The sequence below is a fragment of the Megalops cyprinoides genome, chromosome 21 (genome assembly GCF_013368585.1).
Source record: "Megalops cyprinoides isolate fMegCyp1 chromosome 21, fMegCyp1.pri, whole genome shotgun sequence".
In the NCBI taxonomy this organism is placed as follows: Eukaryota; Metazoa; Chordata; class Actinopteri; order Elopiformes; family Megalopidae; genus Megalops; species Megalops cyprinoides.
In genome coordinates this window covers 18,715,748-18,856,070 of record NC_050603.1, presented here as the reverse complement: position 1 = coordinate 18,856,070, position 140,323 = coordinate 18,715,748, and the positions used below count along the sequence as shown (strand labels likewise).

At 44.9% G+C, this 140,323-nt stretch overlaps 9 protein-coding genes across 9 annotated transcripts; 4 read left to right on the top strand and 5 right to left on the bottom strand.

Annotated features, from left to right (window-relative positions):
• Window positions 1-1,849: 1,849 nt before the first annotated feature.
• laptm4b (lysosomal protein transmembrane 4 beta) lies at window positions 1,850-13,301 on the top strand. The gene is made up of 7 exons (XM_036515854.1): window positions 1,850-2,124; window positions 4,511-4,628; window positions 6,379-6,452; window positions 6,632-6,754; window positions 6,885-6,983; window positions 9,846-9,941; window positions 12,015-13,301. Exons 1-7 carry the CDS (start codon window positions 2,032-2,034, stop codon window positions 12,087-12,089), a joined length of 678 nt encoding a protein of 225 aa, XP_036371747.1. The 5' UTR covers window positions 1,850-2,031; the 3' UTR covers window positions 12,090-13,301.
• A 7,968-nt stretch (window positions 13,302-21,269) lies between these two features.
• rpl30 (ribosomal protein L30) lies at window positions 21,270-23,554 on the bottom strand. The gene is made up of 5 exons (XM_036515807.1): window positions 23,502-23,554; window positions 23,339-23,387; window positions 22,675-22,820; window positions 22,019-22,149; window positions 21,270-21,367 (listed from the first exon to the last, which is right to left on the bottom strand). The coding sequence occupies exons 2-5, from the start codon at window positions 23,357-23,359 to the stop codon at window positions 21,315-21,317; spliced, it is 351 nt and encodes a 116-aa protein (XP_036371700.1). The 5' UTR covers window positions 23,360-23,387; window positions 23,502-23,554; the 3' UTR covers window positions 21,270-21,314.
• A 2,682-nt stretch (window positions 23,555-26,236) lies between these two features.
• si:dkey-284p5.3 (uncharacterized protein LOC557830 homolog) lies at window positions 26,237-37,539 on the top strand. Its single transcript, XM_036516221.1, has 3 exons — window positions 26,237-26,470; window positions 32,703-33,008; window positions 37,439-37,539. Exons 1-3 carry the CDS (start codon window positions 26,380-26,382, stop codon window positions 37,537-37,539), a joined length of 498 nt encoding a protein of 165 aa, XP_036372114.1. The 5' UTR covers window positions 26,237-26,379.
• A 2,970-nt stretch (window positions 37,540-40,509) lies between these two features.
• On the bottom strand, window positions 40,510-45,809 carry LOC118769000 (2-iminobutanoate/2-iminopropanoate deaminase-like). The gene is made up of 6 exons (XM_036515994.1): window positions 45,745-45,809; window positions 44,176-44,281; window positions 43,705-43,798; window positions 43,398-43,466; window positions 41,160-41,215; window positions 40,510-41,039 (listed from the first exon to the last, which is right to left on the bottom strand). Exons 1-6 carry the CDS (start codon window positions 45,807-45,809, stop codon window positions 40,980-40,982), a joined length of 450 nt encoding a protein of 149 aa, XP_036371887.1. The 3' UTR covers window positions 40,510-40,979.
• A 16,628-nt stretch (window positions 45,810-62,437) lies between these two features.
• LOC118769096 (potassium voltage-gated channel subfamily S member 2-like) lies at window positions 62,438-63,874 on the top strand. Its single transcript, XM_036516110.1, has one exon. The coding sequence runs from the start codon at window positions 62,438-62,440 to the stop codon at window positions 63,872-63,874; it is 1,437 nt and encodes a 478-aa protein (XP_036372003.1).
• A 2,940-nt stretch (window positions 63,875-66,814) lies between these two features.
• Window positions 66,815-86,520, bottom strand: stk3 (serine/threonine kinase 3 (STE20 homolog, yeast)). Its single transcript, XM_036515976.1, has 11 exons — window positions 86,361-86,520; window positions 85,293-85,373; window positions 84,252-84,380; window positions 83,940-84,054; window positions 82,704-82,868; window positions 81,421-81,588; window positions 80,615-80,752; window positions 80,058-80,186; window positions 79,155-79,350; window positions 78,059-78,234; window positions 66,815-68,459 (listed from the first exon to the last, which is right to left on the bottom strand). The coding sequence occupies exons 1-11, from the start codon at window positions 86,381-86,383 to the stop codon at window positions 68,301-68,303; spliced, it is 1,479 nt and encodes a 492-aa protein (XP_036371869.1). The 5' UTR covers window positions 86,384-86,520; the 3' UTR covers window positions 66,815-68,300.
• A 1,937-nt stretch (window positions 86,521-88,457) lies between these two features.
• On the bottom strand, window positions 88,458-91,073 carry LOC118769192 (F-box only protein 43-like). Its single transcript, XM_036516219.1, has 5 exons — window positions 90,935-91,073; window positions 89,866-90,895; window positions 89,603-89,705; window positions 88,890-89,075; window positions 88,458-88,706 (listed from the first exon to the last, which is right to left on the bottom strand). Exons 1-5 carry the CDS (start codon window positions 91,071-91,073, stop codon window positions 88,458-88,460), a joined length of 1,707 nt encoding a protein of 568 aa, XP_036372112.1.
• A 2,244-nt stretch (window positions 91,074-93,317) lies between these two features.
• On the top strand, window positions 93,318-95,065 carry polr2k (RNA polymerase II, I and III subunit K). Its single transcript, XM_036516259.1, has 4 exons — window positions 93,318-93,383; window positions 93,693-93,760; window positions 94,112-94,204; window positions 94,900-95,065. The coding sequence occupies exons 2-4, from the start codon at window positions 93,700-93,702 to the stop codon at window positions 94,920-94,922; spliced, it is 177 nt and encodes a 58-aa protein (XP_036372152.1). The 5' UTR covers window positions 93,318-93,383; window positions 93,693-93,699; the 3' UTR covers window positions 94,923-95,065.
• An 8,236-nt stretch (window positions 95,066-103,301) lies between these two features.
• On the bottom strand, window positions 103,302-116,280 carry LOC118768840 (E3 ubiquitin-protein ligase RNF19A-like). Its single transcript, XM_036515790.1, has 9 exons — window positions 115,628-116,280; window positions 110,971-111,179; window positions 110,439-110,583; window positions 109,629-109,791; window positions 108,862-108,976; window positions 108,469-108,630; window positions 107,639-107,852; window positions 106,201-106,344; window positions 103,302-105,864 (listed from the first exon to the last, which is right to left on the bottom strand). Exons 1-9 carry the CDS (start codon window positions 116,263-116,265, stop codon window positions 105,156-105,158), a joined length of 2,499 nt encoding a protein of 832 aa, XP_036371683.1. The 5' UTR covers window positions 116,266-116,280; the 3' UTR covers window positions 103,302-105,155.
• Between the last annotated feature and the right edge of the window lie 24,043 nt (window positions 116,281-140,323).

Sequence of the window (140,323 nt, the reverse complement as noted above, 5' to 3'; positions counted from 1 at the left end):
AATCCGTGTCATCAGACGGAGTTAGGGCAGGATGCATTCTTGGCACAAATACCCTTAAACAGAGCGGCTCCAGTCAATGTGGCAGATGTGTCTCGTGGCATGAGACTGCTGTCCTCCTTTGGCTTTTTTTTTTCATTTGGTTTAGGATTTGAGTAATCCCCTGCCATTCAAGCCAATATCTGCACGTTTCTGCACGTACAGAAAGATGGTCACGTTTTTCCCTCCTATCCCTCTTCAGTGCTGTTATGAATGAAGGTCCACTCAAAGGCAAGCCTCCAGGGGATTAACACGTTTTCATTTAGATTACTGTTTAAATCAATGGGGTTACTCATTTACACTTAACTTTGCTATATTCAGTGAGAGACTGAAAAATCAGCAAGAAAATAGCCCAGTGTGACACATAGGAAAGTAATATTTAGACTTTCCCAGAATTAGAAGCTTGACCTTTTATAGGTAAACTGGCATTTTGGTCAGCTTGATACTCACTTAGTTCAGCTTTTTTTGAGTTATTTTCCAAACCATTTTTATTTTGACTCAAGTATTTATTATTACTGGGCGTGTAACTGGTTCAACATACAGATTCAGTGGTTAACTTTTCTCATGCGAAAAGAGGCACATTGTTTGACTGGCATGTTTAAAGCAGTGGAAATCCAAAGTGAATGTGAATTCAGGTGAATGCATGAAACACTGCTATGCTAGGAGAAACACAAAATGTAATTTCTGTAATGCATGGATAACATACTGTAACTATATATTTTAAACTTCCATTTGAAACAGTAAAATTCCGGTTCTACAAAACTGTTGGAATCTTCATTTAGCTGTGTAATAATGGGTGCGTTGTGGGACACTACACCTATGTGTTACCTCACAGTGCAATTGCTAGCAATTTTCAGAGCTTGGAATATTTGTACTGGTTCTAAGAAGGGTTGTTCATCACAAGTGCAGGTGAAGGAGGACACTATGTGCTTTGTTTGGCTTTTGCATTGGTCAAGAAAAGTTCTGACACATTTCTGACATGGTATTTATAGTGGGATTCTTTAATTCGCTGCCTTCCACACAGCTTTCTTCAGGAAAGAAAGTATTAATTGAGTATTTTGAGAATGTCCAGTCGCGAAACTTTCTCCATGGTAGGTTACTTGCCAAAGCCAGTCGTCAGGGTACGGCTATAATTATTCGAACAGAGACCATCAAATTTGATGCTCGGTAATTATTAGTGCATAACTCTGGGACATAAAATCACCGATTCTTTCTGTATGTCTGTACGGTACGATTTAAACAAACTAGTAGCGAACTCTTTACGGTGTCAGTGCAATAAATTCTACGGTGTAGCCTATAATTGAGTAGAATGCCTTATTGGACGGTGTAGAGCATGGAATAGTTGTATTGATGTGAATAAATTCCAGTAGTTCCAGATATTCTTAGCTTTTAAGAAAGATGAAGAAAATGCGTAGGCCTACATGTGAGCGTTTTTACAATAAAAAGTTAAAATGCACCTATACTGACTACAAAGAATGAAAACATATAATAACATAGCGCAGGCTACCCAATTTTAGGGGCGCTACTTAAATGGAATTTTCATAAAAGTCCCGTGTTTCAATGAATGGTCTCAGAAATTCTGAATATAATGATTATTATTAAGTTATCTTTAGATGTCGTCATTGCTGAGTCCAAACCAGAACGCGCAATCAGAAATACGCGAACATGTCAAAACACCTGTAAATAAAACTAATCTCTCAGTTCCGATTTCCCGGCCATCATCTTAGGCTTCTTCTGGAACAAGGAATTGCATCACAGGTTTTCTGATCCCAGTTTAAATCCTGCTCTGGTCACGTGTCGCAGAGATGAGCTAGATTAATGTTGCGCTGCTGAGAGGCGCACCGGACTACAGAAACATCGGAGGATTTCGGACAGCTCTGACCGAATGCAGCGACGCTGAGGAGGAGGATTTCATCAGTCGACTCATTGAAGAAAATATTAAATCATTAATGTTCATTGCATACATGAAATAGACAGACTACCCCGAGCTGAAAGATGATTTCCCCGTGGGACCGGTGGTACTCGACCAGCTGCTGTCTCTGCTGTCATGTCCGGACTGGCACCATTATTTTGGGGATATGGTACATGGTGAGCGGAAATGTCTTCTCCATATGCATCTAGATTCTTCATTGCTACTGGTCGCGGTTGGTCGTTAACATTGTATGTTATGTTTTAAGCAGCATACAAATAAAGGATGATAGCCTATTCGATATGTTCACGTTAGAGTATAGCAACACATTACGCCTCATTGTTTGGTATAAATTGCATGTGGCCTTCTTCAGCTTTTAATTGTTTTTTTTTTTTGTTTTTTTTCAAAATGCCTTGCTTGAAGCTCGATTAATTTCCTAAATAATGTTAACGAGGTTTTGACAATGTATTGTCGCACTGACGAATGCATTTCAAGTTCATGATCGTTTTAATTGGCATAGGGGCTCTTAGGTAGTATAAATAGAAGTATTAGCGCGATAATTCCTTGACCTCTAGCTGAACGCACCCGTCCTTTTGGTATGTAACTATATATTTATCTAACTGCTGAGGCTACAGTGAATAAGCTCTAAGGAGAAAGCTCTAAGAAACCCCAGAATCTGTTGAAAACACGAGAAATCGATATCAAAGTTGACAAGTGAGGAGTTCAAGGTGCTAAGGTACCATAGGCTAATTATAGTACCGGTGAGAGGCTTTGGAGAAATGCGGCTATGTACAGCACGTCATTCCTCTGACTATGGAAAATTGACGTAAATCAACATTCAAACAAGGGAAACCGAAATGGACTGCTTATGCCACTAAAATTCCATTGATACACTGTCATTGTCACTGTTATTTAGATCTTTTCGATATTCCTCCTAAATAATCTCAGTTAAACCATTGATAAACAATTGTGTAACTAGTTGTTTAATTAACACTGAGCGGAAAGGAAGTAGACATGCTTTTAAAGCTGATGTTTGCAGAAAAAAATTATGTTTTTATCCAGTAAAAGTACGGTCTCCGTTTCCGCTCGCCCATCCCAACGGAGCTGTCCAACAGTTCAGCGACCGTCAAGGACTGTTGCTGATTTTGTTGAACGTCCTGATTCCGCATGTATAGTGAGGTTGACTTGGGTTTTCAAAACAGTTTTGACACATTAAAAGTTACGTTTTACTTTGGGTTTTGAAGCATACACACGCTACGCTATGGCAACAGTGCTTCATCCAGCATCTTAAAAATCCCCTCATAAATTCCAGAAAGCATATAATTGGTATTTGGCTGGTAATTGAGTTATTATGGTGTCCTTATATGCTGGATACTTTGGGCATCCCAGAAGTTCTGGACGTGAAAGTTTGATGGATACAACTGGATTGCCTATGCCACTGCTAGCGACCTAGCATGCATATAAAATAAAATATAAACATTGGGAAATATTAAATCAGTTCAATTTAATATAAATCATTGTGTCATGATAACGTAAATAGAAGCCATAAACAATTATGGAAGAAAACCAAACAAAAACCAAGAGTGATAAGGCAAGGCAACAAAACAAAAACAAACAAACAAAAAAAAAAACAATGGCAGAGGTGAGGAAAATGACAGATCTGCTGAACTTACTTTCAGGCTGTACTCTTTCACCTTACAAAACCGTTACCTATTACTGGGATTGTTTGTTTGATTTGAGTTGACGAGAGTTTGAGATCACGATCATGAATGATAATTTGAGATTCTGACTGACTGACAGCCTGCACGGACCCCTGGGATTGCCTTGGCACAAATTGCAGAGAGAGAGAGAGACAATGTACCGTCTAACCACTCGACCGCATTCATAATGATGCCGGAACCGACTTAACTCCTGGCGCCCGTCCAGGATGTTTTCTCCAGTGAGACCCTGCTTAGAGGTGGCTTTGAGAAATAACTTTCACCGCTCTCTGCTGACCTAAGCCGTTAACTCTTTGTCTGGGAGATTCACCCTTGGGGATTCACTGAAGCAATCGCAAGGGTTCATTGTGACGTGCTATCCACATGATTCACTCATTCAGTAGGACTTTGTAACTCTGCCAATGTGTGAAGTGGTAAACACGAGAAGGGGCTGGTCATTAGAATTTTACTGAAGGAGAACTGCTTATGTGGGCATTGTAGCCTCTGTTGTTGCTGAAGAGTCTGCACAATTGTGAAACCAGACAAAGAGGGTGGTTGTGTGGATGCTTTCCTACAGCTTTCTCTTTTCTTACGCATTTCTCTTTTAATTGTGGCATAAATAATTATGTTTTTAATGATAAGCAGTTGTCACATTAACAAAATATGAAAGGCAGAAGACAAAGACATGGAGCCAGACATTCTAATAATACTAACATGTATCAGAGTTTAATGTTTGATTTCAAATGACAAACCATAGAGAATAAAGGGCTTTAGAAGTCATGTACAGGTACCGAGGAAAAGAAGAAGAAACAAGTAACATTTCCCAGAATTTCCCTGTTCCTGGCTCACTTGTCCTTCCTTTTTGCAGCTCATCAATGCTGTGGTGCTTCTCATTCTCCTCACGGCCCTCAGTGATCCTGACCAATACCACTACCACATGACCAGGGTTGAGCTGGCCAACAACTTCGATGTCATGGATGATGCGAGTAAGTGTTAAAACACATGACTATGATTACCTGAATACTTGGCTACAGTAGTTAATGCAAGCAGTGGGTATTAAATTAACAGGGGTGAGTCTTGAGATAGCAGATAATGTCCACATTATGAATCTTATCATTGTACATATTTTGACACAGTTTAGGTTGTAATGTTCTGTTCACTTTTACTCTTTTAAACTGAAACCTTGCCCAGCATGTTTACTATGTGTCAATATATTATACTATATGTGCTAAAATTGTAGGAACATTATTCAACATTCTGGGCATAGTGTGTCACTAGTGTCTTATGTCCTATTGATTTTATTAGGATTAACAAGGCACAAGTGGTAGATCTTATTCTCAAATAATGAGTGTGTCAGTACCTGGCTGGACCGTGAATCACCTTAGCGTTTTGCTTTTTGGAGCAGAGGAAAGTGCAACTGAGGTTTTTCTCATCTTGCACACCGCAAGTATCAGAACATGGGAACCCAAAGGCCCGCTAGTGAAACCCTTACAGTGTGCTCTATTAACAGACCTCTGAACTCCCCGGACACACACACACACACACACACACATACACTGCACGCAGCAAAGCTTTTTGTTATTGCCCGATGGCCAATGGGGAACTAGCAGACCGCATTCCTAGCATGGGCACCAGTGACTTTGATTAAAACTGACTGTCCCAATTCTGCAGGATTAAGCAGTCCTCTGATTCCCTGCCTCCAGCTTGGCTCTCCTCATATCGGGGCTACCAACTAGAGAAGTCTGAGTAGACTGGAATAATCAGAGTAGTCTGAGTACGGAATGGGCATCTCGCAGATGCGGGGGATTAAGAGGGAGAATTTTCTGGTGTTTTCTTGTAGCATTGAAACTACAAACGTTGCGTGTGGACGGGTGTGTCTAGTTCCTTTGATGTGACAGGAGGGAACACCAAGTTCATTTACACATGTTTTGTTAACGGAAGGAATTCCTCTGTTCTGTGCCATGATGCTGAGGCCATTTACGTGCTTCTTATAGCCATAGGAATGTGGACATGGTTGATGGGTAACATCTTCTCACGTCTGATTGGCTGACTTTGGCTCAGCGTGTGTCTGCTGGCCGTGTGTCAGTGGAACAGCAGCTCTGAGTTTCCTGTAGCTCTCCTACCCCCAGCAGTATATCCCTGGCATCAAACATGCAAAGGGCAAACCCGGCACGTTATTGAATTCCAGCGCTGGGATGCGTGAGGTCAGGACAACAGCAGGATCGATTCTGTGCTCTCGTCCTCGTGCGTGACTCCAGCTTGTGTCAGTTGTTTTCATATTTAGCGCACGCGTTTGCGTGTGTGCCACACACCAGAGCCTTTTCAGGGTAATCCAGTATAAATTTCAATAAATATGGTGGAGAGACAAAGAGAGTTTCCTCTCTCTGTCACTTACATCACACCCCTACCTCTTTTCCCCAGCGCAAATTCTAGATGTGTGCGGAAGAGTTAAGGGTCAGAGGAGCAGCGGGACACCAAGATTGGCAGCCGTTTCCATGGTCACTCGACTCACACAGAGGAGCCATTGGAGACATCATTACAATTCAGCACAAAGCTCCTCTGTTACATAAAGCACAAGTTTGAGAGAACTCAAACGAACGACCGCTCGAGGGATGCAACTCAGACTAAATGAGCGAAGTCCTCAGAATGAGTTACTGTGTTCCTGCTTGTCCTGTGAAGCCCTTTGCGATAACATTATAATTAGCATGCCTATGAAGTGTTTTTTTTTTCTTACAGATATTTGCATTGCCACGGCTATCTCCCTACTTATGATCCTAATATGTGGAATGGCAACATACGGTGCATATAAGGTAATGTCATTACAGTGTGAACCATGAAATAACTGCACGTAACGTATTATATGGGTGTGTCAGTAATGCCATTATTCCACATGTGTACTTCAAAAGGCTTTTTATTTTTTATCAAAATGATGATGAAATTACCATTTTCCTGCAATAACCCTTAATCTAAAAATTTCTTGCCTTTACAGCAACATGCAGCTTGGATTATTCCATTCTTCTGCTATCAAGTCTTTGACTTTGCCCTTAACACCTTGGTTGCAATTAGTGTTTTGGTCTACCCTGACACAGTTCAGGATTATCTCCAGCAGCTGGTGAGTACACAGACCTGCCAGGTTCCTCTGTTCCTACGTCATCTTTGAGCTCAATGTTATATATTTGGAGTTGACCTGTGACCTCTCTTCACCTGTGTCTTCATCTTTGCCCCACTCCCCACCTTCGCAGCCAGGGAATTTTCCATACAAAGACGAGATCATGTCTACGAACAATGCGTGCCTAGTCTTCATGGTACTCCTTTTCATCGGCTGTATCCTGGCCTTCAAGGTAAGCACTACTTTGCGCACCACACTCAGGTCAGTTTTAAGTGGTGTGATTTCAATATTGTTTCAACCCATTACTCACTTAGGTATTATCACTTATATATTATATATATTATTATATTCATCGCTTGTGATGAAAGCACCAGCACACACCAGCATTTAACGTGGCTCTGAGTAGGCAATGTGTGGCCTATTAACTAACTGCTTGTGAACAGACAGACAGTTCACAGTTCTGCAGATAAAGACAAATCTGTTTTGCATAAAGTTGATAACTACAAATCAGTTATTTGGTAAGATGGGAGAGAAGGATCCTCAGTTACACACAGTTACCCAATTTAACAACAGTCAAACTGTTTCACTATTAGTAGAAATAATAACTAACAATAATCAAAACAAAACAAGCAAAAAAGACATGAACAGTTTTTGGGGAACAGGTGATGGCTCTGTTTCACAGATGAGCCACAGAGGAGCAGCTGGTTGTTTTACATTACATTTACTTTACGTTCATTTAGCAGATGCTCTTATCCAGAGCGACTTCCAGCTCAAAAGAACAGAAGTGTATCAAGTGTATGTTTTGGTCATTGTGGCCTCATAGCTGAACGTAGCTTTAACACAGTTTCCATTTCTGAGCCAAAGGCTGGAATATTTACTAATATTTACCCATTTTGACCCATGCTGTCTACAAGTTTTTGCAATGATAAGGTTATTGAACTTATTGGGCTAGTAATTGGTGCAAATATGTAGTTAATGCAGTAAAGATTCCATGATGAATTGCCCTTTTTCAGCATGGCATTTCTCCATTGAAGTGTGAACTACGTCTCAGTAACTCATGTATTTTGTCTGTTCAGTTATTGAGCAGTATGTGCAGTGTGCTATTTTGTGAATAACATTGAATTCTGTGGTTTCAAACGGAGCTGGGCTGGGCATTAAATGTAACTGTAGCAGCTGTGATGTCTGTCCCTTTCCTGTTTGGGAAGAGGAAAATGTAAATGCAATGAGAATTAAATTATAATCTCGACCTCCCGTTGCCTCAGGTACGCCGACCAACATTTGGTCCCAAATTCCAGCGTTATCTAGGCGACTTCCTCTGGGAAATACTCCACTCGCTGACTGGCTGCAAGCATTAGAGAGAGTGTTAGATTACTCCGCTGAGATAAAGCCTCAGCTCTAAAATTAGCGCAACACTCGCTCCCATTAAAACCCAAATTAGCAAATGGGTTTTTTTTTAAGGAAGGATGTTTCATAAATACTAAATGCAAGGCAGACATAAATTCTCCTGGGAGTGCTTCTGTTGATGACAAACAGCTAAATCTCCTATCCGATGTAATCTCATATATACATGCAGCTGTCTGGTAAGAGTGCAAAAATGTTGTACAGTGGAAAAATATTAATGATTTCAGTGGTGAAAACAGTATTTAATAGAATTAAGAAAAATGCAGAGATGACATACATTTGATTTGAAGTGCACAACAGAACATCTATTTTGGTATGACCTTTCCCACACGCTCTTACATCGGTTTTCTCTACATTACATTTCTACAAATACATGACAAATACAAGATATAAATACATTAAAACTGGTCATCCGTGAACAATGCTTCCACAATATTATATTACATTACATTACATTCATTTAGCAGACACTCTTATCTAGAGCAGCTTCCAGCACAAAGGAACAGGAGTGTATCCATTGAAGTTGAATGAGCAACAGTGTCAGACCAGGCTAACAACACTCCCAAACCAGTGTGTGCGAGCAAAACATTATGCAAGCCTTACCACAAGATAATTTGTACAGCTTGACTAGACAAGGGAAGCCAAGTATACCACCATACATCACAGTCACTAGATCACGGAATCCAAAACATATCACGATACTACATGTAAAATAAACAGCAAGTTTACCACAGAAGCACTGTTTGTTATCAGAAGCGTGTTATTTTGAATCAAGTTTTCAACAGATGAAAATATGGCACCCACTACTCTTTCACTGGTCAGTAATACTGTGTTGACTTAACAAAATTGTGTTGACTTAGCAGTGATATGATTGGCTGATTCCCCAATCATATTCCTTTCAGCTTAATCTGTGGGTTGTGTTAGTGGTGCTTGTTAGTGCGATGTTAAGCTCAGCTTTGGGGAAGGCAGTCAACACGGCACATGTTTGGCTGAAGGCCACTGTCACTGCAGGGAGAGGGTCAAGCTTGCTTTGTGTCACCCTTGGGCCACCTGTCCTGTTCTGGCATTTGGCCGTTCCCTCAGGGAGGGGTACAGAGAGTCTGTGTGACCAACTGCTGTCTTCTCCTCAAAATTTTCACACAAGCCTGCCCACCATGTACCAAATCATATCACAAGGCATGGGTGTGACCTCCGAAGACAAAGTGGGTGTGTTAGAATGCACCATGCCAAACTGCTAACTGTATATGGACTCTTTAAAATCACTCACTACTCTTACCCACAAAGAGCCAAATGGGACATTACAGATACAACCTCCCTCGCTTGGAATCTGAGATTTCTCAGATTGTTTTCAAGCAGAGGGCTGGTAATTGACACTTTGACAAAACCCTTTGGATTGAATTGTCCATTGTGTCTGGAATTTCCTTATTATGCCTTCCAGGCTATGAGGTAGATAGTGGTGTTGGCAGACACTCCTAACAGGGACAGTAAGTAGCTTCCTCATCCATTATGTTTGCCTTCACCATGAAAAAACTATTCAATTTAAAACTACAGAAACAAAGTTATTTTCATATTTGGTAGTCATTGTTATATTTATTTGACACAGAGCAATGTGGCCAGACATTCCAAAAACCTAGTGTAACACATACATCAACATTCTGAATCTTGTTAATATTGAGCATTGTTTCCTCTCCAGGCGTACCTGATTGGCTGTGTGTGGAACTGCTACAGATACGTGAGCGGAAGAGGCTCCACGGAGGTCCTGGTGTACGTCACCACAAACGACACCGCTGTAAGTCACTTTCACAAGAACGTCTGTATCAAAACCAAAGGAAGCAATTCCTGTCCAAGACCTATATCCAGAATCAAGAAGTTCAGGTCTCCTTCCCTGTCACAATTAGCGGAATTAGATTTTTATTTTTTTTAAAATGAAAAAAGTCATTGATACGTTTTCCTCATGCTGTGACCATAATCGGTCGTTGAAAAAATATTTCTCAGTGGTGTTCCATGTCACCTCTGATCTCACTTCGAACATATTGTGGACTTGCACAGTGGCATTGCTTGCAAATGGACATTCCATGGACATTCACAATGGTTTACCCTCAGAAGAGATATGGAATATTTTTGTATATGTTTTATTTTTGCATATGTGTCTTTTTTGGGCAATCACATAACCCCCACACAATTTTAATGAATTTCATCTAAATTGCTAATAGGCTATTCTGGCAAAAGTAGTGTCACAATCATTAGCTAGCTAATTAACATCTTACTGCAGTAAAGGAATGGTAATTCAGTTTAATATGGCTATCTAGTAAAAATAGCTTGGCTAACTCATCTTAGACATAGATGGAACTTTCTCTTGAGCAACACACCACACTGGTTGAAACATTCTACAATGTGAGTCTGTCCCTCAGGTTAAACTGCCCCTGCAGTTTGGAGTGTTGATCACAGAGAATTATAGCACAGTCACAAGCAATCTCTTTCCCTATAAGATTAAAGGAATTATCTTCCTTTGTACTGTACTATTGTCCTGTAATTCTGTATTACTGTACTATATTATTACTGCTACAGTTGCTGCAGCATTTGATTGGAGTTCAGGAGGTCAGTGATCCTTTATGTTTAGCTGGTGCTGGACAGTAGATTCCTTCGACCTGCGTCACGGCTGGATTCCTATTGTTAACCTGCTGTGCTCCATAATGCCGAGTCAGTGTTTAACAAGGGCATTTAGGAGGGCGCTGTCTCAGGGGCCGGTGTCTACCCTCGGTAATCCCCTCCTGATCCGCGGTGGCCCCAGGACAGCCCCGCTCCAGCCCTTAGCCTTACGCTGGACAGGCCTCAGTCCGGGGTGGTTTCTGATGTTGACGATTAGCTAAAAAATGATTTCATGATTTCGTATTGAATTTATGTTGTATTCCTTATCTTTCTTGTCTTTAATTGTGTTATTGGTGTAGTATTGCATGCCAGAAATCAAAGCCCCAGCTCAGTGCTTTAGAGGGTCAGGTTTAGGGTGTGGAAATGGCTTTGGCTTGTTTCATTGTGATGGATGCAGTGTTGTTTCAATGCTTCTGGGGTGCTTAATGTACTTAAGGGGGCACTTTACCCCTTAGGGTTTTCAGCATTTCACATCTTTTGCAATAACTTCCAGCATCGCATGTATTACCCTCTCCCAGCGCAGCCTGTCTTTCAATAAATGCCTGCTGTTGCACAATGCAGAGGCACAGACAGATTACGAGCTGTTGAATAAGCAGTATGCTGGGATACATTAGCCGCATCTCTGGAACAAGATTCACAAATGATCACAACAGTGCGGTAACATTCATGATGTCACCGGTGCACACGGTGTTCCTCTTATTTCTTCGGAATCTGTGACGCTTAGCAGACGGTTCGTGAAATAACTGCCACTGGGGATTACCGGTGTCAGGTGGGTCGGGTCGCAGAACTAGTCCCCCGAACGTACAGTACCCAGCTACTCTTGAAAATGCCATTTTCAAAGTGCAAATCTCTCTCCTCCGCTGTAATGCCTTATGTAAGTGCCCTTTGCGTGTCCTGACAGCCTGAAATCCTCTCATTAATGTGTTAGGCCTTCCTACGGAGAGTTTAGAGTATTTTTCCCCCCAGGGCTTAAGTCTGACCCTTGTCCCAAATTAGCATCATCGCTTTTGTAATACAATAAGTAAGACCTCTGTCTGGAGTGGGCATTTGCGTCTGTGAACAGGGGAATCGATTGGGTGACCAGCTGTTGTGGAGGCTGAGAAAAGAGCAGGACTGGTAGGAGTAGCGTAGAGATGTGTGGAGATGTCTGTCTTTCACCTGCAATGCAATGTCCTCCTCACCTGTCTTTGTGTTGCATTTTTTTTTTCTGTAGGTGCTGCTACCACCTTACGATGAAATTGTGGCTGTTCCACCCAAGGAGCCCCCTCCCCAGTACGTTTCGGCATGAGAGACCGCCTCCCTCAAGACCACCACGACCACACACTCTTTACCACGGCTCCTCATTCTATCTAGTTATGACACTACAAACGCTGTTACATTCTCTCTGGCCTGGAGGTGAGGCATTAGTAGATTTTTTTTAGCTGTCTTGCATTCACAGAACTCCCCAGTTATCCCAGCAACACGCTGCTGTTTCAAGCCCTATTTGCACTTTAAGCAACGTAGTTTGCTCCTCTTCAGGTCTCCCATGATACCCTTTAATACTGTGAACTCCTCTGATCCAGAGTTTGTCCGAGGGCATTCCTCAAATGCAGCAAGCGAGGAAAGAGATGAGCTCTTTTTAAAAGGCAATATCCCTGATAACCACTGAATGTAAGGACTGTTTTTTATTACTTTTGTATAAGTACTGTAAAAAGACTGATTTTGAGAAGCAAAACAAAAAACCTTCACTGTCTGTGGTCTCAGTTACTTGTAATACCAATCAATCCATAAAAGGTCATCGTTCTGAATGAACAAGTAAATTATGAACAGATAGCTTCAACAGGTGGAAAGGTTCCAAGGAACAGCATCTGTCTGTAATATGAAATGAACTAATAATGTTCTGAAAGACACAGCATTCTGTATGTAACATTTCAGCTGATAATTTCTCTTTTTCCCCACATGCACAGTGCACACAATTTTTGCTGCAGAGGTTTTTTAAAATTTAGTCACACTGCTGGACACAATTCATGCTTATTACTCCAAAACCTTGGCATTTCTTAGGAAATCACTCTACAAACTCTGACGTGCTGCTATAATCGCAAGTGAATACATGTACTACTAATAGGGCTTAGTGCCAAGACAAATGGTACGATGTAGTACTTTAGTCTATGTCCCCTGTTAATCTGTCTAATATGTATTCTGTTATAGTCTGAGCTTTCAGAGGTGGATTAAATAGTTTAAGGAAAGGAACAATGCTCCTGTATTTCCTTAGATCCTTATCTTCAGTTAGTCTTCAGCTGTCTTCCATAATGGAGGACTGTGGAGATGTGAAGGATCCGCCCTGATACGATCGTAGATTCATAGCTCAAAATTAGGTTTTTCACTTTGACATACCCAGCTATGCAAGAGTGCAAAGGAAAGGAAACAAGTGAAAACCGCGCTGTGTTTTCATTGCACTGACCACCACAGCAGACGCAGCACATGGCCGACGAGACAGGGAGGTTGAGACCAGAAAGCAAGACCACCAAACATACTCATGTTTTACTGAGTGCTGTTCATTTCGTGACACATTTTTGTCATTGGAGTTGCACTGGCTTGTGTTCAATTCATGTAATAAAAACCTTAAAAGTCATCTCTGTGGTATGTTTTTCATTTCTTCCCTATGCAGAGCAATTGAGGTAACATTTACAGCATGTGGCACAAGGACAGTGTTTCTATATCAGGAACTTAGGTCTTAGGAACTCACTGTTTGCTGGTTCTCATCCAAGGTTCTTTTAATTAGCTTGATTAAGCTTTTTATTAAAGGACAAATCTGGATTTGACATCTGTTGTCAGTTATTTACTGTACATCCTTTCAAGTAATGTATTATTAGAGGTGTGTTTGTGCAAAGAAAAGAGCCTTATTTAAACTTATGTATGACTTCCCATTAAACCTGCGGAAGTTGTGCCAATTAAGACTAATTGGTTGTTTGACTGTTTGATTTCCTGCAATCCAAACAAGCTAATTAACAACTAATCAATTGGACTATTTCATTGCCAGCACCAATTAAGAAAAGAAGTTTAAATACCTTTGATTTTTTCCTTTTCTCCCACCTCCAGCAATGCATTCCTTTCACAAAAGTTATCTGGCAGACAAATGCATTTCAAATCAGACCAGTCTGATCAAATCAAAGCTCAGACCTAATTACATGAGGTTAACCAGTGAGAAAACAAGCATGTCCAATAGGTTCTGAAGATAAGGAACAGGAACCACCAAAGCAGATGATTGATGAAAGAAAACGGAATAAACAAATATATTTGTTTACTACCATGCCTCAATTTTCTATACTTGCAAAAATTCGTCACTGTAACAAAATGTGCAATTGTTTCAGTTTGACATCAGATACGAAAAAAGACTCCTTTGGTTTTTGCATGACAGTAAGGATATATAATACACATTTGTTATAGTTATCTGACTCTGTTCAACACTGCTGTTGTACTTGAGCTTAACTCACCCTCCTCCCTCTTGCATCGTGGTTCTTCTTGGAAGTGTAATTCCAAGTTCCAGCTCAAAATATAACCAAATTCTGTTTCAATTACACCATGAATCTACCTCTAAATGAGTGCATTATTCTCTGAAGGCTTAGCTGGAAGCAGTCTGTTGTCTCATTTCTGAGCATTAACTCTTCAAAATATCAACTGGCTGATACAGTGGCTACTGGCCAACGAGCCCCCCTGGTTATTTTTTAAAAATCTATTCCTCAGTATTGTCTATTATGTTTAGGGATGACCCTTAAATAAATTATTGATTTGTATTGCAGTATTGAAATGTATGTATTGAAATGTAATGCAGTAACATATTAATTGTGAAAAACTTTTCATAACAATTGTAAATTATATTGGCTGTACCTGCTCAACAAATATCATTAGTTTGCTGTGCAATAACACTAATCCTGTGAAAGAATATCGTAATAGGTAGTGATCTTTAAGAGGGAGCAGAAGTTAATGTAAATAATAAAGATAAGGATATACTATGTTCATAGACCACAATATTACTTTGTATGCCGCTGCTAGGTCAACCGAGTCCATCATGCAAAGTGGACAGTGACTTGTGGATGAAGTACCTCTGACGCAGCTGAAACCAATCAGAGCTGAGGCCAAGCTGGCCAGTCAAGACAGTTTGAGTCAAGAGAAGTTGAGTTATTGTGATGGAGTGCCTGGTTGACTGACTGGAGTGAAGGCATCCTCCAGGACCAGGGCTGAGTGGCTATTCACTAAATGGAGAGGAGAGAGTATGAGAGAGGGTGAAATATACTACACTACAGCACCCCCCCCCCCCCCCCCCCCCCCCCTCCACTCCCTCCTCCAGTGTCCCGCAGTGACAGATCAGTGTGGATTACTCTGATATCTCTCAGCAGCAGGGCACCAGGGAGAGCATTACCTGCCTGGATCAGAGGAGAATGCGCTCACCTAGTTTCTCTGTCCAACTGGGTCAGCCCAACAGTTATTCTACATTTTGCCAGTGTGATAAGTGGCCAGGTATTTTTACAAGGCATCTGGTGGCAAAACAGTGAATTAAAAAACCCTACAGGGCCGTATATTGCACTGAGGAAAAAAACAGTCACAGCAGGACTGTGAACCACAAACAGATCATTTCTGTGCATCTGCTGCCTCCTCCCTCAAGGGTTTACCTTATGTGACACGTTGTCTTGCTGTATGTTTGACAGAATACAGTGTTTGTCTTCCTTCATAAACCTCTTTGCTCTGGTGAGTTTCCAGTAACTGGCACTTCAAGGAAACCCTCTTCCTGTTTTCTCTCCCCTAGCCTGTTAGCCACGGTAGCTAGGGCTTTAGTTGCTTCTAATTGTAATTCATAAACAGTCATCTCACCAAGACTGCGCTCTATCCAGGAACCTTTCAACCTCGCTGAAAGATGTAAACGTTTTAACCGTTTGAACAAAGAGGCCTTTTACATCTTCTTAGTTTTTGGAATTCAGTGACACTTGTATTCCCTAAAATTGTTACACATCTTATACTTTTTGTAAAATGCATTTGTTTTCTTTTCTTATTAGTGCTGTAACCAAGGAAGCGCCTCTCTCAAATACAAACTAATAATATCCCACCCAGAATTCAAACACACAACCACTCCCATTGCTCAAGATGCATGCAACAGCATTGATTAATATAATGGAGAGTTGAAAACTTCCTCTCAGTGTGAAGGAGACAAGAATTCAGGATGCATAGTTACATATTTACAGGCACAATGGTGCAATATTCTTTTAATCTGTGGAGACCTGTGGAAAATAAAAGGCATATTTATCCTTGCTATGTTGTTTGATTATCTGGAGCGATCAATGCAAAAGGACACAATGAGACTTCCTCATCGACATTATTCCTCTAGCCCTTCCTCTTTGAATGATACACACAGGGCATGCACACGGGACAGTCTCGCATCAGAGTGAATTACGCCGTCAGAATCAGTTCCCCTTTTGGGTTAAGGGTACGGTGAGGGTGAGGTTTAGGTGACCACCTATAAGTACTGTAGAAAGAGTGACATGCACTGTTTATTCATTTTACTTCCAAATTACTAGATCTATGTCTTTCTCTCAAAAGACACGGCGAAAACTAAATAAATGCGAACATAAAGAGTATACGATTGAATAAACTCAGATTCAAAACGATGCGCAAACAACGTGGCACATTTTCCACTTACTGACCCCACGTCCCGTTTTAAAACTAGAGCACAGAGTCGAGTGGGATAAAAGCATGTTTAACAATGCAAGCATACGGCGTCACGTGATCTCCTACCCGGGGCTCGGTTCACGTTATCTTCATTCCCCCTGCCCTCCGCACGTGCCCAGTGATGTTCGATGATTTGATTTCTGCGGACATGAGGGAATTAGGCTTAGCAAACCTGCACAGATGACTGCAGAAAACTGGGCCAAAGAGCTAAAGAGATGAGGGCATTTGTTGTGCGGGCTGTACATTCTTGCTGAAGTTGCTGTATGTAGGTCTCCCGGTTTATTTCACCGCATCAGGTCCTGGAAACTTAATCCTGTTTGTCCTATGTTTTCCTACCCTGTTTCAAGCGTATATGAAAATTTGTTGTTGTCACTTATTTTTGCTTTTTTGCATGCAAATACTATAGAATACTAAAGTATCCGCAGTTCTGTATTATTAAAAAATTTCTCTGAACATTTGTCATTACACACACAATGGTTTAAATCTATTTTTGTACTTAAAATGATCAAATGCAAATAGTCCATGTAATTGACAGGTCCAAAAGGCAACAGTAATTTTACAGAATGCTCTTTTTAAAATTACTTTTCCTTGATTTCACTGCAGTGTTGAGTCACTTGAAATGTAGTTTTAATTTTTGAATTGAATTTATATCCAATTCCCCCTACACACACACACACACACACACACATACATACATACTGAGTACACACATGCGCCTTCACACAGACACTCACACACATACTCTCAGTCTGTGTAGCTTTGGTCCATGGAGCCAGTTTTCCTGTTTATCATTGGGCCGGTGTGTCACCTAATAAACACTTCAGAATTATCCCGATCTGCACGCAACTGGAAGCACTTTCCATGATGAAATCATACAGTCAGCTTGATGGGAATTGAACAAACAGGTTTCTGAGAGGAAACAAGACCTATTACTATAGCACCAAACACGTTTGTCCTGTATATGCAGTTTTGGACTCACCCTCTCGGTCAGCGAACAATAATGATTTATTAAACGCACCACTGGGAAAGATGAAATGGCCCCAGGGGTTTTTAAAAATGAGTCTATCACAGTCAGTCACGAATGATCAATAATAATATTGGTGGCAAAGTATTCAATCAATATCCAAAGTCCATATATTACACTTCTCTAAAACATATACAATTAAACAGAAGATTAATCAGCTTTGTAAAGGCCTTTGTCTTTGTGTGTGCTGACAAAAAAAGAACAAATCCTCACCAATTATTGGTTAGAGACTGAGGGTGGGAGATCAATCTGATAACACATGCAGAAATTATAAAAATTATGATACAAGTTTATGCTGCCTTTTATTTCTCTATATCATTTCAATGTATCCGCAGTCAGCATTAAGCCTGTAGGCGTACTTAACATCTATATATGTATATGTGTATATACACACACATAAACATATATATGTATATATCTACATATATATCAATCTAAATGAAGATATATAAATATATATAAGGTATAGCTCTCTGACATCTGTCTTACCAGTCAAGTAAGCTTATTATTCTGTGTTACTGTACAACATATTTCTGCCAGTCATTTTGTACGTTGTATTACTAATGCTGATTATTAAAGAACACTCTAAGCTACATTAAGTATGTACACAAAAAGTTGCGTTATTCAAAGATAACACAAACGGTTTAATGAAGACCTTGTACCTTGTACAGAGCAATGAAATGTGAGAGGCAGTCATGTCATCAACCCACTGGCTGCAGTTCAAGACACCTGCATCAGGGACGGTTTCATGTGTCCCCACAGCAGACTGAGTCTTTGTCTGGAAGTGTATGAGCTGGCTGGGTGTATGGCTGGGAGAACCTCAGGAGTGAAGAATTTCACAGACACTTCAGCAATTATACAAGAAGAGTCTGGCCATGGAAAGCCACTGACCCAAACCACTCATTTGGATCAATACGCTATTATCATCTGCAATTCATCAGTCTGAAAGTCCATGTAATGGAGATAGCAGTTGAATTGATGACTCTACATGGTCTGGGTTGTCGAAGCTGTTTTCTTCTGTTATCATTTTGATGGTAAAGCAATATTTCAGCAGACAGGGGAAAAACGCATTTCATGCAAGTCAACATTCCCGTTACGAAATCACAGGGGAATTCTGAAATGACCTTTCTTGAGGTTTCATAGGCATGAGAGAGTGACATTAACTATATATTACCATTGATAAAGTATTATAGTACTACATCAGAATTTTCACAGCATTTGCAAAGATTCCAGGGAAGCATTCATTCAGTTTCATCATTGACAGTACAGCTGCCACAGCCACCACATGAGAACCTGCATATTTAAGTTAGAAATGTCTCTCAGCCAACATGAATAAACTGCATGCCTTGTACAGGTTTACCCTCTGTGCTGCCATCACTTGTTTAAGAGCAAGACATTTTACAGATGTCATTCGGCAGTTACTTTATGGCAATGTACCAAGTAAACATCTTAACCAGATCACCTATATACAGTATATCAAAGCCAGGTGTTTTTTTTTCAACGGCACTTTGCAGCTGCATTTTAAGGCATGCATTCAGTTACTCCCATTGGTAACATTTGGCACCAGTTCAGTTCAGTCAGTCGTCATCACTACTGACATTATTTATTAACCTCACTGATGGTGGATGACATTTAAGACTTTCTGATCACTTTCTCCTTAATTCAACAAGGTTATTTGAGGCATAACTGGCTCATTATGGAAGATCATCCATTTTCTTATGCTCAACGTGGATACGAGCCTGTGCAAAACACATATACATAAGGTTATTGTTCAGACCGATGACTCAAAATAGTTGTGCGTTTCACCTTACCTGCCTATCAACTTTTCTCTCTTCCTCATTCCAAAGTCAATGTTCTGTTTCAGGATTTCCTTGCCTCACCCTTTTAGAATAATAGAATAATAAACACAAGGAGATCATGGGATAGCTACATCTGCTGTAAGTGCTCCTCATGCAGCCCCGGTGTATCAAGGCCCTGACAGACACTGGGCAAGTCCAACACTAATGGTACTTCTCTGCCCCCTGCTGGCAATTGACATGAATGGCATGAACCCAGGGTCACTTATTGATAGCTTGCATCAAGAATATACAGTCCCACTCAAAAGTTTGGACACACCTACTCATAGAAGGGTTTTTCTTTACTTTTACTATCATCCACATTTTAGAATAATAGTAAAGACATCAAAACTATGCAACAGCACAAATGGAATCATGCAGTGACCAAAAAAGTGCAAAACAAATCAAAACTATCTTATATATTAGATTCTTTGAAGTACCCAGAAAAAAAAACTTACGTTTTTGGAAATTCATATAAAGGTATCAAATTCACTATTTATATTTGTCTAGGAAAAAAATTAAGCATTTAAGCATAGGTCTTAAAATCAAAATGTCTTTTGAATGCATGTATCCCATTATCTTAATCAGGTGTGTCCAGACTTTTAACTGGTACTGCAGATAATTTCACAATCCCCATATACATATAAAATCATATCCACCGGTCCTCACTCACACTGAGTATTCCTCAGAGTAAACCTATGTATATGTGAGTGTAAAAACCCAGTCACCTTCTCTCCCTGCACACTACAGAAGTTAAAGACCGAACCCCTGAGCCTGCTCTGTAGGTCAACGGCATACGCAAAGACCAGATTTTTTTAGGCATTTCACACTGGTATGCCTGGCAAGTGTATGATTTATTTCAGACATTTGATTTACAGTACCGTTTCAGACACACTTGTCTAGACAGTTTAATCCCTGCCTCTATGTGTGTTAAACCTTGGTAAGTCTGACATGGTCCACATTTAGGCAAATTAGGCAAAAAGCAACAGTGGTCTGGCAAACAGCAGAGCTACGCTGCAGTTGGGCATGAAAAAAGCGATCTTTTCATTACATTCCACCCACTCTGTTAGAGGAATACATCCTGTACCCAATTTATATTGATAGACTTCTACATGGTGAAGAGGATGGCTTAATTTACAACTGGTTTGGCTGGACTTCACAGCCAACATGGTCATGCTCAGCTATATCACTATCATTTCTAAAATGCATTAACATGTTTAAGCCCCTGAGTAATTTCATTTCCTTGGTTCAACATAATGATCAGGACAGTGGAAAATAGGCAAGTCCTTGTATGAGACTTTGACAGAAATTGTGCTGGTCTCCAGTTTACATCTGTGACAATATCTTGAGCTGGTGAGACCAATCAAATCTTGGAACTGTTCAATTTAAGCGTTTTGTTCAAAGTTATTAGTACCAAACCCTTTCTGAGAGTGATGATCAACAGGTTCAAAGATCCCCCCCCCCCTTCATCAGATATTCACATCCATTTTCACTCTAACCCAAATATTTACATGACTGGGCAGCAACAGAAGGCACTGAAACTATGTGCTTTGTTCAAAGGTAATACCAAAGATTTTCTAAATATCAATCACACAGCTCAGTGCGTGGCATACTGAAAATGTCTGTCTGCCATTGTTGAATCCAGCAGTGTTCTGCCACCTCATTATGAACATTCCTGAAGGGACATGGTATAAAACAGAGCATCCGGTCACCATGGGAACACAAAGAGCACCAAAACCTCACATTACCAAACAAGACCTGCTAGGAAGAGGGTGAAAGGGATGCAGGAGCTGAATATCTGGGTGTAAGAGAGCTGTGGTACAACCTCAATGTCCCCACCCAGAGAGCAAGCCCAGACAATGCTAAACCATACAGTACCACAGAAACAACACAAAAAGCACCAGTACCGTTTCAGCAAAAAATTTATTTATAACAATTTGGGGAAAAAGTGACTCTACTTCTCGCCCTGCTGCTGGTCTGGCATGCTTCTGATGATGTCGGAATCGCCTGTGGACAACAAGGGAAAGCACGTCAGCTCATCACCACCACATTACGGCAACCATTCCAGAAAACGGCATTAGATAGGCAGAGTAAAAGCAGCACTTCCACAAATCCTCAAAGTATTCTGATCATAGTCTTCAGTGGTACATTCAGCTGAACTAAAAATGTGTGGAAATGCAGCTTGAGTGACTGTAACCAACAGGGCAGGAGTGAGAACAGAAAAGACAGATGTCAGATCTGCTAGCTCTCGAGCTGGTGTTTAATCTAGCGAATTTCTAGCCCTGATCAGATCACAGGTCGATCGAACAGGCGAGAATGATTCGCATCCCTTTACAAATACTACTTTGGCATGAAAATAAAAGAGACCAAGGATAATGTATGGACTTTTATCTTCACTGATTATTATGAAAGAAATTGGATTTTTTTTTTTTAAGAAACACTCATACATTCAGAACAGTTTCAATGTGTCAATGCAAACAATGTCAACACTCCTAACTTTAAGTCTTTGACAGGTCCATTAAAGCCAGGAATTATCAAACATTCCAATGACATAAGAGAATGCTAAGTGAGGTCCCCTTCGTTGAGGGGCCAAAGACTGTACTGAACCTGTACATATCAGATACATATGAAGTATTCCAAAATTGCATGGAGACTCACCAGGGTCAATAATAGCCAGTGTGCACACCCTGTAGTATTTACCACAGGCTGTGCCAAGCTCAATGTTATTCCCACTGTAGTGATGGACACCGGTCTTGGCCAACATGGCATAATATTCAATTTCTGATTTCCTGCAAAGAGAAATCTCATTTAGAAGAGATATCCATCTCGACGTAACCTGAAAACTAGTTAGTCTACGGTGTCCCTTAAAGGCCATAGGAGTTTGTGCAAGCAAAAGAAACCTGAGAGATTCAAGTGTCGGGAATTGTACTGTCCTGTCCAGTCCAAATTTCTATCATCCTCATACATTTGGGTACAATGACTGACTAAATGTGCTTTAATTCAAGATTAAGGTCCATCAGCTTTTATGATGGAGCCAAATCATTTCTGACTGTTAGTGAGACTTTCACTGGATCCATAAACACACTTCAGAAGGTGTGGCAAATAATCTACAGAAACTTCTGCAGGGGGGTAATATAACTGACCAGGATTACAATTACATCAAACACAGTGATAGGTAAAGTTTTAATCCTGGAGTAGATTTTGGAGAAACTGCTAAAGGCTTTGAATAAATATGCCTTTAGTACTTATTTATTTTTTAATATAGTCAGAGAAACATGAGTGGACATGCCTAAATATAGCTCTACCATGCTTACCTCAGGGCAGGGCAATTGTTAGCCAGGATAACCAGCTTAGCTTTGCCCTGTCGGATCATCTTCAGCGTCTGTTTGTACCCCAGAACGTATTTGCCGCTCTTCATCACCAGCTGGAGTCGGGAGTTGATGGACTCCAGGGACTTTTTCTGTGTGTGACATATGAAATTATTCCATTCATCCTGCCACACATCTGTATATCTTTATGACAAGGCGGTCGCACGTTATAACCCGTGAACAAGCCTTACAAATAGCGAAATGAATCCAATATTGTGTTGATAACAGGCGTATCCCGTGACACATTATTAGCAAGGGAACTAGTACGTGAATTACTGAATGTTCCTAAGCTTGTTAATTTATCTGTGGATAACTTTATAACACTGTTAACTATACAGGCTAGCTAGGCTGTCTATATTGGACAGCTAGACAGCTAACGTCTGTTAGCATCACGTCATACTGCGTGTTAGTTTCTTTTCACCATTCAAAAATCTTGGAATTCAAACTGAATAATATTCAGAATTTTGGCATAATGGATGACACGCAAGCAATCTGTGACCAAATTAAAAAAAGAGCAGGAGGAAGGTTCTGATTCGAGCAAGAGGCCTATCACAGACACACTCCACGTGAGGCGCTCCGCATGCATCACTCCTCACAGCGCTCCACTCACCGTTTTCTTTGCGGCCACCATTGTTGCGGTTTAGTCTCTTCTGGCCAACCTGGACACAAAATTTGAAATGTCAACATCTTACGTTTATGTGAACGCGGATTTCGGAACTCGGATGTCACAAATTCTGACATTTTTTGCCACAAAAACACAGAGCCCCACTCACCGACTAGCAACTCAAATATGGCCTCAGAGAGAAAGGAAGGATATCCCGGCGTGCATCGCGCTTCAGCAGCTGGGGGGTCAGCATCGCGAGAGAAACCTCGCTGCATGGCAGGAGACAGGCAATGCGGCCTGCGTTACAGAACCAGAGCGCCAAATTTAAATATCTTGGTATACTGATCATAACAATTGATGTACATCATTTTAAACGTTTATCTGCAGCCAATTTTACGACCAAGTAATGAAAAATGAGCACTCCCATGGTGGTTTTTATTTTGTAGGCTGAAAATTTTCCTCATGACAAATAGTCAACATGTTCTGAAATGCAAATATCCAGGCAGTGTGATTAAATATATTTTAATATTGATGTAATAAATACAGACATCTTCACAGTATGCAATGATTTGACTATACCTTTGTATTTTTCATTTGGACATGGAATTGACCCCACTCTGCAGTGCCAACCACAGCTATCTGGGCTTATAGTGTTTTTGAAGGATTGATAAGACAATGCATTCTGAAGGTGTGCTCCATCAAAAAGACCCAATAAGAGAGCTACATGATAGCTGATTGAAGTTTCCTTTTTAACAACAGGTAATGTCGGCAATAGTCTTTTGAAAAACCTAATGTCATCCACTGAAAATGAGCATTACCGCCTATAGTAATGCATTTGGTTATAGGGCAATTAGTTATGCCTGAGCCTCTGATATTGGGCAGGTTGGCCAAACATATAGATCCGGACACTGTGAGCTTCTTTCTGCCTAGCTGAGGTGACATTGTGCAACCAAATCCTATTTTATTTCTTTGGATGGCAGTGTGATTCACAAGGAATAACATTAAACTACCAAATCCTCTATTACACTCCCATTGCTGCACTTCACTCTGCAGTAACAATGTACTTTGTCTACAGGTAACTACCAAAATAAAAGGAAACACTTGGGTAAATTACAGATACAAAGTATATTGAAAGACAGAGCATCGATACAGATGTGATTCCTGGCTTAAGCAATTAACATCTTATCATGCTAAGTGTCATGTAAAAATAGTTTGGCTACCATGGCTAGAAGATCAGATCTCAGTGACTTTGAGAGAGGGGTGATTGTCGGGGCATGTTCGGCAGGAGCTTAAGTGGTGAAGACTGTTCAGCCTTCTCATGTTTCATGAGGAACAGTGACTAAGGTGATGTTGTCAGGGAAGTCTGAGGGAAAGACACAGGCAGTGGTCTACTGAGCAGTGGAAAAAAGTCATATGGTCAGAGTCATCCTTTGCCCTGTTCTCAAAAAGTGGATGAGTGCATGTCTGTTTCCCACAGTGAAGGGTTCTGGAGACAGTTATGGTGTGGGGTATATTCTCCTGGTATAGTTTAGGTAAACAGCAATAAATATAAAGTCATTCTGAGTGATCACCTTCATCCTGTGGTGAAGCATTTCTGTCTTGATGGGAGTGGTCTCTTCTAACATGACAAAGCCCCCATCTGCAGGGTACAAGTGGCCTGAATAATTTTATGAGCATGCAAATAATGTAAACCATATTCCATGTAGCATCATACTTATGGGATATTCTGTAGTGGCACCTGAGATAGGTTTTCCACCACCATCAACAAAATACCAAATGATGGAATTTCTCATGGAAGATCGGTGTAGCATTCCACCATGTCCAGACACTTGTAGAATCAATATCAAGGTGCATTGAAGCTGTTCAGGCAGCACATGGGGGCCCAAAGCCCTGTTAGGACACTTCATATTTGGTATTTCCTTTATTCTGGCAGTTACCTGTATACACTCAGCCGTCTCAGCCAATTGAACAGTCCCACTGGAAACCACGTAACTCCCAATACATGCGCGTGCAGATAGGCGAACTACGTTACGTCATCTGAAAAACTACAGCAACTCGCTGGGCTATGCACGCAGTTTGGTCCCGCAGATGGCGCTGTTGGAGCCCTAAACTGTACCTGTAAAACTGCTAAAATGCATTTAAGTTAATCTTAGCAAACTTTGCCTTTTTTTCAAGTAATTCTTTTCTTTTTAATTGAAAAGATTTAGGCCGGGATCAATTAAAATACAAATGCGTAGGAGTAGCTAACGGTACCTGTGATATTAAATGTCGACATCTTTCAGATCCACTCCAGCCTTTTGTTTTCTTTTCGTGTGTGAGAGAAAGAGAAAGATTGACGTTTGGCTGTATATTTGGATTATATTTATTATGGTGTTCATGGTTATTTATTATTAGATGCCAAGCTGTGAAGTTATTGAAGTCTTGTGAATTGACACAGTAACGTAGCCTATGTGTCCCTCAGAACTAAAACTCACTCAGCCACTCATACTTTAACTATTGCTGGATCTTCGACGAGGAAAATGTTCGATATACGGTGATTTATACATGCCACGTGTAGATTTATGGATCAACTTGCACATGTTAACCAGACGTTTTCAAATCCTGTTCCGAAATCTCCACACACTCTACCGTGGGTTACGCAATTTTGTCAAAAACAGGTAGCCTATTTTACAGAGTCTCCTCACGACCACTGAGACAACTGCAACTTCGACATTCAGAAATTGGTCACGCATGCTCTCAAGACAGCTCCTATCACGTCCTGAATAATGTAGCGCCTGCAAGTTTAAGGGCATCCTTTTTTCCTGTTTGCACTGTATGGTAACCGACCACAACACACTGGCTCACTGGACTGTGGCGCTGTTCTTGCGCAGTTAGATGCTTGCTGAGGTGAAATGACGATGTTCGGTTACTGTTAGAGGCAGTCTCCTGTATGGTTTCGCGAAATAGAAGCTGACAGTGTCTTTTGCAGGTTGTAGGAGCAACAGGCATTTGTCTCGCATTCCGGTATCTTTTTCTTTTAACTTTTTAATTTATGTTCTGAAATCAGAATGGGGTGTTCTACTAGTACCCAAACTACAGCGCAAGAAGCAAACAGACCATCCTGTAAACCAGAGGGGAGCAATGGAGCCGGTACGATGGGTAAGCCGAAATACAACCCCTCTCAAGTCCACCGATTGACACGTCCACAAAGTTTTGGCAAGTTCGCTTTGCAAGGAGAATCCGCTTTCGCTCTCACACGAAGTGCCTGAAACAATGCTTTGCTGATGCGTTCCTATTTTAAGTTGCGTTTGAGCTCGTTACTTTTTAGAATTTGTTGCTGAGGCTGTTAAGTTTTTGTTTGTGCCATTTTCTTCTGTGTTGCCAGTTACTTTTGATGTGTTGCAGTTACGCTTCCGAACTAAATTAGTTGTGCTATGTAAGCTTCTCAGCTGTTCATGAAGTGTTTTCTGACTGTGTCGGATTCATGGCATGGCTTAGAAATGTAATACTTCAGTTTGCTTGCATTTTAAAACAATCAGGCGGATTGTTCTGTTGAATTATTCAATAGCAAGCTATCTGGGTTGAGTGTTGTGTAGGTACAGAATTTTCATTGCCGTTGGTACCTACCGCAGTTTTTCCTACGTTCTAAGAAGTGGGATCTTATTTTAGAAAAGTCATTCTTAATTAGGTTTTTGTTCTTTGAAAGGTGCTTGGCATTCCATTACTTTTGTTTACTAGAAACCACCACTGACAGTAAAAAATAATCGATGTAAAATCACGGTTATGAATAAAATTCCTCTCGTGTTTGGCAGGACATAAAAATTAAAGATATCATAATATGTTACATATTTTAACACTAGTAAGACTGCTTGCAAAATAGGCCTACTCATCTTTCTGTCATTCCATCAGTAGAAGTCAATATTATGTTTGGGACTTCGTGGTCGGCTTAATCAATTGTCAAGATCTTTTTGATCGTAATTGGGATGGAGCGGAGGCTTGTGGTCGTGAAGGGGAGTTTGCTGATCTGGAAGATGTTCACTCCATTGCAAAGGGATGACAGGTGTGGGTGGGTGGGTGACAGGTGTGTGTGTGTGTGTCTGTGTCTGTCTGTCTGTCTGTCTAGGGGGGTTAGCGTTTGAATGCTATGCACATACTTTAATAATTTAATCACAGCACAAGGCTTTTTGAAAGTATTGGTTACACCTTGTACAAGCAACCAAAATAGTTTCTCAAGTAACACTACAACAAAGTATGAGCTGTGAAATCATTCACACTCCAGTCCACGCAGCTCGAAAAACGATTTTCAGGTCTGGGGAGTAGTCGATTGTTCTGTCGGAGGAAATTTTCTTTTGTTTACATCACTCTGAAGCCTATTTCCCAGCACCATGCTGTAACTGAGCAGGGGTGGCATTTGTAAACACAATTTTAATCAGGCAGAGAGTAAGTGTAGGTTATTAGCTATACAACTTTACAAGCTGAACAACATGTTTTCTTCCATTACATTCTGTTGTCTTCATGGTTTTCAGATTAAGTTGCTTTTGGAAAGGTTAGGAGCCTGCTCTCTTTCTGCTCACCCTAGTACATCCACTAAAGCCCCCCCCTCCCCTTCTGCATAACCTTGACATACCTGTTCATACCTGATATACCTGACAGTGAAGCTCATATTGTATGTCACCAGTGCTCTGCATGAGTAGTATTTTATAGGAACATGTCATGGAATATACCCAAATTACCAAACAAACCCCTGAAAACTGCTTGGACTCATGCATGGTTTTAAGTAGGAGACCTGCATTGCTACAGCGTAACTGTTCACATGTGTCATTTTGCTGCTTTGGCCTCATTAGGGTCCCCAGATTCTCTCAGGAGAAACTATGGCATGGGAGATAGTGTGACATCTTCTGTTACAAATGGTAATAGAAACCCCTCTTTGGTGGCTTTACTTTCCTGCTAACGCTTGGCGACGGCTGATTGGGTCGGGTCTCGAGGGATTTTCCACAGGGGACGTCCGTGGGACAGATGGCACTTTCTCTCATGTTGAATCCCATGTTTTCCTATTTTTTAAATACCAGTACACTTGTTCATCCAGATTTCTTTACTGGGAAACATGCAGTGGTCAATATGGTATTACATCTACAAGGTGAGGACATTTGGTGTGTCAAGTCATAGAGACAAGGTCAGTCTGACATCAGTGCACTTTGCCCTTTTAATCAAGTATTACTTTTTTCTTTGGGAACAGTTGGGGCTACCCGGGCCCTGGCGTTGTGTCTGTATCACAAAACGTGATGCAACACTTGCAGAGCCTCATAAAGCACAATGAGGTTGACTGGCTGCTCAGTTCATGTAATTATTGTAAAGGTGTTTTAGCTGATTGGCTCTTGGCAGCTATTGTGCTGTGTATATCTAAGCCTTTCTTGAATATCACGGAGAGAGAGTCATAACTGCCCATCTAGGCTCCACAGACACTGACTGCCTTGTGCTTTTATCTGCGTTCCACCGAATTTCATGTCCTCTCGCATGTAATTAAGTCCCAGATGTAAATTTGACAGGGCCATTTGCTTAGCTTTGCATGTGGCTCCCTGTTCAAGGCCTACGTCCTCTGGCAGGCCCGCTGTATCAAGACTAATACGGGTTTGAATCGTATGGTCACGCCTTCCACGCACAGCCGAGAGCAGGAAGTAGTCTTTTATAGCCAACGAGAGCGCTGCGCAATCTTCCACAGACCTTTGTAGTCATCTTTGCTTAGATTACCTAGTCTGGCCATTAAAGCTATAGCTGGCAGTTTGAAGTCTCTGTTTTTTTCCCCCTGTGATAGAAGATGCCCACAGACCATGTGCTGTGGCTTCAGGTTTTCCATGCGTGGCAGTCTCTTCCCCCACAGGAGTGCAGCCTTCTCTCTCGCCGTCCTGAGGCCACTGAGCGTTTCCGTGTGTGGTTCTGAGAGCTGGGTGTGGCGAGGGATCCTGTGAACTGGAACCGCGCTGACCGGAGAATCAATCCTCCGGCACTCTCTCTTTACTCCCTGTGTTTAGAGAGACAGGCGACCTTTGCACTCCCTCCCCGGTTTCAGGGGAGTCCCGTGTATCACTGTGGCCTCGGCATTGTGTTGTCGTGTTACCGAAGCTCTGAGAAAGGGCGAATTCGGTGTTTCCTTTTCCCTTCGCTTAGTCTGTAGGTCATCAGTTTGGGCCATTGGGGATTTCAGTCTTTTATCCGTAGATTCTTGTTGTGTTGATTCACCAACAGCCACAGTTTGTTATGCACTGGTTTAGTGTTTTGAGGGAGGAGTGGTGGGTGCTGCCGCCAAAAGGTTGTTGGTTCTTTTCCCATCTGGTTCATACATGGGTGTTTAAAAATGACTCTCAACTCACAATGGTCATACAATGACCTCACATCCTGTCAGACATGTTTGTCAAGCTGATGCTCTCCACAGAAACTGGGGAAAACCTGTCCTTAATTTCCATGTTTTTCTTTACGGTCATAAGCATGAGTCAAATTCTCAACACTGGGTCAGCGATGTACATATTATTGACTAATAACATATACTGTGGTTATTTACCACAGAATGAGCAGTCAAGGAAGATGCCTGAGGAGGGTATGCCTCTGGGCCCATCCACTGCATGAATTTGTCGGACACAGAAACAGCTGGAAACAGTTGAGCCACAGCTGGGCAGCAGCAGTAGGAGGAGTGAGGAGCAATGGTAGGAGTAGTGAAGGGCAGTCGTAAGAAAGGAGGTACTTCAGAAGCAGTGGTAGGAGCAGTATAGTCTGGACTTAATGCTTGTGGATTTAACTGTAGGATGGTGTCATACAATCTCGGTGTAAAATGCAAATGGTGCGATTAAACTCCATATCCTGTGCGAAATAAGAAAATTAAATGTACCAATTGGCAGTCACGTACCTGCTTCAGAGAGCGACCATCTAGCATACACATATTGCCACAGCATTACCAAATTGCTGTGGTCAAGGAGATGGTGATGTCATGCCTTTGCACTGCCCAGCTGTCAGGTTCACAGACCCTGAGCTGAATTCTGTTCTAAGGAAATCCTTCAGATATGAGGTACCATAAAATGTGTTGCACAAGTAAAGTAATGTTACTCTGCACCTTTTGTAGCCATGGATTTCATAGATTTCATAATGTGCCCGCTCCAAAGGCCAGTGTTTTTCCATTGGCTGTAATGTTAGAGGTGGCATTTGCTGCTCTGTTGAATACTAAGTGGAGCCATTACATGCTCCTATTCATGGACACATTTTACACTTACATGTGTGTTTGTTTTCTCACCGTTGCTTAGATTACTGACATTGTGCAGGCGGATCGCATTTCTTTTTGGTCTTGGACTTCCGGCCACGAAGCGGTCTGACAGATTAATTGAGCAAGAAGGTTAATATGTCTACTGGAGGCTAGCGTTTCCCTTGATCATTAACACACATGCCTGAAGCTGCAGTCCTTTCCTTTATTCCCGTAGCAGTGCAGTGGATGTCAGTCTCCAGATGGTCTGTTTTTTAAAGTGTGCTTTAGTATGTTATTATGTATAGATTCAGTTGCACATGCTGTCAGGGGACCTACTGTAGCAGAGCCTTAATTCACAAACTAGGTCAAATTTGGAGACATACTCAGAGCCCTCAAACATCACTGGCAAGGAGTCAGGCAGCTCCCCCCCCAGGGCTGCCTAAAATATGCAGTTTGCTCAAATATCACATTTTTGGGCACAAAGACGAATGGATTGTGTTGATGTCAGAATTTTCCCCTATACTCTGTACAGAGTATTCTTTTTTGCATGACAATTACATTTGAAAATGAATAAACTTTTGAAACGAACAAATACACCAATACCAAATGGCTGTAACACTGAATTTAAGCTAAAGCTCTCGCTGTGTCTTTGTCCTGATATATATAACATTCCTGAACAAGACAGGCAAGCTGCTTTGTGTGCATATGCATATTCATATTCCTGCAGTGCAAAAACTGTTTGCATAAGAGCCGCAGCAATTATTTTGTGGTAAACACCCAGCGCTGCATTCAGTACACATGCCAGATCTAAGGGTGCTCTGAGGACGGGGGGTGGGGGGCGTCTTCTTTTTGGGAGACGTCCACAAGACACAAACGCCACATCTGCTCCACGACAGACCGGATGCAGGCTGGCTGCGGGTACAAACAAGTAATATGGTTGACTGGCAGCTGTGTATTAAAAATCACTTTGATTTAAATCGCGAGACACCAGAGTCAGGAGGAATGCAGCATCCTTTTTTCATACTGAGGAAAGTGCCATGGGCACCAGAGGAAGTTTAACTGGGCCCCTTTTACATGCATAATTAGATGACTGAATGAATAATAATATGCAAATTTTTAATGCTGCTGTGAAATACTTTCTGTGCAATGGTAAAACTTAATTTTGAGGAACATTGAAAGAGTAGAGGTTCCATAATAACCTTTTTTTTTTGTTTTCCGTTTTTTAAAAATGTTTTCGAGAAATGAATCCAGCTAATAAGGCCTTTTCATCTCGGTAAAATGACTGTCCGATAGCAAGAAGACAGCACAAAGTAGACTGTTTTTATTTCTGAATTTCACCCTTGGGTTAGCACGGAATTGCTGACCTCAGTGAAATGGACCATATGTCCATAGCAAATCACTCTCTCTGAGCAATTGAGGTGTGCTTATTATAAAAATTATAATTTCAGCGCACATTATGCATTTCATCGACGTTAGTTTGGTCCAGGAGTGGCCGGTCTCTCTCTCCACCAGTCCTGCTTTGCATTGTCTACAGTGTCTATGTGTTATTTGATCATTTGAGAAGGTGTTGCTTTTGTTGTGCGTTTCCTTTATGTATTGTTGACTTGGCGAATGTAGGATGAGCACTGACTCGGCATATCTCAAAAGGGAAAAGAAAACCCAACAGGAAATGTAGGAGCCCCTGCAAGACACTAGAGACAGGCCTGTGTAGTTGTGAGTGCCTCCTCGCGGCTGGAACCCGAGGGATCCCAGTCTTCCCCCCTCCCCCTCCCCTCCCCTTCAGCACAGCCAAGTCTACGTCCACTTGCTATTAATCAAAGCTGGGCTCAGTTCCTTTTTATTGTCTCTTTTGTCACTGCCATCACCCCAGTGCACTTTTTCAGGTCCAGTACAGGGGGATGGAATAAACTATTCGCTTCTGGAATTTAGCTTTGTAAATGTGTTACCTCCAGCTGTCAGGCCTTGCAGTGGGCCATACCTTGATGGAATAATTTGGGGAGGGGGGGGGTGATGGTGGTGGTGTACTTTTCAGGTTGTGCACCCTAAATCTGAGAGGAATATTTCTCAACAGATGTAGAGGTAATTATTTGTCTGCTAAGTGTCTTGGGTGTCTCAGTATCAGCTAACAGGGTTTTCTTCTCGCCTCGCCTGTCTGTATGGCAGTGGCCAGGAATGAGAACGGCTCCGTTGCGGAAGACAGAGAGACCCTTCCGGACCAGGCCGAGCTGCCGGCACAGAGCAGCGCCCCCGAAGGCCCGCCCGCCGGAGAGGAAGCCCACGCCTCCGCCTCTGCCGAGCCCCCAGCAGAGGGCGCAGACACCGCGGCTGCTCCACCAGCAGAGGAGGGCGGAGAGACAGCCCCGGCACCCGCGGAAGAGGGAGCGGACGCACCCCCTCCGGACACCGTAGCCCCTGCGGAGGAGGCGCCCGCCGCCTCGCCCGAGCCCGCCCCCGAGGGTCAGGAGGAAGGTAGGCGCTGTAAATCCTCACCTCATCTCTCCCGCTCCGCCCTTTGATGCAAATGAAACTCGTGACGACAGAGGTCATATCTCTTCATTCAAATGGTCCCTCCTACAAAAAAAAAAGAAGAAAGAAAAGATAGGCCATACAGTGCAAACTGTCCGTCACCTTTTATAAAAAGCTGATTTCATCTCATTCCTCATTCCTCAACAGTGGCAATAGTAACGCTAGACAAGCCTAGCATTATAGTACATATGGAATAATAGTCTCTCATTTGTGCTGTAGGGGGAATCTATGTGCAATAAATAACTTTGCTGAACTGCACTCACATTATAATAACTGAGTTAGACATATCAAGCCCCTGCTAATGACTGCCCTTGGGAAGTAGTTTAGAGATCACAAATGGATGTGTTTACACCCAGAGAAATACAGAATGACTCTAAAAGGCATGGAGTCTTCCTGTTAAACCCACTTGTCCGTTACACATGAACCAGCAGTAATCCTGGTTAGAGGTTCTGTACTGCTTCATGTAGCACTCGGCACTTGGTGTATTGCTCTTTCCAGCAGTCCCTTGGCCTTCATGGTCTCATTACAGCACTTGTTACTAAGGGTATCCAGTACACAAGTTTGTTCTGCAGCATAATGAACACACTAGGGGTAGTAAATGAATTATAAACAGCGTTAATGTACCGGTCACGCTTGCATCGTTAAGAATCCTGCATGTTCAGGATGGGGGCTTTCTATTTCAATCCATGAGAAGTCCTTAGAGGTGGGTCCAGGCGTGCTCATTAAGGAAGGCACACTGTTTTGTTGGGAAGAGGGAACGGGCACAGTGATCTAACGGGCTCAGACATCCCGATCGATCATCTCCTGAATGAGTCATGCTTGCCCCGCTGTGCTCCTCTCCTCATTTCTATCGCACAGCTGCAGAAGTCACACATTTCCCACTCAGTCCCCGTGACCAGGCAGATAATACTGTGTGGTATTACGCTGGACTGCATTAAAACTGTGAATGTTGTCTATCTAGTGGTGAGTGCAGATGCAAATTGAATGTAAAGTTATGCGAATTACAGGTCCTCACAGGTCCAAATAAGTACACCCAACTGAAAGCAAAGTTACTCACCCAATCTAACTGTACATGATGCAATGGCTATGAACTGACACAATATACTCAATCCTTTAGCAAATTAGCTAGGGATCAAAAGTGGTATTTGCACAATCCCTTTAACTTTCTGAGCACAAGGGCTACAGGTGTTAATCTGACATATTGATTGCAATTCATTGTAAAAAAAAAATTGAGAAAAGATTTAAAATGCTAATTTCATTAGAAACAAACATAGCTTCTCTGCATATAAAAATAAATATGTGGATGCATACGGCTGAGTCAAGTTTGAGAAATCAGTTCTTAATGCCAAAACTGCAAACAAAAGCATGTTTTTCAAAACTGGAAATGGAAAAAAGGTTATAATCAAAAAATAAGTGGAAGCCTACTCAAAACGTAATTATAGTACCAAAATAAGTTATGCAATATAGAAAGCGGCATCAGCTCAGAAACTAATAAAAGCCTCTGCTGAATTGAAATGAAGTTCCACATTTTGTACACTTTGCGGCGCCATACCATTCGTGCTTATCTCTGTCTACAATGACTGTAAATGTCACTGGTGGTTTGTTTTTCTCTTTCTTCTTTTATTTTGCTTTGTGGTTTTTGATCTCAGGTGTAACGTCAGTATCCTTTTGACTGGCACCTGCTTTTACCTTCTTGTCTCACTCTGTATGCTACAAAATATGCATGTACCAAGCACAGAGGTTAGATGTCAAGTATTATGCCTGACCTTCACCCAGTTGACCCCTTACACTTCTAGGCCCAGAAACCTGCTCGGGTCCGGTGCGGCCCTTGGGTCCAGATGGACCCGTGACGACTTATTATTATTATTATTATTATGCGAACTGTTCAGTTTTTGGGTCCATGGTCCTGATGGTTTCCCAGGTGTCAAACCCTGTTTTGTGTTATTAGCATTCTTTATCCACCTCAGTGCACTGAGCCAACCACTTAAAAATCCTAATCTGCAGCATGAACAGCAGGGGTTGGCAGCACAGTAACATCAGCACTTTCCTGTCTTGCCTTGCCTCGTCAAAATCCATCACCTGCCAAGATTAGGCAATTTAGAGCTGGAACATCTTGTCTGCATAATAGATGAGAGCTAACTGCAGGATTCCTCAGGGATGTTGAGGTGTCTCCTGTGTGTAACCTGAGCCTGCTTGCCTTTGAAATGGTTTGCTTAATTACAGGCTCCCAATTACTCTTTTTGTCACAACTCAAAGTGTGACTGCTCAGTTAGTGACAATACAGTAAGTGCTTTCACATGTCGTGTGCCAGTAGGAGGCCATTAATGACAGAAGCACATCCAATATCCCTGCAATATATACAGTACCAGTCAAAAGTTTGGACACACCTGATTAAGATAATGGGGAAACTTGTTGATCTAAAGACTTGTGCTTAAATGCTTGAAATTTGTTTCTTACACAAATATAAATAAATGTATGAATTTCTTTACATAAAAAATTTAAACTTTAAAAAATATTTTTGGAATGTAAAATATAGGTTTTGATTCGTTTAACACTTATTTGGTCACTGCATAATTTTGTTTGTGTCATTTCATAGTTTTGATGTCTTTACTGTTATTCTAAAATGTGGAAAATAGTAAAAATAAAGAAAAACCCTTCTATGAGCAGGGTTGTCCAAATGTTTGGCTGGTACTGTATGCTGGAAATGAACAAATTTAACCCCTCCTCTCTAAAATTAGGGCTGATATCACCAGGTTTTAGTTAGAAAGGTCTGGTGCAGAACTCATTTAGCTGCTCATCAATTATCTGTAGCTCTCTTTGTGCATTTAGTTAGCTAGTTTGAACCAAGGTAGTGCATTTACATCAGCCTAGTTCCCACAGTTGAAGTTGTCTTTCATATTTTGAGAGTAATGTGCTTGCAGACCAGTCTGGTATTTTTAGCTAGTAATTTGCTAGTAATTTCTCGATTGTGCTACGCATCACTATGGAAGTGTCAAAATCACCACCTAAGGGGATAAGACCCTTGGGGGTCGTGCTGTCAGTGATTCCTCGGGCACCCTGCTTTTAAAAACTCTTTCCCCAGCTGTGTCATTCTTTGAGCTTACAGCTAAGTATACTAAACACAGCTCTGCTTGGAGGAAAATTACTTTCTTTTTGATCTTCAAAATGGCTTGCTTTTGTTTTTCTACATGTTTTCATGTCTATTGCATTAAAAGGGTCATTTTTGTGCAATGGTAAGTGTCCTGTATTTTTCAAGAGTGATTATCAATGAAGTTGTTAGGATATATATTTTTCCAGTGCATACAAATTGGCTCAAATGAGTTGTTTTTTGACACTTTCTGGACAATGCCTGCTATGCAGAGCGTGACAGTCTGACAGTCAGGCAGTATATGCTACGATACAAAATAAAGACTGCTTGCTAGCTTTTTACAATATACTCTGCGCTAAATAAAACATGCATGCCTCATTGTTTTGATACCAATTTATATCATCAATAAATCAGTTTTTTTCAGGCCAATGGTACATTGCTTGCTTGAAACTGGCCAAAGGTCCTGCCTTTATTTAAAGAGGAGTTTTGAGTGCAGCTGTCTGGAACCCGGATTGGATCTTGACATTATGTTTTGAGCTGTTGCATACCTGATGATTGGACTGAAAAATGTGCAACAGAAGGGCCTCATCATGCCTTCAAGGACCCCTGTAGAAATCCATCAGGGCAGCCATTTTGCATGTGTCAGGTATACTTCCAGAGGTGGATGGGAGTGGTGTAATGTCATAGGTGCAATGTGAAACTCCTAGTGACCAGAGAGGTGCACACACAGGAGGTGCCCGATGGTGCCCGTCCTGCCAAACTCCTCTTTATTTCACACAGGCGGATGGGCTCACATGACCCATTAAGTAGGCACACGGTGTGATGTTGGCACAGGAACTGGGGTCATTTCGGATGGGTTTCAGGATCGAATTGTCTATGTTTAACTTTGGAGCTGGAACTCATTACTGAATGTGTATTGCAAACGTAATTTTGCCTGGCCTGTGTCAACCAATATGAACTGACGGTAAACGTAGACTGATGTTAGAGCGGCTGAAAACGAATTGACACCAACTGTGGTAACTAAGCATTTGCTCTCTAAACATATGAAAGGAATTTAATGGTTTCAGCCACAGACAAACACCATCTGTGTCAGCCTTTTTATAAACTTTGGTTTTGGAGTCAATGCTGTTGGCTGCCGTAGATTCCAGAATATGATATTAAAATGATTGAATTTCATCCATTTGCTGGAATGCCATGCATACCTTTACTGTGTTCACATGCAGTCGGAGGAAAAATGAGAGTCTCTGCTGAGAGAATTTTCTCTCTCTCTGGATCCTGATTCCAGGTAAAGCTACGGAGGAGGGGGAGGCGGCGGCAGCAACAGAGGAGAAGGAAGCAGGAAGTGAGGCCCCAGCAGACCAATCGGAGGCCACCCCAGCGGAGTAAGCCCCTGGTGAGAGACCCTGGTATTATGTCTCGCTAGGTTAGAGTTGCAAGCCATTTGTTTGGGCAACATTTTGGTTATAATGAATGAAATGCTGTGAACAAACAAGGTAGGCAATTTATCTTTAGAGAACAAAAACAGACCTATGTAATATTCATTCTGCTATTCCTTCAAGCAAAGCAAACCTTTGGAGGAAAAAATATTGAACCATCCATAAGCCTACTGTATTCTCATGCCAGGCCAGTCTGGTCATTCCTCACTGCACACTAAGTAGTGAAAGTAGTCAATGGGCTGAAAATTTTTTTCAAAAATTTTAGGTATCACCTTCCAACAGTTATGTAAAAAAATATGGCATTCATAACTTTTTGATGTCCCACTGATTAAGTATAGTACACTTTGATGGACAGCATTACATCACTGTGTAATTAAATAAAGTCATATAAATAGCGTTTTGGACTTACCCATATAAATAATACCTTCATCTTCATATGCAGCACATGATTACCAGTAATTAATGTCTTTCTTTATTTTAAAGAATTCCCATAGCAGTGTATTTTTTACTCAGACTGATCAGAGCTGGTCATGGACCACTGTGTGAGAACTGCCTCGAACTGCAGCTAAAAATGACTTTTTATCCTTGTCTTTCAGCAACCAGTGAGGAAAATGGAATCCCACCTCTCTTTCCAGAAACACCTGCGCTTTGCCTCAAGAGCGCAAAGGTGAATGCAACCCAATTCCAAACGCAAGTGAGAGGAGGAGAGGTTTACTTTCTGAAGAGTGGTTGCACAGAAAAAAAAACACCAGAATTACTTCCACTTGCCTGTTGTTGCCAAGACGCAGACCAGCCGAGCTCCAGTCCGATTGTCAGTCAGATATAACTGTGCCTTTTATTTTCCTGTAAATGTGTGTTGGGTCGGGAAGGGGTGCTTTCTAATGTTGTAAATATTTCATGTTCACTTGTTATATTCGCATTGTTTATAAAACAACAAACGTGCTTTGGAATACCTCTGCTTTTGAGCGGTTTACATCTGAGACAACTGAATTTTTGGCAAACAGTCCTTCTGCCATTTGGAAACCGTGAACACCGGGTTTCTGCGACGAGAGGCCTTATTGCCGCTTTCCACATCGTTGTGTGGAATCAACACTCAGATTTTTCTGAGGAGAGAGTAGACGCGTTACATAAATCCGTAGCTACTCAACCCCTGTACTCACATACGGAATGCAAGCCAAATGTATAACAGCTGTGAATGAAGACCATGTTGTTTTTAATCTTCGTCAAGCAGAACTCTGCTCAAGTTGGAGAAAAGCAAAATGCCGAATATAAGCGTAAATAATTAATTAAAGACTAAAATGTGTAGTTGTATGCATGTTATACTGCTTAAGAAGTCATTTACTTTCCTCAAAGTATATGTGTAAATGTAATTTGATTAGACCCCATATGGGATCAGAATCCAGGATTCTTTTTTTTTTTTTTTTTTTACAAAATTACACAATAACATACCAAAATACATACAGTTGTGTATTCTAACTTTAATAACTTGACTTCCAATGAAAAATCGAACTCTTGCTGAATGTTCGATTGCCACATTTAGCAGACCATCAGCTGAGTAGATCAGATGGAACAGGTCACTAAAAGCTAAAGGGGTAGCGATCTATGGACATTGCCTGTGTAGCCTAACTGCAAGATCACATGAGTAAAACAAATGAAAGACAGAAAAAAAACTCTTCACATCAGAATGGTCCAGAAGGTTCACAGTTGTTCACCAAGTGGACCATTATGGTTTAAAAACCGGGAGGCAGCTGTGATCCTTGAATACTGACAATATTTTTTTTTCCATCCAAAACATAAATTACATTATCGGTGTGTAAAAGAACCTCGTCATGTAAGAAGTTTTCATGTTGAATTGCCATGTAAGGCATCCCTTAACAACCCTCGAGGAAGGTACTTAACCTACACCGCTTTGCTAAGTATCTACCTGTGTATACAGACAGCCATTGGAGAGTGTAATGCAACTGATGTAGCTAAATGTGTAAGCCCATGGTAATCTCCATGGAGATTATCATAAGAGGACAAGGCTGTTTTCAGGATTGTGGGCACTGAGTGCTCAGGGTTATCTTCTCTTTAATATAATACATAATACTGTGTAAGGTAATATATAAGGCTTTTGCTCCCAGCCGCCCCTGTAGCAGACCATACTCACAGCTTCACATGGAACTCCCAGCATTCTCTTGGACTGAGACTCTACCTCATGGATGTTGCACACCGTTGAAGACCCTTTGAAAACCATCCTGTTTTATCACCAGCAATGGTCCTGACCTTTGCCTAACAGCTGCCTTCATACAGCTCATTTAAACACAAACCCTCTCTGCAATAGCTCAACCAATCTGAAACTTTATGTATGAATATAAATAACTGTATAATGGGAAAGACTGCTTGCAATAAGTTCTCCCTTTTATGTACTAAACAAATTTATGTAATAAATCTAAGAGCTCTTGAAATTATGGTGTCATAGTTCACACTGTTTTGCTAAGCGGGACGCATCTCTGAATGAACCTGTATTGTGCGCAGCCTGGCTTGGTCTTCACAAATGTGTAATTTGAGGCACAGGCTATTTTGTGCAGAATAAATAAAAAAGATTCTCTTACTAATGAATAGTGCGGCGCTGGTCTGAGATCTCGGGTGGGGTGGGGTGTCGGGAGCAGAGATGCCATGGAATACGGGGCACAGTGGATGAGGCATTGTGGGAGGAGCACGGCAACTGGATTGCAGGGAACCTGGAGGAGCGTCTTCATCCCCCTGGCTAGGAGTGCACCTGCAGTTTCCCACCATACACTCACCAATCAGCAGAGTCTAACAAGTATTCCCAGTTTAAAGCAGAGAATCCAATAAGAACAAGTGGCCAACAAACCAGTCATTGTCTTTATTAGTGCAGTAATACAGAAGAGCAGTGAAAGCTGAAATTTTCAAGTATTTCTGCGTGACTGCGGTTGAAACGTGAGCCAGGTGAATAGAGGGTGTGGCCTCTCTGTCTGCAGGCTCAGCACAGGGTAACCTCATGTCTAATGTGTGCGTGGAACCTAAATCACAGTGAAGTATAAACACGTCGATCGGTGTGGCACAGGTGTTCATCCCTGTCAAATTCATATGAAATGCTTGGTAATAAACGGCTTCTGTTTTAAGGTTAAGGGCTATACGATCACGTAAACTCAACAGGCAGCTGAGGAGCGCATCCTGTCTCCGTGGCGATGGAATGTTTGATCTCTGCGTTTGGAATGCTGCAGCACCTGGGTGTTATGGACACTTGATCTGTGAACTTGCACTGTACGGTATGGCAGGTAAAAGGAGTGGCATCCTAAAGGGTGTAAGGGCACTGCGTCTAATTCGGGGGACTGACGTGGTTTCGGTCGCAGGTTACAGCTTGGGCGTGCTCTGGGCGGCTAGTCAGGACGCATCCGAGATGGGGCCGACCACTGCTACCGCTTCAATCTCAACAAGCCCACCCTGACGTAGAGAGACAGAGGGAGGGAAGAGGGAAGAAAGAAAAAGAGATTCGATTAAATGCAAGCCGTTACGGTCTAAGGATTTATGGTGTGACTCCTTTTTAACCCCCTTTTAACTTACTCTGGGCAGGGCAGCCACCTGGTACGCAGCTCTGGCTGGGAAGTTGCTGCTGAAGACTGTCAGAAAGAGAGGCAGAGAAAATCAGCCATGACACATAAGCACAACCATATGAACCCAGGAACAAGGCAGAGTAAACTACTCAAGATGAGCAAGGAATGAGGCTGTCTGTAATAAGGACGTCTCACAATAAGGTGTTATCCCCATCTTCTCACTTAGGCTTAGATACAAGCAAGATGCTGATGTGAATAACGGGTCGGCAGTGTAGCATAGTGGTTAAGGAGCAGGACTCGTAACCGAAAGGTTGCCTGTTCGATCCCCGCTGGGACACTGCTGCTGTACCCTTGGGCAAGGTACTTAACCCGCAACTGCCTCAGTAAAATATCCAGCTGTATAAATAGATAACACTGTAAAGAGCTATAACCTATGTAAGTCGCTTTGGATAAAAGCGTCTGCCAAATAAGTAAATGTAAATGAATAATGATCAAGTGACCTGGTAAAAAGGAACAGGATAGATAGCCCAGACCAGAGTGCCAACTTACTGCATGGTGCCAACATGTCAATGTTTACCCAGCTTTTTTGATGATTTACTGGTATTTTGCAGGAAACTCTCTTGCTCCTACATGTTACTGTCACTGGATTCAGTTAAAATTCAGTTTAAAAGGTCTATTCTAGGGTTCCGCTGCAGCATTCCGCTAGAGCTTGGAACCCATAACCTGCAGCTGGTGGTGACAGCATGGCCCACCCTTATGAGCTGCATGCTAGAGCTTGTGGTCCTGTTGCATGCATTCGTGTACATAATATGCGTGCTGCAGTGTTGCAGGACAGGCCATCCACTGAGCAAGCCTGGCTCCGTCGCCTCACCCACGCTAATCGATTCGGCGTTACCGTGCGCCATCCAGCAAACAGATGAGGGATGGCAGAACTGGGCTGCTGGAAATGTGCAAGCACTTAAGCGTGCAGAACTGTTCCACCCCGTCCACCAGGAACCATGTGGGGCTGTCCGCTCACCCTCCCCTGGTCAAACACCATGCAGCCCCGCTGCCTCTCTCTCACTGTGCAACCCCTGTGTTTCTGTGGGACTGCTGTCACAGGCTAACGGCCTCTCGGCCCAGGGGAGGCGATGGTCTCACGGCTCTGTGTGAACGCACAGGCGAAGCCGCCCGCGGTCCTCTCATCCGCCGGCGGGTCATGGAAAGTTCCGCGCGGTGGGGGGCGGGGCCCTGGCAGACGCGGCGTCTCGCGGGAGCTCGGGTTTCTGCGGTTTGTGTGGCAGTGTCCCGTTTCACAGCGACGGTCGGGTACGGTTGCAGCCGGCATTATGTTGAGGAGGAAACTCCTCCGCCGGTCGGCGTCACGAGTCCCCTGAACAAAGCGGGGCTGACGTGCACTGGGCCTTGCAGGAAGCACATAAAAAGCTGATTCCTGCTGAATGACGAGGATTCGATGTGACCAAATTAAAGATGAAGTGTGTGATAAACCTGATAAGGTAAACCTGCACCCAAAAAGAGGTCAAGAGTTTTGACTAAAAGCACTTGAGTGAAGCACCTTTCATAAAGGCTTCAATTCTCCATGCATATTCACAGAGTACAGTAAAGACGCATACAACATTTACATTGTATAAACACTGTCTGTTAGTGTATGCCCCAAACCACAAAAGTATCAAATACGGTCTTACAGAAGAGTTCAGGGCTACTCAGCCATAGTCCTGGAGGGCTGCAGTAGCTACAGGATTCAGTTCTGTTCAGTTCATTTCAGTTTAATCACTTGTTTCAGCTAATCATTGTCTACTCTAAGCCAGTATAACTCACATTCTAACTTCTGAGAGTTTTAGTGGTTTCAAGAGAACTGGAAAACCTGCCGGCCAGGAGAGGGCCTGCACTCTCATTACCTTCCTCATTGCCCATTCACAGCTCACTCATTTCATTTGCATTAAAGAGTGACACCTGCTGGACACTTGTTGAACCACAACAGAATGTCATAAAAATCTGTCATTTGTCACTCTGTCATAATCTGTGTTGAAATACTCTACTCAAGAGCTCTAACCCTGGATCAGTCTCAGTTTTGATTTAGGGTTTAGCACATTGATTCTTGGGCTTATTGTGATAAAATGCTCAAAGCCAAAGCTGGAAGATCTGATAATGTAAGTATTTTTTCCATTATGATGGTTTTCTTACACTGGCAGCCCATGTGGACAGTCATTCCAGATAAAACTTCGAGGCAACACTCCACTGTACTTACATTGCTTGTAAATGTCATTCACACTGGTGAAGTCATTCATATCGGCCAACAGCACGGTGGTTTTGACAACTGAGAAAGGCAGACAGACAGATTTCCATTAGCAAGACTTTCCAAAGTCCACTACAGTGCATTCCTGCAGGACATAGTTTGTAGTAATTTACAACAGCTAAGTGCATTACTCAATCTGGGTCACTTTCTATCATCTGAAATACACCGGTTTGTTTAAATATTAACAGCCTGGCCATTTTTAGGTGCCAGCCTTAACTGATACACCAGCTCTTGAGTAATTAATGTCAAAAAGTCTCACCATTTTCATATCCGCATCCTGCAGCCTTCAGAATCTCTCCCATATTAATGAGAGCCTGTGGGGAAGGGAAATGCGAAATTTGATTAAGGCATGACTCCACAGAGAGCTGCATTGATCACAAATCATGTACGTGCAGATGAGAAGCCACAGTATATGCACAGCATGCAGGTGTGCTATGTGTACTGATTGCTGAATGACAGAGGTGGATACCCCGGCTTCAGAAAGTAAAAGTCCTGCCATGTATTTGTTCCACCCATGCACTACACCAGCTGAATTTAATTAGCACAACTCTTCAGCCAGGTAGAGGAGCGAATTAGTGAAATCACCTTGTTTAGTGAATGGCTAGAACAAATACATGGTAGGACTTTTACGTTCTGAAGCCGGGGTGCGCACCTCTGCTGAATGACCTCTTTTGTTCCGGCCTGACTGAGAGTCATTTCTGGAGCGGCGACAGGACAGTCACTTCCTCACCTGCTTGGCCTGAGCCTGCACTCCTCCACTCACAAGCTGTCCAGAGGCAGTGTCCAGCCCCAGCTGCCCAGAGATGTACATGGTGCGCTCCACCAGCACCGCCTGACTGCACACAGAGTACACATTTACATCAGGGTGTGTGTGTGTGTGTGTGTATGTATGTATGTATGCATGTATGCGTGAGCATGTGGATTTGGGCGTATTTGCAAGTGTGCATGTGTGAATGCACACGTGCAAGCGTGTCTGTGTGTGTGTGTGTGTGTGTGTGTGTGTGTGTTTTCCTATAAACCCAGGGAAGATGAACAAGACATTGAACTGACAATGTACAATGGCTTTATCTATTTCAGATTTGTGGTGCATGCTCCACAACTGACTGTACTGATAAAATGCAAGGTCATACTTGCAAACGCACAACTACAGCCATATAACTAGTGTTAGATAACACCCATAGGCCATTGATCCATATGCAGTTAAACAGGTAATGTAAAAAAAATATGGGATTTATGAATTCATGTTAATTTAATGAGTGATCATTAAATTAAATTAACATCATTTATATCAAATATTTAAACTTTTAAATATAATACATTCAGGCATGCGTAACACTCATGATAAAATGTGCCTTATGTTTCCTAATTGCACAAGTTTATAGAGGGTGATTTTTCCCTCTGGCCTGCACATTGACCTTATTCCCCATTCCATCTACAGTGACAGTGCCTGGCCCCTCCCCCCACAGCCTATTGGCTAAGATGACAACACCCCTTCCTTGACACTCTATCAATCACCAGAATGTCTTCTGACAGTTACAGTTAGATAAGGAAGGAGTTTCATATTATTATTACTAGTATTTCAGTAAGGACAAAGCTGTCTCAAAGAAAAGCACTGCATGCACACATTGTGGGGTTGGAATACATGATACAAATGTTAGGAAGTTGGTGTTCGCTGAACCCATGTCACGACTCAACGCAAAAGTGAGGGCAGGAAGACATCAGGGAAGATTTATTTTCTATCTATTTGCGTCTCCCTTGTGGTAGGTAATTATAAATACATAGAGGTGATTTGGAATTAAATGCATAGGAAATTTAAAAATGAAAAGAAATTACTGTTAAAAATCAGTGTGATGCGATACACTGCATTCATTCCTACCTGTATATTCCCTGTCTGATAGGAGCTTTAGGAGTATAAATAATTTTCCTTTGAATAGATGCCATCGTGTCCAAATTGTAGCGCGCAGACGAGGTTCAGAAGAGCAGGAAAAAATTGAAACCTCATATATTAACCAACTGGCTAAAGTAGGTGTAGTCCGATGAAGGAACGCCCCTGATCAAACACTGGATTATATTTAAATATCGATCATGCAAAGTAATGGACAAAATCACAATGACCAAGTCACTGTGTACTTCATTCACAAAAAAGTCATTTTATGTATTCTTGAGCTGCAAGCTTTTTCTGTTGTTTCCGTGTGGATACTGTCACGTTTGAAACTTGCATACATGAAAAAGCGCATGTGCTTGGTTAAACTTCACAATGAGCGGTAGTATTCATAAACGGATGATGAACTTCTCTTACCTGTATGGGCCGATGGCCGCAGGGGCTGAGGCAGTGCTGACAATTTTTCTCACAACCGCAGCCATGGCTTTGAGCTCAGTCAATGAAAGGCAAGAAGAGTGCAGTCACAAAAACGGCTTTAGTGTAGCTATATATATATGTGCCCACTTCAACCTGCAGCTGAAGTTCACGAGTGTTTTTTCCCCCTCGTACCGTATACTCCCTTCAATTCACGCAACACAAAGTTTAGCCCTTGTATTTCTATGCTTTCGTCACATGGTGCTGTTGTAAGTAGCTATTTTACAGCGAATTCTCTAATAGTACGGCGATATGTTATTATGTTCATGACTCGAGTCGGTGTGTTATACGGGGGCGAATATGCTTTCAATATAATTGAAAAAGTCTTGGCTTTAGTTTTTAAAGGCCCACGAAGAGGATTAGGAGAAAAAAAACACTGGTCGGTCTTATTTCTGTAGGAAATCATGAAAAGAAACTGGAACAAATACCACCTGAAGAAAAAATGTTTTTAAAACTACATGCTTGCAGACTTACAGTGTACTGATAATTAGAAAGGCCTCTTATCTCTTATTATTCAGGTAGACATCCTACGTTTGCCACTTTAATGCTGCAGGGGTTTTCTTTGGTCCTTTGGAGATTATGAAATCTGACCTTCAGATCGAAGTTGTCCTGAATTCAGAACAATTCACTGCAAACAATTCTTTGACTGAGATTGAACTGAAGAAAATACATGTTTCAACAATACAGTGCAGCAAAAATCTGTTCCAAATGATTGTAAATGAATGCTGTATTCTCACTTAAATTTTCATTTAAGATATCAGAGGTAATATTCAAAATCATTTGCGTAACTCCTATATTGCAAAGTAACATTCCCCCACCTCTGAAAATATCCATCAATAAGCATATGAGGTCTAATTAATTGTTCCTCTAGTTTAAGAATTTTCTGCTGTTGTAAAATTGATACCAGCCCTAACCCTATTTTTTCAGCGCAGCGGCTACAACTATTTGATGGTTATCTTCCCATTGTCATAACAATAGTAGGTTAGAATAAATTTGTTGTGCAGGTGTGTAAAAAAGTCAACTGATTTTCCTTCAATAGTCTTTTTGCATGCAAAGAAAGCACTAGAACCAAGTTTTACAGACAGTGAGCTAGCCATTATGACAAGCACATACAATTGCATGGTACTGTGTTTTGATAACTCAGTAAAGACAAAAGAATATCAATTGACTTGTGAATGTAAATGTCACTCGGCTGCTCTAAATGTCTCGTAGATGATCTAGTGACAAAATCATTGAGTTGGCAACGCAGGTTTGTGGGAGAATGCTGTTGCTTGGCAACCAAGGAACTGTGGAAACCACTCTCTGTGCGGTGTCAGTACCTTGCCTGTTCCCAGTACTCAAGGTGATCTTGGTGTCAGAAATGACCGTTGCATTAAAGATTGTAAAGATTCCCTTCAGTCTTTTTTGTCAACCATTGTGAATGACCTTTCCACTCTTCCTTTCTCAACTACTTTTCGGTTTGGATGATAAGACCTGTCTGTGATATTTTACCTCACAGAGGACAGGTATCTCTGAATGAGATTTATCACAGGTCTTAAAATGCTTTTGACATGTCCTTCAGCTCTCCCTTCTGTGGTAAACAAACTAAAAATTGTGATTGTTGTATTCATGATCATGGCCGTAACCAGGGTTTGAAAAATTGTGAGGTCCGGGGGGGGGGGGACTTTGGTGTTTACGTTTTGTCAATGTTGGTTTTCGGGGGGGTGGGCACTTTGGTGTTTATGTTTTGTCAATGTTGGTGTCGTTGGTGTCAACGTCATTATACACTTATATTCATTTCCAAATTTGGCTTTGAAATTTTCGTAGGCCTACTATTATTGATACCTTCACCTACATAAGCTGTTTTTTAATCAATGGCATTGTGTGAAATGTTAGGCAGCCTACTATTATGAAAGAAATAGCCTGGCCTTCATCATGGCCAGAGTGCGCATATTTAACATGTTTCATATAATTGCCTTTGCTCCAGACGCTGTACCAGGTTACTTATTGAACGTTTCTTACAGATAATGGCATAACGATCATTGCTATGTCTTACCGAATGGTATGCTGCCAGTTCACACACAAGCCACCTGCTGCTGCCAATGTGCGTAAATTCCAATTGCTACTGTCAGTGGAGGTGCTGATGATGCAAGGGGCTGCACTCACGCCCTCTCTCAGAACTCTCACACACAGCGGACACTAAATAACAATTCTAAACTGAATTAAGCATGCACTTGTCTCTGAGGAGACATTCTCAAGCACTGATTTTTTTATCCAGTTGTATTTCGCTTCAGATTTTATTTTTAGCTCTAAAAAATTACTGAGGTCCGGACCTTGGTGACCTCATAGTTGGTTACGGGCATGTAGATGATCTTACAGTTATGAGTAAACTAGGGATCCTGAGGCATGTGCCATGTCCTAGTTTTAACTCTATCCAATTGCTATCTAGTTTGCATATCTAACTTTTGACATTGTGTATTGACTCAATGATGCATTAGATATTGTGTTTGGATCATTTGGATCAAGCATTTCTGCAATATTGGCACAAAGCAAATAAACAATATTAGGTCAGAGCACTGGTCCTTAACTCATGTGTATGCTGTCAGTAGGTTACCTGAACACTTACATTTACATGTATTCATTTGGCATGCACTTTTATCCAAAGTGACTTACAATTGAGGTACAATACAACGCTTGTATCCATAAAATTAGAAGCAGAGGGGGCATGTGTGCATTTTATTTACTGGCCACTCTCTTTTAAAAAAATTATACACAGAGAATATATTTTAGGTATATCTGCTTTACATATATAATTTTAGACATATTTAAATGTATTTGCAATATATTTTTGAGCTGAATAACATATTTCTCAGCATATAACAATATATTTAATTTCTGTATGGGCTGAAATTGGTTTTAAAGTCTCCAGCATGTCCTTCACACCATAACCTCCACAGAGCCATTAGCTAACTGAAAAATCTAGTGCTCACGCTATTACATAATGGTTTTTGTATAAATGGACACCAAAAGAGACTGATTCTCACCAGCAGGAGAAACTGATTTCATGTGACTCTACAGCCCTGCAGAGTCTGGATGTCCTCTCAGACTTTCACAGTTTCAGATCTTCCACAGAAGTTTTTTTTAACTGAAAAGTGCCTGATGTTCCATTTCTGTACCGTCAGATATTATTTATTGATTCTTGGTGCGGTAAGTTCAGATCAGAGAGGAAATGGAAGTCTGGCCTTGGGAGTGAGCCCTGGGCCTGTTCATGGCCCTGGAACAGGCTGCTGAGTGAGAGTGGAGAGTCCAGAGGAAAAAAAAAATGTCTGCCGTTTTGTTATTCCAGAGCTTTTGCCAGAGCCAGCATCCGTGACGGTCCTCTTCAGGTCCCTCATCTTGTAAAGACAGAGCAAGACGCAGGAGCGAGTCGCCTGTGTCCTCCTCAAAGAACAGGAAGCAGCAGTCCAAAGGCTGACCGGGGAGAGAGCGGATGAAATGATATGTCCTGCGACACTAATCAGTGGGGCTGAAAAGCACCCTTATGAATCTGCCCATAATCAAGCTGCAATCTCATAATAAGGTCCTTGCTTTCATTTAGGCTGAGAGCTGCAGCCACGCTGTGCTGCTCGGGTCTTAATTGCTATAAGATCCACAGCAGGTCAGACAGGCCATTCTCCTTTATCTCTGAAACCTTAACATACATTATTTGTTACGTGTTCCGATTTGAAATATGCATAAGGGATACTTTTTTAAATACACAAAAACACATATTGTGTCGTGGTGACAATTCAGAAACTCATCGCATCGAAAGCAATTAACTTTAAATATCCATAAAGGATACTTTTTTAAAATACAGAATAACATATTGAGGATTTCTGAATATATCTGTAATAAAATCATATTAAGTAATATTGTTAATATTATAAAAATGACAAAGGAGTGAATGAAATTGATTTAAACATTTATACCATTCATTTGTTGAGTAGAAACTGTTGTGGATACATAAACTATACATTTTGCTTACAATCTATTAAGAACATTAGATACTGCAACAATTAAGGGTAAAGGAAGGTGCAACAGCAGTGCCTAATTAGGGATTTATACCTAAAACATCTGGTTATAAGGTCCAGTTCCCTAACCAGTTAACCACACTGCCACCATGTTCACAAAAGCTCAACCCCAAAGCCACTGCAAAGCTAATCTTGCATTCTGGTGAGAATTCAGAAGCTCACCATACCGAAAGCAATTCATTTAAATTTTCCTCCATTGATTTCTGACAGTGAAGAAGATGGATCGATTTCTTAATGAAAGTTAAATGTCTTACATGCAGCAGCATTTGCCCACTTAAATAATCTCATCCTTCTCACTTAGTCAAAAAAGTCTATTAATTTAGGTGCCACAAATGGGCTAGAGCAGAGTGTGGTAAAATGCCTGTGTTGATTGGAGGAAGAATTCTTCCCTTCTGGCAGGAATTGCCTCATCTTCATCCTCCATACTATACCACACAAGTGTGAGCCTCCCTGGACCTGGGCCTGTTGCAGTACTGTCAGATTTCTGCTTATTTAGAATCAAAATCCTTACTTACATGTCTAAACTAAGAAAATTTAGGTGTAACAAAACAAGGTGTATGAAGTGCTTGTTGGTGTATTTGGAGCTCCTCTGGGAGTGTGTATTCAGAGATCAAGAAAATAGTCAGATGTCTGCTTGCTGTATGGTCTCATCTGGTTTCATTTCTTTATCCATACAGCATGTTCCCCATTGACGTCCTTCTATGAATCCTACACAGCACAGCTCATAAATGACACAAACATGCGCAGGGCCATCAGGGTTAATAAATGGAAAGATTCTCTCTGTTGTGCCCAAGAATAACAGGGGCAACAGGTGCAGATGTGACCTCACAGCATTAACGCAATCATTTCAATCCCAGTCTCAGTGTGTCACTGTGCTTGTTGGGAGAAAGCACAGTCTCCCGGGAGCCAGATCAGTGGGACATTCGTTCTGCATTATATTTAGAAAATGCTCCTACCAAGACTGAGTGGCCAATGATGGGACACTCTCACAGTGTCATAGCCTACTGTTGCAGAGCTACTGGCTCTCAGGTGTACTTAGGTGTATTTAGGGTATTTTCCAGTCCCTGCCCCTATAACTGCTTTTTGAGGAGAGTTGCTGGTTAGAAGTTTAAATTCAAATTGTACCTGAAAAAAAACTTATTTTGGTGCTGTGGCTTAAATCTTCATTACTTTTCCAGGCTACAGACTGAGCCAAAATCCTTTTGTCATCCACGTGAAATCAATAGCCTTGTTCACACACATCATTTTTCAGACCCGAAAGAACACCCGCCCGTGGCGCCCATCGATTGGCATTTCAGACACGCACGGCAAATGTTTGCTGGTTAGATTTATTTTTCGTTTTAAACATTCAAGCACCATGACAGAAGTCAGATGGAAATTCTGCGTGATGCAGCTCGAATCAATTACCCATCAAACGTAAGCGGGGAAAATATGAGGAGCAGACAACAGACTGTGGTGCTGTGGTGGGAGGAGACCGGAGTGCCCCAGAGATGTGATGTCAGATAGGCCCCGCCCCCCTTATCGACATCATACTCGCCTAATCAAAGCAACTGATTCAGCTCACATACACGGTTTATTTATAGTCATTAATAAACCAGAATCACAAGTCAGATGGCACACAATCAAGAGGAGACTATTAACTGACTTAATCTGCTGTCAGAATATTTGATCAGAATAGGCCTCTTTATAATGTCAGTGTCATAACCGCATTGGCACCTAATGTGATTCATTAATTCTATGCAAGTGTGTCACAACTATCTGTAAAGGTCTTGACAAAGGCATAGCTGGAGAATCTAGCATTTTAACATTTTGTTGGTGTCCACTTATTTGAAATACCAAAAAGCAAAAGAAAAATGTAAAATAAATATAAATAATTTTGGGAGTGCATCTCCTTAATTCTCCAAATTATATGCAGAGTGAATCAAGAAACATCTCAGTCTTTTCAAAGCTGAATTTGTGCCTACCAGCTAATGAAAAATGTACACACTTCTGGACAGCTGGATAGATAGATAGATAGATCACACCTTTATACAGTGCATGAGTGCACATGAATATCTACAGATGCAAAATTAATACGAGTAATTTAAACAATTTATGTTAGATTTTGTGATATTTAGAGCTGTATCACAGAGAGATAATATATTTAAACATATCAATAATGTCTAATCATGATAGGAATCATAATGTAATATTTGAAACGGCTATTCATTTTAACGTATCAATACACGCTACTTTTCATAAGCGTTAAGCTAAACTAATTAGCGCCATATTGCCATGGAGATGCTTCTTAGAAATTCCTGCAGCGCGAAGGAGTAAATAAGCGGCTGAAACGGCAGCGTAGATGTTATTTATTTCCACAGCCAGCTCTTTGCCCTCTCCCCCGCCGCCGCCGTCTGCATCCTCTCAGCCGAGAGAGGGATGATGAACGTCGTCGTTTGAGGCTCTTTGACCCGTCCGGGGCTCACGCTGACAGTCTGCGCATAAGGCGCAGGAGCCGCCCGGCCGCTTCGCATGCGGTTTCGGAGCCGACCTCCAGGCGTCCTTGATCTCTCGGAGCGCTGCGTCCCTGCGAGCAGGTGGCGGGCCCAAGTGCCGCGCTCCCGCGAAGACACTGAATGAATGCATGAGTAACAGGCACGCTCTGTGCATCTCAATGCGCAAGTGAATCCGGACCGGCGGGTTTTGCAAGGCGCAAGGAGTGTCTGCGCCGGGGTGATGCGCTTGAGACACTCCCGTGTCGCGCACTGAACTCTCCAATGCCATGGCACCTGTAAGTGTGACCGCTAACGAGCAGAGGCGTTCTGAGTCTTTAAGTGGAGTATATCAGCTTTTATTCAACAATCAGGGTTGCCACTAATACTTAAACATCTATTTGTCAAATTAACACAATGTCAAAAAATTATTCAGTCGGCTACAGCCATTGAACTAAATGTTAGTTCGTTAAAATATAGGTGTGAAACATAGCTATGGATGTAGTTTTCTTTGTGTTTGTTTCAGAATACAGAAGAGAATGTGAATCCACTACAGAAAGTGATGTCAGCCTTTGTGCTGGAACACGAATATGATTGGTTTCCTTAACCAGGGGCCTGGGTCTTTAGCCCAGCAAGGTGACCTTCTTGTGATGTCTCTTATTGTGCTATGTAGATGAGTGCTAGTTCAAAACCTGCAGTTGATGTATTTTCATTTTATGCTATTGTCAAGTGTCTTTGACAGTTAAATGAATCACCACAGAAAACGTGGTCGTAAACTGTTGCAACAGCACCAAGAAACACACAGATCATTTGCATTCAGCCTTAAACAGCTTTAAACATGGTAAGCAGAGAATTTTTCTGTACCTAAGCTCACCAAGGCATTGCAGTCTGTCAGAAAGGAATACACTGTGTGCAGAAGTGATAAAATTTCAAGATGTTGCATTTTTATTTCCCTGGGCCTGTCACTCCTATACCGTGTATCCAGCACAGACTGTCCTCATAGACCCAATTTGATCTCAGTAAAGATTATATGGATGTGACAGCTGAGTTGTGCTTACCTTACTGGTGCTTGAGAGTAACTTCTTCACTGTTTGTTGGACTGTCATCACACACAAAATTGTGCTGAAATGTGCCGGATAATGGACTGCAATGCTTTTTAAAGGAGTATCTTGAATTGACTTGAAATGACTGAACTGGTGCATCCTATGCTGTGCTAATCTACTCAACCTATTATGTTACATCTTGTAGGTACTACGGTGGATCTGGTAGAACAGGATGGCTTAGGCTTATCTTTGTATCTATAATAACCTTTTTTCATGCTTCATTAATACTGTGAGAATTGCTCTTGTATGGCATGCGGCTGATGGTGGCAAATCTACCACAGGTGTAAACAAGGATTGGACGAATGGGACCAAGTCAATGATGAAATTCCCGGGACCTTAAAAAGAGGCACACAATGCTGTTCATGGGAAACAGCTGTGAGGAATGATGCCCCATTGTTGCACACTGCCATTTTCCTGTCACGTTCTTGTCACACTACCGGCGAGGGAGGCCATTCATCCTGTTTGTGTGCACCCCGATTAGCTGCCGGAATCAATATCCTCCCTCCGGGTAAGCCTGGAAGTTCTTCTTTGTACTATATGAAAGTAGCGCATGCTGTGTCAAATGCCTGATTTGTTTCGTTGCACCAAATATTGGCTTTGCTAATTAAGTCATAATGGAGACGTATGATTAGTAACTCCTGGTCTGATATAAGTGTAGAGCTGCCCTTCTTTGTCTATGAAACTCTAAACAACTGGCTTATCCCCACACAATGGCATGAATGTCACCTTCTTACTCGTAGACATTATCATGTTTTAGCATACTGTTTGTCTAGCAGATGCATTGGAAATGGCCTACTGGTCACATTGCCTACATTATAAACATATGCAGAGCCAGAAATGCACCACTTCAAAGGTACATAAGAGCCCTATAAAGCCTATTACTGTATTTTAAAGTCTCATGCAAGCATTTTAATTGAGACATGATGTGTTGGCTGTTTTGTAGGAGTATTGTTTCCAACACTTCTCCTCTGAATATGTTATCAAGCATTTTTCAGCAAAGAATTAGTCTAATTGAAAGGATGTTTTATTATTTGATTGAAGTTCCTTAAATAATTGCTTAAATTCCCACTGGGAAAGTTGCTGTTTTTGTGACAGTCAAAGTGTGCTGTTTATTTGCCAGTCCGTGCTCGTTTCTGTTCAATTCAACAGTTTGATTCAAATTAAGCTACGGTGTATTCTCTCCATTTGAAAGCAGACTGGCAGGGCTTATTTTGTTTTCTGCCTGAGCTGACAAGTGATTGAAAATTTGAATCAAACTGTCGGATGCATGTGAGTGTCATTCAGGGTAGAGCGTTCTCTCTGCCTGGAGATGCTGTCCTTGTGGTGGTGAGGTTATCACTGCACCTTGGTCTTGGGACAAACCTCAGCCAAGCGTGCATCCCATTATTAAGCCCGCTTTAATTTGCAGGTGTCATTTAGATTCCTCGTGGCACTAAACAACCGATGAGTTAAGATGAAATGGGGAAGAACTCGGCGTGATCATGCAGTGGCTCCTTCGCATAAACATGTTAGGCAAAGAAATTCTGTTCTGGCCTCCTCTGATCACTGGATTATTCACCCAAGATGAAATGCCCCGCTGTTCTGGAAGTGGGTAATTAATCTTGCTGTTTCCTCCTTGTACCTGCGGAGGCTTCAATTACAGCTGAGGCCCAGACTCTGTGCAACAGAGTCACCGTCTCTGCCACAGACAGAGGAACCGTCTCCATAGGGAGGAAAGCCACCTTCACCTGTCCAGTGCTGGAAACGGAGACACTGACAACAGCATTCAGTGCTAAATAAAGTATGATCCTTCAAGGTCTTGCCCAGCAGACCACACATTCATCTATATACTGAATATATAGACGAATGAATCAATGAAAAAAGGAGAAAGCAAATGAGTGAATAAATGAATGAATCTCTGAATGAATACACACTGTGTTTTCTTGTTGTCAGTGGCATCTGCATAGCTCAACTGTGGGTACCTCCAGAGTAAAGATAGCTTTCTGTGGATTTCACCCCAGAGACCTTTATTCACCTAAATGCATGAGCATTAGAAATGCAAGAGCCAAGGATCCAAAAAGACAACTAACATGCAACACTAGTGATTTAAGTGATTCTACAATTTTTCAGCAACACTTTGTTAGGTAGGAATTCAGCGAGGAAAATGAAGAGGCCATGAAAGAGTAGAAAGAGGAAAATGAGCCATATTCATTGCTGAGAAAGCTAATTTGACTATGTTGTTGCAGAGTGCAATCCAAGGGGTCCTTTTCTTAAATGGACCCACTGCTTCCGCCCCTGTGTAATGTAGTCACCTCCACCACTGGCCCATTTAGATGGTAGCACTCACTGGCTGACTCATATCTCCGCGCCTCCACTCTCCCACACAAATGAATTATCATCCATTAACATGACAAAGTATGACAAATGGACCAGTCAGGTGTAACATTTTGACAAAATATGTGTGGATGCCTGTCACGTGACCCAGCACATGCTCCTTCTCATTTCCACCACGTAATTGTCTCCTACGAACGTGTCTTCGCAAATCATGAGGTATCCCGCCTCTTCTCCGCTGTATTTTTGCACTCAAGAAATGGGGAGATCTGACTGGAATGGAGCTGTGATAAGAGGAGGAATCCAGGCCTAAATTGTTTCCCGGTAAGTTGTCTGCTGTGCCCATTGACCCACACAGTGAACCACATACTGTAGCTGGAGCCACATCCCAAGGGTCAGGTGTGTTTGTGGCAGCTTAAACGCGAAATCCCATCACTTGTTTTGTGGCTGTGAACCAAATTACATTGGGATTAAGGTTTAATGGCAGGGGAGAGAGAGCAGGGTTAACATCACAGAATCTATACGAGAGACCCGAACACAATTAGGGACAACATAAATGGTCACAGGAAGAAACCACATGCAGGATTCTCAACAGGAGGGAGGCCAACGCTGCTGCAATGTTATTATGATGTGGTTATTAATATGGCAACAACAAATAGCTTATAAATTAGACTCAAGACAGGGAGGAAGACAAGCTCTTAATTTTTTATATAAAGTGGCTGCTGCCGATCTTTGATCTTCCTGTTCGCCTAAGATGGGATGGCAGTGCACGTCCGTGCCTGTCTCCGCTTATTCGCTTTCCCTGCCCCGCTGGGTTTTTCTCGGCTGGGCGGGGCGTTTTCCATCATTTCAGACAGGCCCAGGGTTGAACATCCTTATCCGAGGGTTAGCCCACTCCGCAAACCAAGCATGTTAGCAAGGCTCTTCTGCGAGATGTAAAGGGTAGATCAGACTCCCCTGATTAAATCTTTTGCATGTGTGACGGACAACGCTGGGAGGCTGGAGGCAAAGGTTTATAACTGACACACGCACTTCTGATAAACACGCCCGAGCTACACAAAGACTCGTGAATGGAAGATCTTCCGTGTGCAGTAGCTGAGAGATCAGTCAGAGATTCGTGCAGTACTTATGCCAAGTCAAGGTACGTAAAGATAAGAGGAACTTGAGAGATAAAGATACCAGCACTAAGTAGATTTGATAATTGCACCCTGCCAAGTGAATAAATCTGTTCATCACCCATACTAGAGCCTGCTGCAGCTGCAGCTGAAGGCATGAGATGGTCCGCAGAGTAATGGAGCGCTAAGCTCCTGGCAGCAGTGTCTCCTCATACCATTAAAGCTGCGTAAGAGAAGTCCACTACCCACAAGGAGGATAACCTGGTCTATGGATGAACAGTGGATTATTCAGATTGTCTTGGTTTTGCTCCAGCCTCCGGCCTCCCCAGGGTAATGCATGATGCATTTTCTGTCCTGTTAAAACAAATAAGTGACCTTGCCAGATACGTGCTTGTGTGTAAAAATTTTCCCACATTGACTGCCTGAGGAGAGTCCTCCTCGGAAATACTGAGATCTGCTCGGAACATTTCATGTATCATCCCTCTCATATGAATTGAGCTGAATTACTTCCTGAAGGATAAGTTCGTTTTTTTTTTTTTCATTTTGCTTATCATTTTGCAACAGAAGCTTCTCCTCTCTAGCTGAAATGGGTGAAGCACTTATTCTTAACACTGCCCTGTCCCATTCATGCCCTGCACCATCAGTCTTGTTTTATCTGACAAATGAATGTTTCTGCCTTGGAGATGTCTCAGAAACTTAATTAAGCCAACACTCACCCTTAACTTTGAAGAACAAGTAAATGAAAGTGTTGTTTTCTTGAATAAAACTAAATTCATTTTGGTGATTTCAGAGCCCAGCAAATTGTATTTGTTTGGAAATTTGTACCGTTGTCAAGTCAAAGGTAAGGATTTAATGCAGCTCTTAATCTAACTCATAGATATTTTCTGCAGCCTCCACAGGTGTGAGGAGCCTGACACCTGTTCATTAATGGATAAAGAGAGCTGCAGAATTCAGCATCGTAGTGTTTGGACAGATGAGAGCAGATGGTTTGTTTTTTTTTTCACTCCTGGAAGCTGGTCTCTCATCGTCCTGCCTCTCAGTCAACCTTGGCCTCTCTCGGCGGGTCCCTGTGATGTCATCACTTTGGCAGCCACTCAGAGCAAAACATACAGCTTACTGTTACTGACAACATCAATCTTCAGCGGAGCCCGAGCCGAATCACGCGCAGTTTAAACTCACCCGTGCGTGTGCGCTGTTGTGGGTTAAATTGAATCCGAGGCCGGGGTGCTGAGACATTCATCCCAGGTCTGTCATCGCAGGTGCATCTGCCCCGCTGCCTTTGAGCGAGCTGATCTTTCGGGGGAATCGACTTCTCTCCAGCTGTGGAGATTGAGCGAGGGGGGGGGGGGGGGGGGGGGCAGGGTGGCAGTGGAGGGAGAAGAGCAGCTTTTGGTGACCATGCTTAGATAAACTACTGACCACCAGTACCACACACTTTCACACTCATTTACTGACACAACAGAGTCACTATCTTGTGTGCTGCAAGTGAATAAGGAGGGAACATAGCTTTGTCTGGCAGGACTCGGATTAAGAGATGTTTGCTCCTTTAACAGGAAGAAACTAAGGGAATTTGAGGTGTTAAATTCCCATTCTTGTCTTCCCAGCCAGAAAGGGGAATGTAAAAAAAGGCAAAATAACCATGGGAAGAGCCATGACTCCAAGGAAATCAAAATTCAGTGAAGTCAAGGGCATGAGACACATTGATGCATTATAATGAATTTTCAAGGCTGTGTCGGAAATAGGTTTTTTTTCTATGTTCCATTATTTGTGCAGTCCTACATTATTTCAACAAGAGGTCTTCCCTTTAGTTTCTGGAACAAGGCTTCAGAGAACGCAGCTTTGTGGCTTCAGTTGATTAAAGTGACGAGAGTTAGGAAACATGTCAACATCATTGCTACAAGGTCAAAAACATGAAAAACAAAAGGATCGTAAGTATGCACACATATGACACATTCTATTTTTTATGGGTGTCATATGACTGACATTTCCCTCAGAAATGTCAGTCATTTCTGAGGGATTGAACATCCCTGTTCACTGTATATTTGCATGCTCATTGCTGAAAACTGTTTGATTACAGTTGGAGCTAATGTACCAGCTTTTATCTCCATCACCAAGAACAAGATTTGCATGAGAGACAAAAACATGTTTAGTCTTGCCAGGAAAGTAATCAACAGAAAAGGCTATAAAAATATCTCATGGCAGGGTATATTTCACCATCACATTAATTACACATTTGCATGGGTAGAAAGCAGACCAGAATCACCTTAATTTACTTTAAGTGCCATTCTAGTCACCTCTGCACTTGATAACATGAACGGTGTCATTCAGAACACAGAATGCTGAGATGATTCTAGAATAAAGAAAGTCATAGCCATTGCTTTCAGAACATAGACCGCCCTGTCAAAGGGGTGTCATTCTAGTGCTATTTTCTTTTTACATTTAACCAGGTTAAGAATGGCAAGACTGACAGCAGCACTGGATAGCTACATGTGTGTAATGCATTAATGAAAACAATGAATTCGGCTCAGTCTTTATGTTGCACTAGGAACAATGATATACATTTCACAGGAAATGCCAAATGTCATGCTTTCAAATGCCTTTTCTTTAATGCCTCTAACCTTTAGGTGAAAATAGATTAGGTTCATGTTAGACCTTATATAGTCACGCCATCAAACCATACATAGTGAAATATTAAAGAATATTTGATCAAAATTCAACACATATTTTACCTAATTCCTTACTGAAGTTGAAAGGCCTTTGCGTGGTTACCATACAAGCAAATGTATGTACAACTTGCCACCTGCATTGGGTCAGAACCAGATTCTGAAATCCTGCATAAATGTTTTCCCCTCTCCCTGCTCCCTGGGAGCAGTGGAAAGATGTGTGTCATTAGCTGTATTTCCCCTGGTAGACCAGACTTCTTCCTGCCAAGGCATGACTGGGCCATGGCCAACAGCCCCCTGCCAAAGACCGGGGACAAAAGCTTCCCGCGGTTTTTCACTGCCAGGCCAAGACAAGTGCTCTTTGGCTTCCAAAATCACACCTGACCCTGCTGAGATCTATTATCCTGCACAAGAGGAAGGCACAGTTAGTGGAGAGACAGGTGGCTTGCACACTGCACGTTTGGTAACACAGTGACTAGCTGTTGTGCACGTGTGCATACTTGTGTGCTTACAATCCCATTCTCAAGTTGACTTGCACCTAATTATTAATTTGTCAGTTTTTGAAATATTCGCTAAGCAGTCCCTTCACAGAATGCCTCAAACTTTGTGAGAGAACGGCACCATGGGTAAATACCCCTCAGAGTAATTATATTGCAATACATACAAAAAGCATTCAGATTAAACTCCTGCAAGCACAGGGAAAATCTCATCAGTGATAAAATCTGCACGCTGGGAAATATGTTAATTTGTAAGCATCCGAAGAAGTACTTGAATGAATATTCATCAGTCATGAATATACAGATCATAATGTTTTGTGTTTACCCTGTTCCTATAGGGCAAGATGACGTTGTCTTTTTGAAATCCCACTGACATTTTTCAAAATTCTAAGACGTGTATTTCAAAACCACAGCGTGCGATTCAAAACAGCTAAAGTGGCGGTGTCTTAACTGTTGCATTTCAATGCACTGCTAATTAGGGCCATGAATTAAAAAGTCAGCCTACTGTATAAGCCTTTAGGAAAAGCTATTTTGCCTCTGGTAATTTTGTTACAGAAAAAAGTAAATATGTAAATACAATGGCCACGAAAACTTAGGTCTAACGAACCTTAGCCGAAAGGTAATGTAGACTCGAAAAGGATTTCCAGGAAACTAAATAACGTTAGCGATCATTCTTAGGGGAGACCATGCCATTTCGCAAATTATACCAACAGCGTGGACATTTAACGAAAACATACAGATCAAAGACAATACATGCAAAAAAAGTCGCAACTAATAGTATCATTTGTGAATGCTTTCTGTGGCTTTATTTATCATGATCACAATAAATACGTCTCTGATTATAAGTACTTCATTTTGGGGAACGAATGCTTCTGTGCTTATGAGGATTTCATTAGGAAAAGCGAGCTTCTCGGCTCATGAAAGACCTAGCCTGATTGGACACCGTATAATTTCCTATTAAGCAGGTAATGTGAGCTGAAGTACCTGTTCATAATTATGTGTCAGTGATTAATTTATTCGCCCCATTGCCCATTTCGCTTTTGCACAAATCTGCTTCAATTTCGTGCCAGATCTGTTCCGAAGGACGGGAATGTTAGATTAAGCGCATGTTCGCAATTTTATTTGTTATACTGTGTTATAAACTACAACCTGTTCACAAAAAAAAAAAAAAAAAAAAAAATCAGCAGGTCCTGCATGGCTCGTCCTCCTATCCAGGCGTTGTATCCCGATACGTTTCTCATAACCTCGATATATTAATTTATAATACTCACACATATACCTTCATATGTGTTTACTTTACTTGCTATATTAATATATATTATATATATCATATCCTATGATCAAATTGCGGTATTTTGCTATTCATTGTTTCATAGTCTGTCCAAATTCAGTGTACGTCTTTTCATACATTGATTTCCATAGCTAAAATGCGAGTTTATCACAGAATTGAATCATGTAAAAACACCTGTATTGCTTTCGTGGCAGAGGCTGTTTACAACGCCAACAGAATCGAATGGGATTTCCACTGCGCGCGCAGAGGAATTTGCGACCGCACTCGGAGCTGTCCCTTTCAGCACCGAAGAGGTGCCAGATACCATGTTGCCGTGCAGCTCTCAGACCACAGCCGTGAGGAACTCCCTTCTTGTCGGGATGCAAGCCCTGGGAAGAGGGGTTGTGCGTTGTTTTGACTGACGGTGAAGAATAAAAGCGCATCAGAACAGAAGAACACAACGTGGAGAGAAGCAGTACGCTGCCTGGCGGGAACCCCCCTCATTGACGCGGTTTACGCGTGCAGACATTGAAATATCCTCGTCAACACACGCAGACCTCACGGAGTAATACCTAGACACCGCCGCGTATCCACAACTTCCACGTAATGTCCTAGGGACTCCGCGGAGTTGGGTCGCTGCATGAACGGAGACCGTGAAAAGGACGTTTAAAATCAATGAGTGAGTACTGTGCTTTTAGCTTCAGTTCGTTGGACAGATTTCTTTATCCAGGAAAGGATTTTGATTCCGATGTAATATTTTCCCATATGATAAATGAATCATGTTGAACCGTAAACGTTCTGAAAATAATGTTTCCTTTGTAAAACATAACATTGCCTGCTCTAGATAGACTTAACCGACTTATACATATTTCCTTTCTTTTTTATTTTGCGAGTGCGCTAAAAAAAAATCTTACGTATAGACAACTGAATGAAAATGATGGTAGCTGATTGAGCATAACTTTGCAATATGAAAGAAAATGCAATGTAATAGCAAGGCAGCAGGGTACAGTTTTTGGACATGCTTTGCACCACATGCAGTTTTCGAATGCAGTGCTTTCACCATACCTCACCTTTTCAACGCCATTTATCAATAGCATCGCGTTGTCTTTCAACAGCACCTGTTACCCCTGCATGCACAACCCTGCTCTTCAGCCCAGTATGACGGGACAGAGTCTAGAGGAGCTGAGCGACGCTTATTGGGAAGATAATGCGATACGCATAAACGTCGGGGGGCTCAAGAAGCGACTCCTGCCAAACATTTTGTCTCGGTTTCCTGAGACCAGGCTGGCTCGTTTATTGCAATGCCACTCAAAGGAGTCCATTCTGGAACTGTGCGACGATTACGACGACGCCGAGAGGGAGTTCTACTTCGACAGAAACCCGTCACTGTTTCCCTACGTTCTGAATTTCTACAACACTGGCCGGCTGCACGTCATGGCAGAACTGTGCATTTTCTCGTTCAGCCAGGAGATAGAATACTGGGGCATCAACGAGTTTTTCATTGACTCCTGTTGCAGCAACGTTTATCACTGCAAGAAAATGAAGTCGGACGAACAGGAGGACTGGGACGACAGAAGCGACGGGGGCGACACCACGTGTTCTTTCGACGAGATCTTAGAGTTTTACAATGACGCTTCCAAGTTCGACAAACAGCTGCTGGGTAGGGCGAGAAGGAGGATATGGCTGATGCTTGACAACCCGGGCTATTCCGTCGCCAGTCGGGTATTCAGCGCGCTGTCCATCCTCGTAGTCCTGGGGTCCATAGCGACCATGTGCATGCACAGCATGTCCGAGTTCACTCTGTATGACAGCGAGGGACGACCGCTGGAGGACCCCCGCTTTCAAACGGCGGAACACTTCGGAATAGGTTGGTTCACCTTCGAACTAGTCGCGAGGTTCGTGGTCGCCCCGGACCTCTTCCACTTTTTCGACTATCCTTTGAACCTGATAGACCTGGCGTCGATTCTGCCGTTTTACCTTACGCTCTTCATTAACATGGTGGCGGAGAGCAGCCCGGCTCTGGCCAACCTCGGGCGCGTCGCGCAGGTCCTGAGGCTGATGAGAATTTTCCGCGTACTGAAGCTGGCGCGCCACTCCACCGGTCTCCGCTCGCTGGGCGCGACGCTCAAAAACAGCTACAAAGAGGTGGGCCTCCTGTTGCTTTACCTGGCGGTGGGTGTCTCCTTCTTCTCTGTGATGGCCTACACCGCGGAGAAGGAAGAAACCGACGGACTGACAACCATCCCTTCGTGCTGGTGGTGGGCGACGGTCAGCATGACCACTGTGGGCTACGGAGACGTAGTCCCGGGGTCCATACCGGGGAAGCTGACGGCCTCCGCGTGTATCCTCGCCGGCATCCTAGTACTGGTGCTCCCCATCACGCTCATCTTCAACAAGTTCTCTCTCTTTTACAAAAGGCAGAAGCAGCTGGAGATCGCGATGAGGACGTGCGACTTTGGCGAGGATCTGAGAGACGTCTCCTCTGTCAATTTACGCAACTATTACGCGCACAAGGTGAAATCGCTGATGGCAAGCTTGTCCAATATGAGCCGGATCTCTCCTAGTGAACAGAGTTTGAACGAGTCCATGCACTGAGGACATCTACTGTATACAGTACTGTACTACTGTATAAGTAACACGTTTCATTCCGTACACTTTATCGTAGTGTTGTACAACACACATGTGGATTTGGCTACTGTGGGACATTATAGACTTTTCAATATGTTGCACTGCATGGATAGCATTTGTGTTGCTGGATGTGGGGCCAAATCATTGAATTCTTGGTCATATAACACCTTGATGTTGTGACCCATCTTCGACAAGACCATTTCTCTAAAGTATGTAATGTGTAACCATGTGTAATGTTTCTCTGTCACTTAGAGCAAATGTTATATATAATATTGTTAAAGAGCTTCAGTCTAAGAGGCAAATCCGTCTAACAGACTGCATTTCCGCAAGGATCAGGCAAGTGATAAATGACTACTGTTCTATAAATGTGTATGCTACTCCACATCAGATGTGTCAAAACTATTTTCAGGTGCTCATCCTGTGAAACAGCTGTGATATCTATCTGTTTCTTTGTGTCAAACACCATGGCTATAAATATGTCCTAGAAAAAGATGATGAATGATTTTTGGGCAAATCAGATGGATTAATTCAGTAGAGCCTATTTATGGGTCATGGGCAAGCACTGCATTCAGGAACATGTGTCAGAGGATGCTTACTTAATGAAAAAAAATCTGGCAGGAGAAAGGGAAAAAACTGCTGTAATGGAAGTTCACTGGAAGCAGTTTGTGCCCATTGTGTGTGGATTAAGGCATTATACTTAGTGGATCACTTAATGCCTTTATGCTTAAAACTTAAAAATAGATTTGCTCTCAAACAATACAAGCCCAATTACATTCACCTGTCTCATTCTAAATTTTGGGTGAGTCCACTGCTACATGTTAAAATACCCTTACATAGAAAGGCCTTATGGAGGTTAGTATCGTCTTCACAAGGCTAAGGTCACTAGAATACCTTATAAATCATTCATAAACAATCCCAGAGATTTATGATGTGACAGTGCAGTGATACACAGTATGTAAGGAATAAAAAACATTTTGACAAAACATTCCTGATATGATTGTACATCAGGCATGAGGCACATCATTTTGTTATAAATGCTTATGAAATAGTAATATTGTATTTGTGAAAGCAAAATTCAAGTATAAGGTTAGCATTCCACTACACTTTAATATCCACCTAGCATACAGACTGATTACCTGTAAATGTATCTCCTCAGCCTTGCTCCTGTGTTTGGCAGGGGGCTATATAATAATATATTAATATTTTGTTAGCATAGTAGCTTGCTGGGCTTTCATTTTCCACAGTACACATTTATGCAGTTACATACTGAATCAGTTCTCTACAGCCATGCCCAACCCAGGACTCCACTCTCTACAGCCCTCTGGGGAAAAGGCCTGCTTTCTGACTGCCCTATGACACTGTCACCCATGCTGAGGACAACCCACCCCACAGAGCAGCAGTCACAGCAGATCAATCATTTGACCCACTGATGGAGTCCATTTGTGACAAAGCATCTCTGCCTAAATATGACTTTGTATTGGCTTTCCTGATGCAAGGAGCTGACTAGGATGCCATTTAGGATGCCATTTCTATTAATCCCAAAGTCTAAAGATTGTGGTTGTTCTAATGGAGGTGTATTACCAATGTTAAATGGTCCTGGTGGCATGGTTCCATGCTCTTCACCTCCAACATCTGCAAATCCAATTGTTTCTACTATGGGGAAACAGCATCCAGAAATATTTGCTTTTTATTTCACAAGGTAATTGCCATTTAACTTCTGCAAGATGTGTGGGCAGACTTGTCAATTTCCTGATTTCGTTTGTTACTGATTCATCAACCAATTCGCTGATTTAATAATTGTTGGGGACACAGGAAGTACAGTCTGGTACCAGCTTGATCATTAATAGAGTGATTTGTGTGTTTATATTGCACTGCGGTCTTGACAGCTGGTATTTGCACATCTGTAAATTCAGACTGTGTAATGGAAAGACGCTGAGTTTGGAGAAAACGATACCTTTCACGTGACGTCAGCAGTGCATGCTAATGAACCTAGAACATTACAACAACAATTTTGATAAGGTCAGGTATATGGAAAGGATCATAACCATGCCGGTGGAAAAGTGGATGTTAAAGGTATTGAACTTCAAAATATGATATGTTATATGGAGCCCAGAGTCTGGATTAGTACCAGATTTGTCACTTGCACCCCAAACAGGGCAGGACACGGTTCACATTTCTCTCAGCTCCCAGAAACACAAAGTGGCACATTTATCAAATATCTGGATGTTTTTAATGTTTTTTTTTTTTTTTTTAGAAAAATACATCCAAAAAATAAATCAGTGTCTCCAGCAAGAAGTTACACATCCACTTCAAATGTTTATAACGCCAAGTACCACTTCAGAAACTTTACATAAAAACAAAGCTAAAAAGAACAAAAAAGGACTCTGAACTTCAGACCACGTGTAAAGAAGCCAAGCTGTAACCAAGCTTTCAAACAGCAGATTCAATGTAGTGAAGTGTCAAATGATAAACCTGTCATGTCTATGTACAAAGTCATTTGCTCTTGTTAAATAAAAATGAATGGTATTCTATGGAACTCACAATAAAATGTGTTTGAGGAAGGAAAACATCAAAGCAGCCTCCATGCTATGACAACACCCTGTGTATTACAATTCCAGAATTTAATAATAGCACAAGCAGATTGATCTGCATGGGCTGCCAGACAAAGACAGAATGTTAATGATAACACTACGCTCATGAGACTGACAATGCATTAAGCCTGATATATTCTTTGTGCTATCCCTCCCTCGGACGCAGCCAACCTTTTAATGACTGTTCAACGGGCCCGTTTCCGAGAGCCTCGGTTATGTTTATCGGCGTAGCGTAACGCGTTCCTTTCCGTGGAGGCCGTTAGGTCTGCCTTTTCGCTGTTAGAAATGGGCTTTGGTCCAAAAAAAGGCTAATGAACTTCATTTGGGAGTGGAAATATTTGCATCTACTCCTACAGGGGAAAAAAAAACAAATGACCAGAAAGTAGAGAGAGCAGCTTAGTCATACATTTACATGAGTTTATTGAACGTGAGTAAAATACAAATTAATAAAAAGACAATAAATGCCCTTAATGAAAAGAGGGGCATCCTGTTTCGGGAAGTGTTTACAACTTTCAGTGAGATGGAGTTATTCATCATGGTGAATCCAGTGAGGGATTTGCATCAGGGGGCATTAGCATTTATTGGAGCGTCAAGTTTTCATGGAAGAGATCGAGAGAGAAAACGTCAGATACGCAGAGATGCTGGGAAAAATAAACTGAAATAGTCCATAGAGTGGCCATGCTTTTCTGTAACTGTAAAATAGTAAAACTCATAAAAAGAATAAAAAAAAAAAAACTCCTGGCCTAAGGTAAGTTTTTTGTCTGGCCTCTCAAAAGTGCTTATGAGGTATATATATATATATACCACATCCATCAAAATATTTTCTTAAATATAACACTTCCCCCTGTTATTATTATGAAACATTCTTGCTGGGACCAATGGTGCTGCTTCAAAGTCTTTTATATGCAGTAACCCTTTGAAGCTTGTTAAGGCACCCAGATTCATCATGTGTTACAACTGCAGCAACATCCTTCCTACATGATTGTCTTTGGTTTTGAATGCCCGCTTCCTCACCTCGTGAAAGATAACAGAATTGTATTACAGCTAATGATGATAAAGGTGACATGAGTAAATGCAACCTACTGCATTGCATCTTTAATGCCCCTTTAAATCATACTGAACTATATCTGCATTTATTATCATTATAAGATATCCAACATGAGTTCAGTTATTTTGCACATTAGTGATGAAACCTGGGCTGGGACCTGTGCTTCTGAGAATTGGGGATTTCTCTCTGAGAGGACTGTAGTGTTTGTGGGGGTCTGACCGGGACTGAAAGGCAGTCTCCAAGGAGAGAGGCGGATGGGCATGCCCCTTGAGGAAGGCATGTGATTGGCTGGATGTGGTCTGAGGCACTAACAAAGAAATAAGAGGACCTCCTCTCCCCCAAAGAGGTGTGGTCTATAGGAATGAGGCCTCTCCTCCCCTGGGACCTGAGGGAGGTGGAAGCGGAGAACAGAAGAGAAGGTAGAGAACAGTTTAAGAGGGTTAAAGGATGAAGGCCTTTTGTTCTGGTAAAAAGATACCCTAACAGATGAGGGAGCCGATGGGAAAAGAGGCAGAGAGGAGAGAAAGAGGCTGATAGGTGGTCGGGTTGGGAGAGGTGGCTGCTGGATTTCTTCTACTTCCTGCCCACTGCCCATAGTCTGGCCCTATCAGCGTGGAGTGTGTCGGACAGCCACACCCTGGGGGAGGACGGTCTCGAAGGCCCGGAAACCCGAGGCCGGAGGGAAGGGGATGCCGATGAGCATGGATACTGCAGGATGTCGTGGCAGGGTCTCGGAGCGCTCCTCCTCTCACTCTCAGAAGTTCTGCTGCCGCCGCTTCTTGGCGTCCATGGCGTCCAGGATGGGCTGCCTCTTGGCGGTGTAGCGCTGCCTCAGCTCCTCGATCTCGCGCTCCATCATGGGGTCGAGCGCGCTCAGACGCATCTGCAGCTCCTCGTAGCCCAGGTTCTTCAGCTGGCCCACAAACAGAGAGACCAGCAGTTAACATCATTCAGGTCTGCTGAACCGCACAAAAAGAGACTACCGACTGGTTATTCCCATCATTCAGGCTTGCTGAATTGCACACAGAGAGACCATTGGTTATTCCCATCATTCAGGCTTGCTGAATCGCACACAGAGAGACCATTGGTTATTCCCATCATTCAGGCTCGCTAAATCGCACGGAGAGTCCACTAGCTAACATCTCTCACATCTGCACAGCATCTCTGTCTTTAACATCAGAGAGTCATACTGCATGAAGTTCTCGGAGACCTTGAGAAATCCAAACTCAGATTTATTCAGCAGCGTGGTTCTAGGGCACAAAGTGCTCTAGACTGATTGTGTGGTTATTAATAAAGAGGTCTAAAAGGGTTACAGAGTGCAAACTACTTACATACACTGTACAATCTTAGTAATACAGCACTTTCGACACGTCTCCCACAGCAAACACCCACATTTTCATTTAGACCCAGCTGATCTACACAGAGAGACTCCTTTGACTCTAAAAAAAATAAAGATCCAGGTGGTATAGAGGACAGAACAAAAGGCCTCCCTGATTTTGGAAAAGGCCTAAATTGTGTAGAAGACTCCATGAATGGTGTGAAACACACAGAAGAGGGAGAAGTAAGCAGAATAACTACCAGCACACCAAGACACACAGCCGAGGATTTGGGAAGCCAGTAAGTAAGCATAACTAACTTGAAGACCTGCATAAAATACTTCCAGAGGATAAAATAACTTCAGAGGAACATTTGTGATATGTGTTTGGGACATCTGTAATAGTTTAATCCCTGCTGCCACTGTAGTGTCTAAAGCAACAGATGCTGGAATTAAGTTTCTGTGGTGAGGGGACATTACTACTGAAGCCATGGACAAAATAGCATAAATGGGATGCTCTACACGTCAAATTACTAGTACTATGAACCAACCTGAGGGAGAGTATCTGGTAGGTCAATGATGGATGACAGCAGACGGAGCAAATAGAAGACCTTTGTGTGAGTCCTTACAGACTTAATGTGTGCAACTAATCTGACTCTCAAAAACTTGCAGGTGGCTCACAAAGAGCTCACGGCTGGAATTTATCACTTTAAAGGAAACAGAGATGAAAGTTTTTAATGTTACCCAAATGCACTTCAAAAACTTTATTCTCCCTCCGGGGAATGGGGTTCTTATTTAGTGCTGTTCCACACTGAAACACACACACCAAACACCTCCAACCTAAAAATAAAAGAAATATACAAAACTGAGAGCTCCTGGGCTTTTGTGAATATAAAACTTTGCGATAATGAAACAAACCATGCAAATCTCTGATCTCACTGCACCGCACTTGTCTCCAGGCAAATTTAAAGCAGATGCCTGAAGTTTGTCAGTAAGCAATGGTTGAGCATTATTGCACATTACCATCTGTTAAAGCTTCCTGCTGTAATTCATTGAGAACGCGTCACCGCTGGAATACTCTCTCTCTCCTCCCCACTGCAGCATCTGATCCGCGCAAACCTCGCTCGGCGAACACCGGGAGGGGGGGGGGGGGGGGCTGGGGGGGTTCTTACGATCGGGGAGTTTAAAAAGGTCGAGTGTATCCCGTCGCCAATTACCACGTGCACTTTACAGACCTTGGTGGTGTTTCTCCTTGTGTTTCCAGTCAATTACAGTGATTAAAGGCAGGCTAAGTGTACAGCTTCATTAGCTGAGCCGCCAAAAATGTCTCGCATTCGGATTCTGCACTGACAAGCCCTCTGGAATCCCCTAACAACCTTAATGTAGGAGCCTGCCTCTGAGACAAGGGATAGTGCCAGTTTTGTGGCTACACAAAAACCATCTTGGTGAAATGGGAAAAATGTACACACCAACTGAACAGAAACACTAAGACCTACAATCAATTTTCACTCTTCATATTAGAACTGGCTACTAAGGGTCTGACACAGCAAAAATCTCTAAAGAAGCAAAATACAACCTTAAAGCACAGTGCCTATAACCTTACGACACTATGTTTTCTAATGACCACAACAAGCAGATTATTACCAATATTGTTACATTATTGTTACATACAATACTGTACATTCTAAACGAAAGGCTACAAACAAAAGGAGTAACAACCAATACCCAAGGCTGTTTAGTATTCACTGACAAGTTTTCCCCGCAGACGGAAAACTCATCTCATCAAACTGCATCTTCGTTCAATTAATATTGAAGTCTAAACATTCATTCCTCAAATGCATTTGCTATATCTTCAAACTTCCTCTTTCTCCCATTGTGACACCTAACAGAACATGACAGGCTACCAGATTGTGACAGTCATGATTTAGTATCATCTCTGCTCTTGGCCTAACCTTCCTATACACACTTCTGTAAGTCACTCTGGATAAGAGCACCTGCTGAATGACTAAATCTAAATGTAATAATGTCTGAATGACAGAACAGAAAAGAAAAGCCATACTCTTTCCTTGAAGTGGTCCTAAAAAGCCCATCAGTAAGATGCCCATCATTCTGGGATCTGTCCCACTACCACTGTGACCCCACCCCATAACAGTACATTTTAGCAGTTTTTGTGCAACTTGTGCAAGTGCTTGTTAGGGGAAGGAAACCATTCAGCTTTCATCAGCATCAGTTCTTTGTTCTCAGTATCTTAATAATGTAGATTAGACACTGTCTGATGTAAGGTTATATCCATAGAGAAACAAGAAGTAAGAGAGAGAGATAAAGTGGTTGGAAATAGACAGTCATGAACTGAACTGCAGAGTGGACAGATGTTCCCACTTCCTCTCAGCAACTATATCAGAACCAGAGAGAGAGAGAGAGAGAGAGAGACAGAGAGACAGAGAGAGAGAGAGAGAGAGAGAGAGAGAGAGAGAGAGAGAGAGAGAGAGAGAGAGCGAGACAGAGAGGACACATAAAACCACTGATCACATTAAAGGAGAGATGGATGGCCTTCATGCAGTGCCTGTCTGGAAAGCAAGCCATGCCACACTGAGACAGTATTAGTACGTCTGCATTAGTGGCATGATCCTACAATCTTACATAACACAATACATAACCAGAAATGTTCCCATAATGCACTGGTAATGTCCTGATGTTTGAGACAGTTATAGCATTAATTAGTGCTGAATTTGCCCACTGCATTTTCATAAACATGCTTAAAAGGAAAAAAAATACATATATAGATAAATGCTTGTATAATTAGAAGACAGTATCCTCTATTTAAATAAGCATCTCGTATTCAGAGTCATAAGCTTATTTAGTGATACAGTCAAGGTGGAGGCTGCTGTGATTTCAATCCAGACCCGAGGTCAAGCCACGTGAGCAGTGCCCTGTGTTATGCAATTACTGCTCTCCAAAGTCAATTTCCTCGGTCTGCACAATCAACACTGATGTGTAATCGGTGAAACACTGCCGAATTCTGCCTCACTCCCTGCGCAGCCCTAAAAACACAAGGCCACGGCAACCTCCACAGCAACGTTTTCTGCCATTCACACGTCACCAGGCAACTAAACTCAACAAAGCCTCTAGACCGCAGACTCAAGAATGCGACAGTCACCGATCCTTTCAGAGAGAGGCAGGATGTTTCCCCTGAATAAAGTATACATTCCCTAAACGGTCTGAATCTCGGTTGTGCACAATGCTGACATTCATCAGAATTGAGATGTTATTAAGACCGAGAAAGGGGGGACTAACCACTGGGTGATACACAGGGCCTCATGCCTGAAGCTGTTCCCTGGTTGTTCAGGTGCATCTTCTACTGATATTTTCGTTCTAGTGAGAGACACTTCTCATCTTCCACGCCTCACTTTCAAAGGCAAAATTGCTTCTGTGAGTAGTGATGATTGAAGTGCCATAAATGTCCCCTCTCCTAACATTTCTGAATCGTTATTTTTAGAGCGAGGCGCTCTAATTATAAACACGGCATAGCGCTCTTCTGGAAATATGGGACTTGTAAATGGGATGTGCGGGCATTTCAATTACCAGATTGTTCTAAATCTAATCACACGCAGAAATTATACACACTTGCAGAACAGTGATGTTGAGAGAGAACGGGTTTCATAAGGCCTAATGGCCTTGAAGAATACATTATGCGTGTCATGGAACACGCAGTAAAGTCTGCCTGATGAACAGAGGTGTTCTGGTCTGGCAGCAAAAACACGCTACCCCATCACACAGCAATATTGACCGTCAGGAATAATCCAGGGACAGCAGCTGTGCGATCAAGCAGACATCACCAAAGAAAGATGAAAAAACACTTCAATGCAGAGCACTCCAGATTCCCAGACCTTAACATCAGCTGCCGAGACCTGGTGGTTTGGCCTTCTGATTTGAGGGGATACTACAGGAGTGAGAGCACAGAAAAGACCTGTTCGGGCCAAATGCGGCTATCCCTGTTCTGACACAAATTGAGCTGACTTTAAACAAGCCTGGTTGCAGACAACCCTCCTCAGCTAAAAGGATGTTTGTTCATTCCTCAGATGTGGTGGATGACAAGGAGCTCTACTGCCTTATTGCTTTATTTCAATATACACTGAAATGCATATCCAAATTATCTGTTTTATACCAATACATGCCTTCTGAAAAACTTGTGACTGGGTAATTAATGTAGAGCTTTCACAGACAGTAACACGTACCTAAACCCTGACAACATTCTAGACATTCCAGCTGACAGCTGAATTCCTGTGCTGTGCTCTCCACTAAATACTTCCCTGGTGGCCCTGGAGATCGATGCCCTTACACCGATCACGCAGGCCACATGACAGCCCCTTCACCGTCTATGCGTTTAAGAGGAGAATTCGGGCTCCTCTTTTCGTTTCATGCATTTTACCCAATTCTGAGCACATAATTATTTTCCCCATTCACACAAGTGCCAGAAGTGAGGATCCTGCCCAGCTCAGTATAAATCAGAAAGATACAAGGTGCTTGGCTTCAGGCCTCTTCCAAGTGGCATCAGTAATGCTCAGGTGAGGCTCCCCTAGGTGCTCAAGGCTGGTGTACCTCTGCAGGACAAACTGCCGACAGTGCCACCCACTCCACTCTCACTGCATCGGCCTCATTCAGTCCCTCACCATGAGAGGGTGCTGGCACGGTCATTTTGGATGGATGAGGCACGGTGGCTGCGCGCTATAGTGAGAAACACACAGAGAGCAGGCCTAAGCCGGAGACAAAACACCTAGAAATACAGCTAAACCTCTGGGGAAGCTCAGGCGGTGACAGGCACAAAACAGAATACAGGAAAACAGCTCCAGCGCAAGGCCACAAGCAGCCGCCGAAATATGTCTCCATTAAAGGGGAAGAACCCGCTTCCACGCAGTCAAACCCAATCTGCGCCTCCCTCAGAGTACCCGCCGAATGTCTCCGTGCCTGAATACCATTACAGGGGGGAGTTAAGCCTCCCCTTTCACTATGGCTCCCGGCAGAGGGAAGTCTTTGTCTCCGAAGTGTGTCCTGGTTCACAATGAGGAGTGTCTAACGCGAGTCTGACACAGCTAATCTAAATACAAGTCACAGCGGCGCGGGGCAAGGCCCTGCTGGAGAGGAAGCGGCCCTCTCATCTCACAGAGACGGCGAGAGTGCAGCTGAAGTGCACGCAGGTGACGGCAATTTAAATTTTAAATATCGTCTTCAGACTTCATCAAAGCTGCTGTTTATGTTACCTCTTTCAGACAGGGCTACAATATGTTTGTCTCGATGCACCTTACATATGAATGCTCCAGGTCCAGGTCCAGGTCTCCAAGTGGAACAATTCTGTATGTCTGTCAAAACAGGTGTGAAAGACGCCTAAGCACTCTCCTATTCTCCGTAGTAATGGGGATTCTTTCCAAGCATGCATCTGCAGGTTTATCTATGCCTAATGTGCCCTTGTCAATATCCTCTCACAAATTAGTGCTCTGCCGATGAACGAAATCATCCGATATTCAGGATGCCCCTGAGTTTTGTGACAGTGCCCTCAGGTTATAGCATTTCACGATTACGAAACGTGGGTGTCCTGCACCCAGGGGACCCTGTTAAAGTTGGGATGTGTGAATGCCACTGACCTCAGACCAGTTTAAAGCAACAATCTTTGAGAGCAGGCAGCAGTTGCTCAACACTGCAAAGTGGGAGCATATCGGTCTGGGGTAAATTATTTTCTGTCACGCTTGCTGAGGTGTGTGCGCTCACCTGCATGCACGCACATACAACTGACTCAACACACTCAGCTGAAAAGCTGACAGCCTTCTACCTCACTGCTGTAATTACATTCTCACACCCTCACTAAAGACGCATGCTCTGCCACGCAAATAGAATGTGTTAATGCCAGAGTCTATTCTTGTTTCTTTGAAGAAGTTTGCTTTTTTTCCCTAGGGAAACAAATTCTTTTACAGATTTTCCTTCTCTCCAAACTTCAAATAATGTATTTTAACAATGAAAAAAAGGCTTTTCTTTACACGCCACCCTGTCATGACTGTTAGGGGCCTACAGCAAAATGTGGGACTCAAGCTGTTGTGTACCTCCTGCCAGTCCAAATTTCATTCATTCATTCCCATTCCTCAGGGATTCAAATCATGTACACTTACTGGAGAGAGAACCCAGGATTAAAATGTCACTAATAAAACAGGCCACTTGCATCCCTGTGCACTTTTATCTAGCAACATTTTTCCATTATGGTAGAAAGTGCTGACACAAAATGTTTTGTCACAAATCTACTTCCTGTTGCAGAAACAACGGAATAAATGGCAAAAGACAAGTACAACAAGCAGAATCAAGTCACTACACCTGTAGAAGGGATGGCCAGGCTAACGAGACACAATCCAGCGTTCGGGAAAACAACCAATCAATCACGTCATGTCAAAGGCCTTCACAGGACAATCCCATTCCTTCAGGATTTCTGGGTCATTTGGAAGGGGCTGAAATGTCACAGGAAGCTGATTGCCGACAGGTACCGGTAATCAACCGGCTTAGTGACTGAAGATGTTCGGCGCCGATGCCTTAACGCTGTTATTGACGCGCTGGCTGAGCACGGGGGGGCACTGGTGCATTACCTCTCCTCCGGCTGTATTAGCAGAAGGAGAGCCTCCCCCATTGATCTGCTCTCATTCACAGCTGGCTGAACCTCCATATCATCAGAACAGACTAACACCCTTTCCCAGAGCCAGACAGGGCAGAGCAGGGGAAGGAGCTGCACCTCCTGCAGAGCTGGCCGAGACCGCAACCTCAGCTGGCCCCTTTAAAAAACGCCCACACTCAAGCTCACTGTCATCCCTATATACTACATGACCAACTATTAAAATTTTGGAAAAGCCAAACGAGTATTTCTAAGTGTGGTGTAGTGGTAAGGAGCGAGGCTCGTAACCAAAAGGGCGCTGCTGTCGTACCCTTGGGCAAGGTACTTAATCCACAATTGCCATCAGTAAATATTCAGGAGTATAAATGGATAAAACCGCAACCTACTGTGTGTAAGTCGCTCTGGATAAGAGCATCTGCCAAATGATTAAATGAATAATGTAAAGTAATGTAACATAAGACCCAGGGAAACAGTCAGTTCTCCATATAGCGCTAGAAACATACCCCTTTCAAAACTGATTTAGACATGACTGGCATGGCTACCTAAACACTTTCCCTGGGTTTGCTTTCTTTAGACAGTATCCCTGAATGCTCATTAATCACCCTTAAGCACAAGCACAGACGGCATGGCTGGATTTCCTACGCCAATAGCACAGCTCAACTTGCGGGATCAAACCTTTTCAAAACGTTGCTTTATCAATGTGATGCGACATAATATGACTGAATTAAAATGGTTGCAGACCGCTCAAATACTGCACTGCAGAAATATAATGTGCATAACCTTTGTTATTGCTCTCTGATGAAAGGCAGTATTTTTCCTCCAATTAAAGGCCACGGTAATGCTCACCTATAACTTCACCCCCAGCTCCTTTCCAGAACATCTGTTTTATAGAGCACCTTCTGAGAGAGGAGTGAGAAATTCAGCCAGAGACTTCAGCAGAGAATAGGATCTTGGCACCGAACAGGGCTCGGAGAAAAAGCAGGCACACAAAATCCCAGATAAGATCGAAGGACGGGGAAAGGGGAAGGCAAGGTCGATGGACCCGGGCCTCGCCGTGCAAAAGTATTTACTCAAGAGCATAAACAAGACTCGGAGGCTTTTAATTAAGCATTTAATTAATTAAACAGATATGCTGTAGCCCTGCGGAGAACACTGCGTTCAGTGTTAAGATGGCATTATGAGATAAATCTGCCTTAAACCAAAACATTCGGGCCCTTCTGAACAGAGGAGCCCCCAGTGAGTCTACAATCTTATCCCGAAGAATTACTATCTATAGGTAAATCAGCTCAGTGGTGCTTCAGGAGGAATACAAAGTAGCGAGACAGAAAGTGGAACACAAGGATGATGCTGTAAATAACATAGCTGGCTTCAGCTTTTCGTCATCAAACGTGTATCTCGAGACAGGCTGCACTGCTGTAAGGTCCTACCGGGAAAGCACACTGATCATAAAATACGCGAACACTGAAACATTTTAGTATTCAAACTACTCATGTTTAAAATGTTTAATATTTGTGAAGACTGTGCACTTTGATTGCTTACTCGGTCAGCTGCAATGCTGGCTGCTGTTTTCAGTCGGTTATGCTATATGACTAATGCTCAGCTATTCCAGGGAAAAATAATGCCCAGCTCAACTGAAGGACTTAATAATGTCTAAGACTTTACACAGAGAAGCAACCTTGTCTTTCGTCATATTACATTACATTACTGTCATTTAGCAGGCACTCTTATGAAGAATGACTTACATAGGTTACAATTTTACATTTCACATTTTATCCATTTATACAGCTGGATATTTACTGAGGCACTTCTGAGTTACCTTGCCAAAGTATATAGTAGCAGTGCCCCCAATGGGGCATCAAACCAGCAGCCATTTGGTTCTAGGCTTTTGGTTACCACTACACCATACTGCAGCCAGACTTCGAACTTTTTATGGCTCTTCCAACTGTATCTGTTGCCTTCTTTGCCAGACACTCGCTGACCACAAAAATTCATCTGATCCCATCCACCATAGTTTCCTTTCATGGTCACCCTCATTACCTCAGTGACCATTCCCAACACTGTTAACACAGGCATGGAAATATCTGCAAGCCAGCACCTTACTGAAGTGATCTATATGGTATTTAAGCAATGTTTCACAGCACCTTGCATACTTGTGCATCCTTGTAGAAGCAGTGTTCGTCCAGACTGAGCTACCCCGGTGTTTACTTGTAGGCCTGGGATGAACGTCAACATGCTTAAGGTGAATTATCCTCCTGACCCAGCAAAGACACCAGGAGGTGACAGCGGTCGCATTCATGTCAGTGCATTTCACAAACTCAGTCAAATGCTGGAGGCTAGAGTCTTCACAGATGTTTGCAATCTATCTTCAGTTACTCATTGGTATTCAGGACAGTGTGAAGGGAAGTTCACATCATTATAAAACAAGAATACAACAATGGATACACACACACACACACACACACACACAGACACTGACACACACATGCTCACACACAAATGCAGACACACGCAGACACACAGTGCAGACTGAAAACAACAACGTGGCACTCACAAAGTCAAAGTCGCCATCTAGTGGAACTTTCCAGCTATCAGGGAAGACGCTCTTGGTAATGAGGTACGGCTCCTGCTTGTTCTGGCTGCAGGGGTCTGGGGCTTTGTTCCTGGAGTCCTGTTTGTCAAAGTAGTCCATGAAGGATGGCCGCTGAGCCTGCTGGGAAACTGAGTTTCCTGCAAGACAAAAAAAAAAAATTCTGTCATTACTTGCGCAGGAACCTACTACTGCTGGAGAACTTTTAAAATGTATATATCTGTCTGCTGTTCTTCAGTAAAAATGTTAATGTGGAATAAAGTCATTCACTTGCCTTACCGACACAATATCATTTACATATTAATGCCTTCTTATTAACTACTGCAAATTCTAAGCGAATGTGTGTACGCAATCTAAAGTAACTTGCCTTGCTTGTTTCAGAGGAATTTTTCAGTTGGTGTAGCAAAGTGGCATGACATAACATGCTGACAAGGACGCACTTAAATACTCCTGTGTGTCATGTCAGACAAGTACACAAAGTTATTTTAAACCACAATTATTATTATGGCTTTTAATACATGCTGTGTCAGCAAACACGTACGGTCACAGCTGCCAATTCAGCATCTTCTGGTGGGGGGGGGAGGGGCTGACCTTTTCATCTCATTACTAGTGCTGTAATGAACAAAATTCTGCTACGTGCTTCTTTCTGAGTTTTTCAGGGCCCGGACCAGAACACTGCAGTCAGGTCAGTTAATCTCAGTTTAGAAATTCTGAGAGGAGGCAGTCTCAGGCATCTGCCAGTACTACACCCCCACCTAGTGGCTGAGGGGTATACATGACAGTTTGAAAACTAGAGTACAGCGGTTGTGTTCCATACCTGTTCCAGCACAGCCAGCTTCAAAAGCACTATGGGACTGTAATGCAGCCTCAAAACTCTTGAGTTTCAGCACATGAGTGATGTCTTTAAACACTGGCATATTTCATCCACTTACTGGAACATTCTGGCTGATCTTTGTTTCCTTTTGCCCAATCGAACCTGTTAACTAAAATAACCATTAAACATGTAGGAGTTATGCCCTCTTCACCCGCCTGAGTGGGAGACGCGGGGGGGGGTACTCACTGTGCATGGTGCTGTCCTCCTCCTCCTCGTCGCTGTTGATGACCATGGTGCCGAGGTCGGACTCCAGCATGGTGCCGCCGTGCTCGATCATGGTCTGCGCCCCGTCGCTCATGGTGCCGGCGGCCCGCGTGATGGCCGCGCTCGAGCCCGTCTTCACCATGGTGTGCGAGTCCACCTCCACCTCTGTCTCCTCGTCCTGGGATCGGCAGAGCGGGAGAGGCCGTCACTCCTCAACTCGCACACGCACGCACACACAAACACACAACCACACATACACACAAACACACATAAGCACACGCATACACACATGCACACACAAACACACATAAGCACACGCATACACACATGCACACACAAACACTTACTCTATAAACACAGAAAGCACACACTCTCAACCACACTTCCTTAAATATAAACACATGCACTCTATAAATATAGATGTACAAATTCGCTTAAATATAAATAAACACACGCATGTCATAAACACAACACAAAGCACACAAACACATACACATACTTCCTTAAATATAACACACACCCTCCATAAACACACTCACACAAACAAGAGCCTTCTCTGAATGGCCTAATTTCACTACATTACTCATAGAATCTACCCGGTGCGTCTCACAGGAAGAGTGATCCAACCTGCCACCTCTGCAGTGTGAAATCATCTCACACCAGCTTCAGATCCCTTAAGCTTCCAACTGTCCTATCATATAAGCCTCCCCAAATACCTCTCTGAAGCCAGTCAACAACTACATGACCCACAAGGCCATGCGGCTCCATTCATAACTATTACACTGTCAGAATGGATATTTCACAACTGCTTGATCGTTTAGTCAAAGTGAAGCGTATCCGCTCACTGCATCAGACAGGTGTAGAGTCACCTGAGGCCACACCCACCGAGTGCTCTTCCTCCTCCTCCTCCGGCTCCCGCTGCTGCTCCTGCTGCCGCTTGGCCTTGATCTCCATGGCCTCCGTGATCAGGTCCCGCAGGATGGAGGCGGGCTTGGCGTTCCTGATGAACGGATGCTGGGGGAGAGAGGGGCGGGGCGTCAGTCCGCAGAGGGGGCATCACGTCGCGCACACCTCTCCGCCGGGGTCAGGGGCCAGCAGTGTGGAGTACACGTAACCCACGGTTCGAACCCCAGCTTCAGTCTTCATTCATACCCTGTTACACTCCAGGTATAAGAGAGCTGGGTCCCAGAATGCATGGATATGGACTGAAGCAAGGCGCTCAGGATAATGGTATCGATTCAACTATTAGTGGCTTGTAAGGATAGAATCTTACAACAGACTTTTCTTTCACCAATGACTGGCTAATCTTGTGCCTTCTACAAGCACAGAGCTGTAGAACGTACAAGCGGTGCACAGTGTCTGTGTGTGCATATGTGCGTGTATATGTGCGCGAGCATGTGTGTGTCGTTTGTGTAATGTTTGCGTGTGCGTCCCTGACACACCTGTAGCAACTGGGTGGCAGTGGCTCTCTGCTCGGGGTTCTTCACCAGACACTTCTTCACGAAGTCCGTGAACTCGTCTGTCCACAGCTCAGGCTTCCTGAAGGTCGGCGGCGGGTTTGTGGGAATCATAAAAATAGCCTGGAGATGGAAAACAAGAAAGAGAGAAAAAGAAAATGAGCAAAAGAGAGAGGGAGAAAAGGCAACTACGAGGAAAGCAGAGAAAGGCAAAGTTCTGAAAGAGATTGACAACCTGAGGAGCTAAATGTTATTTGGGCAGCACACATACCATAGACTAATTACACAGACTATGAACAACTGCTTAATGGCTTCTCAGTTCAGAACCCACATTGGCTCAGAACCAAGCAGCCAGCCCATTCAACAAAAGGAACTTCCTTTTGGCTGTTCTTCCACTCTGAACACACAGATCACTGCTCAAGGTTAAGAAAGCAATGCTAGCATATTTTGGCAAGAGGAAAATATTTGGAAAGAGCAATAAATAATCCATATCTACTTCCGGAGTATGACAGTGGGAGCAGAGAGGTGGAAAGAGCTGTAAGCTTTTCAGCTGCTCATCAGGAGAGAGGAGAGATTACACAGGGAATATTCCGCATGTTCTCCTGTGAGAAATATGGGTTTGTTTCTATATTTAAGTGAAAAACTGTTCATTTCCATTATTGAATCTAAAATATCTCATACATATTGGTGAATGAATGTTTTCTGAGTCTGTGACAGTCCAGAGACACCTCCACTGGTAGTTTCCAGACTTGTGTGTACTGTATGAGGGCGGGGCTGAGCGAGGGACCCACCCTCATTGGATGGATGTCTGCGTAGGGGGGCTTCCCCTCCGCCATCTCTATGGACGATATGCCCAGGGACCAGATGTCGGCCACGCAGTTGTACCCGATCTCCTGGATGACCTCGGGGGCCATCCAGAAGGGCGTGCCGATCACAGTGTTGCGTTTTGCCATGGTGTCCTGCAGGGGGCGAGAGAGAGACAGAAGCGATGTGGGAGAGCTGTCCGAAAAGATAAGACGTGAGCAATGGTGACCCAGTAGAGCATGCTGCCGTTAGATAGCATTCATGTCGCTTTACTAGGAGTCCTGGGGGAGGAGCCACATGCCAGATGCCTTGGCTGCAAGCCAAAAATCCGAGTGGAAATAAAAACAACAAACGACACAGGTCATGGTGTGTTTAGCTTGGGGTCCAAACGGTTTATTGTACTACATTTGTATTCCAGTCACTCAGAACTAAAAAGATCTCAACACTCCCACTGCGTTGTTCTGGAACCCAGGGTTCTGCAGCTGCTGTAAAACAATCTACCAATCAGCAAATGCTCAGAAAAATGGTTTATCAGTGTCCTAAATCCAGAACAATGCAGCCAGGTGAGTAATGGAGAGCTTATGTGCTTAACTTGTCTAAACCGTGGACCTAGATTCACTAGATTATGCCGGTGTGCCTCTGTGCTGTGCAAGGGCCTTGCAAACAACAGCCTTTTCTCTCACACCAGAGTGCAATTTGCCATCTGGATTTTTTTTTTTTTTAACCTCAGCATTTTCATCATTTTACTGCGGAATTTAAGCACAGATTTGCCTCATGCCCCTGTGAACTTCTGACTTAGAGAGAAGAGTCAGCAGAATATTACTCTCGAACAAACACTGCTTCCAATTCATCATACTGGCCTCTAGACAGGAGTGGAGGGTGCTCTCTCAGAGCAGTAAATCAAAACCAAGCAGTTAGAGACTTCAGACCACATCTGCGAGAAAACAGCAGGTTCGACTTTTCTTTTTACAAAGTAAAGGAGAAAAGGTAAAGGAAAAGTTCTCTCCTTCCAACACATCTCATTCATAAATGCTGCTTTCATTTGCTGAGAAATTACTTAACACAGTTGTTACTTCCTTAGTTCACTTGGGCATGTTTCAAAACGACACACAAATTGTGATTATTGTGACTATCAATGCCAACTGCGTTAGCGATTAGCACTCATGTCACATCCAAAAATCACACTCAGTCCTTCAAAAAGCAAACATGTACATCAATGGTGTAACGCGTGAAGCCTGAAAACGCACGGCAGTCACGGCACGAAACTCACGGTGAGCTGTCCGGCCACGCCGAAATCGGCCAGCTTGGCGTGGCCTTCCGTGTTGAGGAGGATGTTACCAGCTTTTATGTCTCTGTGGATTTTCCTCATAAAGTGCAGATACTCCAGACCCTTCAAGGTGGATTTGAGGATCGTTGCGATCTCATCCTCAGTGAGCTGTGCCGGAAAAAAAAAAGCTTTAGTAAAGTAAGAAATAAATACTGTCACAGTTAAGACTTTTTCTGTGTCACACTCTATGACCATGAAACTCTGAGCTTGAATTTATACAGTTCTCTGATGAGCAGAAATAAGGGCTATGTGTTTGGCACACATAATTAACCAAACAAGTCTTTGCAGCAGATGCAAACTACAAGTTCACACAGTGCATGTCAGCGACAGCTTCCAGTTTAGTTCTGCAGTTAATGCTTTCTAAATGATCTTGTTAGCCAAACGCTTTTCCATGCCTGAAAGGATGTGTGAAAATCTGATCACTGACTGCAACACTGGGTGATCACAAGGCGCCAGATGACTCCGATTCCTTTGACGTCTCACGCCACCACAAGCCAGACGTCACTCGTCTTTCATTTTTAAAAGCCCCCTTCACACTAAAGTGCTTCAAGACGTTTGAAACGCAAAGGCGTTGACAGAAAACAAGGCTGTGACACTGTTATAGGCCTTACAGCCATAGCAACGCTAACGTCAGCTCATAACCTCTGGCCTCCCATGGGACAAAGGCCTGGGAATCGCCTGACACCAAGCCCCAGCATCCTCCCTCTGGAAGTGGGGGAGAACATCCGGAGACCTTGGAGAGGCCTCTTTATGACACTTGGTCCAATAAAGTCACACCAAAGCTCATGAATGTGACCACAACAGCAAATACAATGAGGGAAGGCCAGATATTTTGGGAGTTAAAAATTAGAGAAGGTCGAATGTACTGGTATACTAAAAATAAGAAAGTATGTGACCAGAAAAGATCATATTCCTGTGAGGATATAGAAGTAATTGAGTCCTCTAGCTGAGGCTACTTCCCAGCTCTGGCTGCCACATGACATGACTCACACTGAGCAGCAGCATTAAGAGTTGGTGATTAAGTCTCATGTGGACTGTAAACAGCAAACACACACACACACACACACACAGAGTGAATAGTTATTGAATAGTTATAATCCCGATCACATCACATGCAGGGCTTCCATATATATATAAACAATTACTATACAGAAACTCCAAAACCCATAATGCACTTACTGTTTTGTTGCGCAGCCTGATGATGTCTGAGACAGAGCCCGCTCCACAGTACTCCATCACTATCCACAGGTCTGTGTTTTTGAAATAACTGCCATAGTACTTCACCACATAGGGACTGGGTGCATGTAAAACAGCACAGGGCACAAGTTTACCGCATTTTCAGTAGGCGAGTCATAAAAAATGACACAAGCTTGACCCAGAACAGGAAATGCTAATTAAGGAATATGTCAGGGTAAAAAGTTCCACTGGCATGAAAAGGGGATGTTTGTGAGTATAGGCATGTGGACCATGGCTGCCTCACTCCAAACATACCTGTCACATTGCTGCATGATGGATATCTCTTTAATAATCTCCTGGAGGTCAGACTCCACAGGGACTTGTTTGATGGCTACCACCTGACCAGACTCCTTGTGTATAGCTTTGTATACACTGCCATAGGACCTGCACAAGAAGAGCATTTCTGTATCAAAGCACAAAATCCCCTGTAGGACAGTAACACTGTACCCTTGTGCAAGACACTGAGCGTAAACTGCTGCGAAAAATACAAAGGAGTTGAATAGGGGTTCTAGAACAAACCAGTAATGAAATGCCATCCTAAATGAGACTGTCAAATAAAATAAATAATGCAATGTCATCACAGGAAACCGAACCCCTCTGACTTTTATCTGCAATGGATTACCTCATCTTTAGGTACTGTAGAGATATAGGACTGTATCTACCATTTTATTTTCCTTCAGATCACCTTATTGGCTATTTTTAACGATTCCATAGTAATAATAATAATAATAATAATCACCATCATCATCATAGTACATTCTGTAATTTGTGATTCTAAGGAATGGGTCCAGTTGTAAGATTTGTAGTCTACAGTACTACTCAGGACAAGTATAATACAGGATACTGAACACATGGCAACAAATACAATAATCTGTCTATTATCCCACATGTACTTTCCAGCACTGTCTGCGGGAAACTGTTTTTATACAATTTATTTTACTTTGACCAGTCACTACGTTTACAACACACAGCAATGTAGATGACGGACAAAAATCAATGCACACAATGTACATCTGGAAAGGGCTGAAATATGATGCTTTTGACATTCAACATCCTAAAAGCATCATCAACAGAAAAGTCCACAATCCCACTGCCACGCAGAGAAATCTATAATCACACTGCATACTGCTTGGTCCAGTACTGACCTTTACTCCACACAGAGAGAGACAAGAGACTGGTTTACAATTTCATTGCTGCAAAACAATGAGATCTTCTACAGAGTTCTACTGCAAATCCCTCCAGGTGTCATGTCTTCACATGGAGCCATTAAGAGAAAAAAAAAGTAAACCTCCTTACCCTTCACCCAGTTTCTCAAGAACATCAAAAACCTCCTCTGGTTGCTTTGTTAAGCTGTCTTCACTCAGCTTTTTCAACTTGCTGCAAAGAAAAACATATCCCGATCATAAATTGTATAGCACAAGTTATGAAGTGCAAATGTATGCTGGGCAGCAGTGTAGCGTAGTGGTAAGGCGCAAGACTCATAACTGAAAGGTTACTGGTTCAATTCCCCACTGGGGCACCGCTGCTGTACCCTTGAGCAAGGTATTTAAGCCAGAATCACCTCAGTAAATATCCATCCAAATATCCATAAACCTTCCACTAATGAATCTGTATGGACACAGCTGTTGCCAGAGGGGGGCTAGGGGTAGTTCTAGAGATATGATCCAGGCGAGGGGTGAGAGAACCATCATTTGGAGGAAATAATGCGACAGCAGAGCCCAATCTCTAAATGAACACATTTCAGAAATATTTACGTATTCATAATGGCGGGTGTGGCCAATGTATGGAATATAACTGCCACTAAAGTATGATTTTTCGGGGAGGTTCCCATTTGCTGGTATCCTGGAGGTACTGGTTACACATAATGTATTGTTGTGCGTATGTTCAGATGCCTTCATTTAACTGAATAAAAGTTCAAAAATAAAAAAAATGAATGAAGCCTCTGCATCTACTTCACCGATTCAACGCAGTAGGTGAAGAAATTAAACCAAAAGGTATCCAAACCTCCCAAGTCAAAACTAGCCAGTTCGAGCAGTTTTGTTTGTGGGGTAGTGAGCACAAATAAAAGGGATAGAAATTATGACAGCCAACGGTCTGAAATCAGCATCAGCCATGCTGGTACTGGCATAACTGATACACAGAAGCTAAAAACACAAATACGTGTTCAACAGCAAACAAACAGCCTAACCGAAGCCTACAACCACTTTAAAAGAAACCTGTCAGCTGGTTAAATAAGAAAATACGCAACCTAAACCATTGGGGAAACGAAAGTTTTGCGCAGTAGCTAACTCCTGCCAGCTAAGCACAGGCTAACACAGGCTAGCTGTCAAAACCCACTTCAGATATTACTGTATGCCTGCTCACCTTCTAGACGGTGACTGCTCCATTCCGAAACCACTGTGCTCCTCGGCTGGAACAAAAAAAACTCAGTTTTATTGCTGTTTATCTCTAGTCTTGTCACATATTCCGATCCCCAGATATCCTCGTGGAACCAATCTGCCGATCTGATGTGTGAATTACTTCCCGCATGCTGCTCCTAAAGGATGAACCTTCCCGTGTTAGCTAGTTCCTGGTTGGACGGATGAACGAACAAGATCTCCTCACTGGTCTCTGTAAACGCCAATATATAAAACGCCATTTGTTACTTAGGGCGTGCTGAACTGAACAGCTTGTACGAAGTGGTCATGCGCCCTGTTGAAGCGCCTTACTTTTAATCTTGTCCAGCCATTTAGTTCCATCTTTTCGGTACCCGCTGCATTGGAAGTTTATCTGTATTGAACAAAATAATGCACGCGTTACGTCAGAGTGATTGAAGGAATTCAGTGTGTTACAATGGTAAAAACTCTGATGTTGCGTTATCACTGTAAGGAAACAATTCCGATGCCTTCGTGTGGATGCGTCACTGCTTTCCAGATACTCAATAGGTTTACATAAAATTTAGGATTAGTCCAACACCGTGCAATACCTGTTATGAGGATGCCACTAAGCCTAAGGACATAAACAAAAATCACAATTTGTCACTGGCTGCCTCAGGAAAAGTTAAAATCTTTACATTGTATCTAACCTGGCAAAAACAAACAATTGTGGTGGTACACACACTTACTCCTGATCTGAATGTAAACACTGTTGGAATTCGGTGAAATTGCCCCAACTCGATGTACTTACAAGCCAACCAATAAAACTGCTAACACAAAGAACTTCAGTCTGGACCCCAGTTGAAGGAGAGATAAAAGACTGTTTATTGATGATCTTCAATACAGCAAGGCTTCACAGGCGATGGTCGGCTCAGCAGAGTTTCAGACGTTACACGTACAAAGTCTTGCGCTTAGTCTTACACCTTACACACTCCTCAACCCTCTCGTGGTCCTGTTCCTATCCTGTCTCCTCTCGAGGGCAACTCAACCGCAACCTAAGTAGTTAGAAGTGTTTATGTAAGCCTTGTAGGGTGTTTGGGTTTGCTCGACCTTGCCGTGGCCTGGGCACTGGCACCTAACTGGAAAAACGTTGCTTCTGAAGGTATTCTTGGATTGATAGTGAGCAGACACTGCCCCAATTCCCCTCTGTCACAAACCTTGACAGGGGAGGAGTAGGTTAAGGGGTACACTGAGTGGTACCACTAGGCGATATGCATCTATATCACCCAAGGCAGACCATAGTTATGCACAAAGAATAGGCTAAAAGCCTCAACTACAAGGTAGAAGGCCAGAGGTCACACGCAAAGAGTGGGCCCGAGCCTGGGATACGAGGTACAGAACTAGTATATTAAAGCAGCCCCTGTCATTGGCCAGACATATAGTGATTGAACTAAGAACAATTACATGAACGCATGGAATCAGGGGCCTCTCAATTGGTAGGCCTGCACCACAGGCACACGATCACAGCGTGCATGTGCACGTGATTCATTCAATTAGCAGCATCACATTGGAATGTGTCACAATCTGATTATGTGATCACCCTAAAAACTACATAAACACAATCACCATTATACTGCTTATGCTAATTATACCAGACCAATCATTACACTGCTTACTAACTACAATAAATGGTCACTAAATAATCACCACTATTCTTCAACACCTCTGCTTCTGAAAACTGTCACCCTACTCCGAAAACAGTGATGTAATCATTCTCAAGCTTTGGCAATAAAGAGCAACCACGTTTAAAAAACAAACTTTATTTGCATGCAGAGTACATAAAAACAATGGGTGTACAAAAGCAGGACATTAAAACAATATATACACAGCTCATGCGGTGAAACACCCGCTGGACACCGATCAAAAAGTAAGAGGATTTAGCAGCAAATTTCAGGTCGATGATTAAGGATCTGGCACTGCAAATGCCCTTCCCGTATTCATAATTTAAAAACACGCAAAGTAATAGAACTGTAAAAACGCCAGAAAAAGTCTCAAAGGTCCACACATACACACACACCCATACACACGCGCACACACACACACTCATTTACAGCCTCCGCAGGTTACGCTTGCTTTGGGCGCTGCCCGGCAGCACCTCCCTCTTGCCCCGGCGCTTGCCGGACCAGCTGCCGCACTCCTTGGAGCCGTGGTAGGCGCACAGGCAGCCGGTGCAGAAGCGGAAGCCGCAGTCCTCCCGGCTGCACACGCCCTCCCTCTTCACCGAGTGACACCTGGCGGGGTGCTGGCACCGCGGGCACGGCTTGAGGCACTCGTCGTTGAAGAGGGTTTTGGCGACCTTCGAAACAAAGATGGCAAGCGAGGAATGTTAAAAAAAGAACAAAAAAAGCTGTTTAATGTCCTTTTCGTTTGTGATCGTTTTATGAAAGAGCCGCTAACCTAAACTCTGAAACCTTAGTTACTTGAAATACATAAAAAAGAAAAAAACAACATGATTCTGTCGATGCCACCTTGGACTCACCTGTAAGAACTCATCCCGCTTACTCACTGAGCATCCCTTGTGCTGGACTGGGGTGAAATTGCCGTTTCCCGATGTGGGGGTGTGAGAGACGGGCGTCTTGGACTGGGCCTGGACAGACCTCAGAGCGGACCTGCACAGAAGGTTCAGCCTCGTCTCCGCATCAGGAACGTGGGCCACACCACCCAGCTGCAGACATCAGGGGAAGAGCAGAGCCACTCAGAAACGAGGAGGAAGTGTGTGCCCACAGCAAAACGGGAGGAAAACGTTCAGAGGGAAAAATAAGTAAAATATTAAGGAGGTGATACACTGTGGTGATATTCTTTGGATGCAAACACTTCAAGGAGAACCTGCTTATTTTTCATCTTGTAGATTCTGTCAAACATAAGGAGTTATATAGCACTCCAACGGTGATTATAATGCTGCGTATTTAGGCCTTTACATCCAAATACTGTCAAGGCAGAAATATGAGAACACATCCCTATGTATATGCCATTGAAAAGAAAGAAAGAAAAAACATTCAATGTTAAGACAACTAGCCACTCTAGTTTTAGCCAATTACTACATTAATATGAATAAAAATAAATTTTATACGCCAAACAATGCGCTTTTCTTGTGTGTGTCCCATGTGACAACTTGAAGGGAACACAGAACAAAGGGTAACACAAAATTACACTTCTGCTAGACATGCAACATCCCTGAGGAGTCATGCTTACCTCATGCGCCATCTTCAGGTCTTTCAGGTATGATTTCCTTCGTCGATTGGTCATTTTATCTTGCAAAATTATTTCATCCCAAAGATCAGAAACCTGGCCAAATCTGTTTGGAGTGCGCAAACGAGCAAAAGCATTTTTCATTAATGTCATCCATGTTAATAACAAATAATCCTGTTTTAGAGACCAACTTTAAAAAAAAAAAAAAAGAATATAAATATGCAATCTTCAGATTATTAAAAATCAAAGATGCAGTTTATACACACCTGTAAATATCTTCTGAAGAGAGATGGTTTAATATCTTAGCCAGGACATGTCTCAAGTTCCTCCTCTTCAGCTCTACCAGGATATCAAGTTTCTCAAGCCCCATCTTTCTTCCAATGAGTCCTGCCAAAGGCATGGTGGTCTGGAAGGACTGGGCACCTTCCGATGACCTCAGCAACTCCTCCAAGCTCATCTGCTCCGGCAGCCTCCCGGCACTGCGCTGGCACATGGCGTGGACCACCTGCAGGGCGGGTGTGAGGGAGAGGTCCTCCAGCTTTAAGCAGGTGGTCCCGATTGGAGTCTTGTCCAGGAAGAGTTCATCGTCTTCCTCTGCGGTGAGGGCCTTCTGTTCATCCAGGCAGAGTCTGGCTTCGGCGCATGCCGGCTCGGCGGGCCTGGCGTCCTCCTCCGACTGGGACCCCCCTTCTTTAAGCGTGGAGAGCCTCCGCTGCCGCTCCAGTCTGGACCTCTTCCTGGCCTCGGCAACCTTTGGGGTCTCCTTGCCTCTGAGGGCAGACGGCAGAAGCAGCTCCTGGAAAGAACCCTCGTGGTCTAGGGTGGACTCCTGAGACTTATCCAGACCCAGGGAGCTGAAGCCACTGTCCTCAGAGGCCGAGATGTCCAGCTTGGGGATCGGCGTGAGGGAGGGCGAGCCCAGGACATGCGTGCCATCGGATGGGTTCGAAGCTGGGTTACGCACAGGAGTCTGGAAGTTCTGCTTTGCAGATGGAGTGAAAGTGCAAAGACACTGAGTCTCGAGGAATGCTGGGGACAGGTGGTGTGGGAAGGAGGAAATAATGCTATCATTGAGCTCTCCCTGGACAGCAAGGGCTTCTGCACCCTCAGCTTCAGAGGCTAAAGGCTGGGCAGCTTTGTCCTTTCCATCTTCCAGGGTGGATGTTTTAACCTGGGAGAACATGAGACGCCTCTTCCTGCATGATAAAGACATTTCTTCATTTTTCAAAGTGCTGGTGGCTAAGGCCTCAAACAGCCTGCTGTCTGGGGAATCAAAACTTCCACTGGAGTAACGCCCTTCAGGCCTGGGAGCTTCTGAAGATGGGAAGAGCCTACTGTTGGAAGAGTTTGCGTTTCCTATTCTTCCACCTGAAGCTGCATTGGACACAAGGAGACGTCTTCGCAGCGAGGCATCTTTTCTCGATGTTTTAGGGGTTTCGCACCAGCCAGAAGAATACGCATTCTCTTTCTTCATGTCCCTCCTTGGGCTCCTCTGTGTGTCTTTCACTCTTAGTCTATCCTTTTTGGGTGTGACAGTGTTTAAAGATGAGGTACTGGTAAGTGCATGGTTCTCTGAGAGCTTTTCCTTTGACATCTGAAGAACAAGCGAACGATCCAAAGGCAGGGGCTTCAACAGGTCACATTTGGCTTCGGAAAGATCCTTCTTTGAGCTGTTAAGTAACTCTTCATATCCACTGTCATGGCTACCTTTAAAGGTTTGATATAGAGCATCAGCCCTGAATCTCTGCTCCATGCCTCTGGATAGAAACTCTTCCAAATCGACAAAATTCAAATTTTGTCAAATTTCACTGAAAGGTAGAAAATTGTGGAGAAAAATGGTTAGAAAAATCTAACTTTAAATATAGCTAGCTAGCAATATCATCACTGGCTTTTTTTTCCTCCTTTTGTAAATCTTACAAGCTAGCTGGACGAAGTTATCGGCTCGTTAACCGTTAACTAAAAGATGGCAAGATGGACAGTTTCCTACCCAGAAACAGTTTCAGAAGGCGGCAGAGAAACGAGAAACGGTTCCGTTTGTATGAAAAAAAAAATCAGTGGAGATTTTTGAAAAAAGGTTAAAATTTCAGATACAGTTGTGTTAACGTTAACTTAGCAAGATCAGCTTACTTGCTATGGAAACCTCTGGTCTGGTTGTCATAGCTATGCTAAAGCTGTTGAGCTGCGCGTGCTGCGCTGCGGTTACCTTGCTAGCCCAGCACCAGCAATCAATCAATGACTGCAGTTAGCCCGCTCAAAAAGCTGGTGACCGCTAAACCTGGATCCCCAGAGATGCCAGGTCGATCCCAGCCACTTAACAACAAAGATTTGAGGATTTGATTTGAGGGGGTGGAGAAGTTCTCTTGGGAAAAAAAAGCTGACCTCTACAAAGCTCGCTCGCATTCAGCATTTGTTTGTTTTGACCACTGCATACTAAATAACTAGCTAAAAGGATGCGTTTGACATCGAAACTAGCTGGCTGAGTGTTAGAATCGAGGAGGCCAGTTACTGTCGAAATAAAAAATCCAGATCACTCGTGCGTTTTTCAATTGCCCACTCTTAAACTTAGCCACAGATGGCCAGCTGAATGCTACTGTCTAGCGTATTGAATTTTCTACATTCATTTTTAGTGGCTAAAGAACCTTTGCAGTAAGATAATCTTAATAGCTGGCTAGTTTGGTCACCACGGAGTAACGTGAATGATGATATCATTAAAATTCGCAGGCGTTCGTTTCAACAGCAACGACAAGCAAGCTAATTAGCCAGGAAGCCATTGCATGTTTTGCTAAACAGCAAGGTCCCTACTACCGATAAAATCAGTAACACACCACAACTCATGTAAGATAACCTTGCTATGTTATTTTATACTTTTGTACTTACATTTGACTTGCAAAACGAGCATGCAGAATGAATAAAAGTAGTTAGCCAGCTAATTGCACCGTGACTCTTCCATGGTGGCTGCTAGCTTCCTTAGCGAAAACAGCAGCAAACGTGCATTAAAATCCTCTTTTCCAGAAGTGACGCAAACGCATGTTCAAATTTCGTGCGCTGTTTTTTGATTGGTCGGGATAGGCAACCTCAAGAGGGCAGTGTGTCTGTTTTGTTGGCAATAATAAACGGTATATATTTCTTCAGGTGTCAATCTCTTTCAAAAGGTGCAGCAAAACGAAACATAACTTGTTTTATTTTTCTATACACAGTCACACATTTTCATGGCAAATCAATTTACAAGTGAGCACAGACACATCCCTTTGGAGTGTATTAGGTGTTATTCCCTCACAATTTTCAGCACTGGATACTTGGCACACAAAACAGGGGAAAACACATTGTGTGCAGCTGCTAAAATAATACCTCGCAGAGGGAACTCTGGATAGTATTCGTTTCCTATATTGTCTTTTAGTGTGTTTGTGAGGTTAAAAAGAAAAAAAGTTGATAGTGTCTAAAGTGTCAAATACAAAGTGCATTTAACAAAACCTCAAATGTTGTACAAGAACAAAGGACATGTCCATGATTTAGCAAGTCAAGTGGAACGCAATATCTCCCTATTTATGACAATGAAATATGACAACACTACAAAAAAATCTATATCTGTATGTATCTGTCCCTCTATCTATCTATATGCCTGCCTATCTGTTTGTCTGGTACAGTTTATGTTCCACCATTTTGGCCAATTGCAATAGAGGTTGTAGGAAGCCAATAAGCAATGACGTTGTTACACACGATGGTATTGAAGTGCGCATGCGTGCAGTGTGAAACGAGCACAAGGGAAAGATTGGTGTTAGCAGTGGTGAGTGTGTAATGTTTTGATAAACAGGTACCTTTAACTCATACGTGTATGGTGTTTTATGCGTTTTCCATACAAAGAGGTTTAAACAAACGTTTATTTTCAGTCAACGTGCTTTTAACGGCATACTCATGCCGATGATTAGAAAAATAGCTATCGTGACGTAGCTAGCTAGAAAAGTCCATGCTGTGTTCAGCTTGTTTAGACGCGTACGGGATGCGCTGCCTAGCTAAAGCGATTGTGTTTGTTGCGTCTTTACATGTCGGAGTTACCTGCATTTAGTTAACATTTTTCTTTTTTTGTCTTTTTTAGGGATAATATGGATTCCCAAAAAGATATACAGCCACCTAAACAGCAGCCTATGATTTACATTTGTGGAGGTAATTTAACTCGCGATCTACATGAAAACACAAGTGTGTCGATAACCAGTGGCCATTAATAGTTAGCTAGTCTAGCTACTGACAATTGTGTAGCTGTATTGCTTGCATAGCTTGCAATAATGCTGAGTTATGCTTAGAAATAAAATAAATATACATAGTACTCAGATCAGTATGATTCCTTTGAAGTATTATTATTTATCTTGTCCATGTAAGTAATGATCTAGTTTTGGTGCAGCTAAAGAGGATAATTGACTAGATTCTTCTTCGTCATCACCAGAGGAGAGTAAATTGTGCTGTTGTTTTACAGTGTCGATGTGTAGCTGGATGTTATTCTTGCTCTTGTCTCTGCAGAATGCCACACTGAAAATGAAATCAAGGCCCGGGATCCCATCAGATGCAGAGAGTGTGGTTACAGAATAATGTACAAGAAGAGGACAAAAAGATGTATCCTTTATTGTGTGGTGCCTTTTAACACGCTGTTTTATGGGTTTTGAAAATAACTTATTTCCTAAAACCATTGGCATGATTAATGGCATGTTTTTTTGCATTGCTGAGCAAAAGTATTTGTTTAACCAGTCAAATGAATCTTTTGAAGGATTGGTCAATTAATTAAAAGTGTAGTAATTCTCATAGAGTGAGCATTTGTCAGTAAATGCATTGTCTAAAATTTCAGTTAAAAATTCACTGCAAGGTGCTATATACTTCTAAGCATTGCAGATTAGCTATAAGGGTTTCTTACAGGTCAGATTCATCAACTCATGACTGTGTAAACAGGATGAGCTACACTCAGTATGGGTGCAAAAGTGGCATGCATTTTAATTCTCATACTAAATGGCTGGTGGCTGAATATGAACAGGGCCTAGCCTGTTGTTTTACTGAACCACATTGCCAGAGTCATCAACTTGTTAGTATGCTGCTGCAAGAAAGGAGAAGATGTTAAAAATGTTAGTATGTAACATGAATTGACAAAAGCATATTGGCATTTAGTTCATTTATGATTTAAAAATGGCTTCAGTCGTTGGTGTTCGCTGATGTTGCAGATTATCACGCTGATTTATCTTGATACGTTTCAGTGGGTAATGATTTCAGTAGTGTTGTGTCATTTAGTTCATGTTGATTCCTTGACTCTCACATTCCAGTGGTTGTGTTTGATGCCCGGTGAACTCCCCCGCCCTGTGAACCTGCTTAGAGGAATACAGCCCTGCTCACTCATGTTTTGATCTGCCAGTTTGTCAGCATGTAAATTATTTTGTACCTTCAGAGTAATAGTAGTAAAATAAAACGACCATCTAGAAATTCATTAAATGTGTCTCTGGTCTCAGGTTTAAAGAACATTCTCTCAGCATGCTTTTTTGTATGAAAGTGCAAATCTTTGGAGAGTTATTTTTACGTGAAAATGAGTAGCATTCAGTAAGTAAACTGGACACATGTGAATGGTTCCTAAGACATTGCGCTGCGCAGTGAAAATAGTGTTTTGCAGTGCTGGACCTCGAGACCCACTGTATATACTGGATTTTTTCCGACCAGTCTTTCAGTTAGACAGGTTTGATTGAGCTGTCATCAGAATTTGATATGTTGAAAATTCCTTTGTGAAATAGGCCATTTGGTTTGTGCTACTAAAAAGATATGTTTGAATGAGTACACCTATTGTTACCTTTACACTAACTGTAAAATTGTATCCACAACCATTTGTATAATTGAGTTGTGGATTTGTATTTGCAGATGATTTCAGATTGATTTGTTTTATGAAATGTGCAGCACAGTTTGCTGAAAAACTAATCAAGTTATTTGGGACAAATACCTATGTTTTGAGGGGAAAATAGCAACTCGGGTTCTAGAAATGAATTTATCTTTAGCATTTTGTTGCAATAGATAACTTTCAAATGTCACATTTCTTTCAGAAAGGACCAATAGCAGATCCACTAGTCAAACGTAGAGGAATTGTCATAGAGTGCATTTCTGGAAATCAAGCTTTAACACACACAACTTTAAAACACTGTAAGAAGTGCAAGGTCACTTTCCAAGATCACTGATAAAATATGTGCAGTGTAGATTACTGTTACTGAAATCAGGCGCACAATCCAAATGATTAATTAAATGCTATTCGCACTGATACTGTATACATCCTGACTAGGACTGTGAAAGGTTGCTCTATCAGCCCTGGTGCAGCTGAAATCATTTCCCCTGTTGAATATGAGAGGAAAGGTCTGTAGGCCTCCCTGTAATGTAATCTTTTGTAGATATGAACAGCATTATATGAGGCCCAGGTCTACTCTGATAGCTCAGGATGGCAGCAATGTTAATTTGGGCACCCTCAAAATTTAAGGCTTGTAGTACCTCTATGTGGTCAGCAGATGGCTCTGCAGTTGTGTATTGAAGAATTGCAACTGCTCACAAACTTTAGGAAAGGTAACCATGTTCATATCAAGCTCATAATTTCTCAAGAAAACCTGAAGCAATACAAAAAATATTAATGTCCATTTTATTGTACTCTGATGTTGACTGGTTGTCATCATAGATTTATGGGATTACTGGATGATAAAGATGATCTATGTGTATACAGTGCACTGTGTTTATAAGGAGTACTGATCTAAGAATATAGGGTTTGTGGATACATAGGAAAGAATCATTCCTATGCGCACGCTATGAAGACACTCCTTTTATAATAAAAAGAAATAGCTTGTAAGAGTCATTTTCAACTCACAAGCTAGTATAGTCAAGTGCAGTACTGCATAGTAAACAAAAGGTAGAGTGTGAATACAGCAATTCTCATTAATGTCTGTTGCATCTAACACTAAATATTTGAGAAAAAAGTTCGTGCAGATTGGATGGCAGTCAGTGTGGCAGGAAAAAGACAGACGCTTTCTGCTGATGAAAAACACCGCTTTCCTCAGTGTTATGATAATCCTATGAGAGAAAGGGCATCACAAGGAATGAAGGAGAGAAAAAATTAATGGGAGCAAGTAGGGCACCTATGTGCTAAGCACCTAGGGGCTAAGCATTGCCCCTTATCATGGAGAGGTTAAATAACTGAGGTGAGTCAAATGACTGATGTTTCAACAAATTTATGTAAGGACAGTGATGGTGTGATGGCATTGTATCTTACACAGCAGCAGCAATGTGTATGGTAATGGGCCCCCAAATTAGTATTGTCATATTTTTAATTATATGTGATCTAATAACAGATCTTATGAAAACATTGAAATAGATTCAAATACATTTTGTTCTGTGTTTGAGGAGTTTCGCTGAGGACATTCTTTAAATTAGAGAATGAAAGTGTTACTTAAAAAACATAAACTCCTATTTTAGTTGCCCTTCTAGGAAATAACTCCTTACAAGGATCAAATTGTCCTGAACAGATATAATTCTTAAAAGCAAAGTGCACTCTATATCTTAAGCTCAAGACATAAACTTCAAGTCTTCCATATTCAGGATTTGTTGCAACAGCTAAAACACTTAAATATCAGACAAAATCTCAATGGTCAGGACAAAACAGTCAGGCCCATTGTTCTGACTTCAACAAGTGTTCTGGGGTTTTAGGGTTAACACAAGCAGTCCGCACAGTCTGTGAAGTCCAAACGTGACACCAGAAAAGGCTGGAGACGGCTGCGGTTTTACTAAGTTATTACTGATACTAGTTTACTGGAACTCCCCGTGAGATGTGTGTCACAGCTCTCCCCTTGTGTGATGTCATCGCCAAGAGCCCCCGTTGTGGGCGTTTCCTTTCGTCTTGGAGTCCCCAGTTGGACAGGGCCTGCCAGTGGGAGGGGAGATCTCCCTAGCCTGTGGTGAGAATGAAAAGGAGAATGCCCAGAAAAAGCCCCCAGCCCAGTGCTGATGGCAGCAGCCGTGCTGCTGTGGCATTAGTATGTGCCACATTAATAGCTTCAGTAAAAAAAAAACTAAGCTATATAAATTGGTCACAGAATGTGCACAATGTGAGGCCGAGCCCTGCAAAACATCTCAAAGAAGTAATCAGAATAAAATGCAATTCCAAACATCCCTGGGTACCAGACCACCCACAGGTCTGTTCCAGACCAAACCAAGTCATTTCCTGCTCTCTTCCCAGACTTCAGTGGTGAAGTCCCACCTAGCAGTCTGCTGTACTGAATAGCACTGCCACAGCAATTATTCTATGAGTGTTACATTGCTGTCAGATTGGAGGTCATCACCTCCACTTGTATGCAGATATAGTTTGCTAATACTATGAATCCTCAGTGATAGGTCACCCATCTTGAGCCCTGGTGACCATGTCTCACAGGAGATGAACATCACTTCCTGTTCATATAAGTTCACTTTATATATGGGAGTAAAAAGATCAGAAATGTTTGAATCCATGAGACAAAGCTGAAGTCTGCAAGTTTTTTTCCACAGTTATACTTCATTATGTCAGTGCACGGTGCTAGCAACTCTATCTAAGCACAGAGAACCATGTCTGCAGATGACCAATAAATAAAACTGATGTGTCTGTGACCACACCCCTCCGTGTAGTCAGTGGAGGTTATTAATAAATATGTCTGTGTTTTCCAGAATTTTGAGAGAATCACTTTCATTCTCTGGCAAGTAAAGGGAAAGAAGCACAGAAAGAAGGTTCAATTCCTTTGTCAGAATGACAATGCTGGAACAAGTGACATTTGCTTTGAGTAAAAGCTGCCATCACACTCTGTATTGAATGGTACTGATGGTAGAATACCGCAGCGAGTAATAGACACAAACCACAACAACATGCAAAATTAAGCCACTTGTTATATGTAGCCATGTGATTGGAATGAGAGCCACTACATTGGTATGGTAAGAAAAAGAAGCTCCATGAGGCCCTGCAGTCTGTGACATTAACAAATAATGATGGACACAAGATGCCTTGATCTATAACAATTTTTAGAGGAAAGTGCTCTTTATCAGCATTGTAACAGTTCATTCTGGATGCAGTTAAGTACATAAACGCAAGTGCTACAAAAGGCGAAGCGACAATGTCAAATAAATGCTATGATGGGTTAGGCCATGTCATCATTTGTCCGCACATCACCAAAAGAAGGAAGAAGGATAGCGTCACACGGATGTCATGTACTGTACTCTATTTGAGACGGAGAACAGCACATAACATTACGTACTGTGAAAGTTCCTTGTGTCATCATTTGCTGGTTCTTACGTTTTCTGCAAATAAAAAAAGACCATCCCTCATATATGTAGAGAAAAACAATTCTGTGAAGACAGGACTGTTTTCAAGGCGAACAGAGAGAGTACATTGAGAACCCTAATGGGTTCACGCACCCTGGGACCGAACTACGAGGCACCGGCGTTAACACGTGCTCCCGGACACGTGCGAAACGCTGCGGCCGCCCGAGCGCACCCCACGACTCCTGACACCACCCGCCGGCAAAAAGAGACGAGCGTCGTGGTTGACCTCAGAGGAGCCGGCTGATCGGCCTCGCTCCTTTATTCCCCGCATGAATGGCGTGTTCCTCACTTTTCCAAGGGCCCCTATTTATAGCTCCCCGAGGGCTGATTGAATGAAAGATCCACAGCGGCGCTCGGCTCCCCACCCCCCCCCCGGTGAGAAAGATCGGCTCCCTCACAATGGAAGGTAGAGGGCGGCGAGGGAGGGGCCCGCTAAACGGGAGATGAGTCACCGTTTAATTTCTAACTGCTCAGCATGAGCAGCAGGTGGAATGTGTATACAAACTTAAATATATACTACAATTACAGGAACACCATTGTGTAAAGACAGGGGTGAAGTTTGCATATATGGCCTTACGTGTATATTACAGTAACAGGAACCTCTCTGTGTGAAGACAGGGGTAAAGCATACACATGCACTGAAATGGCTAGACGTTACTGTACGCAGAACAGGTAGGTGTACCTACACAGCCCTAAGTGTGCACTGCAAAGTAGATGAGTGTACATTAGCCTGCAATGTTCTGTAATGTTCCCATAACCTTTCAGTATGTACACTGATGTAGCCATATACAGCCTGACAGGAAAAAATAACATTCATTCAAAAAATTTAACAGTCATTAAGGTACAGTACATTCTGTGACTGTTCCAGTCTCATAAAAGATCTACAAACCAAGGCTGAGTTCAGCCTTCAGCTTATTCCTGCTGTTTTCCATCTCACTACGCGCAGCCAAAGTTTCTGTTAATTTGCTTCATTAGTCTCTTTACTGAGCAGACTTCATTAGCTAGCTAACAAGGAGCATACCCTGCTTGTTTTCCTGCATGTCCTGTTCCTCACGGCATAGCGCTGCTACTGTGTCCTATTATACATCAGATCACATTCTACTGCCACATGTCTGACTACATTCTATAGAAACCGTTCGTGTGTACATACACGTGACTAAATCCTATTAACTGTGTGTCTGTGTACATATGCATGACTAAATCCCATTAATTGTGTATGTGTGTGTGTTCAGGACTTCCCAGCATGCAGCTTTAACCAGCAGGAAGTATTGCTTCTGGACCCCAGGAGGCGGGAGACCAAGCAGGAGCTGCAGGTTTGTTATTATTCAGCTGACCCCTACTGCGACCCTTGTTTTCCTCTAAAGCCAAAAGAAGTCTAAACAGCCTGCATTACGGCTCAGCTGAGCCTGTATTTGGATATGGGAGTGAAACGTCATAGCTGAATATGAACCTAAACAGCAGATTGCTCACTCTTGTTGCAATAACAAACGCAATGACACTGTCCAGCTGGTCATGGGTGCGCTCTGATGTTGCAGTGAATATTAAACAGCGTCACTCTCTGCAGCCTCTGATGACGAGGTTCTCCCTCTCGCTCTGCAGGTGGGTAGAAATGAAGAGGAGACAGACAAGGCAGACTTGTGGCAGCTAGCTTACTCATACAGACACTCAGGGGACATCTCTTTCGGAAGGATCCTACCCACATCTACCAGCGTCTGAAGTGCCTGTACACACCCAACTGGGTGTCCTCTGAAGTGACATTTTTACAGCCCCCATCTGGCTGTATGCTTTTCTGAAAGGGTTCGTTTGTGTATACCCGGCTTTTGTGCACCAAAATTTGAGGCATTATGTAACGGCTTTTAACGTTGGCAGCAGTGTCTATGGACTTACTTGCTGATCCCAATACTTTCTGTTTCCAACTGGTACTCAAGCTTTTGGGCAAAAACGGTCACAAAGAAAAGACATCCACAGATGGAGCACCTGCTTGCCGCCGGAGAACAACGCACACAATCTGGATAACAGGGCCGCGGCTGACTTCGAGATGGATCCGTGCAAACCACGTCACGCACGCTGTTACACGAGGGCCATTGTGTACCGAGAGGACAAGGTGTTCCTCTGAAATCCTCTGTCCTCTGAAAAGACGAGCAGGACAAATAGCCTTCACGAAAAAGCCCAGCACAGTTTATGGAGCGCATCCCCTCAAGCTCACTTTAGACTCATTACATCCCAGCTTTTCATCTCTTTTAACTGCAACCAGGCAGTGTGCAAACTCATCACTCTCCACTCCCACAGGTGTTTCGCTCAGAACGGCTGGGTTTGTTAATCAGCGCTAATGACCTGTGGAGATCTTGACTGTTTATCCGGGGGAGAAAGAACAGACTAGACTGTTAAGAGCGCTCCATCAGAAACAGCGGCAATGGACAGGATATGACACTTTATTTTTTGGGGGATGGTGGGACTGGTGGCAATGACCAACATTTCTTACATGCCAGAAGCCTGCCAGTGCTCCCACTGACGGGAAAAATCGTTATTAGCTTCCTTTTCTCATACTGCTTTTCAGAACAGAGCCACTGTGTCAGTGTGCACTGAGTTTTCTGACAAATGAGCTACTACTCTTCGTTTTGACAGTGGTGAATGACAACATTTACAAATCTAATTCATTCTCTAAAAGCCAAGAAGAACTTATAGGTAAAGATTAAAGGTGTTGCACTCATTTAATAATGGTGTACTAATGAATAATTATGATAATAATTATGTAATTAGTAATAATAATGGTGTAAATATAACGTATGCATTCATGAGGTTCCTGAGAGGAGCTTTTCACACTCTTTAAGAGGGGGTAACACCAATTGTGTGGGAGATGATATAGTCTAAATTGAACAGAAATACTACGTTAAGTAAAAAAAAAAAAACTTAAAATACAGATGCATGGGGCCCCAAAGTGGCCGTTAAAGGGCTCAACCCAAATACAGGCTGAACCCTATGAAACGGACATATTAACTTTGTTAGGGATGGGTGTCCACAACAGCAAAGACAATGGTTAAAGGCTTCATCCCTTTGAGGTAGGGTTGGCACACATCAGCTAGGGTTCCTCTTCTTATCCTCATACAATCACCTTCAAGTGACCCACCAAGCATTCCTTTACACTCCTAAGCTGTCATCAGTGAGTGATTTAACAGTCTTCCGACTGCCGCCTGCTCTCCCACAGGGCACCATGGGATTTGTAGTGTGGGTAGAAAATAATTCCAAATAAACAACACACACACACTTTTTAATGCTTCAAGCAGATGGAAAAAAACCATCAAAACCAAACCAACCTGCAAAACTACCTCATATTCATGATAATTTAAATATGGGGATTTCCATGGAACCCAGCGTGACTCATTCTACAGTCTCGCAGCTTGAATGTCAGCAAACCACATGTGCTGGACAGTGAAATGAGGATCCTTTAGGCAGAAGAGCAGCACCGCTGTGAGAAGTGTGCCTTTGCTAAACGCCATCGCAGTCCTTCTGCACAGAATGTGATCCTTTTAATAGCTAGTAGCGACAGACTGTAGAAGTTCACAAGGACAAATGTGCTACAATGCGTAATCTTCCAGTAAATGCTTTGCTGCCTGTAAGCTTTCATATAATGCTCAGAGAAAAGAAAAGGTGAATGACTTGCCAATAGTAAATGAAAGGGGTAAGAAACAGGATGGTACAATTGCTGCTTGAGCAATACAATTTGCAAAGTCAACTCCACTTGAAGGTGTGAATCAATCCAGGCACATCCAACAGTGGCCAGAAATAGTTACGTTACTAAGGCCTCCATCTAGAGTACTAAAACTGGCATCAGTAATGTTATCTTAAAGGTGGCTTTACCACAGATTTGACATTTTCATTAGGTGGATGTTTAAAGATAAGCCAAACCGGGGTAACTCTTCTCCGTGTAAACTGAGTTTGAATCCATATTCAAGATAATACGGCCTGCTAATTCTGGAGTGATTAAAAAACTGTTATATCAGAAACACAACTATGTTAAGATCATGACATCCTCTGAGGTTCTGGCTGTGATATGCATCACCTTAGGTGTGATACCATTCCAGATTTAACTCATTACACATATTTGTGGTAGAAACAGCTTGGGCTCTCCCTGGTACATATGTGAAATGAACACTTCACAAATTGCTGTGGAAGAAAAATCTGATCCAGCCAGCATCCAACGACCTCCTGGAACCACAGTGTGTCATTTCATTCACCAGGAAACGGACAAAAGAATACACAGAAAGCTTCTTTTATCGTTTTAATTTTAGATATGCATTTACACGCACATTGTAAAGAAAATTAGCCAACAAATATACAAATACCTTAAGCTGTTATGCACAAATCAAATTGTACCTGGCTAGAGTTGCCAGAGTACAGTCAAGAATGGGAGAAGGAAAAAAAAATGAAAAAACGGAGGGGGAAATAAAAAACTGCAGCTTGTGGCATTTCTCAGTTCAGAGCTTTCGTTGAGCAGCACCAGAATGGCAACACGAGCATCAATCAGCTGTATCCATGACCAAGAATCATCTGTTACCTTCTGTAACCCCTGCAACTTTCTGCGACACATTAACATTGGAACTGGGACCTATGGTACAGCAGCCCCAGCCTCGACTGGCTCTGGTGCTCGGCGACTGTAGGCATGCTCAAAATGGCCGTCTGTGCATTCGTAAATATTTCACAAAGGTGATCGGGCACCGCCTCCCTCGGCCTGTCGAGGAGCGCTGGGTTCGAGCCCGGCGCGACCGGAGGGACCTCTTTAAGGGTTACACGAATAAGATTCAACAAGAGCCTGAGTGCTGTCTTTGGTAGGCGATTTAAAAAGTCAGGTATTTGTTATGTCTACCACAGTATGCGAACACCAATCAGCATCTCCCCTGATGGTGTCAGAAAGACATTCGGCAAACGTGTTTTTTTTTTTTGTGTTTTGTTTTTTTCTGAAGACACAGAATGGAGATACAAAGAAACAAACAGCTGTTCAAAGGCACCATGAGTCAACAGAGATATAAAAGTCAACCTTATCCTGTGAGGTGAACACGTCAGCCCCGCCGTGCCGCCGTTTGACTGACGGTTGCGGTCTGCGGCCGCGGCTATTGTGGCGACCCCCGGTCATCTGCTAAATCCCCCCATTCCTGCTGACGATGTCTCCGCTGCCCTTGTTCATCAGGCTACCGGAACGCGAGCCGTGTCCTTCCGGAACGAGCAGGGGGTGTGCGACAGTCCTGCTCTGCCCGGTAGCGACCCTGACGCTACCCAACGCCTTCCCCCTCCCCACTCAGAGGCCCTAAGGTTTCGACCGCTAACCCCATCTCTTCCGCAACGAAACGAACACATGAAAGAAGAGTCACACCTTCACAAAGGCAGCCTGCCATTTACAGAATCAGGGAAAAGAAGAAAAAAAAAAAAAAACCCACCACTGCCTGGTCCCCAATAAGGATAATTAAACAGAACAGTATTTGGATAGTTTCACAATACTTGTGTCGTGGTGCAATACATTTGAGGAGGCTGAGTGGATGTGGGTAGGTGGCACAGGTGGTTCCTCCAACCCAGCACCCAACCGCCACACAGACCCGTGGGCTGCTGCAAGCGCAGATACAGAATTACTGAATCACTCTCTCTATTCACATCCAAAGGGACCCCTTACGTGGACATACAAAAAAGCATTACAGTTCACTGATGTTCTAAAACTAATTATATCAGACCTGCTTCTAAAATACATACAGAGGCACTTCTGATTTGTAATAACTCCATTCAGACATGGCCATCCAGCCCTTGTACATGTGGTCTTTCTTTCAACTTTCGACGGTTGGAGCTGATCTAGTAGTTCTGTATCTGCGCTGGTCTCTCACAGAGCCTGGGATGGCTCTGCGTCTCACCCCTCATTTCCGCGTGGGAATAGAGTCTGAGGACGTGCTCATTCATCCTGGCCAGCATCAGAAATCTCTCCTTTCCCAATCCCCCCAACAGAACAATCTCTTACAGCGCACTGTACACTACCCTGTTTCCAAATCTTAACAGGGGAAAAATACGAACCTAAAGCTGGCTGGGGAAAACAAAACAAAAATTACAAACCCCAAATACCAGCTTCCTCCCCAAAATGAGCCCCCCCTCAGACACTGGTGTGGCGTTAACTCTGAAACACTTAGGATGGTTAGTGGCAAGTGTAATCAGTGAGAGTCTGTCTGCAGCACTTAAGGTACTAGATTTCTGTCTGGATGCAAGCGTTCTTTACAGGGCTGGGCGACCGTGGCCCGTTGTTGTTGGTCTCCTTTAGTAGGGGCCCGGCGCTGGAGTCCAGCTCGGAGGGGCAGATCAGGCTGACGCTCTCCTCGGCGATGTAGCGGAGGGGCGTGGTCTCCGGGCAGTGGGCGGAGCCGGCGGGGGAGAGCGGGGGCAGAGAGGGGCAGTTCTCCAGCCGGTCGTTCTCCACCTCGGGCAGGGGGCTGACGGCGGCGAGGCGGGCGTGGCCGCAGGAGGCGGAGGAGGACGAGGAGGAGGAGGGGGGCGGGGCCTTGGCGCTCTCGGGGTCGGAGCCGCTGAGCTCGGACAGGTGGCTGCAGTGCGAGTCGGCCACCGAGGCCACGCTGTCGCTGAGCGAGGGCGAGGGAGAGTCGGGCCCGCTGGAGGCGGTGCTGCGGCGCTCCAGCAGCCGGGCGTCGGCGTCCTCCCGCCCCTCGCCCGCCCGCCCGCCGCCCTTCTTGCGCTGCTTGCCTTTGCCCCTCTTGCCCTGGGAGCCCTCCCGGGCCCAGCGGGCAGAGCTGCAGCGGGCGGCCTCCGGGGGGCAGCACGGCCCACCCCCCGCCCCGCCCCCGCCCCGCCCGTCGTCCACGCTGCTCCCCCCGCTGTGGTGCCGCAGCTTGCCGGGCTTCGACTCGATGTCCACCTGCACCTCCATGCTGTTCCCGTCCCTGCAGACACACACATTGCGTGCTTTAGCGTGCGTAAGGCAGCGTAACATAGTGGTTAAGGAGCAGGACCCGTAACCGAAAGGCTGCTGGTTCGATTCCCTGCTGGGGCACTGCTGCTGTACCGCTGGGCAAGGTACTTAACCCCCCACTGCCTCAGTAAATATCTAGCTACATTAACAGATAACATTGTAAAATAACTAAGTCATGTCTGCTGAATGCTAATAATGCAATGTAATGTAATGCTATGTAATTCATAACAAACATACTGCCAGTGATTGCGCAGGCTGAGACCTGCTGCAGCGGTCAGGCCCCGGGGGCGAGGACTGCGCCTCTCACCTGTCCAGGGGCATGTAGGAGTTGAGGATGGACCCTGCCATTGCTTTGGTGCTTGCGTTGTCGCTGATTGTCCCCAGGCTGACGGTGCCTGACTCCCCGCTCAGGCTGCACCGCTCCTTCTGGATGTCCGCCTGCACCTCCAGCCTGGGAGGGGACAGGGAGAGGAGAGGAGGGGACGGGGAGAGGAGGGGACAGGGAAAGGAGGGGACGGGGAGAGGAGGGGACAGGGAGAGGAGGGGAGGGGACAGGGAGAGGAGGGGACAGGGAGAGGAGAGGAGGGGACGGGGAGAGGAGAGGAGGGGACGGGGAGAGGAGAGGAGGGGGCGGGGAGAGGAGAGGAGAGGAGGGGACGGGGAGAGGAGAGGAGAGGAGGGGACGGGGAGAGGAGAGGAGAGGAGGGGACGGGGAGAGGAGAGGAGAGGAGGGGACGGGGAGAGGAGAGGAGAGGAGGGGACGGGGAGAGGAGAGGAGAGGAGGGGACGGGGAGAGGAGAGGAGAGGAGGGGACGGGGAGAGGAGAGGAGGGGACGGGGAGAGGAGAGGAGGGGACGGGGAGAGGAGGGGACGGGGAGAGGAGGGGACGGGGAGAGGAGGGGAGGGGACGGGGAGAGGAGGGGAGGGGACGGGGAGAAGAGGGGACGGGGAGAAGAGGGGACGGGGAGAAGAGGGGACGGGGAGAAGAGGGGACGGGGAGAGGAGGGGACGGGGAGAAGAGGGGACGGGGAGAAGAGGGGACGGGGAGAAGAGGGGACGGGGAGAAGAGGGGACGGGGAGAAGAGGGGACGGGGAGAAGAGGGGACGGGGAGAAGAGGGGACAGGGAGAGGAGGGGACGCGAGTCACGCCGGGCATGCCTCCAGAAGGGGCTCATGCCATCAGCACAGGACACATAGCCTGTTCCCAGTTTGTGTGCTCATCACAGTGCTTTAAGGACAGAACATACTGCAGAACCGTAACTGGTTGCTCTGCAGAACCCACAGTGGTCACTCTACTGGACAGTAAGTGGTCACTCTGCTGGACAGTAAGTGGTCACTCTGCTGGACAGTAAGTGGTCACTCTGCTGGACAGTAAGTGGTCACTCTGTTGGACAGTAAGTGGTCACTCTATAGAACTTTACATTTACTTTACAGTCATCTAGCAGATGCTCTTATCCAGACTGATTTCCAGCACAAAAGCACATCAGTGTATCCATTCAAGTTGAATGAGCAACAGTATCAGACCAGCTAACAAAACTCCCAGACCAGCGACTGTGAGCATAACACTACTGAAGCCCTACCACGAGCTAACATGTACAACCTGGCCGGATGGGAAGCCAAGTATGCCACCACACATCACAGTCACTAGATCACAGAATCCAAAGCACATAGTGGTGCTACACGTGAAATAAACAGCGAGTAGTTTACTGCTGTGTGAAACGGGGAGCGCTCGAGCGCCTCCTGACCTGTTGTAGCAGTTGACGGTGGCGCTGCCGCACAGGCTGCCGGTGATGCTGGCGCCGGCGAGCGCCGTGGTGCTGGCGTTGTCGCTCAGGTTGTCGCGCATGGCGCCGATGCGGTCCATGTGGCTGCCGCTGGCACTCAGGCTGCCCGTCAGCCCGCCCACGCTGCCCTCGCCGATGCTCGGGTTGTTCCGCGTCTCCGCCACCGACGTGGTGTCTGCGGGGCGGGGGGGGGGACACACGGCGGGAGTGAGAAACGGCCCCCACCCCCCGACAGCGTCCCGAAACCCCACCCCCACACACACACACCCTGCGCTGTCTGCAATGGAGGCGGTGAGAGTGACAGGCACACCCTACCGTGCCCCGACAGCACCTCCCCTACCCACCACACCCCTGTTGTCTGTAGAGGACAAGCGGGAGAGAGAAGTGACCCCCCTCCTTGCCCTGACAACACATCCCAAACCCCCCCCACCCCCATGCTGTATACAGAGGACACAGCTGCAGTGAGAACCGCCCCCCATCTTGCTCCGACACATCCCCCTCCCACCCCCCCCCCCCCAGCTGTGTATCACTCGCGCCAATTCTCACTGCGAAACCTTCTCACCCCTTTCGGCAGCGAGAGAGAAACCTGTCAGCCACTCAATCAGCACGCGGCCCCCGCTTTAAACTCTCTGAAGCTCCAGGGAGGCAGTGACTAAGGCGTCCGAGTTCGCTCCGCCGCCGTGAGTCAGGCGCTGTCGAACCCCCCCGCTCAGCGCCGATCTCCCGGGGAAAACATCGTCCGCCCCGGGGGCTCGAGCGCACACCCTGTCCCTCCCCCCCGCGGTGCTCACCGGTGGCTGCCGCCCCGCTCCCGGGGTTCATGTCGTTCTCCTCGTCGAACTCGATGCGCACGCCCTTGCCGTTGCCCGCCGACACGCCGCAGCCCCCGCTGCGGCACAGGGAGATGGGCACCACCCCGTACACGTACGCCAACATGATGGGCACCCCGATTCCTGAGCGCACACACACACAGACCTGCGTCAACACCCCCGGCCTGCAGGGGGCGCTGTGGCACACCTTTCAGCTCAATACACACGGCCAATGTAAATTTGAGGGGATTACCTCACAACGACAAACACACCGGCAGAGTTACATGTATGTGAGCATAAGCAGAAATATTTGGCGGTTTGTGACAGCCTCCCAGGGGGAAACCTGCTGTAGAAAACTCTGCGGGATGAACTTACCGACTGTTACCGCCGCCACCACGGGAGAGACTATCACAGACAGAGTGACCCCGCCCGCGATCACCAGGTTCCTCTTGTGCTTAGAGATGTCCTTTCCTTCATAGCGATTATAAATCTGACGAGGGAGAGACAGCCTTGTCAGCCAAAGCAGCGGTGCTCCTTATCGGGGCACGAGTCTATTCAAATCACCAGTCCGCTGGTCCACTCCACTGTGTTATTCTGACCACAGGGCTACATCCTTGAATTGTGGCTCTGCTTAAACAGTGACACGCATTGTATCCTTACACTGTTCAAGATGGAAAACTGTTCCAGTTCAGAGGGCACAATCTTGATCCTACTTAAGGCCTGAATAATGTTCAGTGAAATGTAACAATTGCCCTTGCTCCCCGTATACACTGAGAAGCGTACGTTTCATACATCATGGAGCAAACGAGGGGAGAAGTACTTTCTCATGAATACAGCAGCGTCTAGCTTTCAGCTTTTTTTTTTTGAATTTGCAGTGTTTCTGCTTTTTGTCTTTACAGTCAAGTGGGTGTTTTTTTTTTTTTTTGGTCCCAAATAGATTCCAGATGGCCTGTCACTAATTACCACAGAACGTGCTTATCTTCAGGCTCAGATGTGAAAAATGAGTTTTGTGAAGGGAGCAGTGCTTTAACTGCGACTCCCAGGCCCCGAGTGGCTGGGGGTTAAGAATGTGGTGGGAGGGAGGGAACGAGGGACGGGATGAGGGAGGTTTGGGCTGGTGCGGGCTGAGGGAGTGACCCCACCTTCCTCCCCACGTAGACGGGGATGCCGATGATCATGGCGGGGACGGCGATGCCGGCGATCAGCGCGATGCCCACGGGGGCGCCCACCAGCGTGCCCAGCTGCCACAGAATCTTCTTCTTGCGGCTCCAGGGCTTCTTCCCCCAGAAGGTGCACCCGGACGGGCTGGCGGGAGGAGGCAGGCCGTTACATTCTTTACCCCCGACAACATACAATAACATGTGCACACAGTCTCACACACCCAAACTCCTCGCACATGCATACAGACAGACCCCCTCCACACCCAGAACACTTGTGTCTCATGCCCACGCAAACACACATACACAAACGTACACACACACCCAGACCCCTTCACCCCCTCTACACACACACACACACACACACACACACACACACACACACACACACATCCAGACCCTTCCCCCTCTACACACACACACACATACACCCACCCAGACCCCTTCACCCCCTCTACACACACACACACACACACACACACACACACAACCAGACCCTCCCCCCTCTACACACACACACACACACACACACACACACACCCAGACCCCTTCACCCCCTCTACACACACACACCCAGACCCCTTCACCCCCTCTACACACACACACACACACACACACACACACACAGACACACACACAAATGTGATGAGCTTGCTCCGTCTCATTTACAATAAAGCTTCGCAACAATCCCTGAAACCCCCCAGTCCCGGTGCGCTCCGCACAGCGCGTCCCGGCCAGCGTTAGGCAGGTACAGCGGCAGCGGCGGGTGCGGCACGGCGCGGCACGGCTCCTCACCTCAGGTAGTGCAGGTCGGAGATCTCCTTCATGCAGAGCCAGCAGAACTCGCAGCCGCACACGGCGCAGGTCATGTGGTTGCAGCTGCCGTCGTTCATCTTGATGATGTAGGCAGCGCAGCGCGGGCACGGCTTGATGTCGTCAGCTGTGGAGGGGGAGCCGCGGGTCAGTCACAGGCCGCATCAGAGAATCACAGGCTTTAGGGCTGTGTTTGTGTGTAAGCATGAGCGCGTGCACATCATTGAACACACAATGTAACTGCACAGGGGTGCAGGGTATATGCATGTTTGTACATTTAGGTGTGGGTACCTGTAGCTCTGCTCTCCTGGCTGAAGCTCGGGGGGGGTGGTGTGTGTGTGTGTGTGTGTGTGTGTGTGTGTGTGTGTGTGTGGGTACCTGTAGCTCTGCTCTCCTGGCTGAAGCTCGGGGGGGTGGGGGGGTGGTGTGTGTGTGTGTGTGTGTGTGTGTGTGTGTGTGTGTGTGTGTGTGTGTGTGTGTGTGTGTGTGTGTGTGTGTGTGTGTGTGTGTGTACCTGTAGCCCCGCTCTCCTGGCTGAAGCTCAGAGAGGAGGAGCGGATGGTCCTCAGGCGGAGGCTCTGGGCCCTCTGTTGCCGGGCAGCGTCGCACGTCTGGTTGGGGTGCCACAGCTGCTTGCAGTGGTAGCAGAACTCCGTGCCACACCCCTCCCGGCCGCAGGTGATCTTGGGACAGCTGGCGCACCCGAAGGCGATGACTGCGTACCTGAGGGGCAGAGGGAACAAGAACGTTAGAGACATGGCGGCTACAGAGCCAGCGGGTCGGGCCTCACCCCGCTCTCCCCCCGAACGTGCCACTCGATGACCTCACACCCCGCTCATTCATCTTCCCCCTCGGGTAATGAGCGTGCCGAGCTCCTCGCCCAATTTGCCTCCACGCGCCCCGCTGCCTCCTCAGAGAAATCACGCTGACATTTAGCGGTCAGCGACCTGATAAATTGCGACCTGCCCGTGTTAAATCACGCCACCGCGCAGGCCGGCCTCTGACCGTGGCGGATTTAATGGCGCTGCGGACGGGCGGATTGGTGCTTAATAACTCACTCCCCAACCCGACACAGCTGGCGGAGGGAAAGTGTAACGGGCAAACACTACCCCCTGTAACCACTGCATTTCATAATACAAAACAAGCAAGAGCACCAGACTCTTATTGAGAGCTACAGACTCCCATTTCTTCTGGCAAAGGAAAGGCCGCGGCCGAATGAATTTTCAGGCCGCGGCCTCTGTAGCAAACGCGTGGTGACGTGACGGAAATCAGAGCGAGGCGGAGTTTAAACCTGAGACACACAGCTGTGGGAGGCGGTTACCGTGCTGTCTGCCTCCTCACCGATTTGTGCAAACCGCAGGGTCCCGCCCACTTTTCCTCTTTACTGCACTGTCATGGAAACGCTGTAGGGCTTTGGAAAGGGAAAAAAAAAAAAAAAAAAAAAAAACACAACTCTCATCCCTGATCTCATTACATTACACAGCTGCAGCTACTTTGCAAGTGCCACGGGGAAGCAGACAGACATGTCAGGCGTGGGAAACCACACCGCACAAATATCACCCCTCCGCCTCTTCGGTAGTCATTATGCAGAATTTACCTGCTGGGTCAATCCTTCTATAAACATGAGATAGTTAATGACAGGCCTACATGTCCTCCAGAAAGCTCCGCTGCATTGTGGGTAATCAATAAGTCTCCGGTCCCGAATCGATCTCGGTTAATTGATGCCCTGTTCCAGCGGAGGCAGCTGTGCCCATTACCTCCGCAGGAAAAATACAGCTTTGCTGTCCGTGCCCCAAATTTACAAGTTTCCACTCGCAGGTACGCGGGCCGTGGAGCTGAAGCCAGGAAAAATGCAGAGCGCCGATGGCGGAAACAGCGGGAATAATGACCGGGGGGGGGGGGGGGGGGATTAAGGTCTCGCTCTCCTTGAGGCCATTTCAGGTACGCTCCACCTAGACGGGCGCAGTTTCTCGGTTGAGAAAAAAAAAAAGCTCTTAAAACGTGTCCGCCCCGCGCGGAAAGCGGCGGTAAACGTCACTGGAAAACCTTAATCCCTCTGCTTTTCAACGAGAAGGTACCCGCCGTACTTCCAAACTGCGACAGCGTCGTGTGGAAAATTAGATCTTCGTTAGCACTGCCCAGCTAAATGTGGGTGCGCTCACGCGAAACTTCAGAGCGGACACCAAACTCTGCATCCAGGGACCAGCCAGCACAACACTGTGAAAGGAAAGTGTCTCTACGGCTTTCAGGCGACACGTGGCTACTCAACTGTAATGGGGAGCGAGACATGAGGGCAAATGAAATATATGAATAAATAAGAGTGTAGCAATCACAGCTTGTAGAGGAAAAGTGGAGGAAAGCAGTTCTGAATGTGATTTGTGAAAAGTGGGTATACAGAGTACATGGTGTGCCTGTTTGCCCATGTGACAAAATCCCACACTCCCCAGCCTCTGACTGACTCCAGGTCAGTGAGCCAGAGCGGCACCCCAGCACAGCAACCGTGCACAGGAAGCTGGGCTCCCCCACAACAGGAAGCGGTTGTCCCTGGGTGTGTTTTACATGGGTGTCTCTTAGACTGGCAGACAGCACAGTAACATACTACAGCGGGACTGTCCTCGTTCAGTGCTTTTCGTGGGACACTCCGGCCTTACACAAGAAAGTGTAGGTAACATGTTTCAGAATGAATCAATCCCCCACATGCAGCCCGGAGACTTCAGAATCACTCTCCTGGCCTGCACTGTTTTCTCAAGATACGAGCCTCTTCGGTTGCGCCGAGGCCTGGTTCAAAGCGAGAATGGGTGTGGGCGGCATGTGCATAAGCTAATCTAGGAGCGGAGTGTGTGTGTTTTTTTTTTCTTTTTCAGCGTAACAAGAGGCATGGGGAGGATGTGGTCTGAGTCACTCCGGTGCTGCAGTCTGTGTTTGGTCTCGTGGAAGGCTCTCCCCGGAGCCGAGGCCCCAGACGCGCTGACGTCAGCCGCGCCTCCGGCCCAGACGGATTGGGGCTGTGGGAACGCGCTCGCCCCGCTGGTTTAGGGCGCTCCTTAATCACGGCCGTCGGACGGGCCGATTCAGACTTCTAAAGCGCCCGGGAGATGCGCGACAGGGGAAATAAAAACGTACGCGGCCAGAACGTTATGTAATGTAATGTCAACGGCAAGTCGCAAGCCGGATCGGGCAGACCAAGGCCGCACGTCACGCCTCGCGTTTTCTTATCACCTTAAAATGTCGTGACGCAAACCGCGACTCTTATGAAACTGAACACTCCAGCATGCAAAGGAGCTTCTGCTGTTTAGCCGGAGCAGCAGATTTCAGATGCAGAGTACGCACTCCGCGGCACATCAGAACCAGATGTCCACTTCCTGTGACCTCACCGGCCCCACCTGCGACGGGGCGGTCATGCGCTCTCCCTCGGGGGGGCTTGGGCCTGAGCCTAAACACCTCCCCCGCAGCCCGGCAGGCCATGTAACGCCCTATTTTAACACACACACACACACACACACACACACACACACACACACAACGGTGCCGAACGACGGAGTCAGCTGCACCCCTGGCCAGCTGGTCGGCCCGCTTTTGTCCCTCCGACGCCGGGACACAAAGGGCTGGAGGTGTCCTGGGGAGCCCCCCGGCAGCTGGCCCGCACGCTGACATCACAGCCCAAATATACAGTTGTTTATAGAAACGCCTTTTGATTTGCCCTCAGCTTAAGGCCGGCGCTTAGCCATGCTGGTCCCGGGGGCACATTGTGTGCGCCGCTCCTCATTCAAACTGTCATGCTCTAACATTCTAAGCAGCTAAGCAGTGGGGTCTGATAAAGCTGTTTGCTGAATACTGGGCTAGACCATCACATGCCAGGTATCTGCAGCTGATCCTTTCTGAAAGAAATCTGTAGTCGGAAGGGAGTTTGCACTTGATGTAATATCTTTGCATCTTCCAGTAACTTATTTTCCCCTCAGTTGTGCTCCTTAAACCAGACAGCAACACAAACTGGTATAGAGCTTGCATAACATGAATGAGTCATTCGTTTAACGCTCTTAGGGAATAGAAATAATAAAGTGTACAACAAATCGAGCTCCGCGTGTCAAATAAATCACCTTACGTCTTTTTACAAGCAAACCTCCCACCTCACACCTCCCACAACGCATTTCATATGGAAGATTAACTATCAAGAGATGTTAAACAGATCTGTAGGCTGTAGGAAATTAAAAACTCAATTAAACCCAAGTACTGTAATTAACAGCAGAGCAAAGAGCACAAAACCAAGCATATACAGCCACTCGTAGGACCAAGGATGAGAAGCCTTGCTTGAGAAAAGAGACCTGAGGCAAATATTTAATCACCTTTTATTAAATAAGAATTAAGGTACCATGTTTAATTCTTCCCAAACTTAAAAAGTTTTCCCAAATGAATGACATCATACCCTTATTTAAAGCAACTGGTTTTAAACCTACTCGAAACCCCACCTTGCGTAGTTCTAAACGGGAAGTTCCTTATTTGTACTGTACCTTTAATGTGAAAGAGCAACTAGCTGTATAATTATCCTCTTTCATCAGAAGCTTGGTCACAATGACCAGCTATATTCATTGCACTGCAATAGAGTTTGCTTTTCATAACTTCGTTTATTCATCACCTTTTTTTCTGAAGGGCAATCTGGTGGTTGCTACTGCTTGCACGCTTAATAGTTATTTTTGGAAACTAGAGAATTACTTCATAGTTTTTTGCAGGGAGGGGCAGGTGTCAGTCATCTTTGGTTTGCACCAGTGTTGTAGTATAATGAACGAGTTAATTTTGGAAAACTGGTAATTGTGGGTTCACTTCCATGTTTCAGGTCTCATGTTCATGCTTATAGGTAAGACATTCGCAGACTTCCTGTAAACAGGAAACAACGTCTGGCCTTCAAAAGCCTTTCTTTGCAGACATCCTCTCCCTGGTCATTCACCATTGCAGACAGTACAATTCTGGGAGACTTCTGCATGCATGGGCTCATAATTACTCTTGGAATTCAGGTGGGCTGATGGGATTTGACCCCTGGGATATGAAGCCAGCACAGGGGTGGATGCCCTGGGATTTAAATCCTTGACCTTTGGCACATACATGACCCTAAAACAGGGCTGCTGTTTCTTAATGCGTGTGACACAGCGGATATCGGGCGGGCGGGTGTGCCTTACCCGCAGTCGGGGGCGGGGCACCAGCGGCAGTCGGGGTCGGCCACCAGCCAGCGGCGCAGCATGAACTCCTCATACTTCTCCATGAGGGCGCGGTCGCCCAGGATCATGCGGATGTCGTGCGGGTTGAAGCGCTCCGAGCACTCGGGGCAGCTGATGTTGACGCGGCTCTCGGAGATCTCGATGCGCAGGTACTGCCGCAGGCAGTCGGCGCAGGAGCGGTGGTGGCAGGTCATGATGTCGGGGAAGCGCTCCCGCGAGTGGCGCAGAAGGCACAGCGGGCACTCCAGCAGCTCCGCCCCCGCCCGGGAGGAGGCGGAGCACGAGGACGAGGAGGAGGCGGAGCCGGGCGCGGGGGCGGGGCAGGAGGGGCCGGAGGAGGCGGAGCCCGAGGCGGAGGCCCCGCCCCGGTCGCTGCACATCTCCGAGTGGATGCTCTCGATGCTGGCGATGCCGTCCACGCCCCCGCCGCTGCCCAGGTCGCGCGACTTGCGCTTGGGCTCGCGGCGGCGGCGGAAGAGCGAGCGCAGGGAGAGCCGCCGCTTCTTGGGCGCCTTCTTGACCGAGGGCAGGCTGATGGAGGAGGCGGCCGAGTGCAGGTCGCGCTCCGAGCCCATCTGCGGCTGCTTCCTCAGGCTCATGACTCCGGAGGGGGGCTGGGGGGCGCCGCCCGCCGGGGTCACATCGAGGGGGAGGGCGGGAGGGAGAAGAGGGGCGTGGGCAGGGGAGGGGGAGGAGGGGGGCTGGGGGTGGGGGGACAGGGTTTCCGGCGGGGAGACGACCGGGGTTAAGACATGGTGGTGCCCTTCTGCGAGCCGGTGGCCAAACTCAGTCCGTCTGGGCCTCTGGGCAGCGCTGAATCCACGGAGTGGGGGCAGCCTCTCCGATCTGCGAGGAAGGAGAAGAGAGTTATTAAAAGCCGCATCAGGGGAGGTCAGTATGACTTCAGTGAATCGGTTTCTCGGTCGCACGCATAACCTGATAATGGGACCCAGATGGGGACGGAGCTCACAATGCACCGGGAAATATCAAATTTAAAATCAGAAATTCAGAAGCATAACGCACAGCATTCGTTGATAAAAAGTAAACAATGACGCAAAATTACTTATAAGAGCATCGAAGTTCCCACGGAGGATGTCAATTTAGAGATTACACGTCATGAGGAGCCATGAATCAGAAGCCAACAGAGCTAGGAATCAAATCACATTACCGGAGAGCGCAGGAAATCAAAAGGGCCCTGATCCAGTTATGTCCCCTCCTGGCAGAATCACGCCACATAAAACCCTATCTGTGCTGGTGATGAAACCATCCACGCTAGACTTACAGGTCATTCTGCCCTGCCAAGCCCTTCAGCGCTGGCACGGAGAGCCCAACCCAAGAAAAGGAGCTGACAGACACCCGTTACGAACCTGAGAAGTAGCCTCATTAATTACTATCGCGTTTCACCGGTCGCGTGGACCTATCACCATCTTCTTCTTGAGTGGTCCTGGGGGAGCAAAAACGGCTTCACCCGCTTGGACGCTGCTGGGGAAGATGTGTGAGCCGACGAGAACGCGAAAGACAGATTCGTATCAGATTCATAACTCAGTTTAATGATGCCTTCCCTTACACCATATCATTGCTATAACATCTGTGGCTATACGAGTCCTTACTGCACTACAGGGAGTGAGGATTCAGAGGGGACTGCCGAGGCAGTTTAAACTGCAGTGTGCTCTTAGAATAGAATGAGCCATATTTTAATGTAAATGTGGGTATTTTAACCCTTAACGGCGGGTTAACTGGTAACAATTAACAATTCATTTTCATTCCAGTGCACCGTTATGGCTATTGTGTATGTAACGATCCACGCACAGTGCCGTGGGGAACCTCGTGTCTGGGGCAGCCTTTGACTCCGCCGCTCCCCCAGCGGGAGACTATTCATTTGCATTCTATCACCTTTACAGATCTGATCTGTAAGAATGGTCACACCGCTAGCCGTTTGGTGGAATCTGCTCTGAGGGAGTTTGGACTTGGTAACCACTAAAGCTAGAGCGGAGAAGAGCTCCACGTTAATCTAAACTTCATTCTGAGATACGAGCATAACTTTAACACAACAGTCATGTGTAAAATTATCCAGATCGACGAGGACCAAACTCGAGAAGAAAATAACGAAACACTTCCTCAATAAAGCTAGTTTTCTGCTTGCACCCTCATATCCATTTTTCTGGTGAGCCTGCAACGCTACAATATTTCCAAAAGTGGGCTGCTGATAAAGCAAGCAAAGACCCAACTCTTCTTAAACTACAACGTGATAATGCTACCGCTTACTGAAAAATGCTTCTAACCCTTACTTGTGTACCAAGATGATACCAATTTCTGAGTCAAATCAATAAAACATTCTGTGATACAGTGCTCAAAACCGCAGAAGGCAGGCAGCCATCACCACCGAAATTATGGGGTAGTGTTCCTCAAACCGTTTGGCAGACCACTTGTAAAATTATCGGAAACCGTGACAGACCATCGCACACGGAACACGGTACGCTGATTACAGTTCTAAACTTCCCTGTAGGGTCTGTTCATTTATATGCACAGTCAGACTTTAATAAACAGCCGTGCTGGATCAGGGCTCGTTTTTCTGAACCACCCTTTCCACCAAGCTGGTTAAGAAAGAGCGGTGGACAGAAATGCTACGTATGGGACACGGAGCTTTCTAGACAACATGGACTTTCCAAGTACAGGCTAGCGCAGCTTATCTGCGGGACAGGAGGGAACAGTACACAAAGCCTGACCCCGACGGCCGAGGTGGGGTGAGGGGCGCACTGGCCCGTTACATAAACAAAGCAGCGGCTGATGTCCTCACAGTCAACGGGCTGTTTGAGCCGACGGCATCTCACATTCCCGTGGAGCTTCCAGCACTTCGATTCTGTTAGCAGTCCAAAGAAATACTTTCTACAGTACCGGTCTGATTAAGATAATGGGAAACATGCATTCAAACATTGCGATCTAAAGATTTACGCTTAAAAATTTTCTTAGACAAATATACATTATGAAGTTGAATGAATTTCTTGTGTGAATTTCTTTCCAAAAAAAATAAACGTACAAGTTTTGATTTGTTTAACTGTTTTTGGTTAGTTAGTTATTAGTTTACTTCATAATTTTGATGTCTTTTCTATTATTCTAAAATGTAGCAGAGTGTAAAAATAAAGAAAAAACCTTGTATGATCATGTGCGTCCAAACTTTTCACTAGTACCGTATACTTCCAAAGAACATGTAATGGGGATTAATTTGATTTTAGGAGGCACAGAATGTTCAGAAATCAGATATTTGAGTAATGGTACACTCTGGCACTTTGTAGCGTTTATACACACACTTTCAGAAAATTCATAATGTCAATGAATGATCTTGCTGTTCGTACTTGCAGAGCTCTCCTTAACGAGTATTCATTGCTAATTTTTTTGTTAATCAACATTCATTCAGATGCTTTTTCAAGACGCCCTAATAGCAGAAGTCCTTAATCTGCCGGCTTTTATGATTGGCTATTTACACAGCGCCTCTGCTCTCCTCTCCAAAGCACTTCTGCATTTTTAATAAGGTCAGAAATAGCCAGCCTAAAACGGGGTTGTCAACAAGTTGGACGCGTCAGAGCGCTGGCTGCAGTCACCGCACAGTGCCAGTATTCACACAGGCCAGGCTCCGTATACACCGCGTCCACCGGAGAATTTCACACCACGGTGCGTCTTTCGGAGGCTTCCCTCGAGCTCCCCTCTGAGCCAGGCCCCCACACGACCCCCTCGGGGGGGGGGACTTCGACGGGCGCGGGTAACAGCTGGAGGACAGAAATACGGCATTGCCGAATCCTTCCACCGTGTTTTGCACCAGAGGGACACAATCCAGGAAAATTCCACCGGCCGTCCCCCGGCCAGAGCCGACCATTAATGCAATCAAGGGCACGCCGTGACCATGACTTACATTAGAGACCGCTCGCCTTCAGAAAAAAACACCCCCATTGTCCAGAAAAGCATGTGAGCAGCCTCCGAGAGTCCAGCAGGAGGAAGGAACACGCTGGAGCCAAGAGGGACGCCCGCCAACTCACTTACACTGGGGTTTCACTAGGAAAATTCTACTCATCCGCAATTAGAGGGTGCATATGTTTATGTAATCATACTGTGCAAACAGTTTTAATGGGCCTACATAAACGCAGCTGAGGGCGGGGACAGAAAGAAGAAATGAAATGAAGATGGTATGACAGCTTGGTTCAGACACACTTCTGCTGGAAAGGTGAAATATCACCGAGGTTAACTTATACTAAGTGAAGTATGCCGACATACCTCACTGGAGGTGGCAAAATGGTTCTGGGAAAAATTCCACCCTATTCACAGTGGAATAAGCGTGAACATTAGAAACTTCCTTCCCTCTCGCGTTCGCTCTCCATGTCCTAACCTTGGCAACTCTGGCAGTGACTAATGGCTTGGAAACATAGGTGGCTGCCAGGGAAAAATCGGCGGTGCTTTTTGAGAGAGGGTTTGCTGGGAGTGTGCTGGAGTCGGCTGGTATGGGCAAGATGCTCTTCCAACGCAAACGCACCTCGTACCTCACGCGTACCTGCGGCATGGCCACACCCCATACCTCACGGACTTCCTACCTGTGCTCTCAGACTTGCGTGTGTGCTCTCAGACTCGCGTGTGTGCGCTCTCTCTCTCTCTCTCTCTCTCTCACACACACACACACACTCACACACTCTCCATGTCATCTTCTCCACAGGACTGTGCTCTCACACATCTGCGTTCTACCACGGGAGCACACCCTGAACTGAATCGCGACGACAAGGAGACAGGACACTTAGCCTGAAGCTGCAGTGTGCTTTCAAACTCCCTGCCAGCCCCGATGTTCCCCGCTAGCCTGGACCGGCCATGCATGGGGACTAATCACCACTGTTTAGAGTACAGGATGCACCCGGGCAGACGTGATTGATGCTCCTGCCCTGAACCCCACAGATAAACAAAGTGCAGCATCCTTCTTGCTTTCGGGGGCTCTGGCCTGTGTCCGCTCACACTCGGCTTGCAGGGGGAGATCGGACAACTTTTAGAGACTGACCATCTGGTCAGCTGGAGTTGGCCGAGCCTGTAGCTGTGTTTAAAGACTTCCAGAGGTCAGTGATGTGGATCTTCTCATGGTATAACATCCCTCTGTTTGACAGCATGACTGATTTGTTTAAAATCTCCTATGTTAAGAGAAACTATTTAACTGTCTTCACACATAAAATTTCAGACTTGTTGAAGACTTAAAAACAAAAGGAAAACTAATGCATCTTTTCCACTATCACAGTAACAAGGACAACTGCAAAATATCCGTTTTGTGTTTCAGCTGGCAAAGCGCTATTCAGTTTAACAGCAGGCACTATTAGTTGATATTGCCAAGTAAAATTAGGGTGTGGACAGTCCCCCAGGTTGATCGACACTTGCTTGATCTCTCCAGCTTCCCCAGAGGGCCCATACACGTGTACACACCCCAGCTCAAAAAGCGTTACTTAACAGCTGCGGTGTGCGGTTTCCCTGTGATTCACCCCTTTTGATCCAACCACCGTGCTGAGGTCTGACAGTCACCCAAGGCATCCCTTGCGGGCCGCTCCTCTGCCTGAGCGAGGCTCTGAGTGACACGCGCAGAGGGGGCCGGTCAGCGGAGCGTTAGCGAGCCGCGGGCCTGAGGGAGGAGAACGGAGTGCGTTTTGCACAGTGCGGAACAGCTGCCGATCCGGCAGAGGCGCCTGCCAACAACCCCCCTGGTAAATGAGCTACACAAAGCAATGACCAGCTTAGAAACAACAAAACACACGAGCACCAAGTTAGCGATTACCAAAGACCCCACAGTAACAGACACGGGCAGACAGCTGGTAGGACCAAGACCAAAAGGATTTGCATTTCTGTCCCAGTTTGATCCCAATTAACCAATAATTACTTTTTTTCCCCAGGGATATACTGTGAAATATCACCTAATAGAATATTCTGTTAGTACAAATTACCACCTGAAACACCTGACTTAGTCACTGTAATCTGAGTCCTGTCATGTGACAGGTGAATACAGACATCCGTAATGGACTGCAAGGAAAACAATGGGCCACCTGGCCTACAGAACATCAGGGACTAGAACAGATCCATCACTCTTTTACATGGTTGACTGAGAATGTGGCTTCATGTCCCAGTAGACACACACAGTCACTGTATTCTTTTCTTGCATCCATTTACCCTATATATTATCTGAAATAATCAAAAAATAAAGTAAAATGTAATAAAAATCGCATTGAAATTGTGCACTTCTGCGAAATGGCAACTGGCTATTTTTACATCCCTGAATTACCTCATAAAAGGGCCCTAATTAAGATTATGTCCCTGAGAGAATGCAGATTAGACCACGTGGTCCAGGAATGATTTGGTGAACGGCGCAGGTCCCGAGCGCTACCGCTAACGGCAGGTACCATCACGTCCGCCCGTCTCATCTCGCCCCGCTCTCTTCGACCCAATCGCACCCCCAGCTACACCACGTATATTCTACAATCCACGTCCCCATAAAAAAAGTATTGTGGAAGTAGGAACGATAGCCTACACAGCGCCGCATGCGTTTCGTACTCCTACGTGATGCAGTGCAGGGTACAGAGCTTCAGAGTGCGTTGTTTTATTTTTCATTTCCTACAGATGAAACACAAAAGGCGACCAGCAGGAGCCAGGAGCCAGGCGGGATTTCATCTGCGTAGAAACATCTATCAGCTATTGGCCGACCTGCTGTCTAGAACATCCGTACTGGCACATGTACAGCAACAGTTGATCTCTAAAGTTAACCCTCCATAAACACACTAACACACACACCCACCCACAGTAATGCTGGATCTTCAGCGAACAGAAATAGGTGATAATCGGTACTGAATGCGCAAAGGGGTCACACTTTCCACTCTCATCATCCACGGCTGCGTCTGACTCATAGCCGGAGCCCTGTTCAAAGCCGCAGAACCCGACACCGAAAGGCGGCGACGCTAGCGGTGTGCGGAATAATTACCGCTTTGCTGAAGCTCCCTCCCCGATTTACACGCTTTCTTTCGCCTGAATGAATTCACAGATACTGTTTACCCAGGTTTTAAACACAAACACACACACACACACACACCGGCTATATCAAAAGGACATGTTTGTGAAGGTTTGCCCGGGTTTCAAAAGGCCATTTCTCAGTCACCTTTTACATGGATGACTGAGAAATGGCTTCATGTCCCAGTAAGGCACACACACTCTATTCTAGTCACTGTATTCTTTTCTTGCATTCATTTACTCTATATATTATCTGGAACAATCAAAAAAATAAAGTCAAATGTAATGAAAATCGCTTTTATTCGCCTGAGTGAAGTCATGGATACTGTTTACTCAGGTTTTACACACACACACACACACACACACACACACACACACACACACACACAAACACACACAAACACACACAAACACACACACACACACAGGCTGAATCAAAAGGACACGTTTGTGAAGTTTGCTCCGGCTTCAAAAGGCACGGCCGCTGGCAGCTCGGCGTTGCTGTCTGATGACCGTCATTGTTCCCCTCATGCGGACAATGGAGCGGCACCGGACTCACAACCCCAGGGTAAGGCTTCGCGAGAGAGCCACTCCCAACACTCTGCCTGTTCATTAGGCCCAGCTAACTCTGCATCTGCACCCCGCTTCCTAAAAGCCCGTCTTCCGAGAGCCCGTTCGCTCCAGGACGCGGCGCTCTAAACCCTCCTCACCTCTCCTCCGCTCTGGGGAGAAAAACTCCAGGCAGATCCCAAGACCCTCTGTAACCCCGACCGGAGACCCAGCTGCAGTCAAAACGGGCCCTTTTCGCTAGAAAGGAGAAACTCTTCAAGGTCGTTTTAGTGCTTTTAACACCAAAAGGAGAGGAAAACAGATTGAGGAAATAGATACAGCCAACAACTGAATAAAAAAAAGATGTGTCATTTCACGATGGTAATATGAAGCAGAGTAATGAGGCAAAGAGTGAACAGTTAGCTATACGTGCCTCTGTAATTAGCATGCCTGGCCGCCACATATAGCAAAACCCAGGCACTGCAACAGGCCACAAACCACCTGTAAAAATATCAGAGGCGAGCAGGGAGCACAAGGACTTACAAGACCAAAAAGTCAAAAGTTAGCTGTAGTAGATGGCTTGCGAGCTGCAAAGGCATCAGGAATACTGTACTTATGCTACACTAATCGCCCTGAGCAGAGGCGGTTATATCATTTTTACATTAGATTTAAAATACAGTTAACAAAGCTGTAAATTTTAACACCACACAGATAGTGAGGGAGTGTGTACGTGTGTGTGGATCAGAGTAATGTTAGGAGCAGGCGATGTACAACTTATCTGCCATATAAGGTCATAAAGAAAACATCTTAATCACTGTACTGCATGGAGGTGTGGACAGACTGGATCAGCTGAGTCATTCATAAACACGTGTGTCATCCTTTCAGTTATACCTCTCCCAGCGAACGGGTGGGACCGGGCCGGCCGAACCGGAACAGCGCGCCCGTTCTCCCACCGCGCCGCTCGGGCGGCGGCGCACGCGGTTAGCGTCACACGCGGTTAGCGTGCCGTGCCATTTCTCAAATTCTTCCTCCTGTTGCCCCGCGGTGGCGCGCCGAGGGAAGCGCGTAGTTAGCCTGCCGACGCCGCCCAGAGCGGCTCCGCTGACATCACTCTCATTCAGATCGAAGAGATAGAAGGAAAATACAAAGAACGTGGGCTGCCAGGACTGTGTGGCTCCAGCTCTACACTGCAAAAAGGGTATAGGGGCTCAGGCGCTGTGCCAGGCCTGATTTTATCTAGGGATTCAACAGAAGACTTCTGCCAGCAGACAGAGTCTAGCCCTGTGTATTCTACTGGGTAGGGATATAGAATACATTTATTCACACATCCACAGCAAGTCCAAAGGGCTAATTGCTACAAATGTGATTAAAAAAAGTCACCTGGAAATATTTGGATTACCAATTTCCTCTTGTTAAAATTTAACAGCTCTTATAAAAAAAAAAGGACATCTAGTGTTAAAAGTAGCTTCCGGACAGTCAGTCAATAGTTTGCACCGCGGAGCCTGACAAACACACCCAGATGACCTCACAGGGATGACTCAGCCTTCTGGGGAGGGTCAATGCAATTACGGGATGCTAATTAGCGCTCCGGTTCCACTCGCAGCTGCGTAAGGAGCCGCATGGGACTGACTGGTGCGAGCCCGCCAGCTCGAGTGGCCCCCGCCGGCGGTCAGCGCGGCACCGCGGGCACCTGTGAAAAGGGACGGTGGCACCTCAGGCCCCCACCCCACAGAGAGCCGGGCCTCGGCACACAACAGACCCCACCTGCAGCGAGACGGGTCGAGATCCCATCCCCCACCCGTGCCGTGCTATTGTTGCGCACTCAGTCCTACACCGCAGCTGCGCTCCCCGTTCCCGCCTCCACATGTGTGCGCGCCTTGGGGCCGTCAGCGTTTCACACAGGACGCTGGGAGCGGCTGCGAGAGCGGCAGGGCCGCGGCTGGAAACGCTCGCTCACAGCGCCGCGCGAAGCCCCTGCTTTTCCGCAGCGGCGGTATCACAGGCCAAACTGCGGAACCCACCTCTGGAAACGGAATTTCTATTTTTGAATAGAAATTTGAATAGACTTTTGGCAGTTCAACACAGAATTAAGCGATTCAGAATGGAATTTCCACAGCCACCTCATTTACTGCATGGCAGCGAGTGTAATATGAGATAAAGTGGACGGTTATTAGAATCAGTGGGAGAAATGTAAATATCAACTGATATTTAGCTGGACTGCACAGGGAGCACAAATTAACGCTTGTGTTCTGCGCTTATCATATTATTATTACACAAAGACCTGCAGGTAAACACACCCTAGTCACACAACCACGGTGGGACGACGTAACCAGGAAATCACGAGAGATGGTGTCTCCACCTCCTTAAAAAAAAAAAAAAAAACACAGGAAGCCTGTAGCCAGGAATAGCCGATTAGAAGTTCATTAACTACCGTTAATTTGTTCACGTTTATTTCTACATTGAAAGCATGCCTCGGTGGAAGGTTTTTAACAGGCAGCTTATTTAATACATTCAAATGTGTGTAATAGACAGTGGTCAAACAAAAAGCAGGGACCACAAAAAAAAAAAAAAATGTAGGGGAAAAGATTAGAAGCAGACCCCTGGGCCGGTCATTTGGGAGAGGGTCCGCGCCCTTTCTGACAGAGTAGAGGCGCAGGCCCTGCGTGAACTCTGTGGCGGTCCCGCTGCTCCGCTCCCACGCAGGCGTGTACAGACACAGCCACGGAGTGAGTGGCTTTACACAATCCCGAACGTTCCCGCTGCATTCCTCTCCCTGGGCCCTGTCGAGCGACGACGAAGCTGCTGCAGACCGCCCACGTCTACAGAACATCAAGGTGCCTCAGCTGGTACGAGACAGCTCCAAGAAACGCTGCCAAAATGCAGATAACACCGTACAGAAACAATGACTTACGCCGCAGACAGATTTCACCTTGTGGGACTTACTGAAAAGCGCTGACGTGACGCAAAACCCATGGCGGTGGGTGACCTCGGCCGGAGAACGGCATTTTACCCACCATCCCAGCACGAAATGCACCCACCTGCCTATGGGCCCTGTCGATAACAAGCCTGGCAGCACTGAGGGGGTGATTTTCACTGGGTTTAACCAAAATAAAATTGCATTCCATTAAAATCAACTTTCTCCAGCCTACTGAATTGCTTAAACATTTTCTGATGCAATGCTTGGCAACTTCTGTCCTGCTGGAGTAGGATAATTCCATTCAGTGCTTATGGACCAACACAGTGCCACCCTGAAGTCACTCACTGATATGCAGTTCAGGAACGGACACACAATGTGAAAATCAGAGATATGAATTACTGGAACTACTGGAAAAAGTCTGGCTTGAGAGCAATGTTAGCCACCACACATTCCTGAGGAAAAACTACAAGTAACTGCCGATACAGTGGATATGAAATGGCAAAGACAATTCAGACCTATTCAATGAAATTAATTGCTGTGTGGATTATGTGGCTTACTAGAAAAGCAGGAACACAGTTTACTATGAGAATCAATAGTTATTTCCTCCCCCACCATATGTACAGTGAACAAACACATTTCTATGGATTGCCAAGTGAGAGAACCATAAACTATAGCATAGCTTTCCAAGACACACACACACACACACACACACACACACACACACACACACACACACACACACACACACAGGGCAGGACAGTGAGAAGGGGGGCAACAAGCGCACAGTGCTGACCACGCTGGCTCCCAGCAGCTCCCTCCCTCGCTCACTCAGCTGCACAGGGGAGGAAATGATGTCAGCAGCCAGGCATTTGGCCAGCTCAGCTGTGTGCCTGTGTGCGTGTGACCGCTCCATCCCCACACACTTCTCCACAGGGGCTCCGGTTCATCCAGGGATCACAGGGAAAGTTGGGGGGGGGGGGGGTGTGCTGCCTTCAGCCCAGGTGGAAACCCCCACCCCTTTTGTCAAACCATGCCCTAGCCCCTAGGCCCTCTGCAACCCCCCACGGTCACCTGACCACAAGCACGGCGCCCCAGCATCCCCTGCAGCCCTGACCCTGCACAGCACATCAGCTGACATATGACAGATTCGGCCCGGCCTATCGGTTTGATCCAATGCCGCCGAAATCGCACGGCTGCGCTCCGGTACAGGTTTCGCAGCAGGACCACATCTAAACTCAAGATTCAGCGCAGAACGCACCGCAGAGCAATAACGGCAGCGCAAAACACCAAAATTTATCTCAGGCCCGTTCGCTGAGGGGTTCAGCTCCAACTGAGCCGAGCTCGCTCCGAGCAACGACCGCCTCGACCGGCTCTGGCATCTTCAGACAACCTCGCACATTTACATGTAGCGCCAGCCGCTCTGGCAAATATTAGCTACCTCCGCAATAAGTAACAGAGGAGTTTCATATCCCGGCATGCTCAGATTACCTCATGAAAAACAACAGCGCGCGCGGTGAGTCATCCCGACAGAGCTCGCCTCGACAATAAACTGTAATATCTGCCAGCATCAACATCGCGCCCCGTCCGTAAAAATAACCGTCTGCCCGTCCGTCGGTATTGTTGAGGCCGCGCTCCGCGGCCCGGCTCGCTCCGATCCCGAGAGCGCGAGCGCGTCCGCTGGCCCGCGACGGCCGCGAGAGATGCCAGGAAATTACCTTTCAGGCAAAATGTCAAGGGATCATTAATACGTGAAAGAGCGCTTCTGCGCAATTCCGAGCCCCCCGCCCCCCCACTGTCTGAACGGCGTTAAACCCAGCGGAGGGTTGTGCGGCAGCCATTCACAGAGGGCAATCAGCACCTCACACCTCCCCACACCAGCGTCTCTCCTCATTCAGACTCATCCCCTCCGATCCATGACAAGATACTGACAAACACCGCATTAATTATACATTCACACCCACATTATATGCGCTGTATAAATGCTATTCAGCTCAAAGGTTTGCCATTCAGAACCCAACAGCGAGTCTCTCCAGAGACAAAAACAGTACAAGCAGAGCAAGAGAGGGGTGTATTTAGGGAAGTGGCAGTTAATACACGGGGCTGTCGTGTCATTTTTGGACGAAAAGTGCAAATAAAAAATGCAAATAAAAGTTAATCATCTTGTAAAGTTCAGCTTCACTTAGCTCAAAATGAGCAGCTAGGTAGATTTTACCCATTTCAACACGCTGAAGTCTAGACTCTTTTGGAATTTGCCTTGGTTGCCGCGACGTCTTTGCTGACAGCACCCCCAGTTTCAGGAAAACGCTTTTATCGCTACTTTAACTACTGAATATTTTGCTTGAATGTTTCTGACGTCATGGTCTCAAAGGCTGACATGTTACGCTGGAAGTATTTAAGAAACCTTAACCTACGAAGTTCAATTAATTTTAGGTACTATAAATGATTATAATCTGTATAGAGCTGCAAAGCACTCCCAAGGTCTAATGTGATTCATCACGGCTGGTGGCAAGCGCTGGAGAGGTTTTTGTGGATCTCTTAACACCTGGGGAAAGCAGGTGTTCACGGTGACTCAGTTACACGAACAGTCATGACTGTTTGGAATCTCGCAGTCAACAATTCCCTGCATGGTGGCCCTGGTACTAATCGCCATGTTGTTGTGAGCACACCACAATGTTCGCGCGCCCCCCCCCCATGTACTCAGTGTCCCACTGATTCCACCCAATAACTCAGTGAACACGTGTACAGGAATCAGGAACACACACTCTAATTTCAAGAGTCAAAAGAAACGCTGTGGCAAATGACTCTCTTCCTCTGGAACAACCGAGGAGCAGACAGGCTGTTCAGTAGACGCCCGAAGGTACAATGTTGTCACAAAAATGATACTATGCACAATTTAGCTTTGAAGCTGGTGCTGCTTTCTGAGTAGACACTGCTAGCCTTGCACATGTTTTGAGATTATTCATTTTGTTAAAGGTGTCTGAGACTACCCTTTACACCAACCGGCCCCGACACCCATCCAGAAAACAGTATTACCATATGAGCCGTTGCTAGCCCATAGCGGTATTTAAATTCATAGTTTGCAGCTGTCTTCATTTGCATAATTTGTTTTCCTGAATACCCTGCTAAACTGAGAATATGAGCATGAGTTTCCAGTGCCTCTTGGTAAATTTCCCTCCAATATACCCTGAACGCGTGGTCATTCACGTCAAGTTCGCAGGGCGACCACTCCTCCCAAAGGGCAAGATCTGAGACACTACAAAGTATGGCAGCCTGGTGAGTTCACACACGACTAGCCCAGCTCAAATGTTACGTTCAGTTTACAGCAATGGGGTAAGTTCACAGCAGTTCTTAAGTGTGATATGGAAGTGGTCTTTTGAGAAGAGGTAATAATCCCCCTTTGGGGATTTCTCTTGAGAAGCATTTCTTCACTTCTAGCTCCACACTGCACTGGCAGTGCCGAGTCCTACAGGCTAGCACATAGCCCCACTTACAGTGGCCGAGACGACGCCATCCGCAAGGACGCCATGCGGCTCCCCACAGCAACATTCCCTGTTACGTGGACAGGCCCTGCCGGCGGCGTCCGATTAGATTATCCCTCAGCTGGAGGAATGAGGGCCCGCCAACCTCTGGCAGGGAGGCAGGGAGGGTGCGCGATGTGGTTTTGGGGTAGTGCCCTATAAGCCCTCCCAGCCCTTGTGGTTAAAACTTTAAAGTCCGTCAGAGCTTCCTTCACTGGCTCCTCGCCGTGCTTTACTCTGGAAGCAAGCTTCCTCGCCCCGCCCCTCCCGCTGGCAGCGGGTCAGAGGAATTATGGGGCGTCTAAAACTAGAGGGGCGGTGAGACGTGACAACTGAAATGCCAAGCACCACCTCCGAAAGCGCCCCCGTCCTACCCTTTCAAAGACCTCCCTCCTGCTCCGCTGCTCAGCCTCGGCCTGGCCTCTCCTTCAGTCCTTCAGACTCAATATAAAGCCTCTCCAAACCTTATGCCCCATTTCACTTTTAGTGCGTTCCTTCTGAGAAGTTATGAAAAAGAAGAAAAAACGGAGTATCTGAATGAGTGAAGACAGGCTGTATGCAGAAAGAAACAGGAAGGAACAGTGCTCGGGCTACCTGGTACAGCAATCTTCTAAAAATGTATGAAAATAAAAATGCATTACTTTGAGTGAAGATGGGTTTGATGTAAGGTTGAACTGTGCTTGGGCTGTCTGTTCTTTTTCATACACTTTAGAAGAGTGTTGTGCCAAAGACATTTCGTACATTAATGAGTGAAGATGAGCTGGATAGGGAAGAAGGGGGCACTAGGCCTGACTGCTACAGCACTAGGAAGCTGTAGGTACGCCTTCCTGAGTAACTCCTACTGCAGTGCTTGCTCCTTCCTCCTGAGTCTCAAAGCTATAGAGAGCAAGAGATTAGGAAATGACCCTCAAAACACAAGGGGTGCCCACAAAGCTCTCATCAGACCCTCACACGCTTTGATTAGTCATACAAACACCTGCAGAGTAGGCAAAAACAACATCTTTCTTCACCGTTCTGAGAATTTGGACCTCCTCACGATTAGCGGGAAGCCCCCCCCCCCCCCCCCGCATCCACGATAACGTAACATGACTTAGCGATTCCATTTCCCTTCGCTTCGGGAGCATTATGTCATTTTCCGACGCTGTAAACACTCCGTCATGTCGAGCCTCTCTGTCAGAGGAGCGCTTGACTCACGCGATTCTCAGTGACATGAGAGGCTGTTTCCAAACGCCTACCCCCCCGCCCCCCCCGCAGTCGAAAACAGTGACACAGTCGGCCGATTGTCAGCCGCCCCCGGCCTCCAGTTTTTTTTCAGGACGCCAGAAAATGCTGACGAACACTAAGCGGCTATACATCGAAACAGCTCTGGTCATCAAGAAGGGCGTCCCCGCTCTTTTTATTGATTGTGATAAACATTAATTACGTATAAAGGCTCTGCTAGTGCATAATTAAACTGTAATTATACGTGCATTCAAGTGGAGACACTTGTTTCAATCTAACATTCTGAATGCAAGTTGTATCCCTGAAACATAACTGAGCAAAGCGGCAGTAAAACAAAGGCGCAACTGTAGTCTGATGGGACTTTTTTCCCCGCCATCGGTTGCTTGGGGATTGTCTGATTCAGACAGCCCCGCTTTGTTGTACGACGCAAAGAAAATATGCGGCCTATTCAGAAAAGGCGACCTTTGACCGACTGTCTTGACCAAAGCGGCGTTTAACATTCATGTCAGCTCAGAGAGCCGTGATTCATCAAAATCCTTTGATTTTGAGGGTGAGGTTGAGAGGAGGACGAGTGAAGCGCCCTGCTGGGATCGGTGAAGCTCTCTGCCGCCGCCGATGCTAACGGCCACGCCGCAGTCAGAGAGCACGTCTAGGTTCCGATGAATCTTAATGAATAAATCAACACTGCGTCTTTTGATCGCTCCAACAAAGGCCTTCTCCCTGCCGCACACTGCTGATAACACACTCCTTGTGTGTGTGTGTGTGTGTGTATACACACATACACACACACACACACACACCGCCCTCGCGGGGGGAAACGAGGGCGAAGCTATTGACTTTTTCGCACGCCTTCCGTTGCCCTCTGCAACTCGACACCGTTCAGATTCGGTACCGAATCTCAGTACCGTCATTGGGAATTCTATCAGTATCTCGAACTATGCGCCGACACTCTGACCCGGTAATCAAGGTCACGTAGAAATACAACAAAAAAATACACAGAGAGGCAAACCGGATTAGTAATGATTCACTTTCTTCGTTAGCGAACAAAGGCGGATCTGTGGAGACGGCGACATCCGTGGGAGGCTTCCGCAGTCTTGGCCTCCCGCTTTGTGGAAGCATTTATCAGCACGACGGACCCCGGAGGCTACGCTATCTCAAGCCCGTCCCCCGGGCCGCGTCAATGAGCGCTCAGCATATTTTTGAAGCCAGACCTTCAACGTCACCATCACCCGTTTCACTGGAAAAGAGCTGTTGCTTTTCTCCTGGCGCTTCCTGCCAAACACCAGGCATGTGTTTATGACTCAATTAAGTCAAGATGACTGGTGGACCACATCTGGGTCCGCCCACTGAGTATTCCACATCTCTTATCCAGAGCGACTTACACAGGTTACAAATCTCACGTTATGCCTTAATACAACTGCATTTTTACCGAGGCAATTCCAGGACATGCACCTTGCCCAACCCTACAGCAGCAGTGCCCAATTGAACCAAACTTTCAGTTAAAAGCCCTGCTCCTTACCAATATGCTACACAGCTGCACCATCTATGCGAGAAGAATACGAGGGACAATTCATATGCCGCAATGAAAAATCTGCTCCCTTCATAAATAGACTGAACTGGTCAAAAGCTCCTCAGCTTTGGGTTAAACCTTAGATTTGACACAAATTTCGGTCTAGACAGTCCGCTCCAGCTGATGGACGTGGAGAAGGAACTGAATGGCATCATACTGCAATCCACAGGTCAAATGAAGAGGCGAGAGAAGGCTGTTATGCCAGACTTCCTGTTCAACCGATAATCGGTTTCATGGAACTGCTTTTCAAACCAAAACAGTTATTTCCATCCCCGTGAACGGAGAAGGGTTTCTGTGGCGTTTCACTTTTTCCAGATAAACGCTCGCTGCTGTGTCACTTGTCAGTTGAGTTGGGTCCCTAGAACAGGCGTGTCTGTCAGCTCCAGTGTTTGCCACCGGTCCCTCTGGGGTAAAGCCTGTCTCTAAGCATTTGGGGGAACAGGCTGGGAGGATCGTGTTCTGCTGGTGGGAACCATTTCCATGTTTATTGTTAAGACTTTTTTTTAAACCAGACGAAAATGTTTTTTTGCTCGCTTTAAGAGCAGCTGATTTTTTTATTTTAAACAGGCCCGCGACTGATTACATCTTAACGCAAGAAAGAAATCTCTCATTCAGTAGAAATTTCAGGAATTTCAAAAGATGCCAATCTGCACTTGAGATGCAGTCAAAATCAATCCTGTGATTATTAATCAGCTTGAGACTGGGAGAAAGGGCAGGGAAATGACCTCCCTAATTAGGCCAGGGTAAATTCGCTGCCAAATGTCTGACGAGACAACCGAGATGAACTGAAAAGCGACCCCTCCCACCGGTGTAGAACCGGAGTATGTTTTTCAGATTGATTGGAAGTCTCTGTGCGTGCGTGTGTGTTTGTGTGTGCGAGGGGCAGACACATTAAATATGTCTGCAGGCTACCATGACGGCAAAACCCAATATCAATTTCATTAAAATTCAAAATCCTAATTAACGGCACACCGCTTCTGAGGGCAGAGGGTCCATAGCAACAGTGAACAACATGTTCCAGTACATGCAATGAAACACTTCGAATTAACAATGGGTCAATGCTCACAAAGTGTTACATTAGGCCTACAACTGTGTCTATTCTGTATGAGATTGGACAGTATGCTACATCTGTGCATATCTATTCTGTATTAGATAAACAGTATTCTATGCGATGTCTGTGTATATCTATTCCACACTAGATACGAGACCATATTCTACATTATGCACACATAATGTGTTTCTCAGTTTCACACAGAATGTAAATGGAACCCAGGAACCTTCCTGTGCACCCAGCCCATGCTGAGACTCAGGGAATGTGACAGAACGGGTTGACACGGTTGCGTGGCAATAATGATCAGGGTTAAAAACGAGGATGACGCCATGTGTGGCCTCAGAGGAGGGGCATGTACAGTTCAGGGGGTCCTCACAAGGCGCGCCGTTTCAGTGTAGAGGCAACAGGGGCTATTCAAAGCAGGCAGGTAAGAAACATCACTTTTAGCCCAGCTCTTAAGGTACTGACTCATGATCCTTTTCACTAGATACAGTGATTTCATCAGCTTAAACGGGTTGTCGGGGGTACTGACTTCCCAGACACAGTGGATCTTTTTAGGTTACTGGAAGAAAATAGCAAACGGCGTAAGGATCACTTCTCATGCAGCCAAACGAGGGGAAAAAAGACGCGGCTCCGTCGCCAGCCTGACTCAGGTCTGACTGCTCCGCCAGGATTCTGTCAGGAGGAGCACCAAAATAACCCTGCGCTCATTCAGAGCCCAGCGAAACTGTCGTCAGCCCCTCCGCGGGAGAACAAACGCGGCGAGGGCTGGCCGGGCGCCGGGGGCGCGCTCCGGCGGCCCCGTCCCGCGCCGAGAAAACCCTGTTTTCCACATAAATGGAGCTCCCGCGAACAGGGCTCGGTCCGTGGCGAATCAGTTTACGGAGAGACGCATTTTTTCATAGCTATGCAAGGGCCTACCAGTGATTACGGAGGGCATCAGAAATGTTAGCAAATTCAGAATAAACGGTGACTGTAGACAAGCAGGCTTGTACCCTTACAGCAGTACATGCTCATACCCACCACAATCCATAAAACGGTTCAGTTTTTGTATGTGCTTCTTTTACCCATCACATGATGAGTTAGCCTGTCTTTCCAAAAAAAGAAAAAAATGCCATCACACTGTTGGGGCTTCAACAATCTTACAGTACATCATCTCCTTTTACATACTGCGGAGGGGAGTGATCAGTCCTGCTTCAATTCCACTATCAGATGCACGCCACAAAAACAGGAAAGCCCAATGAATTAACTTGAGGTGGTTCATTAGATAAGGATCTGAAACCGTCCGGCCCAACGGGCCGCTGAGGTCCGCGGGGCTGTAATTAGATGGAGACGGATGACGGGCCTCCTCCCGGGGGCCGAGGAGAGCAGACGTCACAAACAGCGGGACACGGAGAGGCACGAGAGACACAGACGCGGCCCCTCTGCTGAGCAAGCCTGCGGACTGATGCATTTACTCAACTGCTGCCCGTCCCAGCACTCCGTAGGGAGGTGGGGGTGTTGAGGCCTTACTCAATCAGCACCGATGTGCAGGGTGTGGAGCCCCACCCAGCAGCTGTGTTTACCCTGAAGGGAGTCCTCGGTGGAGGTCAGCTCGGGACCCTGCTGGGGGCACACAAGGGCTCGCACTCTCCGCAGCTCGCGTTTCTGCTCTGGGGCCTGAGGCCCACAGAGCAGGCGGGGCTGCCCGCTTTAACCTCAGAGGAACCAAATACCTCGTTTGAATTAGCAACACGCAGCTTCGTGCAAGACATGCAGCCCCCTGCTAGTCTCATTTCCCAGGTATCCAAGATCTGGGTTAATAATCGAGGTACTTGATCTAGTGACTGATGTATGGTAGTGTACTTCGCTTCCCTTGTCAGGTTGCGCAAGGTAATTTGTGGTAGGCCTTGAATAGTGTTATGCTCACACTCACTGGTTTGGGAGTGTTGTTAGCCTGGTCTGACACTGTTGCTCATTCAACTTGAATGGATACACTTCTGTTCTTCTGTGCTGGAAGTCACTCTGGACAAGAGCATATGCTAAATGAGTATAACGTAAATGTAATGCACTACGGCGCAAAAGGCGGGGAATTTATGAGGGCCACCACCACAGATGCATGTGATCCCGTGATTAAGCTCAGTGGAAACTTGCATTATGGGAAGGACCACCTTGGGGTGGAGGTGGACTCTCTTTAACAGAAACAAAGCCACGTGTCTGTGCAGACTGAGCTGTGAGGACAGACCCACGGTGTTGAGGGGATGAGCAGTGCTCCGCGACTAAAAATAAGCGCTGCGGACGGAGATGCCCTGACAGCACTTCCAGGTTCCCTTTCAGGATCCCTCTCCTTTACATGAGAAAGGAGCTGCGGCGGATCCCGGGCCTCTGGAGAGAGGAGGCTGCAGGTGAAAGCAGGACTCTGCTATGACCTGACCCGACCCGGTACCACATCCCTGGCCAATCAAATCACTCACCATCCACCCAGCCAATGTTCACAGAAACACACACGCACCTACCTTCAAATCAGCTGCGTACACCATTACAAAACAAACACCTGCCCCGTTGCTAGAAAATCCCCGATGTTGCCTCCAATGTAGAGGTACAAATGTGGGGAACCTGCAGGCTCTCCACTGCAGTGCAGAAAGGGTTAAATGAAAACAATCAATGAAGACACCATCGTGTGCAATTTTGGATTCAACACCTGTTTATGATTTCAAACGTGGAACACGAGGCTCCTGCGATCCGGCTCTCCCGAGGGGAACGGGTACCCACTCAGAGGTGATCAAAGAGCATTTAGCCACGCATTTATAGACCCATGCTATGCAGACAGCTTCGTGTATTTTTAGTTCAACGTTACCACGGCGCAGCACAACGGATTCAATAATGATGCGGCGCAGAGATGAATGCTGCCGGTCTAAAAACAGAAGAGGCAGCAGCAGGGCAAGGCGCTTTCGAGCGCGATACTCCCGGAAAGAGGAAGTCGAGTGCTGTACTCGGTGGCGTTTTTGGAAAACAGTTCCGCCCAATCCCCAGCGTTCCTGCGCGTCCGTCACCGACTCACAGTTCCACTGAAGCATATGAATGTCAACAGAGGGCAAGAGGTCCTCAGCTGCTGGCTGACAAGCGCTGCGCTTGGGTTCAACGGTGAACTGGAATGACCAGCGGTGTTGAGCTCGCGCGCATGGCGTCTTTCAACAATGTCCAATACGACTCTGCTCAGATCTGAACTGCCTTTGCCCGAGAGCAATCGGAGCTTGAAGAGACGCAACAGAACATAAAGCTTTGGGCCAGGACTGAAAATCATTGCTAACAGTGATGTTGTGTTCTGCGCCTCAAAACCTGACAGGAAAACCATCTACTGTGCCACCATCAGTGAGCGCTCCATTGGCTAATCTGGGAGATTCATTCATTGCCATGTGCGCATTCCTGACTGACTCATGCCGATTAGGCTAACTGATAACGTCTTTATTTGGATTGAACGCTACATTCAAAGCTGATTCAGAGTCTCCAAAACTCAACCCCTATACGCAGCCCTACTGACTTTAGAAAATATGTCCTCATCTTTATCAGCATCACAAGCATCTAATGACAGCCAAGCTATGCCACCCTAGCACTGAATGCTGATGCAAAAGTTTAGTTGCTGTTTTTTTTTTACATAGTCTTAAAGCTGAATGCTACTGTACATAGCATATGTTGTCGGAAACCACAAACGCACGCGCCTCACTCATTGAAGCCACTGATTCTCAGTCTCGTAAAAGCGGAACTCTGACTACAGACAACGTTCCAAAATAAGTCTTCAATCTATTCCACCCACCAAGCACTCAAATAGAAGATGGAGCTCGAAGAGAACAATAGAGCCAAGGTGCTCAAGTAAGGTGAAAAATGAGTTAAAACGCCTTCGAGTAACTCTGTTCTTCTGCCCTTTTCCTTTGTACTAAGCCTCTATAAAATAGCACCTTCTATTTTTGTGACAATGGTTAGTTGCCGTCCTCTCCATTTTGTCTTCACAAAGGATGGTCTTTACTTTCCAAGGATGTCAAGCTTGTTCCGCTTCAGGGGTAGCAGACGGTGCTAAACAACACATCCTAACACACACGACTGATAACTATGTGAATGAACATCACAGGGAACACTGCGATCTCAGAGCAAGGTCCCTCTGAAGCTCGGGGCCTTGCGGAGATTCATTCACGGCTCTAGCGCGGAGGATTAGGCCGCGATTGCAAAAGCCGTCCCAGACACTCCTGGTAGTCAGTCTGGCCTCCCCATCTGTCCGTCCATTCGTCCCGTGCTCAGATTAGACTCGCTTAATAACAGATAAATCCGAGGCGTCGCGATGCCACGGGCCTATATAAAGCGCCATTCTTAATCTGGCCGTAGATCACACTTTTCAAGACGGGGGTCGAGACGGAGAGTAAGCTGGCACACTTCCCCAAGCTGTTAGAAACCTGTCTGAAAACACTAACTTGAGGATTCGCAGGGGTAGCCAGGAGAGGTTATCCCTGGAGGCTGACGGCGCTGGCAGGACCAGGACAGTGCCCCCTGCAGGGAGCTGGTAGAATAGGAGAAGCTAAAACGCATGGCAGAAAATTATCAATGGTCCAAATGGGGTGGGGGGCTCATTTCACTTCAGAGCTTGTGAGAGCAACTGATAGCTCAATAGCACCATATTCCCAGCCTACCATTCCTCTGCATACATCTGCTGCATTCCATAAGACACACCAGGAGAGACAGGTATTCCACTGAGCTGTGAACCCGGGGATGTGGAGCCATGATTGAAGGAGCAATATGTCACAATCCAATACTGGTATGACTGTCTGTTTTTCCACCTAAATGGTACTGTGGTTCCATTTTAACTCTTCTTGCCAATATCAGACTCACAAGCTGAGACACAGAGGCAACACAGAAAAGGCTGCAGGCGAAAAGGCTCCTTTGGCTGAGTGGCTAGTGATGTCCAGCCATTTCATTATTCATCAGAGCAGATGACAACCCAAACCGTTTCAACACAGTCTCCTAACAGTATGTGCAGGTCATATCAGACAGTGCCTCTGCATCACTACAGTTCATTGAAGGCCCAGGCTACTCTGTTTACCCATGTGTGCTGCACTGTTATTAGAGGAAACAGGAATGGAGAAGGAAGTGACTACCGTGACCAATGAGGTTAAAGGTGGGTTGGCTTTCGGTTATCAATCTAAGTTGACCCGTGCCTTACAGTAGTCAAAAATAGAACACAATCAAGCATCTCAACTACAGAATGTATGGTGAAGACACGCCACATCCATTTAATTTCAGCTATTCATACTGAAAACAAGTTTTCATCTCTACCACACTGGTGCAACCTGCTCCATAAATCCTTAGCATATCCAAAAAAAGCACATTCCCCATGTTTTTGTCCATACAATGCTAGGTACAGCGAGCAGCACGAACTGGACAGAACCTAGAAACTGTTATAACGTTAAGGCTGCACAAATGCTGAGAACCGAAAGAAATCTGATGAGCATACGATACTGCACGATACTTTCTTTTCCCAAGAAATGTCAGTGCACTGCAACTCAGATTTCTTCACACAATACCATTAGTACAGGTTGAAGCATGCTTCCGTTACTCGTTTCCCTGCAGACTTGGCTGGGACGTCTGTTCTCCTGGCTGTTAGATTACTGCTCAGTGCTTCCAACGGTAACAGAAAGTAGAACAGTAAACTAATCCAGTGGTGGTTTTATTCCGCTCGATGTTCCTATAAGCAACACAAGTGACATGCTTCCTGAACTGAAGTCTGCCTGTGACAATTCATTGCCACTCATGTTCCGTTTCCACACCAAAATCATACAACCTTTGCAATTTTGGAGCAGGCTCATTGGTCTATCTGTGGGGAAACTGATTGCATGATTACTTCCATAAGAGGGGAGCCAATCAAACCACAGAAACTGTCATGCTGGGCAAATGGGAAGAAGGCAGGAAGAGCCTGATTGAATGTAAAAAATGGGGACAAAGCTATGCAATGCTTGTCAAGGAGGGTCTGGATAAACAATAATGAAACTAAGCAAAACTCCAAAACACGGTAATAAGGAAACCCCACACAAGTACCAGTCCACTTATTGGTTAACTACAGTCCCTTGGTCTTTTTTTTTTTTTTTTTTTTTTTAAACTTTCTTCCAGTCAATTACCTGCACTCACGGATTAGAGTCCGTGTAGACAACATGATACTAAGCGAGCCCGACTTCCTTTCACAAGAGCAGCATGATTCAGCTCGTGTGTCTCAATGCTTTTCCTGAACTTTGTGCTTGTGTGCGAGGCTAGATAATTAGGGTTTTTCAACAGATAAAAAAGGGATCAAAGTACTGCGCAAAACTGCTACATAAAACAAAAAAATGTGCAACTTAAATGAGTTCTGATGACCTCAGAACCGAGCAAGCGTGATAGGTGTGTGTAAACTTAAGAATCTAGACAGACTGACACATGGAATTTAAAAGTAAAAATGTATTCCCACTTGCAATTACAGAAATCTAACTGGTTAATTAAAACTGCCTTTTCTGGAAGCAGCTATAGCTGGGAGCAGGGGACCATCATTGCCTCTGCAGTTGTCCGCATGATGACTTGAGCGCTGAAGAGCACTGCGGTACTTAAGTGTGAAGCGGACAGGCAAGTTAAACTGTAACAACACATTAGATAAGTGCCCACTGAATGGATCACTGCTAATGAGCATGTTTCTTATACGCACTTGGGGCCTCCAGCACTGCATGCTAAAACGGTGACTGCGTTAATGAGAGCCTGACATGCAGGCCGGGACTGAGGAGCAGCAAGCCTTGAGCAGTGGACTGTGTTCAGAGTGGGACCGGACAATGCC

Bases quoted from the DNA above. Each gene is read 5' to 3' on its own strand.
- laptm4b (XM_036515854.1), top strand. From the start codon at position 2,032: ATGATTTCCCCGTGGGACCGGTGGTACTCGACCAGCTGCTGTCTCTGC. The intron at 2,125-4,510 runs GTGAGCGGAAAT...TCCTTTTTGCAG, and splicing joins TTTTGGGGATATGGTACATG to CTCATCAATGCTGTGGTGCT. The intron at 6,755-6,884 runs GTGAGTACACAG...CCACCTTCGCAG, and splicing joins AGGATTATCTCCAGCAGCTG to CCAGGGAATTTTCCATACAA.
- rpl30 (XM_036515807.1), bottom strand. From the start codon at position 23,359: ATGGTGGCCGCAAAGAAAACG. The intron at 22,150-22,674 runs GTAAGCATGGTA...TTCTCTTTGCAG, and splicing joins AACAATTGCCCTGCCCTGAG to GAAATCAGAAATTGAATATT. The intron at 21,368-22,018 runs GTGAGTCTCCAT...TGTTGTCCACAG, and splicing joins ACTGGCTATTATTGACCCTG to GCGATTCCGACATCATCAGA.
- si:dkey-284p5.3 (XM_036516221.1), top strand. From the start codon at position 26,380: ATGGGGTGTTCTACTAGTACCCAAACTACAGCGCAAGAAGCAAACAGA. The intron at 26,471-32,702 runs GTAAGCCGAAAT...TCTGTATGGCAG, and splicing joins CAATGGAGCCGGTACGATGG to TGGCCAGGAATGAGAACGGC. The intron at 33,009-37,438 runs GTAGGCGCTGTA...TCCTGATTCCAG, and splicing joins CCCCGAGGGTCAGGAGGAAG to GTAAAGCTACGGAGGAGGGG.
- LOC118769000 (XM_036515994.1), bottom strand. From the start codon at position 45,809: ATGGCTGCGGTTGTGAGAAAAATTGTCAGCACTGCCTCAGCCCCTGCG. The intron at 44,282-45,744 runs GTAAGAGAAGTT...CTCTGTGTGCAG, and splicing joins GCGGCCATCGGCCCATACAG to TCAGGCGGTGCTGGTGGAGC. The intron at 41,040-41,159 runs GTAAGTTAAAAG...TCTCTACGTCAG, and splicing joins AGGTGGCTGCCCTGCCCAGA to GGTGGGCTTGTTGAGATTGA.
- LOC118769096 (XM_036516110.1), top strand. From the start codon at position 62,438: ATGACGGGACAGAGTCTAGAGGAGCTGAGCGACGCTTATTGGGAAGAT.
- stk3 (XM_036515976.1), bottom strand. From the start codon at position 86,383: ATGGAGCAGTCACCGTCTAGAAG. The intron at 80,187-80,614 runs GTGTGTCAGGGA...TCTCTCCCCCAG, and splicing joins CTGCCACCCAGTTGCTACAG to CATCCGTTCATCAGGAACGC. The intron at 68,460-78,058 runs GTGAGTGCCACG...TTTGTGGGCCAG, and splicing joins TAGATGGCGACTTTGACTTT to CTGAAGAACCTGGGCTACGA.
- LOC118769192 (XM_036516219.1), bottom strand. From the start codon at position 91,073: ATGAAGAAAGAGAATGCGTATTCTTCTGGCTGGTGCGAAACCCCTAAA. The intron at 89,706-89,865 runs GTGTGTATAAAC...CACTCCAAACAG, and splicing joins TCTTCAGAAGATATTTACAG to ATTTGGCCAGGTTTCTGATC. The intron at 88,707-88,889 runs GTGAGTCCAAGG...TTTGTTTCGAAG, and splicing joins AGCGGGATGAGTTCTTACAG to GTCGCCAAAACCCTCTTCAA.
- polr2k (XM_036516259.1), top strand. From the start codon at position 93,700: ATGGATTCCCAAAAAGATATACAGCCACCTAAACAGCAGCCTATGATT. The intron at 93,761-94,111 runs GTAATTTAACTC...TTGTCTCTGCAG, and splicing joins TATGATTTACATTTGTGGAG to AATGCCACACTGAAAATGAA. The intron at 94,205-94,899 runs GTATCCTTTATT...CTCACATTCCAG, and splicing joins CAAGAAGAGGACAAAAAGAT to TGGTTGTGTTTGATGCCCGG.
- LOC118768840 (XM_036515790.1), bottom strand. From the start codon at position 116,265: ATGAGCCTGAGGAAGCAGCCGCAGATGGGCTCGGAGCGCGACCTGCAC. The intron at 106,345-107,638 runs GTCAGGAGGCGC...GTCCCCTCCCAG, and splicing joins ACCGTCAACTGCTACAACAG to GCTGGAGGTGCAGGCGGACA. The intron at 105,865-106,200 runs GTGAGAGGCGCA...GTGTGTCTGCAG, and splicing joins TCCTACATGCCCCTGGACAG to GGACGGGAACAGCATGGAGG.